The sequence below is a fragment of the Balaenoptera musculus genome, chromosome 1 (genome assembly GCF_009873245.2).
Source record: "Balaenoptera musculus isolate JJ_BM4_2016_0621 chromosome 1, mBalMus1.pri.v3, whole genome shotgun sequence".
Taxonomy (NCBI): Eukaryota; Metazoa; Chordata; class Mammalia; order Artiodactyla; family Balaenopteridae; genus Balaenoptera; species Balaenoptera musculus.
This window is the reverse complement of record NC_045785.1, coordinates 95083383-95227561: the sequence shown is the minus strand read 5'-3', so window position 1 is coordinate 95227561 and position 144179 is coordinate 95083383. Positions and strand designations below refer to the sequence as shown.

General features: G+C 38.9%; 1 protein-coding gene and 1 pseudogene across 1 annotated transcript; one reads left to right on the top strand and one right to left on the bottom strand.

Moving 5' to 3' along the window:
- Positions 1-61746: 61746 nt before the first annotated feature.
- Positions 61747-104776, top strand: SLC25A24 (solute carrier family 25 member 24). Its single transcript, XM_036824107.1, has 10 exons — positions 61747-62106; positions 74557-74683; positions 77936-78023; positions 82628-82739; positions 84679-84837; positions 87103-87255; positions 94029-94136; positions 95625-95792; positions 102825-102975; positions 104251-104776. The coding sequence occupies exons 1-10, from the start codon at positions 61924-61926 to the stop codon at positions 104433-104435; spliced, it is 1434 nt and encodes a 477-aa protein (XP_036680002.1). The 5' UTR covers positions 61747-61923; the 3' UTR covers positions 104436-104776.
- Positions 104777-116420: 11644 nt separating this feature from the next.
- On the bottom strand, positions 116421-117404 carry LOC118900727 (annotated as a pseudogene).
- Positions 117405-144179: the final 26775 nt, after the last annotated feature.

The following is a 144179-nucleotide window of genomic DNA, read 5'->3' as shown; positions in this document are numbered from 1 at the left end:
CCTGTAATCAACTATTTTTCTTTTTAGTATACAGAGTAATGATATTTCAAAATCAATATATGAATCATAGGATCATCAAGGAATGTTAAAACTATTAAGTTAAATAGTATTGGGGAATAGTATATTCACATAATGCCTAAGTTTCATCCATTAGATTTCTTGCTAATTGCAAAAAGGAAAACATACCTTTACAATGGAGAGAATGGGTAGTCATCACCCTAACCAAGTGATCAAACTTGGCATTGGTAACAGTAAAACAACCTGACATATATGTCTCCTGATGTAATATGAAGTTCATGACTTCTGCTGTGAAGTACCCTTGCCAAAAAATGTTTTACTGGCATTTGGGTATGCTTTCAGACCTCAAGTACATACAGGGGATTGAGAAATAAGTTAAATGATACTATTAAGAATCAATCAGACAAATCTAGAATGTGAAATATTCTACAAGACAATTGGTCTGGGCTCTTCAAAAAGTCATTGTCATAGAAAAAATGGTGGTGGTGGGGGACTGGCACTAGTCTTGATTAAGAAACTAAAGAAACATAAAAACCAAATGCAATGAGTGAATTTTGTTTAGATTTTAGTTTGGAGAAAAAAACAACCTATAAATGACATTTTTGGGATAATTGGGAAAATTTGAATAAGGAGGTATTTGGTAATACAGGGAATTATTTTTAATTTCCTAAGGCATAATCATGGTATTCTGGTTACGTGGACTAATGTCCTTGTTTTTAGGAGATGTTGCAGTATTTAAGAAAGAAGTGTCATAGTGTCTGTAACTTACTTTCAAATGGCATACACTCACATACATACACATATTTATATGTATGTACAGAGAAGAGAAAAAGAGAGGCAAAAAATAAGTATGGCAAAATGTCAAATTTTGAAACTAGGTGGTGAGTATACAAATGTTCATCGTACTATTCTTTTTGTAGTTTACAATTTTTACAATAATCAGTTGGGGGAAAATCAATGGGGAAAATAGGCTTAACATTAGGGAAAAAAGTAAGCATCTTCTACAAATGGGCAACAGGCACATGAAAAGATGCTCAACATCGCTAATTATTAGAGAAATGCAAATCAAAACTACAGTGAGATCCCACCTCACACTGGTCAGAATGGCCATCATTAAAAAGTCTACGGGGGGCTTCTCTGGTGGCGCAGTGGTTGAGAATCTGCCTGCTAATGCAGGGGACACGGGTTCGAGCCCTGGTCTGGGAAGATCCCACATGCCGCGGAGCAACTAGGCCCGTGAGCCACAACTACTGAGCCTGTGCGTCTGGAGCCTGTGCTCCGCAACAAGAGAGGCCACAATAGTGAGAGGCCCGTGCACCGCGATGAAGAGTGGCCCCCACTTGCCGCAACTAGAGAAAGCCCTAGCACAGAAACGAAGACCCAACATAGCAATCAATCAATCAATCAATCAATAAATCTTTTAAAAAAAAAAGTCTACAGGGGCTTCCCTGGTGGTGCAGTGGTTAAAAATCTGCCTGCCAATGCAGGGGACACGGGTTCAAGCCCCGGTCCGGGAAGATCCCACATGCCACGGAGCAACTAAGCCCATGCGCCACAACTACTGAAGCCCGCGTGCCTAGAGCCCGTGCTCCGCAACAAAAGAAGCCACTGCAGTGAGAAGCCAGCACACCACAACGAAGAGTAGCCCCCACTCGCTGCAACTAGAGAAAGCCCGCGTGCAGCAACGAAGACCCAACGCAGCCAGAAATAAATAAATAAATAAATAAATAAATTTATTTTAAAAAAAAGTCTACAAATAACAAATGCTGGAGAGGGTGTAAAGAAAAGGGAACCCTCCTACACTGCTGGTGGGAATGCAAGTTGGTGCAGCAACTATGGAGGTTCCTCAAAAAACTAAAAATAGAGTTGCCATATGATCCAGCAATTTGACTCCTGGGCATACATCTGGACAAAACTATAATTCAAAAAGATACATGCAGCATTATTCACAATAGCGAAGACATAGAAACAACTTAAATGTCCATCAACAGATGAATGGATAAAGAAGATGTGGTATACATATATACAATGGAATACTACTCAGCCATAAAAAAGAATGAAATAATGCCATTTTCAGCAACATGGATCGACCTAGAGATTATCATACTAAGTCGGAAAGAGAAAGACAAATGCCATATGATATCACTTATATGTGGAATCTAAAATATGACACAAATGAACTTATCTATGAAACAGAAACAGGCTCACAGACATAGAGAACAGGCTCACAGACATAGAGAACAGACTTGTGGTTGTCAAGGAGCTGGTGGGGGTAAGGTGGAGTGGGAGTTTAGGATCAGCAGATGCAAACTAGTATATATAGAATGGATAAACAACAAGGTCCTACTGTATAGCACATGGAACTATATTCAATATCCTGTGATAAACCATAATGGAAAAGAATATAAAAAGAATGTATACATATGTGTAACTGAATCACTTTGCTGTACAGCACAAATTAACACAACATTGTAAATCAACTATACCTCAATTAAAAAAAATAAAGTATAAAACCACAGACAGAAAAAAAGTAAGCATGTTCTCCATATTCCTTTATAAAATTATAGAAACTGGGAGAAATGTTATTAGCTTCTATTAAAAAAAAAACACACATACACAAAATGCTTCTAGTAATAGAACATTCTCCAAGAAATTCCATGGCGAGTAAATATCTTCTAAAAGTTCAAGGGACTTTCTCTAGATTTCAAAGGAATTATATTTTGAGGGGTGGGTGGAGAGAGGAAATGCTTAGATTAAAACTAATAGAGAAAGACATATTTTTCTCTACTGCTTTTTTAAACTCAATTCAGCTATGCCAATGTTGGGAAAATGATATAATGATTAGGGAGAAAAATGCTAGCTAAGGAGTTTGAGAATGTTGCCAGGTACTGTGCAATGTGCCAGGCACATGGGGTTTGAGTAAGGAAAAAATATATTGGTCCCTGCTCTCATGGAATTGATAGCCTTGTAGGGAAGATGCTATTAATTATAAATTTACACAAATGTGTAAACTTTGATAAGAGCTACAAAAGAAAAGTGAAGTTCTCTAAAGACTATAATGGGTGGAATCTAAAGGCAGTTCTGGAAAACTTTCTTCGGGAAGTGTTGCTTGGACTGTGAACTGAAGGCTGAGGAGGGGTTAAATAGACAAAAGTAGGGGGAGTTACTTTCAATCAAAGGGAAAAGCCTGTGCAACTAGCTTGAAGAGGGAAGAAGCAAAAAGACACTGGAGAAACTGAAAAGTAGGATGTAAGGCTGGAGTGCAGAAAGCAAGGGAGTGGTACAAGTTAGGTGGGAGGAGGAAACAGAAGCCAGAACATACTGTATTTAAGCACAATGGAAAATTACTGAAGCAGGACAGTAACATAATCAGATTTGCATAATTAAAAGTTCTCTCTGGTTAAAGTATGGAGAAAAAAATTACGGAGGTGATAATATGGTAAAAGGCTGTTAGAATAGTCTAGGCAAGAAATGATGGTAGTTTGAAGGCTGGAGGCATGGCAGTGGACATGGAGGTAAATGGATGTATCTGAGAGATATTTAGAGGGTAGCACTGATGGGCAATGGTTTGGATATGTAAGATGAGGGAAATGCCACGGATACCTTTCAGGTTTCCAGTTTCAACAGCTAGATGAGTGGTGGAGCCATCTCCTGAGAAAATAAATATCGAATGAGAAACACATTTGAGTTTGTTTCTGAGTTTGAGATGTTGAATAAGGTACCTCTATGTGTCTGGATAGTCTTTTAAAATTGTAAGTCTACGATAATTATAAGTAAATTTCATCACCAGTGCACATAATTTGTTCCTAAAATGAAAGAAACTTAAATAGAGATGAGCATCAAATCGTTCCGTTAGAGTCCCTGATTATGTACATAATATGATGAACCACAGATGTTCCCTTGGGGCTGCTTGTAAAATAATTTAATTAATTGTATTTTATTATCTGTTTTAGCATATGTTTTACCTTAGTCAGTGTTCGAAAGAAAGCTAAAATATCAAATTAACTTGAATTTTCCCTTCCCTTTCATTTTCTAGGAGTTCCACAGCTAAATATGATTAGTGTCTTCTGTAAAATTTATAAAAGAGGTGGAGTGACAGGATTTTTCAGAGGCATGACTCCGAATTTCTTAAAGTTGTTTCCTTCAGTATACATAAGCTGTATGGTTTATGAATCAGTAAAACCACCCTTGGGAATAGCATAAAAAGGAAATCTTGAACTATCATTTTATGTACCTTTATAAGCATGAGAATGTCTTGGTTTTCTCGTTAAATTTCAAGAGGTCTGTATGAAAATATGCTATAGCCATTCTCCAAAAAGATAAACATACAAATTAGACTTAAATATTGAATTTTAATTTTATGTAAGCCAGAATTACAGTTTATTAAGTTCTTTATGAATTAAGATGTTTAATATTCATAAAATCTATTTAAGCTTCTCTACATTTTAATGAACACTCAGAAAATTGCATTTAAATGTATTAAAATGCAGTTTATGTTACCTAATATAACCTAATTATATTATTAACCTAATATAATTTTATGTTATAGAACAAAATTGGAATATTTTGGAGTTTTTCAGCATTTTCTACTTTATAGTTTAAAAAGCTAACATTGCTTTACATACATATTTTAAATCTGAGAGCATTAGAGAAAACCAATGCATGAAAAATTATAATTAATAGGAAAACAGTGGTGTTTGAGCTTCATTTCTTTCTTTAGACTGAATAAAACAAAATAGAAAGTCCGAAATAGTATTACATGGCATCAGAATACCTCAGTGTTCTAATGGAATACTTGTGACCTATTGCTCCCTTACTGAGCACTCTTATTTGTGGATACAGTGTATTTGTGGATACACTCTTATTAGTTTACTCTTGGTTCTTAGCATTGCCAAATATTACAGGAAAGTTACCAGTGTGAACAAGGTAAATCAGAAAAACTTGAGAGCTCTCGTACTTAAATCTGTATTTAAAAAAAAAAGGCAAGAGGATCCCGGAATGAGTTAATATATATTTCCTATCCTTTATACTGCGTTTTTAAATTCATTTCAAGAATAAAGAAAGGTTGGTGCAGTATGGAGGTTTCTTAAAAAAGTAAAAATGGAGTTGCCATATGATCCAGCAATCCCACTCCTGGGCATATATTCGGAGAAAACTCTAATTCGAAAAGATACGTACGCTCCAATGTTCATAGCAGCACTATTTACAGTAGCCAAGACATGGAAGCAACCTAAATGTCCATCGACAGATGAATGGATAAAGAAGATGTGGTATATATATATATATATATATATATACAGTGGAATAAAAAAGAATGAAAAAATGCCATTTGCAGCAACATGGATGGACCTAGAGATTATCACGCTAAGTGAAGTAAATCAGACAAAGACAAATATCATATGATATCACTTATATGTGGAATCTAAAAAAATGATACAAATGAACTCATTTACAAAACAGAAACAGACTCACAGACATAGAAAACAAATTTATGATTACCAAAGGGGTGGAGGGATAAATTAGGAGTTTGGGATTAACAGAAACACACTACTATATATAAAATAAATAAACAACAAGGACCTACTGTATAGCACAGGGAACTACATTCAATATCCTGTAATAAACCATAAAGGAAAAGAATATGAAAGAATATATATATATATATAACTGAATCACTTTGCTGTACACCAGAAACTAACACAACATTGTAAATCAACTATACTTCAATTGAAAAAAAAAAGAAAAAAGAATAAAGGAAGGCTGACTGGAACCGCCCCTTTGAAATTTTAAACTTATGTGAAAGATGAATAGTATTCTTATTTTCCCTTTGGTTCTTTTGTATTTTGCTTCTTTTTAATTTCTACTGAAAGAGTATAGGTCAAAGATATTTCAAGATTTGTATATATAACTATATTTTAAAGACAGTATTGACTCTAAAATTGTGATTTAATGAGATATAATTATAAATTACATAGTATAATTTATATTACAGCCAGTAACTAGTAACTATATTGGACCAATTCTCTTCTCAAGTGTTCTTTAGGACAGAGATATTTCTGCCATTTTATAGCAGATTTTATTACAGATTTTCAGTTACTCTAATATTTGAAGTTGTGTCTTATACCCCAAGGTTATTAAAATTTAGTTAAAATGGGCTCTTAGTGGGAAGAGTGTTAAAATTCAAAAGAATGATTGATACCGTTTTTTTCTCTCTTGTTAAATGGCATGATTTAATTTTCTGTGAAATTAGAGGAATTTAATTTCCTTATTATAGGAGAAGGATGGGATCCTTGAGACAGGGCACTAATAAACTAGTAATGATTGAATTAAATTTTTAAGTTAAATGTCCTAAAAATTAAAATTAATATAAATACACAATGAACATAAGTTTGAGTAAGAAAAACAAGCCAGTTTTTTTAGTCATATTCCCATTTTTTTCTTAATAGAATTTATTAATAGAAGGATTCTAATCAATAATTCAGCTTCTAAAGTTCACATAAATAAGATTAAAATAAAGCAAGTGCCTCATGTGAAATTAATACGGTACCATGCTTTATAATTAAAAACTATTAGAAATTAAGTTTTTTTGGTGAACTTCTAAAATATAGGGGAAAAAATAAATGGCAAGTTGGATCCCTCAGTAACCCTACAGATTATAAAGATCAGGTATTGATTTAAAATAATGGCATATGGCAGAATACTTTAAATGCTTCAGTGGATCTGAAGCATTTTGCCAGTGGATCAGATCCGCTGAAGCATTTAAAGTATTTTGCCATTTATTTTTTTCCTCTGTATTTTAGAATAAGATTTATGAATAGCAACATAGCATATAAATTGGAACTGTTGTTATGTGCATTCTATATTCCTGGATTTGGAGAAATGTTCTGATTTTAAACTGTGAGTTTATGTATCTTCCCTTTATTTTGTTTATTAATACAGCCAGAAGTATTTCTATATACAACCCAATTAATATATATTGGGTTGGCCAAAAAGTGCCTTCGGTTTTTAAGTAAAAATAAAAGACACATTTTTCATTTTCACCAAGAACTTTATTGAACAGCGTATTCACCGTTTTGTTCCACTACCTTCTGCCACTTTTCAGGCAACTTCATAATTCCATCTTCCCAAAACTTTTTATCTTTTTGAGCAAAGAACTGTTCCAGGTACCTTTTACAGTCTTCCAGGGAATTGAAATTTGTTCCATTTAGAGAATTTTGTAAAGACTGAAATAAATGGAAATCTGAAGGTGCAATGCCTGGTGAATATGGCAGATGAATCAGAACTTCCCAGCCAAGTTGTAACAGTTTTTGCCTGGTCAAACATGAGGTCTTGCGTTATCCTGATGGAAGATTATGCGTTTTCTGTTGACTAATTCTGGATGCTTTTCATTGAGTGCTGCTTTCAGTTGGTCTAACTGGGAGCTGTACTTGTTGGAATTAATTGTTTGGTTTTCTGGAAGGAGCTCATAATAAAGGACTCCCTTCCAATCCCACCATATACACAACATCAACTTCTTTGGATGAAGACTGGTCTTTGGCGTGGTTGATGGTGGTTCATTTTGCTTGCCCCATTTTGCTTGCCCTGTTCCACATTATTGTACAGTATCCACTTTTCATTACCCATCACAATTTGTTTTAAAAATGGAATGTTTTCGTTACGTTTAAGTAGAGGATCTCATGCAGAAATACAGTCAAGAAGGTTTTTTTCGCTTAACTTATGTGGGACCCAAACATCAAAGCAATTAACATAACCAAGCTGGTGCAAATGATTTTCAATGCTTGATTTGGATATTTTGAGTATGTCAAAATATCTCCCATGTGGTATAACGTTGATTGTTCTCAATTAATGTCTTGATTTGACTTTATCAACTGGTGTACCCAACCGTGGAGCATCGTCCAGCAAGAAGTCTACAGCACGAAACTTTGCAAACCACTTTTGACATAGTCAATCAGTCACAGCACCTTCTCCATACACTACACAAATCTTTTTTTGCGTTTCAGTTGCGTTTTTACCTTTCTTGAAGTAATAAAGCATAAAATGCCAAAAATGTTGCTTTTTTCTTCCATCTTCAATATTAAAATAGCTACACAAAAATTCACCAGTTTTAATGTCTTTTTTTTAAATGCACACTGATATGACAGCTGTCACATACAATCTAACAAAATTGTTTCGAATGAAGTTAAAGACAACTAAGTGCTACTAGAGTATGTTACAGAAAAAAATGAAGGAAACTTTTGGCCAACCCAATAAAAGATTATATATGACTATAGCCAACATTTTAATAACTATAAATGGAATATAACTTTAAAAATTGTGAATCACTCTGTTGTACACCTGAAACTAATATAATGTTGTAAATTAACTATACCTCAATTTTTAAAAAAAGGCTACATATGGACATGAAAAGTCTAATCCCAGGCTGGCCAAAGTAGGTTTAATCCCACTAGGTTGCCTATAAAGGACAAGGAACAAAAGGAGAAGAGTGCCTGCGAATTAGATGTATGGATCTACCCTTCCAAGGATTCAACAAATCATTGAATTGGCTTCTTTGGGAGCTTTGGGAGTAAAGGAAAAAAATGTAATAAATGCTCTATAGGCAGTCATGTGTTTTACTCCACTTAACCATAAAGTAAGACAATAAATATTTACATGTATGTATACATATGGATGCCAATGTTATATATATACACACACACACACATGCATAAATATGATGCACACGATATATACACATATGTATATAAAGTCACAATTTTTTCAAGCGTCAAAGCTGAAGGAGAGGGATAGATAGAGATGTAAAATGTTGATAGTAGTTAAATATTTGGGTACCCACAATGTGATAGGTGTTATACGCTGTCTTCCTATTTAATATACAGAAGACAAAGCACTCCTCCTTCTCTTGTTACTAATAAAATAAATTAGAAACACTTCCAAAACTGCCATTTAATTCAAGATTGCCACAACTACAAATTCCCTCAGAAATCTTGACTTGTGTCTCTGAATTTCCTTGATTATCAGGACTAGGTCTTTGTTAAATAGTAGAAGTTTTGTTTATGTTCTCTGTCCTGGATACAAATAGTCAAAACATCATTTAAAACTGTGGGCTATTTGTGAAAGTAACATTATTAAAACATGACTATCTGAGATGGGAACAATTATTATTGAATTAATATTTTTCATTTATTGAATGCTTCCATGATCAGTTTTTGCCAGTCTGAGTAAAAAAAGAGTAAATTGGTTCCACCTTTAAGCATATATGTGTGTGTGTGTGTGTGTGTGTGTGTGCTTAAAAATTAAATATGTAGCATTTCATGAAGAAAATAATAAATGTCAAGTAATCACCATACTATTATATTTGACTTTCTGTCATTTTTGCTTCAAACACCACCTTTCCTTTTCTCCTCTCCTGAGAAGTAATCCTCAAGTTGGTGTGTTTCATTCCCATGCAAAATATTTTTTCTATATATGAATGTATCCATAAATATATATCATAATTATATATTTTATACATCTTCTAAAACTTGCTTTTTCACTGAACATTGTTAGATTTATCTATGCTGATACATGTAACTTTATTTCATTCATTTCTACTCCTACATGGCATTCCATCATATACATAAATGTGAGTATATTTATCTAATCTTCTACTGATGGGCAGTTGTGTTGTGTTAATTCAAATGAAAAACAGATTCTCAAACTATTTTAATAAAAATTCAACCATGTTAGAGGTTTTTATACCTTTATGAACAAAGGATGGAGGAAATTCCAAAGGTCTCTTCTGAATTACTAAAGAAACAAAGAAGCTTGAACAAGTACTTTTACATTTCAGAAAACAGAGAAGTCAATTTAAATATTATTACCAGAGCGATAAATTACTATTTAAGACTTATAATTGCAGACTTTCAGGGCTTAAAAACATAGTGTAGCCTCTGGAATTCACCTTTGATTATCTTAAAAAGACACCTTTGTTTAGAAGCCATTGGAATATGGTTACCAAGGGGGAAAGGGGGGGGAGGGATAAATTGGGAGATTGGAATTGACATATACACACTACTATATATAAAATAGATAACTAATAAGAACCTAGTGTATAGCACAGGGAACTCTGCTCAATACTCTGTAATGACCTATATGGGAACAGAATCTAAAAAAGAGTGGATATATGTATAACTGATTCACTTTGCTGTACAACAGAAACTGACACAACACTGTAAATCAACTATACTCCAATAAAAATTAATTAAAAAATAAAATAAAATCATAGAAAAGAAGCCATTGGATAGTCTTTCTTCGAAGTGCCTGTACACGTTAAAAAAATTTTTTTTTCTAGATATTTAATTGGATTGTTTGCCTTTTTCTTACTGACTTATAGCTCTTCACACTTCTGCATAGGAGTCATTTGTTAGCAATATGTATTGTGAATAACTCTTTTTCAGTTTGTGACTTGAATATCAACTTTTTTTTTTTTTTTTTTGCTGCGTCAGTTCTTAGTTGCGGCACGCGGGGTCTTTGTTGAGGTGTGTGGGATCTTTCATTGCTGTGCGGGCTCTTCGTCGTAGCGTGTGGGCTTCTCTCTAGTTGTGGCATGTGGGTTTTCTCTCTCTAGTTGTGGCACGTGGGCTCTGTAGTTGTGGTACGTGGGGTCCAGAGCACGTGGGCTCTGTAGTTTGCAGCACATGGGCTCTCTCGTTGAGGCACGAGAACTCAGCAGTTGTGACACGTGGGCTTATTTGCCCTGCGGCATATGGAATCTTAGTTCCCTGACCAGGGATCTAACCCGTGTCCCCTGCATTGGAAGGCAGATTCTTTACCACTGGTCCACCAGGGAAGTCCCAAATATCAACTTTCTTAATTGTGTCTTTTGATGAACAGATATTCTAAATGTTGATGAAGTCTAATTTCTCAATTTTCCTTTCATGGTTTGTAGTAAAAACAAAGAATAATAAGACTGTATGTTGCCTACAGAGCCTAAAGTATTTACTATCTAGTTCTTTATAGAAAAAAATAAAGATAATCCCTGAACTACACTGAGTTGAACATAGCTGCAATTCAGAGGTCAGAAATTTGTTGTAGCTGCCATCACCACTGTCAGATCTGCTTCAAGATATCTATGAAATTGGTGAATAAACATTGGAATGCTGAGTCCAGGCACCAAAACTTATCTAAACTCTAATATTCATGACCTTGCTTGCCTGCTGAAACAACAGGAGGAAGCAGTCTTACTTACTCTTTCCAAATTCTGTGTAAGGTTTTTGGGGGAATCTAATTTTCATACAGAACCCTCACTTCAAAGGAGTTTAGAAATGCAGTTTTGAGCATTTCCACAGTCTCCAAAGAGCAATGTAGAATGAAGGTTGGAAGAGCCAGTCCAAAGTATCTGCCATAGCCCTAGGAATTTTTTAAACAACTGATACTATTACACCAAAATAGCCCACTAAGAAAATTTCCATACTGCTTGTTGTAAGGATATGGTTTCTAACAACGAAAGTAGTAACAGCAAACTTTTAAATGCTCACCATGGGCCAGTTGTAAACACTCTGTATCATTATTTTTTTTTCACTTTGATAATGATCTTATGAGTCAGGTGTAATTGTTACAGATGAGGAAATGGAGTCTTTGAAGAGTTAAGTAGTTTGCCTAAGGTTGCATAAGTGGTAAGCAGTAGAGGTGGGATTCAAGCTCAAGTGTGTCTTCTAGCGCTTTTAATCTTACGGTTGAAAGAAGTTAATAAAGGAATAGAGAGATGGGAAAGAAAAAAAACAACAACAAACTATGGAGAGATTTTAAGTCCCACGCCAAACACTAAATACTAGAAAAAGTTAGGTTTACAGGTCAATGGAATTAAAATCTCTGGAGAGTCTAACCTTGTTTATAGATTTAATTATTCCATACTTTAAACATATACGGAAGTCTTTTTCTGTCTAGAACTCTGCTACACTCTGGGGAGACTGAGTAAGACTCTGTTCCTGTCATCAGATAGAAACATAACTAGCCATAATATGATAAATGTAATTTTTTTCCTGAGCAGTTTGATTACATTCCTACTATAGTTTCCCTTAATATCTATAACTAACCCAAAATGTACGGAATACTGTATGTATGTGAAAATATTCAGCAATATTTAGTTAGTAATAGCTAGTGGCTTAACTTTAAAACTCAACTTTGTTGAGGCATAATTTACATTTAATAAAATGCACTCATTTTAAGTATTCATTGTGATGAATTTTTATGAAAGTATATATTTGTGTAACCACTATCACATCCTGATTTCTATTGTTTCCCACAATGTATTTGAGTTTTATCCATGTTGTGTGTATGAGGAGTTCATTCCTTTTGAACGCTGAGTAGTATTCCATTGCATGACTATACCACAATTTGTTTATCTGCTTATCTGATGAAGAATGTTGCTTCTAGCTTTTGGCTATTATAAATAAAGCTGCTGTGAATATTGGTGTACAAGTCTTTTTTTGGACACATACTTTCATTTCTCTAAAGTAAAAACATAGAGATAAAATTGCTGGATTATATACTAAGTGTATGTTCAATTTATGAGAAACTACCAAACTATCTTTTTGATTATACTATTTTCCATTCCCACCAGCAACATATTAGAATTTAAGTTGTTCTATATCCTTAGCACCATTTAATACTGTTAGTGTTTTTAATTTTACCCATTCTAGAGTGGTATCTCATTGTAGTTTTAATTCATATTTCTGTAATGACTAAAGATTTTTGAGCATCTTTTTATGAGTTTATCAGTCATTCACATATCTTCTTTTGTGAAATGTTTGTTCAAATCTTTTGCTCGTTAAAAAAATTGGGTTGTTTGTAATATTTTATTTTAAGTGTTCTTTAGTATTGTGGATACAAGTCCTTTGTCAGATATGTGTATTGAAACATTTTCTCCCAGACTCTGTCTTGCCTATTTCCTTAATGGTGTCTTTTCAAGACACAAAGTTTCAAGTTTTTTTTTTCCTTTATGGATATCCTATTGTTCCAGCACCACTTGCTGCAAAGACTACCCTTTCCCCACTGAATTGTTGAAAATAAACTGATCATGTATGTGTAGGTTTATTTCTGGCCTCTGAAACTTACTCTTTTTCAAAATGGCTTTAGCAATTCAACATCCTTTGCATTTCCATATAAATTTTAGAATCAGCTTGTCAGCTTGTATAAAAAAGCCTGTTAGGACTTAGTTTGGGATCACAATAAATCTCTAAATCAAATTGGAGAGAACTGACCCAATCTATGAGCCTTTCAATCTATGAAGATGATTTATCTCTCCATTTATTTAGGTATTTTCTTCAACAATATTTTCACATTTAGTGTCAGATGTTGCACATATTTAATTAAATTTATTACTAAGTATTTCAGTTTTTGATGCTGTTGTAAATGGTATTAGATTTTATTTTCCAATTATTGTTATATATAGAAATATAATTTTTTATATTGACATATCTGGCAATCTTGCTAAATTCACTTATTAATTCAAGGAGCTTTTTTGTAGATTACTTGTGATTTTCTATGTAAATGATCATGCCATCTGAGAACAAAAGAAAGTTTGACTTGCCTCTTTCCAATATGTATGCTTTTCCCTTTTTCTTGCCTTACTGCACTGGCTAGAACATCCAGTACATCGTTGAATAGAAGGGGTGAGAACAGACATTCTTACCTTGTTACCTTGTCTTAGTGGGAGAAGACATTTAGTCTTTCACCACTAAGTATGAATGTTAGCTGTAGTTTTACATAGATGGCTATTCAGGTTTACTATTTCTTCTTTTGTCAGCTTTGACAATATGTCTTTCAAGGAATGTTTCCATTTCATCTAAGTTGTCAAATTTATTGCCGTAACGGTGTTCATAATGTTCTTATTATGTTCTTATTATATTATTATAATATATATAATATATTATTATATTATGTTATTATTGTTATTAATAATAAATGTTATTATTATTTTAGCATGTGTAGCATTTGCAGTGATGTTTTCTTGATATTGGTAGTTATTTTTCTTTATTGGTTTAGTTACAGGTTTATCAATTTTATTAATTTTTTCAAATAAACTAGCTTTTACTTTTACTAATTTTCTTTATTGTCTTTTATTTCATTCATTTCTTTACTTTAAAATCCTTCTTGCTATTTATTTGGCATTAATTTGCTCTCTTTTTCTAATTACTTAAGGTGGAACCTTAGATTACATATTTAAAATTTTCTTGTTTTCTAATACAAACATCTAAAGCTATGTTAATTCTAGGCACTATTTTAGCTGCATTCTACATATTTTGATATGCTTTATCATTCAGTTCAAAATATTTTCCAATTTTTCCTGTGATTTCTTCTTTGATCCATGTGTTATTTAGAAGTATATTATTTGGGCTTCCCTGGTGGCGCAGTGGTTGAGAGTCTGCCTGCCAATGCAGGGCACACGGGTTCGAGCCCTGGTCTGGGAAGATCCCACATGCCGCGGAGCATCTGGGCCCGTGAGCCACAATTGTTGAGCCTGCGCATCTGGAGCCTGTGCTCCGCAACGAGAGAGCCCGCGATAGTGAGAGGCCCGCGCACCGCGATGAAGAGTGGCCCCCGCTTGCCACAACTGGAGAAAGCCCTCGCACAGAAACGAAGACCCAACACAGCCAAAAATTAAAAAAAAAAAAAAAAAAAAAAAAAAAAGAAGTATATTATTTAATTTCCAAGCATTTGTGTATTCTCCACTATCTTTTTGTGATTGATTCCTAATTTAATTCCATTGTGGTCAAAGAACATACTCTGTATGATTTCAGTCATTTAAAATTTATTAACTTTTTTTATGGTCCAGCATATGGTCTTTCTTAGTCTTTCAACTTTACATGTGCAGTTGAAAATAATGGGTATTCTGCTGTTATTGGGTGTACTGTTCTATTAATGTCAATTAGTTGATTATGTTATTGAAACATTTTATACCCTATTGACTTTGTTTCCTCATTCTATCAATTGTTTGACTCTAATTGTGTACTTATCTATTTCTCTTTGCAGTCTGTCCATTTTTACTGTATGTTATTTCAAGCTTTGTTATTAGGTGGCATACACCTTATGACTGCTATATCATCTTGATGAATCAACTCTCCTAATATTATAAAATTTCTTCCTTGTCTTAAAGTCTTCTCTGGCTGATATTAATATAGCTACCCCAGCTTCCTCATGATTAGTGTTTGCATAGTATTTCTTTACCCATCCATTTACTTTTAACCTATCTGTATCTTTATATTTCATTTTTGTAGAAAGTATATGGTTGGGTCTTGTTTGCTCTGCCTTTTAATTGGAGTGTATAGAATGTTATGCTTAACGTAATTACCTACATGGTTTTAAGTCCCACATCTTTCTTGTCCTGCTTACCTCAATGGTTCTTTTTCCTTTTCCCCTCTTATATTCTTTTGTATTAATTCAGTATTTTTTGGTATTTTATTTTATCTCTTCTATTGTTTTATTAGCTACACCTCCATGCTTTTTTAAACGGTTGCCCTAGGGTTTCTAGTATGCAGTTTTAAATGTATACTACCTCACATATAATGTAAGAACCTTTTAGCAGTATACTTCCATGTCTTCTCTCACATCCTTTTTACTATTGCTGTCATACATTTCACTTCTACATGTTGTAAGTTCCACAATATATTACTGTATTTGTTTTTGACAGTTAATTATTTTTTAAAGAAAAAAAGTCTTTTGTACTTATAAATGCCTAGCACTTAGAATATTTTCTAAAAGCTTTATTAATAGCTTTCTGTATTATTATTAATTCCTGAAACTCATTCATTTAAATAACACATATTTTATGACATTTGGTCACATCTTAATTATAGCATATTTTTATTAAGTTGAATTTTGTTTATAAACCTAGAGCACACTAGATAGTGAGCTTCTATGAGAGCAGATTCAATGTTCTGTATCTTTATATCTCTAGCATTTAACAAAATGTCTGGTATAAAAACTACATGTAATAAATAACATCTTAAGGTTATTATTATTAAATAATATTTATTAAATAATAAATAAGGTTATTATTTTATTATTAAAACTGTTATTTTGAGAAATAAGTGAACTTTATTCTGTGGTCTGTGGAATTTTATGAGAGAACTTTTCAAAACATTGGTGGGCCTATCATTAGACTGTGCCATTGACTTTCAAAGGACATGACTAGGGATTGAGGACACAAAGCTTCAATGCAACAAATTACAGAACTAGGTTTTTACCTAATTCCTCAACCCTATCTACTGCAATTTTCTAGAGCCTCTGTTTTAGAAGAATTCAGCCTCTTTTTGTGGGAGCCTGTAAGAGAGTTTGAGGAATGGCAGAAATATGTGGTGTTCCATAAAACAAAGGAAAAGGTATTTCAGGATGGAGGGCGTGGTCAGCGGTGTTTAAACAGGATTGGGATTAAATAAGGCAAGGATTTTAAAATTTCCTGTGGATTTTGTGACCAGGAAGTTCAGTGAGGTAGGTGGTGGTGGCTGAGATGAGACTGCAGTGGATGGAGGAGAAGTGGCAGGTGAGGAGGAGACGGGTTCTTGGAAACAACCCCAGGTTCCCAGGGAGGGGAAGAGAGACCGAGACCGACGGCTGGGGCACTGGACGCTCTCGTCAGAGGTGCTGGTCAGAGCAACTCACCTGCTGCCGCAGGCCCACTGCGTTTGCCCAGAGAGATCCTCGACGCCCGAGCGCTCTCTCGACGCCGGGGTAGGCGTTCCTCTCCCCAAACTCCCCTCAGCTCCCGGGTCGACAGTAGGCTGGAACGGTCCCGGCCATCGCATTTGACGCCTCAGCTTCCAACTTCCGGGAGGGCCGACTCCAGCGCGGCGCCTGGGCCACGGCCTCCCACGAGGCGGGCCTCCCGAGGCTCCCCTGGCGCCGCCGGAGAGCCACAGGCGCGGGGCCCCTCGCCTCAGGCGGCTTGGAACCGTGGCGGCTCGCGTCCAGCCGCGGCCGCAGCCGCGCTGACCGCACGGACCCGCCGCCCTGCGGGAGCGCGGCGTCGAGAAGGCGGCAGGTGGCGCGGCCGCCGGCGGGACGCCCTCGCTGGGACGAGAAGGAGAGGCGGCCTGCGATCCCCGCCGCCGCGGCCCAGCGCCGGCAGGGCCATGCTGCGCTCTCTGCGGGGCTTCGTGCTGCCCGCGGTGACCTGCCACACCGACGACGACGAGTACTTCCGCTACAAGATCCTCTTCCAAGACCCGGACCACAACGGGGACGGGGTGGTGGACATCGTGGAGCTCCAAGAGGGCCTTAAAAACTGGAGCTCCTCTTTTGGCCTGCACTCGGAGAAGGTGAGTGGCCGGGAGAATGTGGCCCCGCCAGCCCAGAGAGATGCTAGGCAGAGGGTGAAGCTGTTCCCCACCAGGGTTCTTGGCCTTCCTTAATCAATAAAAATTGATAAGCGGCCAGACAAGAAATTCAGGCAAGGCTTTCTTGGGGCCCTTGCTGCAACAGGGGGTAGTGAAAACAAACAACAGCTTCCCTTGCTTGCTCCTTCGGGGGAGGGGAGTGGGATGAGCTGGCTCCTAATGTGGGATGAGGGTAGGGGGTGTGTGTCCAGGCATGAGGCGGGAGGCGTGGCTTAGGTGGTTTGCCCACCCCTTTTGTGGTGTTGCGTTCTCGGGACATGCGCAGTACCCTGCTTTTGCTCCCAACGTCCTGCTTTTGCTCTGGGCTCTTCAGAATTGGCAGTTGTGTTTTTGGTCTTTTTGTACCTTGTTGTTCATAATTTGCCCCAACTGTGCATGTAAGCAGTTAGTTTTAGTCCCTTATAGTTTCTTTGTATTTTGTTGCTGGAGGAGATGTTTGTCCAGGTGCAAGCACTGCAGCAAAGGGTCCCAGGTCCCAGCCTGTCTCAAATCCAGACTCGCCCTTTCCAGAGCTGCTCCCAAGGGCCCTGGGTGGGCTTCTCTTCCGTGAACCCCTCATGAAGGATAAGGCAGCCTAGCAAAACACCTTCTCCACCTTCTCAAAACGGTCACTTTCCACAAACACCGCAGCCTTCTCTTGGGCTTTTTGGGAGATGCTGAGTGGGTTTCTGGTGACTCGTTCACCATTTACTGAACTGGCACAGAATTTCAGGGGCCACATTAGCCTTTGTGAATGCAGGAGTCAAAGACCTTATCTTTTCTCTAAAGGTTCACGGCCCAGGATTCACACTTCAGGGTCTTCTAAAAACGACAGGCACACACTGGGTCCCCAGAGCTGCTCTCCTACATCAAAGACGGAGGGGGAGTCACACCTTGATCCATGGGTTTACACTTTAGCTGATCGTTTTAGTACCTTGCCTAAATTAGGGATGTCTTTCTTCTCTAGATGAGTCTTGATTATTTAAAAACTGTTTAGATGGAAGTTTCAGAATACCAAGAGAAAACAATTATTCTATTTACACTTTATCAATGCAAAACAGTCTTCTGATACTACTATACTTGTTCAGCTGTATTGTGAGGGTGTGTGTGTGTGTGTTAGAGATCCAAACGGTTCCCATGGCTCAGGAAATTCCTTAAGAGTTCTGTGCTCCAAAATGTATTGCTCTGATTTGATTTTTATCTCATTATCTCAATCCTATATCCTCCCACTCTGCTTAGTCCCTTCAGATTGATGACTTAATGAGACCATCTGCATGGCTTTATTTTTCTTTTGTTCCTGGGTCCTGTCTCTTAGGACAGTCTCTGGTTATACATCCTTCTTTTAGGTCAGAATTCCAAGACACTACACCTCAGTCTGTATCTTAGGCTTCTGCTTACCTGAGAAGGAATATCAGAGAATAAACCTGACAGAGAGGTAGGAATCAGAGAGGAATGGTAGGGATATAAGAACATTAGCATGAATACTGATTTAGCATGTATACTGTGTCTTCGAGAATGGTAGTCCATTCATGAAGGGTATTATCTTTAAGCTGTCACTTGGAAGAAAACCGCTTGTTTGTTCTGTCACTATAGCAAACCAGCAGCTTCTGGATAGTGCTTTATGTGATAGGACTGGTGGGTCCTGTCATCATTATATGGCCCCTTTGCAGTATAATAGGACTTTGGTCCAATGCAATGTACTGTATATACACATGTTGTAAGATCAAACACTCTTAACTGTTGGATTGTTCTGCTAGCTGAGGCTCTGCAGGCAAATGAGGCAAACACATGCTCAGAATATGTGTCAATTCCAGTCAAGATGAAACACTGTATCTTTCAGAGTAGAATAGCTTCAGAGTAATCAACTTGCTGCTCAGTGTCTGGTAAATTCCCTGAAAGGATGGTGTTGTGTCAGTGGCTCAGTATTAGTCTCTGTTGGTAGTAGGTTGGGCATTTGGTAGCAGCAGTAGCTATATTAGGCTTGGTAAGTGGGACCCATACTGGTTGGTCCATGGATAGCATCTATCTCCACTACCATGGCTGCTCCATTCCAGAGCCCATTGTGTCAGCACTGCTGTTCATTATGTCAGCTGATGAGACAGTCTGGCTGACTTCAGCTGGCTGGGTCACTCTGTCTACTTGGTTGTTTTGTACCTCTTCCATGGTAGCAACCATACAATATGAAAATATTTTTACTTTGTGTTCACTCCCATATATCCATCCTCATGCATATTCCCCAGACCTCTGTGTCAAAGATCTTCTAATCTTTTTCTTTCCAGGCTACTGATCATCCAACCAAGCTACTCACCACTGCCCATGAGTCTCTATATATTGTTATTTCTGGCCACTTCTCTTTCTACATAAAGTGAATGATCAGGTACACCACTTGACATTCTTCTCTCCCCTTATTGCTGTCTTTCTGGAGTATTCCTGAGTGGTGTTGTAGTGCATATCAGGCTGTTTTCAGTTTGCATTCACATACTCATAAACCCATCCATGGACCAAGCTTATCCTTTTTCCTTTTTCCTGCTGTGTTGGCTGGTCATAATGAACTTCCAAATCGTTGTAGGAGTGAGTTTAAGGAGAGGTGATGGTATAACAGTGGTGGGGCCTGGAGATCTGAGCCATTCTTTGTTTTGTTTGTTTGTGCTCTGATTCTGCTTGTGCTTGATCTCAGATGTACTGTTCCATCATATGGATTGCTGCTCGGCTCACCAAAACTTATGACTTGGTGGGTCTGACAGAACCCAATTCATGATAGTCAACCCTGGCTGTATGGTCATTTGATGCCCCATATTTAAGCAATCTGTTTCTACCAGGGCCCCATAGCATGTCAGGAACTGTTACAGTTTTCTGTTGCAGACTCTCCTTTTGGGGCTTGCTATAAACTCCACACAATATGTTTTAATACCTCTGATACTTTCAGTACCATAGAGTTTGCTGGGTTAGGTGGCCCAAGAGGCAGGGCTGCTTGCTCTATGACTAGGACAGGTTGAAGAGCTCTTTCCCACTATGGTCCCCATTGAAAGCTATCAGCCTTTCCTGTTTCTCAGAAATGGGTCAGAGCAGTGTACATATAAAGTGCTTAGAAGTAAATGCTCAATAAATATTAGCTGTTATTATTATCATTATCATTATTATTGTTTTTTCTAACTAACATATGTTCTGCCTGCTTACAGATACTGTCACATATTCTTGGAATGCCCTGTCCCATTTGTCTGCCCAGCTAATGCCAGTTTTTCTCTGCAATTCTCAATTCAAGTCCTCTCCCTCTGTGAAGACTTTCCTGAATCCCCCCAAACTCCACTGTACCTTGAATACATTCCCATCACATCACCAAACAAATTCTCTTTGGTTATGTGAATGGTCTCTACTAGTCTGTAACTTCCTTCAGGGCAGGGACTGCATCTTCTTTTCTTTTAATCCCTACCTCCTAGTCCATTGCCCAGTTCACAGTGTTTATTAATTCAACAAATATATATTAAGGACCTTTGAATGTCATACTTTATGCTAGCCATTGATGGTACAAGGATGAACAAGACATGGTCTCTGCCTTTGAGGTAGGAGTCTGCTAGAAATATATATGATGTGCATTTAAAAATTATGATTATTAATTTTTTATTTAAAAAAAGCAGAACACCCCAGTGAGATTTGAACATACACTCTTACTTCATAAGGCTAGGTCTCAAAGCATTAATTTGTGGGTCATACTAGAATTTCACATATTTTATATCATTTAGTTAATAGAGTGTGAGGTCTCTGATGGCAAAGACTATGTACCTTCATATCTTTATTGCCTCAAGGTACTTGGCATTCATTGTTTACCTCAGGTAAATACTTACTTACATATAAGACTCATAATTATTTGGAATGACATGATGGCTTTTGACTCCAGTATTGCACAAATTTAGAATCACCTAATGTACTTAGCTTTGTAGCTGTGATTGAAAAACTAGGCCAATGGGGGCTGGTAGAAATCATAATTAGCATGAGTGAAATGTGCCAATGTTAGCATGGTATAGTAGCTTTACTTGCAATACATATCTGTAAAGAGTTTCTTCTTTCTTGTAGGATATTTTTAAAGCTGTAGATGCCAATGCTGATTCTGGATTGGACTTTGAAGAATTTATGCCTTAAAGACCACGAGAGAAAAATGAGGCTGGCATTTAATAATCTGGACAAAAATAATGATGGTGTGTGTGTGTGTTTTAGTTTCTAATTTATCCACAATTAGATTAATATGAATAATAACTATGAGTACTAAAGGATATTTTTGCTGGCTTTTAACTTACTTCTACTATCAAAGATTCAATTATGTCTATTGTCTAGCAGTAATTTTTTAATTTCTAAGAATAATATATAAACTATACTTATCAGTATTAAAATTTCTGTGTGTTTAACCACCTTTTTTTTTTTAAACATCTTTATTGGAATATAATTGCTTTACAATGGTGTGTTAGTTTCTGCTTTATAACAAAGTGAATCAGTTATACATATACATATATACCCATATCTCTCCCTTCTTGCGTCTCCCTCCCTCCCACCCTCCCTATCCCACCCCTCTAGGTGGTCACAAAAAACCAAGCTGATCTCCCTGTGCTACGTGGCTGCTTCCCACTAGCTATCTATTTTACATTTGGTAGTGTATATATGTCCATGCCACTCTCTCACTTTGTCCCAGATTACCCTTCCCCCTCCCCGTATCCTCAAATCCATTCTCTAGTAGGTCTGCGTCTTTATTCCCGTCTTGCCCCTAGGTTCTTCATGACCATTTTTGTTTTGTTTTTTAGATTCCGTACATATATGTTAGCATACGGTATTTGTTTTTCTCTTTCTGACTTACTTTACTCTGAATGGCAGACTCTAGGTCCATCCACCTCACTACAAATAACTCAATTTCGTTTCCTTTTATGGCTGAGTAATATTCCATTGTATATATGTGCCACATCTTCTTTATCCATTCATCTGTCGATGGACACTTAGGTTGCTTCCATGTCCTGGCTATTGTAAATAGAGCTGCAGTGAACATTGTGGTATATGACTTTTTGAATTATGGTTTTCTCAGGGTATAGGCGCAGTAGTGGGATTGCTGGGTCGTATGGTAGTTCTATTTTTAGTTTTTTAAGGAACCTCCATACTGTTCTCCATAGTGGCTGTATCAATTTACATTTCCACCAACAGTGCAAGAGGGTTCCCTTTTCTCCACAACCTCTCCAGCATTTACTGTTTGTAGATTTTTTGATAATGGCCATTCTGACTGGTGTGAGATGAGATCTCATTGTAGTTTTGATTTGCATTTCTCTAACAATTAGTGATGTTGAGCATTCTTTCATGTGTTTGTTGGCAATCTGTATATGTACTTTGGAGAAATGTCTATTTAGGTCTTCTTCCCATTTTTGGATTGGGTTGTTTGTTTTTTTTGATATTGAACTGCATGTAAATTTTGGAGATTAATCCTTTGTCAGTTGCTTCATTTGCAAATATTTTCTCCCATTCTGAGGGTTGACTTTTCATCTTGTTTATGGTTTCCTTTGCTGGGCAAAAGCTTTTAAGTTTCATTAGGTCCCATTTGTTTATTTTTGTTTTTCTTTCCATTTCTCTAGGAGGTGGGTCAAAAAGGATCTTGCTGTGATTTATGTCATGGAGTATTCTGCCTATGTTTTCCTCTAAGAGTTTGATACTGTCTGACCTTACATTTAGGTCTTTAATCCATTTTGAGTTTATTTTTCTGTATGGTGTTAGGGAGTGTTCTAATTTCATTCTTTTACATGCAGCTGTCCAGTTTTCCCAGCACCACTTATTGAAGAGGCTGTCTTTTCTCCACTGTATATTCTTGCCTCCTTTATCAAAGATAAGGTGACCATATGTGCGTGGGTTTATCTCTGGGCCTTCTATCCTGTTCCATTGATCTATATTTCTGTTTTTGTGCCAGTACCATACTGTCCTGATTACTGTAGCTTTGTAGTACATTCTGAAGTCCGGGAGCCTGATTCCTCCAGCTCTCTTTTTCTTTCTCAAGATTGCTTTGGCTATTCGGGGTCTTTTGTGTTTCCATACAAATTGTGAAATTTTCTGTTCTAGTTCTGTGAAAAATGTCAGTGGTAGTTTGATAGGGATTGCATTGAATCTGTAGATTGCTTTGGGTAGTAAAGTCATTTTCACAATGTTGATTCTTCCAATCCAAGAACATGGTATATCTCTCCATCTGTTTGTATCATCTTTAATTTCTTTCATCAGTGTCTTATAATTTTCTGTATACAGGTCTTTTGTCTCCTAAGGTAGGTTTATTCCTAGATATTTTATTCTTTTGTTGCAATGGTAAATGGGAATGTTTTCCTAATTTCGCTTTCAGATTTTTCATCATTAGTGTATAGGAATGCAAGAGATTTCTGTGCATTAATTTTGTATCCTGCTACTTTACCAAATTGATTGATTAGCTCTAGTAGTTTTCTGGTAGCATCTTTAGGATTCTCTATGTATAGTATCATGTCATCTGAAAACAGTGACACCTTTACTTCTTCTTTTCTGATTTGGATTCCTTTTATTTCTTTTTCTTCTCTGACTGCTGTGGCTAAAACTTCCAAAACCATGTTGAATAATAGTGGTGAGAGTGGGCAACCTTGTCTTGTTCCTGATCTTAGTAGATATGGTTTCAGTTTTTCACCATTGAGGACGATGTTGGCTGTGGGTTTGTCATATATGGCCTTTATTATGTTGAGGAAAGTTCCCCCATGCTTACTTTCTGGAAGGTTTTTATCATAAATGGGTGTTGAATTTTGTCAAAAGCTTTCTCTGCATCTATTGAGATGATCATATGGTTTTTCTCCTTCAATTTGTTAATATGGTGTATCACATTGATTGATTTGCATATATTGAAGAATCCTTGCATTCCTGGAATAAACCCCACTTGATCATGGAGTATGATCCTTTTAATGTGCTGTTGGATTCTGTTTGCTAGTATTTTGTCAAGGATATTTGCAACTATGTTCATCAGTGATATTGGCTTGTAATTTTCTTTCTTTGTGACATCTTTGTCTGGTTTTGGTATCAGGGTGATGGTGGCCTCGTAGAATGAGTTTGGGAGTGTTCCTCCCTCTGCTATATTCTGAAAGAGTTTGAGAAGGATAGGTGTTAGCTCTTCTCTAAATGTTTGATAGAATTCGCCTGTGAAGCCATCTGGTCCTGGGCTTTTGTTTGTTGGAAGATTTTTAATCACAGTTTCCATTTCAGTGCTTGTGATTGGTCTGTTTATATTTTCTATTTCTTCCTGGTTCAGTCTCGGTAGGTTGTGCATTTGTAAGAATTTGTCCATTTCTTTCAGGTTGTCCATTTTATTGGCAGATAGTTGCTTATAGTAATCTCTCATGATCCTTTGTATTTCTGAAGTGTCTGTTGTTACTTCTTTTTCATTTCTAATTCTGTTGATTTGTCTTCTCGCTTGTTTTCTTGATGAGTCTGGCTAATGGTTTATCAATTTTGTTTATCTTCTCAAAGAACCAGCTTTTAGTTTTATTGATCTTTGATATTGCTTCCTTCATTTCTTTTTCATTTATTTCTGATCTGATCTTTATTATTTCTTTCCTTCTGCTAGCTTTGGGGCTTTTTTGTTCTTCTTTCTCTAATTGCTTTAGGTGCAAGGTTAGGTTGTTTATTCGAGATGTTTCCTGTTTCTTGATGTAGGCTTGTATTGCTATAAACTTCCCTCTTAGAACTGCTTTTGCTGCATCCCATAGGTTTTGGGTAGTCGTGTTTTCATTGTCATTTGTTTCTAGTTATTTTTTGATTTCCTCTTTGATTTCTTCAGTGATCTCTTGGTTATTAAGTATTGTATTGTTTAGCCTCCATGTGTTTGTATTTTTTACAGGTATTTTCCTGTAATTGATATCTAGTCTCATAGCGTTGTGATCAGAAAAGATACTTGATACGATTTCAATTTTCTTAAATTTACCAAGGCTTGATTCGTGACCCAAGATATGGTCTATCCTGGAGAATGTTCCATGAGCACTTGAGAAGAATGTGTATTCTGTTGTTTTTGGGTGGAATGTCCTATAAATATCAATTAAGTCCATCTTGTTTAATGTATCATTTAAAGCTTGTGTTTCCTTATGAATTTTCATTTTGGATGATCTGTCCATTGGTGAAAGTGGTGTGTTAAAGTCCCCTACTGTGATTGTGTTACTGTCGATTTCCTCTTTTATGGCGGTTTGTATTTGCCTTATGTATTGAGGTGCTCCTATGTTGGGTGCATAAATAGTTACAATTGTTATATCTTCTTCTTGGATCGATCCTCTGATCATTATATAGTGTCCTTCTTTGTCTCTTGTAATAGTTTTTATCTTAAAGTCTATTTTGTCTGATATGAGAATTGCTACTCCAGCTTTGTTTTGATTTCCATTTGCATGGAATATCTTTTTCCATTCCCTCACTTTCAGTCTGTATGTGTCCCTAGGTCTGAAGTGGGTCTCTTGTAGACAGCATATATACAGATCTTGGTTTTGTATCCATTCAGCCAGTCTGTGTCTTTTGGTGGGAGCATTTAATCCATTTACATTTAAGGTAATTATCGATATGTACGTTCCTATTACCATTTTTTAATTGTTTTGGGTTTGTTATTGTAGGTCTTTTCTTTCTCTTGTGTTTCCTGCCTAGAGAAGTTCCTTTAGCATTTGTTGTAAAGCTGGTTTGGTGGTGCTGAATTCTCTTAGCTTTTCCTTGTCTGTAGAGGTTTTAATTTCTCCATCAAATCTGAATGAGATCCTTGCTGGGTAGAGTAATCTTGGATGTAGGTTTTTCTCCTTCATCACTTTAAATATGTCCTGCCACTCCCTTCTGGCTTGCAGAGTTTCTGCTGAAAGATCAGCTGTTAACCTTATAGGGATTCCCTTGTGTGTTATTTGTTGTTTTTCCCTTGCTGTTTTTAATATTTTTTCTTTGTATTTAATTTTTTTAAAATTTTATTTATTTATTTATTTATTTATGGCTGTGTTGGGTCTTTGTTTCTGTGCAAGGGCTTTCTCTAGTTGCGGCAAGTGGGGGCCACTCTTCATCACGGTGCGCTGGCCTCTCACTATCGTGGCCTCTCTTGTTGCAGAGGACAGGCTCCAGTCACGCAGGCTCAGTAATTGTGGCTCACGGGCTTAGTTGCTCCGTGGCATGTGGGATCTTTCCAGACCAGGGCTCGAACTCGTGTCCCCTTCATTGGCAGGCAGATTCTCAACCACTGTGCCACCAGGGAAGCCCTGTATTTAATTTCTGATAGTTTGGTTAATATGTGTCTTGGCGTGTTTCTCCTTGGATATATCCTGTATGGGACTCTCAGTTCTTCCTCGACTTGATTAACTATTTCCTTTCCCATATTAGGGAAGTTTTCAACTATAACCTCTTCAAATATTTTCTCAGTCCCTTTCTTTTTCTCTTCTTCTTCTGCGACCCCTATAATTTGAATGTTGGTGCGTTTAATGTTGTCCCAGAGGTCTCTGAGACTGTCCTCAATTCTTTTCATTCTTTTTTCTTTATTCTGCTCTGCAGTAGTTATTTCCACTATTTTATCTTCCAGGTCACTTATCCATTCTTCTGCCTCAGTTATTCTGCTATTAATCCCTTCTAGAGAATTTTTAATTTCATTTATTTTGCTGTTCTTTATTGTTTGTTTGTTCTTTAGTTCTTCTAGGTCCTTGTTAAATGTTTCTTGTATTTTCTCTATTCTATTTCCAAGATTTTGGATCATCTTTACTATCATTATTCTGAATTCCTTTCAGGTAGACTGCCTATTTCCTCTTCATTTGTTAGGTCTGGTGGGTGTTTGCCTTGCTCCTTCATCTGCTGTGTGTTTCCATGTCTTCTCATTTTGCTTAACTTACCGTTTTGGGGTCTCCTTTTCGCAGGCTGCAGGTTGGTAGTTCCCGTTGTTTTTGGTGTCTGTCCCCAGTGGCTAAGGTTGGTTCAGTGGGTCGTGCAGGCTTCCTGGTGGAGGTGACTAATGCCTGTGTTCTGGTGGATGAGGCTGGATCTTGTCTTTCTGGTGGGCAGGTCCACGTCTGGTGGTGTGTTTTGGGGTGTCTGTGGCCTTATTATGATTTTAGGCAGCCTTTCTGCTAATGGTTCGGGTTGTGTTCCTGTCTTGCTAGTTGTTTGGCATAGGGTGTCATCCACTGTAGCTGGCTGGTCGTTGAGTGAAGCTGGGTCTTGGCGTTGAGACGGACATCTCTGGGAGATTTTCACCATTTGATATTACGTGTAGCTGGGAGGTCTTTTGTGGACCAGTGTCCTGAACTTGGCTCTCCCACCTCAGAGGCACAGCCCTGAAACCTGGCTGGAGCACCAAGAGCCTTTCATCCACACGGCTCAGAATAAAAGGGAGAAAAAAATAGAAAGAAGATAAAATAAATAAAATAAAGTAAAATAAAATAAAATACAGTTATTAAAATAAAAATTATTAAGAAAAAAATTTTTAAAAGTGAAAAAAAAAAGAGGACAGATAGAACCCTAGGACAAATGGTAAAAGCAAAGCTCTACAGAGAAAATCATACACAGAAGCATACACATACACACTCACAAAAAGAGAAAAAGGGAAAAAAATATATATATCTTTGCTCCCAAAGTCCACCTCCTCAATTTGGGATGATTCGTTGTCTATTCAGGTATTCCACAGATGCAGGGTACATCAAGTTGATCGTGGAGATTTAATCCTCTGCTCCTGAGGCTGCTGGGAGAAATTTCCCTGTCTTTTCTTTGTTTGCACAGCTCTCGGAGTTCAGCTTTGGATTTGGACCCGCCTCTGCATGTAGGCCACCTGAGGGCGTCTGTTCTTCGCTCAGGCAGGACGAGGTTAAAGGAGCAGCTGATTCCGCGGTTCTGGCTCACTCAGGCCTGGGGGAGGGAGGGGTACGGATGCGGGATGAGCCTGCGGGATCAGAGGCCGGCGTGACGTTGCAGCAGCCTGAGGTGCTCTGTGCATTCCCCCAGGGAAGTTGTCCCTGGATCACAGGACCCTGGCAGTGGTGGGCTGCACAGGCTCTTTGGAGGGGAGGTGTGGCTACTGACCTGTGCTTGCACACAGGTTTCTTGGTGGCTGCAGCAGCAGCCTTAGCGTTTCATGCCTGTCTCTGGTGTCTGCACTGATATCCGTGGCTTGCGCCTGTCTCTGGAGCTTGTTTAGGCGGTGCTCTGAATCTCCTCACGCACCCTGAAACAATGGTCTCTGGCCTCTTAGGTAGGTCCAGACTTTTTCCCGGACTCTCTCCTGGCTATCTGTGGCACACTAGCCCCCTTAAGGCTGTGTTCACGTGGCCAACCCCAGTCCTCTCCCTGGGATCTGACCTCCGAACCCGAGCCTCAGGTCCCAGCCCACACCTGCCCTGGCGGGGGAGCAGACAATCCTCTCAGCCTGGTGAGTGCTGGTTGGCACCGATCCTCTGTGTGGGAATCTCTCTGCTTTGCCCTCTGCACCCTTGTTGCTGCGCTCTCCTCTGTGGCTCTGAAGCTTACCCCCTCTGCCACCCCACCACTCCCCAACCCCGTCTCTGCCAGTGAAGGGGCTTCCTAGTGTGTGGAAACTTTTCCTCCTTCACAGCTCCCTCCCAGTGGTGCAGGTCCCGTCTCTATTGTTTTGTCTCTGTTTTTTCTTTTTTCTTTTGCCCTACCCAGGTACGTGGGGAGTTTTTTGCCTTTTGGGGGGTCTGAGGTCTTCTGCCAGTGTTCAGTAGGTGTTCTGTAGGAGTGCTCCACATGTAGATGTATATCTGATGTATTTGTGGGGAAGAAGGTGTTCTCGATATCTTACTCTTCTGCCATCTTGAAGGTCTCTATTTGTAGATTTTTTGATGATGGCCATTCTGACCAGTGTGAGGTGATACCTCACTGTAGTTTTGATTTACATTTCTCTAATAATTAGTGATGTTGAGCATCTTTTCAAGTGTTTTTCGGCCATCTGTATGTCTTCTTTGGAGAAATGTCTATTTAGGACTTCTACCCATTTTTTGATTGGGTTGTTTGTTGTATGGAAACACAAAAGACTTTGAATAGTGAAAGCAATCTTGAGAAACAAAAATGGAGGTGGAGGAATCAGGATCCCTGACTTCAGACTATACTACAAAGCTACAGTCATCAAGACAATTTGGTACTGTGATGAAAACAGAAATATAGATCAATGGAAAAAGATAGAAAGCCCAGAGATAAACCCACACACTGATGGTCACTTAATCTATGACAAAGGAGGCCAGAGTATACAGTGGACCAAAGATAGCCTCTTCAATAAATGGTGCTGGGAAAACTGGACAGCTACATATAAAAGAATGAAATTAGAACACTCCCTAACACCATGCACAAAAATAAACTCAAACTGGATTAAAGACCTAAATGTAAGGCCAGACAGTATAAAACTCTTAGAGGAAAATATAGGCAGAACACTCTATGACATAAATCACAGCAAGATCCTTTTTGACCCACCCCCTAGAGTAATGGAAATAAAAACAAAAATAAACAAATGGAACCAAATGAAACTGAAAAGCCTTTGCACAGCAAAGGAAACCATAAACAAGATGAAAAGGCAACCCTCATAATGGGAGAAAATATTTGCAAACAAAGCAACTGACAATGGTTTAATCTCCAAAATATACAAGCAGCTCATGGAGCTCAATTTCAAAAAAACAACCCAATCCAAAAATGGGCAGAAGACCTAAATAGACATTTCTCCAAAGAAGATATACAGATTGCCAACAAACACATGAAAGGATGCTCAACATCACTAATAATTAGAGAAATGCAAATCAAAACCACCATGAGGTATCAGCTCACACCAGTCAGAATGGCCATCATCAAAAAATCTACAAACAATAAATGCTGGAGAGGGTGTGGAGAAAAGGGAACCCTCTTGCTCTGCTGGTGGGAATGTAAATTGCTACAGCCACTATGTAGAACAGTATGGAGGTTCCTTAAAAAACTAAAAATAGAACTACCATATGACTCAGCAATCCCACTACTGGGCATGTACCCTGAGAAAGCCATAATTCAAAAGACTCATGTATGACAGTGTTCAATTGCAGCACTATTTACAATAGCCAGGACATAGAAGCAACCTAAGTGTCCATCTATAGATGAATGGATAAAGAAGATGTGGCACATATACACAATGGAATATTACTCAGCCATAAAAAGAAATGAAATTGAGTTATTTGTAGTGAGGTGGATGGACCTAGAGTCTGTCATACAGAATGAAGTAAGTCAGAAAGAGAAAAACAAATACCGTATGTTAACACATATATATGGAATCTAAAAAAAAAAAAAAGTTCTGATGAACCTAGAGACAGGACAGGAATAAAGACAGACGTAGAGAATGGACTTTAGGACACAGGGAGGGGGAAGGGTAAGCTGGGACAAAGTGAGGGAGTAGCATTGACATATATACACTACCAAATGTAAAATAGATAGCTAGTGGGAAGCAGCTGCATAGTACAGGGAGATTAGCTCTGTTCTTTGTGACCACCTAGAGGAGTAGGATAGGGAGGGTGGGAGGGAGGCACAAGAGGGAGGGGTTATGGGGATATATGTCTTAGCTGATTCATTTTGTTGTACGGCAGAAACTAACACAACATTTTTAAGCAATTATACTCCAATAAAGATGTTAAAAAAAAAAGATTGCACAGAAAAATGGTGAAAATTAAGTATTCTAAAATGTTAAAGATCATTACCTTTGTTGAGATTTTGATTTATAGTTATTTTTCTTTTTTGTTTTCTAAAAGTACTACTGGATTATTTTTCTTCATCAATTTCATTGGTAATATATATTTATTATAATCTGTAAATGGCGTGGTCATTCATTCTTCACCGAGGTGGTGAAGGATAGAGCCTTGATCTTACACTTAATGCTATCAAGTGAAGCAAAGGCAGAGATGTGGGAAGGAAATATTGACACCTAAATATTTGACAAGGCAAGGTTTATTACTCACAGAAAAAGGTAACAGAAAGAATTCTAAGATATTGAAGGATTCCAAAAGCCCATGTACACTTTTTGATGCAAACACTTGAGAATATTAGAAAACAATTCAAGAATGAACAAAATCAAGAATGTCAGAACAAGAAAGACCAAGTATTAAAGGGACAGGAGTGAGCCGTGAAATTACTTAAACAAAAAGGTCTAAATGTGTGCAGTAAATGCCTGCCGTATTTCCAACCAACACCACACAGAAGTGGATGGAAGTTTTTTGGTAATTTTCTCTTTATATATTTTATTAATAAAATTGATGATTTAAAAATATTTCTTTAACAGACTCACAGACATAGAGAACAATCTATTGGTTACCAGTGGGGTGGGGTTGGGGAGTGAGAGGTACAAACCATTGGATATAAGATAGGCTCAAGGATGTATTGTACAACACGGGAGATATAGACAATATTTTGTAATTACTGTAAATGGAAAGTAACCTTTTTAAATTGTAATTTTTAAAAAGTTAATAAAATTAAAATAAAAAGGATTAATCTCCAAAATATACAAACAGCTCATGCAGCTCAACATCAGAAAAAACAAACTGTCTTTTTTTAAATTAAAAAAACTGAAATTTATTTTATTAAGTGCCTGCTATGTGCCAGGTATTATTTCAAGGCACTATTAAAGGTCCTCTTGCTTAATTCTAACAACCATACTAGGTTGAGATTATTATCCCAAATTCCAGATGAGGAAACTAAGTTTGTAGAAGTAAGTGCCTTGAACATATCTCCTAACATTTCCTCTCTCATTAAGGACTGTGCTCATCCCTCACCGTCAGAGTCTCTGTTTTACATGAAGGCCTACTCTCAGCCAGAACCTTGGCTATGGCCTAGATATTTTATAAAATCTCTTAAAGTGATGATTTAACCCATTGTCCTTAGGGTACAGCCTCTCAATTCTGTGAGACTGAGTCTAGGCCTGATCTTTGGATACTGAGGATGCCTGAGGGGTAACTGTTATGTAAAAATGGTTATCACAATGTACCTTGAACACTGAAACTTGGGAGTTGGAGTGAGTCTTGAAGAAACACCAGAGATCTTTCCTGATTGCCACAAAAGACAATAACTGGACAATATTATAAGATGTGGTGTCAGAAGTTGGATTTAACACTGAGGCACCCTTCTGCATAGTTTTTCAGATACCATTAGAGCTTAAAAATCAGCCCCTTCATGGGTTACCTTGCAGAACTGTGATACAAATTAGTGAAATTATGTTTCTTGGTCTCTCGAGGGTTAGCCGCATTTTATAGGATATAATTAAGATTATTGGATAGATTAAGGAATAGGTTACAGAAAAGACTTAGTAATATGAATTAAAGATAAAGAAGGACCATAGCAGAATTGATGATCTGGAGATGCTTGAGATTAAGTGCCTATTGAAATTTTTGACTCCAAGAAATCTCTGGACTTCACCCAGGAAGGTAAAGGACTTTCCAGACAACCACAGAGGGCTTTCAGGACTTTACTTGCAGTCAGTCCACCGGAGGAAAACAGTAAGCCCTCAGATCTCCAGAGTCCTCTAGCAGAGCACCCACCTCTCTAGCTTTGTGCAAAGCCTGTGTTCCTAAAGACACTGCAGAACTTCTTTGTATTCTCGCTCTGCTCAGACTGCATACTAAAAAATAGTATATTATTCCATTCACTTTGGAGAGAGCAGTTGAGAAAATTACCGCATGTTGATCACAACATGCTGGAGGGTGGTTATAAACCCTTGCAAAGCCCAAAAGCATCCATGGGTTCTCAAGGTCTGTAACACTTCAGGAAACAGACTATTTTTATTCTCCTCATTTCTAGACTAGGGTCTAATTTGGTAATGATCCAGTTTCAGATATTAGTAAATCTGTTGTAGGTATGTGGAAAAAATCTTGAATAAAGAACTTTTCAAGTTCTTTGTAATTTTTGTTCTTTTTGTAATTTTTAATCCACTAATCAATGCACGGTTCCCTAGCTCCATTTTTTCTTAAAGGGTTGGGTATCCTTAGGGAGACCATGGTGTCCTAGTCCAATCTTAGATGTGCTCAGTGATCATCAGCCTTATATAAACAGCCTCACTGTGCCCCAGAACGAGAGGAATCCAGACTGGCAGAACAACAGAATCATCCTCACCACTAGTCTCCCACCAGGGGTCAAACTGGTTTATAGTTCAAAATATATGTACCAGGTACTATGCTAAGCCAGCTGTCTAAAGAGCAATAGAGGCCTTAGTGTTCAGCCCAATAGTTCTCTAAACTGCCAGCTTTCCGCCACATACCACCATGGGAGTGGTGGGGCGTGAAGGAGCAATCTGCCTATCAAGCTCACCTCTGCTTTGGCACCTAGGAAGAGACTAGTCCTGTACTTCAGCCAACTGTCTGGGGCCTACCCTGTTGCTGGAGAACTTGATTGCCTGTCCTCCTCCTCTGAAGTTTCTGACTTCATCTCAGATAGCTAGCTATAAATTGAACCGGACTCTGCGTCTGCAGATACAGCCCTTTGAGGTTTATGACTTTATCTGCAAGTCTCAGTTCTAACCCTTCACCTCATCCAGACCCAAGGTCTCATGGCCTTTCTCTGTGTGGCCGTTTGCCCACTCTTGTGAGGCTCAAATGAGAAAATGGATATGAAAATGTTTTGAAAACTACAAACCTTACATAAGAATATTATAATTTTTAGGGGAAATAGTGTATTGTGTTGAAGTAGGAAGTAAGGATACTTTGATCCAGAAAGACCTAATTTCCAGTCCTGTCTCTTTCATTCATTATCTTTGATATTTGGAGGTTCAGTTAATCTTTGAGTCTCAGTTTCCATACTTTTTAAGTGGGGACAATAACATTGCATTTTATAAACCTTATTTACAGGATTGTTTTCAGAATCAAATGAAATAAGGAATATGAAACTGCTTCATAATGTATGAACAGCCATATAAACCTTAGTTTATTAATCCATTCAGTATAGAGAGAATGCATGTGGACTTTGTAAGACATACTCAGACTTCAAAAATGGGGAACTGTAATGTTGGTTATCATGCAAATCATTTATGTAATGTACAAAGGTGCTCTCCCCCTGGTATGCCATTGTTTAGCAAGGAAGGAGCCAGGTATTATCTGGCAGGCACAGGGGAGAACTACACTGGAGTTGGAGCACTTTGAGGGTCCCGGCTTCATAGTGACTACTCTGCAGGCAAAGTATTTAAGCCTGACATTTCTGTCCTTCAGCTACAAGGTTCTTTCCATCTGAGGTCTAAGTCAGATGGAAGACTTGGCACTGTTTATCCTCTGTTTCTTCTCATGTTAGGTAAACAGCAGTCAGTTTGGACAGAGGGCCTCAAATATCTTAAAGATGGAGGGAAATAAGCTGTTAGTCTGAGCTCACTTACCACTAATATCTAAGTTTTGACTCTGCATAGAGTGAACCTGTTTCTTTGTAGTCTTTGTTTCTTTGTGAACTAAAAGGTAATTGCAATTTTTTGTAGCACTACTAGGTTTTTAACATATTTTGTTTCATTTAATTGTCTCAAAATTTCTATGAAATAGGTCACCACTATTTTAAAAATAAAACAGACTCAGTGAGAAGTAATTTATCCAAGGTAACACAATTAGTCATTCAAATTTAGTTCTGTTGCTATAAAGCTAATGTTCTTTCTATATACTTACTATCTACAGTAGTATAATGATCTTACATAAGTCTAGGGGGACGGTTTCAGCCTCTTAGAGCAATGCTACATTGAGACAGAATGAGGCTAGGTAGCTTATCATTTGCTCTGCTTCATCCAAGACAATTTTTTGTTTATAAAAATTCTAGTCTGAAAGTCTAGAAAAAGTTGTTTTTGAAGGCTAGTGACTTTTCAAGGATGAATAATGCTATGGCCTGAATTGTGTCCTCCCCAAAATTTATATGTTGAAGCCCTAACCTCCAATGTGACTGAATTTGGAGATGGGCCTTTTAGGAGGTAATTAATGTTAAATGAGGTCATAGGGATGGGGCCCTAATCCCATAAGATTGGTGGCCTTATAAGAAAAGGAAGTGACCTCTCTCTCTCTTTCTCTAATGTATGAGGGCACAAGATGTCTGCAATCTGGAAAAGAGTCCTCACCAGGAGCTGAATTGGCCAGCTCCTTGCTCTTAAACTTCCCAGCCTCTAGAACTGTGAGAAAATTAATTTCTCTTGTTTAAGCAACCCAGTCTATGCTATTTGTTAGCATGTCAATGTGAGCTGACTAATAAAGGTAAAACAGAAGAACATAGCAGGCAGCTTTGGCAGAGAAAGCCACATAGATCTTCAAAATGCCCTTAAACTCCTTACGTAGGGAAACAGCATTGAGAAATCAGAACAGGCAAATCCAGGACAGCAGCACTGATTTCCACTGCCTCCAAATTAAAACCCCAAACTAGTCTTTTTGTTACTTTCTTGAGATATGTCAGTTCCCACTTCACATTTTCATGTTATCTAGTTATAACCTTCTGTTGTTTGACCATCTGCTTCCCATTTTTCTGTCTGTTTTATAGTCTTTCTTCATAATTTCAATTGCTCCATTATAGTTTTTCTTTTAAAAATATATGTGGGACTTACTTCACTCTGCTCCATCCATGTCTCTACAAATGACCCAATTTTGTTCCTTTTTATGGCTGAGTAATATTGCATTGTATATATGTACCACATCTTCTTTATCCATTCCTCTGTTCATGGACATTTAGGTTGCTCTAGAGAGTATCATGCAGAGTGAAGTAAGTCAGAAAGAGAAAAACAAATATTGTATATTAAGGCATAAATGTGGAATCTAGAAAAATGGTATAGATGATCTTATTTACAGAGCAGAAATAGAGACACAGACGTAGAGAACAAATGTATGGATACCGAGGGGGAAAGAGGGGGAGGGAGGAATTGGGAGATTCGGATTGACATATATACACTATTGATACTATGTATAAAATAGATAACTAATGAGAACATGCTGTATAGCACAAGGAACTCTACTTAATGCACTGTGGTGACCTAAACAGGAAGGAAATCCAAAAAAGAGGGGATATATGTATATGTATAACTGATTCACTTTGCTGTACAGCAGAAACTAACACAACATTATAAAGCAACTCTGCTCCAATAAAAATTAATTTAAAAAATTAAGCAAATTTCCAAAGGAAAAAATATATATGTGGCAATGTTACCTTGAAATAAGCAGAGATCGGTTTAAGAGGTTTAAAGAAAGAAGTTATTTCTATAACATGAAAGTGCAAGGTGAAGCAGCAAGTGTTGATGTAGAAGCTGCAGAAAGTCATCCAGAAGATCTAGCTAAGATGCAGGTGGCTACACTAAACAGATTTTCAATGTAGATGACAGAGCCTTGTATTGGAAGAAGATGTCATCTAGAACTTTTATAGCTAGAGAGTAGAAGCCAATGCCTGGCTTCAAAGCTTCAAAGGACAGGCTGAATCCCTTGTTATGGGCTGATGCAGCTGGTGACTTAAAGTTGAAGCCAATGCTCATTTACCATTCTGAAAGTTCTAGGGCCCTTAAGAATTATGCTAAACTGATTCTGCCTGTGCTCTATAAGTGGAACAACAAAGCCTGGATGATAACATATCTGTTTACAACATGGTTTACTGAGTATTTTAAACTCATTGTTGAGACCTACTGCTCAGAAAAAAAAGATTCCTTTCAAAGTATTACTACTCAAGGACAATGTACCCGGTCACACAAGAGCTCTGATGGAGATGTTAATGTTGTTTCATGCCTGCTAGCAACAGCCGTTCTGCTGCCCATGGGTCAAGGAGTAATTTCAACTTACAAGTTTTATTCTTTTTATAATTTAATTTTTATTTTATACTGGGGTATACTTGATTTGCAATGTTGTGTTAGTTTCAGGTGTACAGGAAAGTGGTTCAGTTATACACATACATAAATCCATTCTTTTTTAGATTCTTTTCCCATATAGGTTTTTATAGAATATTGAGTAGAGTTCCCTATGTTATACAGTAGGTCCTTGTTGATTATCTATTTTATATATAGTAGTGTATATATGTTAATCCCAAACTCCTAATTTATCCCTCCCCTTAACTTTCCCCTTTGGTAACCACAAGTTTGTTTTCAAAGTCTGTGACTCTGTTTCTGTTTTGTAAGTAAGGTCATTTGTATCAATTTTTTTAAGATTCCACATATAAATGATAGCATATGATATTTGTCTTTGTCTAACTTACTTCACTTAGTATGATAATCTCTAGGTCCATCCATGTTGCTGCAAATGGCATTATTTCTTTCTGGCTGAGTAATATTCCATTGTATATATATGTACAACATCTTTATCCATTCCTCGGTCGATGGACATTTAGGTTTTTCCATGTCTTGGCTATTGTAAATAGTGGTGCAATGAGTATTGGAGTGCAAGTATCTTTTTGAATTATGGTTTTCTCAGATATATGCCCAGGAGTGGGATTGCTGTGTCATATGGTAGTTCTATTTTTAGTTTTTTAAGGAATCTCCATACTGTTCTCCATAGTGACTGTATCAGTTTACATTCCCACCAACAATGCATAACGGTTTCCTTTTCTCCACACTCTCTTCAGCATTTATTGTTTGTAGACTTTTTGATGATGGCCATTCTGACTGGTGTGAGGTAATACCTCATTGTAGTTTTGATTTGCATTTCTCTAATAATTAGTGATGTTGAGCATCTTTTCATGTGCGTTTTGGCCATCTGTTTGTCTATTTAGATCTTCTGCCCATTTTTTTGATTAGGTTGTTTTTTTTTTTTTTTTGATATTGAGCTGCCTGAGCTGTTTGTATATTTTGGAGATTAATCCCTTGTTGGTTGCTTTGTTTGCAAACGTTATCTCCCATTCTGTGGGTTGTCTTTTTGTTTTATTTATGGTTTCCTTTGTTGTGCAAAAGCTTTTAAGTTTAATTAGGTCCCATTGTTTTATTTTTGTTCTTATTTCACCTAGTAGGTGGATCAAGAAAGATATCGCTGCAGTTTATGTCAGAGAATGTTCTGCCTGTGTTTTCCTCTAAGAGTCTTATAACATCCAGTCTTATATTTAGGCCTTTAATCCATTTTGAGATTATTTTTGTGTATGGTGTCAGAAAATGTTCTAATTTCATTCTTTTTACAGGTAGCTGTTCAGTTTTCCCAGCACCACTTATTGAAGAGAATATCTTTGGTTCATTGTATACTCTTGCCTCCTTTGTCATAGATAAATTGACCATAGGTGCATGGGTTTATATCTGGGTTTCTATCCTGTTCCATTGATGTATATTTCTGTTTTTGTGCCAGTACCATACTGTTTTGATGCCTGTAGCTTTGTAGTATAGTTTGAAGTCAGGGAGCCTAATTCCTCCAGCTCCATTTTTCTTTCTCAGAATTGCTTTGGCTATTCAGGGTCTTTTGTGTTTCCATACAAATTAAAATTTTTTTTGCTCTACTTTTGTGAAAAATGTCATTGGTAATTTGATAGGGATTGCATTGAATCTGTAGATTGCCTTGGGTAGTACAGTCATTTTGACAATATGGATTCTTCCAACCCAAGAACATGGTATATCTTTCCAACTGTTTGCATCATCTTCAATTTCTTTCATCAGCGTCTTGTAGTTTACAGAGTACAGGTCTTTTTTCTCCTTAGGTAGGTTTATTCCTAGGTATTTTATTCTTTTTGATGAGATGGTAAATGGGATTGTTTCTTTAATTTCTCTTTCTGATCTTTTTTCGTTAGTGTAGAGAAATGCAAGGGATTTCTGGATATTAATTTTGTATCCTACAACCTTACTGAATTCATTGATGAGCTCTAGTAGTTTTCTGGTGGCATCTTTAGGATTTTCTATGTATAGTATCATGTCATCACAAACAGTGACGGTTTCGCTTCTTCTTTTCCAATTTGGATTCCTTTTATTTCTTGTTCTTCTCTGATTGCCATGACTAGGACTTCCAAAACTATGTTGAATAAAAGTGGCGAGAGTGGACATCCTTGTCTTATTGCTGATCTTTCAGCTTTTCACTGTTGAGTATGATGTTAGATGTGGGTTTGTCATATATGGCCTTTATTATGTTGAGGTAGGTTCCCGCTATAAACACTTCCTGGAGAGTTTTTATCATAAATCGTTGTTGAATTTTGTCAAAAGCTTTTTCTGCATCTATTGACATGATCATATGGTTTTTATTCTTCAGTTTGTTAATGTGATGTATCACACGATTGGTTTGTGGATATTGAAAAATCCTTGCATCCCTGGGATAAATCCCACTTGGTCATGGTGTATGATCCTTTTAATGTATTCTTGGATTCAGTTTGCTAGTATTTTATTGAGTATTTTTACGTCTAAGTTCATCAGTGCTATTGGCCTGTAATTTTCCTTTTTTGTGGTATCTTCTTCTGGTTTTGGTATCAGGGCGATGGTGGCCTCATAGCATGAGCTTGGGAGTATTCCTTCTTCTGCAATTTTGTGGAAAAGTTTCAGGAGGATAGGTGTTAACTCTTCTCTAAATGTTTGCTAAAATTCACCTGTGAAGCCATCTAGTCCTGAACTTTTGTTTGTTGGGAGGTTTTTAATCACAGTTTCAATTTTAATACTTGTGATTGGTCCGTTCATATTTTCTATTTCTTCCTCGTTCAGTCTTGGAAGATAGCACCTTTCTAAGAATTTGTCCATTTCTTCTAGGTGGTCCATTTTATTGGCCTATAGTTGTTTGTAGTAGTCTCTTGTGACCCTTTGTGTTTCTCTGGTGTCAGTTGTAACTTCTCCTTTTTCATTTCTAATTTTATTGATTTGAGTCCTCTCCCTTTTTATCTTGATGTGTCTGGCTAAAGGTTTATCAATTTTGTTTATCTTTTCAAAGAACCAGCTTTTAGTTTCACTGACCTTTTCCATTGTTTTCTTTGTCTCTATTTCACTTATTTCTGCTCTGATCTTTGTGATTTCTTTCCTTCTACTAACTCTGGGTTTTGTTTGTTCTTCTTCCTCTAGTTGCTTCAGGTGTAAGGTTAGATTGTTTATTTGTGATGTTTGTTGTTTCTTGAGGTAGGATTGTATTGCTATAAACTTCCCTCTTAGAACTGCTTTTGCTGCATCCCAAAGGTTTTGGATCATTGTGTTTTTGTTTTCCTTTGTCTCTAGGTAGTTTTGATTTCCTCTGTGATTTCTTTGGTGATCCATTGGTTATTTAGTAGCATATTGTTTAGCCTCCACATATTTGTGTTTTTTATACTTTTTTTTCTTGTAGTTGATTTATAATCTCATAGTGTTGTGGTAGGAAAAGATGCTTGATATGATTTCAGTTTTATTAAATTTACCAGGGTTTGCTGTGTGGCCCAGCATGTGATCTATTCTGGAGAATGTTCCATGTGCACTTGAGAAGAATGTATATTCTGTTGCTTTTGGATGGAATGTTCTATAAATATCAATTAAGTCCATCTGTATAATGTATCATTTAAGGCCTGTGTTTTCTTATTGATTTTCTCTCTGGATATCTGTCCATTGATGTAAGTGGGGTGTTAAAGTCCCCCACTATTATTGTGCTACTGTCAATTTCTCCTTTTATGACTTAGCATTTGCCTTATGTATTGAGGTGCTCCTATGTTGGATGCATATATATTTATGATTGTTATATCTTCTTCTTGGATTGATTCCTTGATCAATGTGTAGTGTCCTTCTTTGTCTCGTGTAACAAAGAGACAAGGCCTCTTTATTTTAAAGCTATTTTGTCTGACAGGAGTATTGCTACTCCAGCTTTCTTTTGATTTCCATTTTCATGGAATACCTTTTTCCATCTTCTCACTTTCGGTCTGTATGTGTCCCTAAGTCTGAAGTGGGTCTCTTGTAGATAGCATATATACGCGTTTTGTTTTTGTATCCATTCAACCAGTCTATGTCTTTTGGTTGGCGCCTTTAATCCATTTACATTTAAAGTAATTATTGATATGTATGTTCTTATTGCCCTTTTGTTAATTGTTTTGGATTTGTTTTTGTAAGTCTTTTTTCCTCCCTTCCTCTTTTTCTTTTCTTGTGATTTGATGACTAGCTTTACTGTTGTGTTTGGATTGCTTTTTCTCTTTTGTGTGTGTATCTATTGTAGATTTTCAGTTTGCAGTTACCATGAGGTTTTGATATGGCAGTCTATATATATACAAGATAGTTTTAAGTCGCTGGTTTTTTAATTTCAAATGCATTTCCAATATCTTGCATTTGTACTCTCCTCTTCTCATGATTGCTGGTTTTGAGATCATATTTGTGTGTGGATGATTTCCTACCTTTACTATATGTTTGCCTTTACCAGTGAGCATCCCCATTCATAATTTTCTTGTTTCTAGTTGTGGCCTTTTCTTTTCCTCCTAGAGAAGTTCCCATAGCATTTGTTGTAAAGTGGTTTGGTGGCACTGAATTCTCTTAGCTTTTGTTTATCTGTAAAGCTTTTGATTTCTCCATCGAATCTGAATGAGAGCCTTGCTGGGTAGAGTATTATTAGTTGTAGGTTTTTCAATTTCATTACTTTAAATATATTATGCCCCTCTCTTCTGGCCTGCAGAGTTTCTGCTGAGAAATCAGCTGATAACCTTATGGAGATTCCCTTGTATGTTAGTTTTTGCTCTTCCCTTGTTGCTTTTCATTTTTTCTCTTTGTCTTTAATTTTTGTTAATTTGATTAATATGTGTCTCAGTGTTTTCCTCCTTGCATTTATCCAGTTTGGGACTCTCTGTGCTTCCTGGACTTGAGTGTTTCCTTTCCCGTGTTAGGGAAGTTTTTGGCTATTATCTCTTCAAATATTTTCTCAGGCCCTTTCTCTCTCTCTTCTCCTTCTGGGACCCCATAATGTGAATGTTGTTCTATTTAATGTTGTCCAAGAGGTTTCTGAGGCTGTCCTCATTTCTTTTCATTCTTTTTTCTTTATTCTGTACCACAGCAGTGATTTCCATCATTCTGTCTTCCAGCTCAGTTATTCGTTCTTCTGCCTCATTTATTCCGCTATTGATTTCTTTTAGTGTATTTTTCATTTCAGTTATTGTATTGTCCATCTCTGTTTGTTCTTTATATCTTCTAGCTCTTTGTTGACCATTTCTTGTATCTTCTTGGTCTGTGCCTCCATTCTTTTTCTGAGATCTTGCATCATTGTTACTATCATTACTATGAATTCTTTTTCAGGCAAATTGCCTGTCTCCACTTCACCTAGTTGTTCTTCTGGGGTTTTATCTCGTTTCTTTGTCTGGAACATATTTCTCTGTCATCTCATTTTGTCTAACTTTCTGTGTTTGAGGTTTCCTTTCCACAGGCTGCAGGATCATTGTTCCTCTTGCTTCTGGTGTTTGCTCCTTGGCGGGTGAGATTCATCCAGGGGTTTGTGCAGGCTTCTTGTTTGGAAGGACTTGTGCTTGCCCACTGGTGGGTGGAGCTGGTCTTGTCCCTCTGGTGTTCAGAGATGTGTCAAAGTGTGTGTTTAGAGGTGGCTGTACATTCAGGACTTTAGGCAGCCTGTCTGCTGATGGGTGGGGCTGTGTTCCACCTTGTTGGTTGTTTGGCCTGAGGTGTCCCAGCACTGGAGCTTGCAGGCTGTTGGGTGGGACCAGGTTTCAGTGCCAAAATGGTGATCTCTAAGAGAGCTCACGCAAATGAATATTCTCAGGGGACTTTTTTTTTTTTTTTTTTTTACTTTTCATGTTTAATTTTACTACCACTCTATCACACATACATTTTAAAAAATTTCTGGGCTTTTTAGTTATTTAGTTACATGTCCTGATTTTTAGTTATTAAACATGAGTGTGTCCCAATGAAGAAAATAACTTTTTAGGTACATTAAAATTACTCCAATCTTACCCTCCACACACGAACTCTTTTCACTTTTCTATCTTCATGATCCATCTTTGTCTATATAAATTCATATTCTCCACAGACACCACTGTCTTTGCCCCCACAGTGAGCCACAGCTGACACATGCCTCCCCAGGAGACCCTCCAAGGCCCACGGGTAGGTCTGGGCCAGGTTCCTATGGACTCACTTCTTTTCCCTGAGTTCCAGTGCACGTGAAACCTTGTGTGCACCCTCCGAGAGTGGAGTCTCTGTTTCCCTGAGTCCTGTGGAGGAGCTCATGCACTCAAGCCCCACTGGCCTTCAAAGCCAGATGCTCTGCGAGCTCCTCCTCCTAATGCCAGACTCCCAGGCTGGGGAGCCTGACATGGGGCTCAATACTCTCATTCCTGTGGGAGAACCTCTGTGATATAATTATTTTCTAGTTTGTGGCTTGCCCAACTGGTGGGTATGGTATCTGATTATATTGTGCAGGCTTCTTGTTTGTCTTTAGATGTAGAATATCTTTTTTGGTGGGTTCCCGTCTTTTCTGTCAATGGTTTTTCAGCAGTCAGCTGAGATTTTGGTGTTTTTGTGAGAGGAGGTGAGCTCAAGCCCTTCTACTCTGCCATCTTGTCTCCTCTGGCCCTCAAGTTTTATTCTTTAAGAAATACATTTCATAAAGTTATAGCTGCCGTAGATGGTGATTTCTCTGATGGATCTGGGAAAAGTAAATTGAAAACCTTCTGGAAAGGATTCACCATTCTAGATGCCATTAAGAACATTTGTGATTCCTGGAAAGAGGGAAAAATATCAATATTAAGGAGAATTTGGAAGAAGTTCATTCCAACACTCATGGATAACTTTGAGAGGTCCAAAACTTCAGTGGAGGAAATAACTGCAGATGTGGTGGAAATAGCAAGAGAACTAGAATTAGAAATGGACCCTGAAGATGTGACAGAACTGCTGCGATCTCATGATAAAACTTGAACAGATGAGGAGTTGCTTCCTATGGATGAGCAAAGAAAGTGGTTTCTTGAGAAGGAATCTACTCCTGGTGAAGATGCTGTGAAGATTGTTGAAATGACAACAAAGAATTTAGAATATTATATAAACTTAGTTGTTAAAACAGCAACAGGTATGAGAGGATTGACTCCAATTTTGAAAGAAGTCCTATTGTGGGTAAAATGGTATCAAACAGCCTTGCATGCTACAGAGCAATTGTTCATGAAAGGTGGAGTCAATCTATGTGGCAAACTTCTTTGTTGTCTTATTTTAAGAAATTGTGACAGCCACCTCAGCCTTCAACAAACACCACCCTGATAAGTCAGAAGCCATCAAGATAGAGGCAAGACCATCCACCAGCAAAAAGATTATGACTTGCTGAAGGCACAGATGATGGTTAACATTTTTTTAAGCAATAAAGTATTTTTAATTAAGATATGTACATTTTTAAGACATAATGCTACTGCATACTTAATAGACTACAGTATAGTGTAAACATAACTTTTATATGCACTGGAAAACCAAAAGACTTCTGTGACTTGCTTTATTTCAATACTTGTTTTATCATGGTTGTCTGGAACTCAACTCACAATATCTCCAAGGTATGCCTATAATACCTTAGTCTAAATGCTGAGCATATTCATCTTTGTTAATCATAGTTGAATGAGATGGAAATTTCTGGATTAGAATTAGAAGTCCCAGTGGGGTTGGTAGGGGAGGCCAAGGTAACTTTCCAAGCTTCATAGCTCAGGGGAACAACTTAAAATACCTGCCTTTGTATAGTCATATCTCCTCTTGCTCTCAGAACCCAGCTTAGTTTAGGACCCCTGGACCTCCACACATTCTTTATAGGTTTCCATCACCAGGAAACAAAGTAATCACCTTCCAAGCTGCTGCACTCACTTTTAGAAATTTTGGTGTGTGGGAACTTTGTGAGATCTGCCCCTTCAGAGCCTCAGTCCACCAGCATTTTCTGAGCATTCTCTCTTCGCCTCTCCCCCTGGTGTCCTATCTAGTTTCAATCTTGCTCACAATAGTTTATTCTACACATAGGGCCCTCTCTTAGAATACAACATTTTGTGGAGATTTCTGATATCTCCTACTGCTGAGTCCTCTGTTCTTCCCTAGGACATGTGTTACAAACACTTATGCCAACTTCTTAGGGAGCTTAGGGCAGCACTCATGCCCATTTTTTTTTTTTTAAATCAGTCATCAGTTTTATACACATCAGTGTATACATGTCAATCCCAATCGCCCTCATGCCTATTTTTGAGTTTTCAGATTTTTGCTGTCTCCTATTTCACTGAAATGTATTTAAGGGTTTTTATTTCCTCTTCCTTTTCCTCAGGTTTCTAGGAGAAATAGGACAACTAAAAACTTAGTATCTACCTCATTCCAGGGGAACCCAGAACTCCAAGTAAGACAAAATATATTCAGTTGAACATTTAGACAGTTTTTCCTTGTATTTGACATTTGAAATAAAGGATAAATAAGCATATTTGTTTACATACATAGAATTGTGCAAATGTGATAACAACAGATGCAGAGTAACACAGAGGTGTTGCTTTGGCAGCTCAAATACCACAAGCAGTGCTACCATCAGTGACATTATTTTCCAAAATGGTAAACATTGCTTGGTAACATTCTGAACAAAAGAAGTATAATTTTTCCTTGATTTACATGATAGTTACACTCTTGAAATGTTTAATGAAAATTATAACTGTAAAAATAGATAATAAACAGGTTTTACTTGAATAGATGGTCAGTGGGACATTTAAAAGTCATATATGCAATATTTTGTGAGAATTGTGCATTGCATTTCAGGACATTTAGCATTCCTGAGTCCTTCCTTATAAATGTCAGAGCCACCCTTACAAACATTATGACAATCAAAAGTGCCACCACAAGTCTGTTAAGACTAAACGCAAAAGGAACTGCACATGAGCACAATATCATAATTGATGACAGTTGCTTCCCACAGGGGTACAGTTTAACAATTCTGAAACCACTATACATGTATACTGAAATTTAACAGTTAAGTAAATGATGGCAGATGGTGGGAGCCACCTTTGTCACTGTTGGAGTGAGAGGTTACAGATAAACAAGGGCAGGAGGCCTTGTACTGTGCAGTAAGGACTACTGTTGGAGACAGCAGTAAGAACTCATGTTTATCTTAATATAGATAGAGATAGTTACATATAGGGAACATTTGTAGTTAGGTGTATTTACACAGGTCAGCATACACATATATATTTCTTTGCATTGTCAGCTGAAATGGCCTCAAAGAAACAACACCCCAGTAGCAATGAGCACACCTTATGCCCAAATCTTGGTTTCTAATACCATTCTCCAATAAAGGAAGCAGGACTCCTTGTGGAATTAACTGACTCTAGGACTGGGGAAGTAAATATCTATGATAAGCCTGAAGTGTCTTGTAATGCCAGAAAGTAAAGTGCTCACAAATCCAAATAAAACAAAAAACCCACCCACACACACACATTGAAGGAGGTGTGTCAAAGGGGCACAGGAGCCCATAGAAAGTGTTCCAAATCACCAAAGCTGGAAAAATTTGAGCAACAAAATGAAGTAGTATTGGATTATAACCCAATATAAGATATTCATGAGTCCATACTAATATAAATTAATGATTGAAAAAATAAATAAATGGGGGAGAATAGACAAATCTCCTTTGCAGAAGAATTCCACATAATTTATGTAGATACTTCTCCCTCAACTCCCCACTCATTAAGTGTGGGCTATGCGTAGTGACTTCCAAGGAGAGTAATATGGAAAGGGGGAAATAGTTACTTAGCTTTATTGGAGAAATCTGACAAACATTGCCTCAGCCAGGTAATCAAAGTCAATATAGACAAAGTTATATTGATAATATGTACTACTGATACCACGTGATGAGAATGGCACTTTACCTCTGTGTCTTCCTTCCAAAAATCCCATAATTATGAGAAAAAACATCAGAGAAATCCCAACTGAGAGGTAGTTTGCAAAATTCTTGGTTAGTACTCCACAAAACTGTCAAGGTCATCAAAAACAAGGAAAGTCTGAGAACTCTCACAGCTAAGCCAAGAGAAAGTTAAGGAGACATGATGACTGAATAGAATGGTATCTTGGGTGGGATCCTGGAAACTAAAAAGGACAGTAGGTTAAAAACTAAAGAAATGTGAATAAAGTATGGGTTTTAGTTGATAGTAGTTTATCAGTATTTCTTCTCTGTGACACATGTACCTTACTAATTGCAAATGCTAATAATAGGGGGAAACTGGGCATGGGGTACCTGGGTATTCTCTGTACTATCTTCACAACTTTCCTGTAAATCAAATCCTATACTAAAGTTAATTTTTTATTAAAAAATAATTTAAAAATTCTCTCACAGATTTCCAAGTTGCTTCCTAGGAGCTGGTATTACTCTTATTGAACACCTACTGAGTTAGTCCCATACTTTAAGCTCTGATGTCTTCCCTCTCCGTGCTCACTTAGAAAATTTGAAGGTAAGATGGAATGCATGCACATTTTTTAAAGGAATAGCTAAGGACACTGTTTCACTTGCCATGGGGTTTGTGTGAAATATTTTTACTAGATAATTTGATTTTCTGCCCAGTACATAATTGTAGTGATGATACTATTAATTATACTAATAATATTGATGATGGGATATTAATAACAAACTACAGAGTGGGGTAGGGAGCAACTCCTGAATAGTTGAGAGTAATACACTTGGGGTAGGATTTTCAGACCTATTACTGGAAAGACAAGGGAAAACTGTCATTGGTGTGATTTTCCTGTAAGCAATTAGTGTAGTTGACTTTCCTTGCTGTCTAGAATAGAAACTGAGCTTTAAGAAAAGCAATATTGTTCTGTTAGAGTACATACTGATGCCAGCCCCAGCAGATTTTTTTTTTTCTTAGCAAAGGTAGTTGATCTATAATCAGAGGAAAAGCCTTAAGAGGAAGGAATGAATTTCTGACCTGACATCTGCTATATCTCCTTTAAAATAACTATAATCACTGAAAGTATTAGGAAGGAAAAGATATAAGAAAGCCTCTTCTATAAAAGCTATGGGTTCTGTGAATGACTAAAAAAAGTCTGGTTAAGGAAGACACAGGGCTGTTTGAAAATATCAAATTTCACCTTATCACTGGAAAAGTCAAACCAATAGAACACTGGCATAAGAAAGTAGAAGATTATGCCAAGGGAAGGACCATATGAGTGTAATAACCTCATAGTACAGTAGCCACACCAGGGAAGGATAGAATAAGCATACCAAGAAGTAGTGGTGCAGTAGATACACTATGATGCAGAAGGTAGTATAGAGACTTCAGTGGAACAGCTCATACAGGTGATCCTAGAAAGAAAAGCCTACTCTAAATTTTGTGGGTCTCTAAAGTTTTTTTAAGGCATTGCGGCACTTTAGCCTGCTATAATTTTTCTATTGCAAAAATATATATTGCTTAATGCTTTTTTTAAAAAATAAAACTTCCTACAGATTTTTGCTCGTAAATTAAGGAGTTAATTTCAGAATATTGAACTATCCAGAGGAAAAATTTTCCTCAGGTTTCTTCATAATACTGAGTTAGAGATGTCTAGCTGTCCAAAAAGTATACAATCTCCCCTTCTTCCTTGAAATACACCTAAAGATTTCTCAACACCCCTGGTAATTAGGGTGGACATGTGACAAAGTTCTTTCCAATGGAATGTGAGTGGAAATGATGTGTACAATTTCTGGGCCTGAAATTAGATTTCCTGAAACTGCATGGAGGAGAGCTACCTGTGACTGGAACACCTGTGTAGTACTATTACGTGAGTGAGAAATAATTACTTTTAAATTTGGGCAGTTACAGTTTTGGGCCTATTTGTTAATGCAAGATAGCCTATCAATACATGTTTGTTGTTGAGCATTTAGTGAATTAATGAAAGAAAAATCATTTATAGGGCTAATACCCTTTTAAGATGTGGGCATTTTATGTAGGAAATATTCACTTAATGCAAGACAAAGCAGTAAAGGAAGAGAGGAACAAAAAGGACACAAGACACCTAGAAAACAGAAGTGGTAGGTGTAAATTCAGCTCTATCATTAATAACATTAATGTGAATTAAACAATCAAAGCCAGAGATTATTAGACTGAATTTTCAAAAAAGATACAACTATATACTGTCTAAAAGGAGACATGCATTAGATCAAAAGATAACAAATAGGTTGAAAGTAAAATAATGGAAAAAGAGGCATTACATAAATAGCAATCAAGAAAGCTAAAGGGGTTATACTAATATCAGACAAAATAGACTTTAAAACAACAAATATTAATAGAGATAAAGAGGACCATTTATAATAAATAGGTCAATTTATAAGGATGCTAGAACAATCAAAAACATATATGCACCTAACAACAGAGGCCCAAAAGATATGAAACAAAAATTGTCAGAACTGGAGACATAGACAATTCAACCATAATAGTTGGACACTTTAATGCACACTTTCAATAAAGGATATAAAACCTAAGCAGATCAACAAGGAAACAGAACACTTGAACATTATACACAAACTAGACCTAACATATATAGAGCACTCCACTCAAAAACAGCAGAATATACATTTTTTTTTAAAAAAAATTACTTATTTTCTTAATTTTTTTGGCTGCATCGGGTCTTGGTTGCAGCATGCTGGATCTTTGTTGAGGCATGCAGGATCTTTCGTTATGGCACTCAAGCTTCTCTCTAGTTGTGGCACACGGGCTCCAGGGTGCATGAGCTCTGTAGTTTTGCGGCACAAGGGCTCTCTCGTTGAGACGCGCGAGCTCAGTAGTTGTGGTGCGCGGGTTTAGTTGCCCCGCGGCATATGGGATCTTAGCTCCCCGACCAGTGATCGAACCTGCATCGCCTGCATTGGAAGGTGGATTCTTTACCACTGGATCACCAGGGAAGTCCCAGGATACACATTCTTAAGTGCACATGCACCTTCTCCAGGATAGAGCATATGCTAGGTCATAAAATAGGTCAATAACTTGAAAAGGATTAAAATTATACAAAGTATGTTCTCTGATCTCAGTGGAGTGAAATTTGAAATTTCACTCCATTGTGAATATCCTAGGCTATCCTGAATAATTTTGAAGAACAAAGTTTGAGGACTCATACTATATGATTTAAAAACTACTCTAAAGCTACAGTGACAAGACAGGGTGGTATTGGCATAAGGATAGGTATTCAGATTAATGAAACAAATTAGAGATCCTAGAAATAGACCTACACATATATGGTCAATTGACTCTTGATAAAGTGCCAAGGTAATTCAATGGGGGAAAGGACAGTCTCCTTAACAAATGGTTCTAGAACAATTGGATATTCATATGGAATAATATGAACCTCAATGCCCCTACCTTACATGATACACAAAAAGTTAGTTGAAGTAGATGACAGATTTATGTAAAAGCTAAAACAATATTACTCAAAGTATTGTGGATTAAAGTAAGACACAGATTTCACCTCTTTAATTATGGAAGTTTATAATATTCTAATACCCAGTACTTGCGTTTTTTAATTAAATAATCTCATACACTGTCTATGGAAATGTAAATTAGTCCAAACTTACTGAAGGACCATTTGACAATACTTAGCAAAAGCAGAAAAAGCCATAACTGGGCAATTTCATTTCTAGAAATTTATCCTAAGGAAACCATCATGGCTGTTAAAAAAGATTTACCTTTTAGAGTGTTTATATTTTCCATTGTTTATAATAGTGAAGAATTGTAATAATGAATATGTTTAACAAAGTATTAGTTTAAATCTAACACAGTACAGTATTAAACAGTTCTTTGAAATAATGATATAGGAGAATGTTAATGACATGGGAAAATGTCTATACTATATTAACTAGGAAAAGCAGTATTCAAAATAATATATATAATCTGAGATTATTTTAATAAAAAATGGAATATGCAGGGACTTCCCTGGTGGCGCAGTGGTTAAGAATCCACCTGCCAATGCAGGGAACACAGGTTTGAGCCCTGGTTGGGGAAGATCCCACATGCCGCAAGGCAACTAAGCCCCATGCGCCACAGCTACTGAGCCTGTGCTCTAGAGCCCGTGAACCACAACTACTGAGCTCATGTGCCGCAACTACTGAAGCCCACATGCCTAGAACCCATGCTCCACAACAAGAGGAGCCACTGCAATGAGAATCCCTCACACCGCAACAAAGAGTAGCCCCTGCTCACCGCAACTAGAGAAAGCACACGCGCAGCAACGGAGACCCAATGCAGCCAAAAATAAATAAATTTATTAAAAAAAATTGAATATGCAATAAAGCAGTTATACAAAAAAGAAGAGAGAGAGAGAGAGAGAGAGAGAAAGTGAAAGGTTTCACATCTAAATTAAATCTCTGGACAGTGAGATCATGTGTATTTTTTTTCTTCTGTGATTTTCCGTATTTTCCATACAATAAACATGTATCATTTTGTAATCAGAAATCAAAGTGTATAGGTCACTTAAAAATAGCAAAAGAAATTGGTATAAAGGAGAGAATTTTAAGATGGCTGAAAAAATTTTAGTATAACACAGGTAGCTAATGAAGCCTTGCATTTAAGATTAAATGCCTTAATGCATTTAAACAGAATAAAAATGTAAGACTAAAATAGGCATATTTTAATACATTTTAAAAAACTTAGTAATTTTATAATAGTTGATTTTCTTAGTCATCCTCTCTTTCTTATGAATAACCTTTGTTTTCCTAGGGAGAGGATGGTAATGCCTCAATGCAAGTTGAAGTGTTGTTTATAATGTTGTTTAGTTACTCACCCTGTCAGATCACAAAAGGCTACCAGGAAGTCAGTGCAGGATGTTGTGTGGGCAGCAGGAAGTTCTTCTGAGGTTTAACAAATTTGGCCAAAGAAAATTCAAACAGGTGCACATAGTGGCCAGCCCTACTCCACTTCATTCATGTGCAATCTGGATTACTTCAGCCAAGATAATTAGGTTGGTCATGATTTGTATAATCCAAATACATTTTTTGATTGAATGAAACAAATGAAAAGGAATGGTTTCCATTCTCTACTTCTGTTTTTTACTGGTAGTGGTGTTATGTTTTTAGACCAATATATTTATATTTAAAGCAAGCATTTCCATTTTGAAATTTTTTTGAGAGAAGGTATAATGACTTTTAGTGTAGTATATCACAAGCAATTTATGAGTATGATTTATGATCCCCCCATATGATTACCTCCAATACAATTCTTCTCTCTGCAGAAGAAGGAACAATAATGTATTGTTCCTCTCCTCTTTGTAGTGTATTATCTCATGATTCTTCCAATAACCCTGGAAGGAGGGAGAACAGGCATTTTATTTTATTTATTTTTTTATTTTTTAAAAAAAAATTATTTATTTATTTATTTATTCTTGGCTGTGTTGGGTCTTCGTTTCTCTGCGAGGGCTTTCTCCAGTTGCGGCGAGTGGGGGCCACTCCTCATCGCGGTGCGCGGGCCTCTCACTGTTGCGGCCTCTCCCATTGCGGAGCACAGGCTCCAGATGCGCAGGCTCAGTAGTTGTGGCTCATGGGCCTAGCCGCTCCGCGGCATGTGGGATCCTCCCAGACCAGGGCTCGAACCCGTGTCCCCTGCACCGGCAGGCAGACTCTCAACCACTGCGCCACCAGGGAAGCCCCAGAACAGGCATTTTAAATCCAATCCTGGCCACAAAGAAACTAGAGATCATATATTTCAGATAAATTTGCTGCAAGTTAAAGACGTTTCTAAGATGCATATGGGAACTAGGGTGATATTTAGAAAGGACATGATTGTTGGAACCAGATAAACATGAATATGAATCGTGACTCTGTTATTTGGGAAAGTCACTCAATCTTCTTGATAGTCAGGTTTCACATATGTAAAAAAAAGGGGGTTATTAATTTCTACTTTGGAGGATTGTTATGAGACTTAAATGAGAATAATATATGTAAAGCATCTAGAATTTAGGATGTTTCTCTAACAACTGCCTCCATTCATTTTGAAACCAAGCAGGACCCTGCAGGGCCCTCCCAGGTACAGCCTTTCCATGTCTCCTGCCTCTTATTTGTAAAAAATCTGTAGTCTCCCAGGCCTCCTCTGAGTCACAAAAAACAGGCTCAAGCAGTTAATGATTAGGCAATAGAGTCACAGACACTTTAGTTCCTCCCTGAAGGACATAGATAACAGTGTCTGATGCACATTCCTGCGTTGCTTTGCAGTTACTATAACTGCCACCAGAGAGAAAAAGCTAACTGCATGATGACCAGACTGTAGCCATAACATAAGCTTGTTCATCTTGCATAATTCCAAGAACTGGCCTCAAGAAAATGGAAACAAACCAACCCTAGAATTGAAGGTTATACTTGAAACAATCAGGGTGATGCTTATCAGACCACAGCATGACCAATTTCAAGACGATTGTTGGATCTGATTGTGCTGCTCTGCATGAAGCCCCCCACTCCACCTGTGCACCCCTGAAACTCCCCTTTAAAAGTCCTTGCCCCCTGATTGGCAGTTGGGAGTTGGTTCTTTGGGACATGAGTCCACCTCCTCCCCAGGATTGTGGCTTCCTCAATAAAGCTATCTTTCCTTTCACCCAACTCTTGTCTCTCAGTATTGGATTCTTGAGTGATGAGCAGCTGAACTTGAGTTTGGCAGCAATTTCTCTTAAATATTATACAGTCTCTGAGATAGTTGTAGCTGAATATTTTTAAAATTTATTTTTTATTGAGGTAACATTGGTTTATAACACTATATAAGTTTCATGTGTACAACATTATATTTCTTCTACTTTATGCACTATAATGTGCTCTTCATCAAAATTTAGTTTCCATCCATCACCATACAGTTGATCCCCTTTACCCATCTCACTCTCCCCACACCCACTTCCCCTCTGGTAAACACTACTCTGTTCCCTGTATCCATATGTTTTTGTTTGGTTTGGTTTGTTGAATTATTTTATTTGTTTGTTTGTTTACACTCCACATATGAGTGAAATCATATGGTATTTGTCTTTCTCTGTCTGACTTATTTCACTTAGCATAATACATCCATGTTGTTGCAACTGGCAAGATTTCATCTTTTTATGGCTGAGTAGTATTCCGCTGTATATATATACACCACATCTTCTTTATCCATTCATCCATTGATAGGCATTCAGGTTGTTTCCATATCTTGGCTATTGTAAATAATGCTGCAATGAACATAAGGGTGCATATATCTTTTTGGATTGGTGTTTTTATATTCTTTGGATAAATACTGAAAAGTGGGATAACTGGGTCATATGGTAGTTCTATTCTTAGTTTTTTTGAGGAATTCCATACTGTTTTCCTTAGTGGCTGCACTAGTTTACATTCCCACTAATAGTGCATGAGGGTTCCCTTTTCTCCACACCCTAACCAACACACATTATTCTTGCCTTTTTGATAATAGCCATTCTAACAGGTGTGAGGTGATATTGTAGCTGAGTATTTTAAGTATGGAAACAAGCATAACTTGTGGGATGTAATGACTAGGGCTTTGTAACTGTTTCCCAGAGTCACTCTGAACTCATTTTGTGAGGCTGGTTCTTCCCTTGTTCTAGAGGAAATTTAGGGCAGATCGCACAACTGATCACTTTCAGTTAATGAAAGGTTCTTCAAGGAAGTAATTAGTATGTTTGGCCCAGTGTAGTCATCAAAATGTCAATCTCAATTTAAAGCTAAAATTTCTTCCTCTACCTCTGCTCAGGCCTGTTGCAGACAAAAGGTCTGTGAGGAGAGAGATGGGCATTTTTGGCTTTTCTTTTTTTCCTTCTAGGATTCATTTTCTCTAGTTTGCTAATCCCATCAGTCACAACAGAATAGAAAGGAGAGGAAAGGGCCAGTGGGCCAGTTCTTACCTAATACCGTTGTGAGCAGCCCTGAGTTTTCTGCCTTGATATCTTGTGAAACTCTTTCTTTCTCTTATCAAGTCTTTTGCAGGTTCTTTGGAGACCCACCCAGTTACTAGGAAACTCTTTTCTGTAGTTTCTTGGTGGATATCATGTATTCTCCCTAGTTGATCACTTACATCTCCTTCTTCAATCTCTAGACATCTGTTGGTGCCTCCACCTTTTTTTCTGCTGAAGTTCATTCATCTCTTCAGACAGCCCTTTAACCCTTTTAGACAGGATCTAAGACAACTCCACCTTGGCTTTCTTTTCACAGCCCACATCTTTTCACAGGGGAAATATTCACATATTCTTTGTTTCAACAAACTCTGAGAGTGTAACTTGCCTAAGGCAGCAGCTTCGCTTTCACTTTATTGTGAGAATGGTGAGCACACATTTCCTAAGCATGAATCAGATACCAGTTCACTGTGTCTTCAAAACCGATGAGATTTATATCAAACTTTTCAGGTAGTCTCACTAAAGTTCCTTGCCCTAGGCTGCAGGTGAGGGACAGGCACCCTTTTCCCAGGGTGGGAGGTGGGGCTGAGTCGAAGGGGCACTCAGTGTAGCAGCAGCTCTCTCTAAAAATCCTCTTCTAATTGAACCCCTTTTACCCTCAATGTGCGTGAGAGGGGTTCAAGGGCCACAAAACTGACTTCTACTACTACTTCCTTTGAAAATTCTGCTTTATGGCCTTGCATTTCATTTTGTCTTAGGATGTATGCTGTCTTGGTATCTTAGTTAAATTTCTATTTAACAGCCTGTTACTTCTGCATTACTTTATATAAAATGTATGTTCCTACAAAGTTGCTTATAAATTTGGTTTTTAATTGAATCCCATTTTGCCATTGACTTAAATAAGTCAGTTTCAGAGATGCTTTATTTTTCTGATTTGTTTTCAAATGGAGCTGACTTTTGAACATTTGACAAATTATATATAATCTGATACACTGAAACCTAAGTCAATTAAATTTAATAAGACAAATCTATTTGTACATCTAGATCCTCTTCCAGAAAATGCACTTCTCCACTTTCTTATTTGGATTCACTGGGAACTGCAATGCATTGACATAATCCTGGGCCCATGGACATTGTTAATTTCTCCAGTGGTGAGCACCTAACCTAACACAAGTCAAGGAGTCCCTCATGAGGATTTAGAGAACTTAGTACCAGAAAGAGCATTACAAAAGGCTGTCTCTGGTGCCTGAGGTAGTAAGATATAAAACTGGGAGCTGTTCGTTACAACCATGTTTCCTACTATGTGAGGAAAACTGATCTGCATTGTGGGAGAAGACAGAAGCAGGAGCACAGATGGGAGCAGAGACACAACATTCAGAATCTTGAGGCTGTTCCAGTTCATGCTTCTTGTTTTACCTGAGTTCCAGCTGTAGTCCTTCTCTTCCTGCATAAGTTAGCTCAGACTGGGTTTCTGGCAGTTGGAGTCTCCAAACACTTTCTCTTTAGAGCCTACTAAGTTTCCTCAAATATTTTTTTTGAAAATAGAAAATATGAAATTAGGGTATAATATGACTAAATTTATGTACACACAAATATAATGACTTATACAGACTCAACATCTAGAAGACATTTGAAGACATTAAAGGGGAAGATTAATTAAAATGAACAACAATAACAAAGAAGAATCAACATTACAACAACTTTAAAAAGCAGTACATTTTGACAACAGAAGGTTTCAAGGTTTGCAAAATGAACTTTAACCATCCCTTGCCCTTTTTTTTTTTGTAGCACAAAGTTACATTATATACTTCAGGGCTTAAATAGATGATTGAGTCACTGAGAAATCATTCACAGGGATTATAAAGTTCCTGACTCCATATGAAACTTTGATTTTGTTATTGATAGTAGGATGCTGATGCAATAGATTGTGTTTGCAACATATAATTTTTAAGATAAATATATTACATTTTTTCTGTTGATTTACTTTAGTTTTATTGGAGAGCATAGTGAGTGAATATGGACAGAGAATATTTTTTAAAAAAGAAAAAAATATGTTGTGTTATACCCAGGTTTTAAATAATAGTTCTGTATTTTTTTGTGAGTATATTTTAGGAATCCATAACTATTATACTGATGACTAAAAAAATAAAGACCCACTAATCTTCCTTCTTTCCTTTGATCTCCTCCTGCCTGCATTTCCCTCTCCGTTTTTACTAGTATTTATCCCAAAGCTATTCTTCATCTTTAAGTTGCAGCACCCTCTACTGAGTTGGTAGCAACATTACATTGTGGCTATTTTTCCAATAGTGGATCCTTTTCCTTCGAAAGGAAAAATGACACTTTGAAAATGTACTAAAAAGATGGACTTTCTGCAAATTGAATTGCTTGAAGACTATTTCAAACTTATTAAAAAGATACAAGTACAGTCACATTACTACAAAGAAACAAGTGATCATGAGTTTGAAGGTATTATGAAAACACAAGCAAACAATGTAAAAGACATTTAATTTTTGAGTATATATAGCAATAAGGTATGAATGAAATAAAAAAAGCAAAAAGTCCCATTTTAAATATGAGTTATGAACACTTTAAAATGAAAAATGTGCATTTGAACTTTCTCTCTGCACAGTAAAACTGTTAAAATGAATGTTGGAGGAGCAAATTTTTATTGTTCTGTAGATTCTTAGTTTTATTGTTATTTATATGGCCCAAATTTCTTCCAGTTACAATATCCTGGAGGTATGGTTAAGTTATTTTGTCTCCTCTGACTAAATTGTACTCTCCGTGAGTACAGACAGCCCTCTATATTTCTGTATCTAAAAATATTTAAAACCATGAATTCACACCAATACCACTAATTCAAATCCAACACTATAGGGTTCATTCTAGCTTTCCTCTTGGCATATTTGTAACTCACTTCCCTGACAACAAGAAGCCTAGCTCTCATTATCCTCAGTATATTTATTTATTTGCTCTATCCTCTTGTATGTAACTAGTCTCCCAACCATTAGACTGCTGCCCTGCTCAGCTTCCTTTTTTCCTTGAGCTTTGATCCATGCTGGGCAGCTTTCCTCAAGCCTGCCTAATAGCTTTTAACTGGTGATACCAGGAGGAAGAGAGGGAGGGAGGGAGGGAAGTAGGGAAGGAGATGGAGGCTTTACATACAAAAACATAAGTATAGAATATTGATACAATTTCCATGATTATTGATTCTTCAATAGATGTGCAATTTTTTCCCCTTCACTTTCAATCTATTGGTCTTCAGGACAAAATTTACACAAATGTTCACAAACTGAAGATGGTCTGAACACAGTCTTTCACGTAATTATTTTCAAAGTGATGAGGTATGTGGTTTTGAATCCAGTTTGAATTTGACACAACTGGTTTGAAATGGGAATTATTTACATGATTTAATGATAATGGCAGTTTTTCAGTAATTAAGTGCCATGTTTTTGTGATTGAGAGTTGTCTGCATTTACCTTTTGGGGGATTGGAGATAGTGGATAGCCTGAGCAAGAGACAGAATTCACCTTCTTATCTGGATTTCTGTCTCCTAAATGCCTTGGAAAACCTGGGGACAATATCCACTTATCTTAATGTTATAAATGAGTCAAAACTTAAAATGATTATTGTTCCCCTAAAGACTACAAGAACATTCAAATGTAAAACTCATTGTATGATAAAATTGTCTTTCCAGTAATGGTTTTACAGTGAGCCAATCAAACTCTTGGTCCACTTTGTGATCACTTAAATTTGAGACAGCAATGACCAGGATTTTGAAATAAGATCAGGTCTTTGTGCACCAGCTGAGACTTTGGTCTTATTGGAACTAAGTGTTCCAGGAAATAAAAAGGGTAAACTTGTTTACCAGCTAAAACTCTGAAAATCTAGAATGATTATTCAAGCAGATCCCCCTAGCTATATGGTATTCAAAGTAGGTGTTGAAAGAGGTCTTTGAAGAGCAAAGTAGATGAAATTGATTAAGTTCAAAAGTTGTTCCCGTGGAAGACAGTAGTACTTGAGAAGGCTAGATGCTGGGAAAAATGGAAGCAAGCTGAACCCCAGACTTCTGTCCTGACCATGGAAATAAATTGGGCTAAGGAAGCGAATGAGTTCAGGGTTTCTGCTCTTGACCTCTGTAGGAACACTGGTCTTTGAGAATTACCAGCATACAAGTGGGTAGGGATGCCCTCTCTCATGCAGATGTTTAAATATCTATGTAACATTTTCTTTTCTCATGCTTAAAGTTGCTATTGTTAATTATACCTTTATTAGGTGTGGTAACAGTGTTTTCTTAACTCATTGCAGTTACTTTTATTTAAAAAATTAAAAATGAATTATTAGAAAATTGAAATAAAAAGACAAGCCATGAGGTTTTCTTTTTATGTACTAAATTCAACAAATAGGAAATTACTCTCTCAAACTGCTGTAAAGTTTCTAAGTGCTTCCTCTTAATCTCTGACTTACCTTGTTGTGAACAGGTAACAGCTTGCAGTCTGGCACCAGTGTGCAAACTACACTTTGAGTGGTATTACTTTACACCAGCAGAGCTTCTTAAACCTGAATGTGTGAAAGATCACCTGAGGCTCTTGTGTAAGTGCAACTCTTATTTAGTAGACCTGGGGTGGTGGTGCTGAGATTCTGTATTCCTAACAAGCTCTCAAGTGATACTGATGCTGCTGGTCTGCAACCACGCTTTTGTGTAGCCAGTCTTGAAGTTTATGTACTTCATAAGCTACTTTGATTTTCACAGTGATCTTTTGAGCTAAGAATTCTTATTCCATTTTACTTATGTTTAAGTCAGATTTATTGAGGTATATTTCCAGAGAGTGCACAGTGCTGTGCATTTTAACAAGCTCATACAGTTGCATAAACACCACCATAATCAAAACACAGAACAGTTCCATCACTCCCTCCCTGCCCCTCAGCACCTGACAACCACTGATCTGTTTTCTGTCTCTAGAGTTTTGCCTTTTCTAGAATGTCATGTAATGTATGGTTGCATGCATCAGTTCATTCCTTTTTATTGCTGAGTAGTATTCCATTGTATGAATGTAACACAGGTTGCTTATCTGTTCACCCATTTAAGAAATTTTGCTTATTTCTGGGTTTTGGCAATTATGAATAAAACTGCTATAAACATTCTTGTACAAGTTTTTGTGTGAACATAAGTTTTCTCAGTCAAAAATTTGACAGGTAATTCCTCTATTTACTCCAAAGAAAGAAAAGAAAGAAAGAAAAGAAAAAGAAGAAGAAAAACATTTAAGTCTGAGATGACCATTTCAAGCAGCTTCTCTTCAAGTACAGAGTGTTCATCGCAGGGATTGAAAGAGGTTTTTAAAGACGGATAGAAAATTTGATGACGTTTGAAAGCCTTTCCAAAGGAAGAGGATAATTCTTAACAAAACTAGAAATTGTAAGTAAAATAAGCAAACAAATTGGTTTCAAGATGATTTTACTAAACAAGCAGTCCTCAGTTTACAAACTCTAGATTTGCATATGTCTTAAATATATAAAATAGTATGAGGGGAAGTAAATTCAAGGTCTGAGTTCCTGGATTTTGTTGGAACTAGTTTTTGTTTAGTGTTTCAGAAAGCGTGGGCAGATCCTTATTTATAGTACAAATACAGATCTGTATCTCCTGCAGGTAACAGGAACACAGTGATCGTTTCTATAAGCAGCTGTGGATGAACAGAGAATTATTACAATTAATATCTCATCTGATTGGCACTTGAGAGTGTTAAGATCTTTCACATACAATATACAACCTTGTTGTTACGAGACAGATATTCATACTCTCATTTTACTGATGAGAGAGGCTACCCAGGGAGGTTATGCCACATCTCCAAGTTTACACAGCTGAAGGATTAGGACCCTGTCTGGTGTTTTCTTTGGAGGTCCACTGTTCCTCCGCTTATCCCATGTTATGCAGTAAGTTCTGTCTTTCCTGGGCAATAAACCCCAAGCCTTGTAACTGCATCCATCTTGAGAGGCAGAGGCCTGAGGTTTTTCTAATACGTGCTGATGGCAGATGCTCCCTAAGATTTATCGGGGCAGATCACACTAACTAAGCTGTAGAGCGAAGTAATCCCTCTTTTTACCGCTGCCCACCTGGATGGATGTTGATAGTTTCTGCAAAAGACCCTTGAGTGCCCCCCAACCCCGCGCCCAGTTTTGTTGAGCTATAATTATATCATACCGTATTAGTTTTAAGTGTTCCTTTTTGTTTCTTAATTGCTTTCAGATTTAACTCCTCTGCTTCTTAAAGCTTAATTCCCATCCCAGGTGAGCAGCCACCCAACTCTCTCAATTTTTTGCGAATAGAAAACAGTCCCAGAGATGTGTAGTGTCCGCGGAGTTGCACGAAAAAGGGCGAGATCTGTGCGAGACAAAGCCCGAGAAGGCCCAGTGTCCCTGCAGAGAGGACTGTTTCTGGGCAGTTCGCCAGGGCTCCAAGCCCGAAGGGAAGGGAGCTTGAAGTTAAGTAACCTGAGCTTCAAGCTGCTCCCCCAGTCCTCCCGTTCACACCCCCGCCTCCACCTCCGTCCCCCGCTCCACCTTTAATACGCTGATGCAGAATCCCACAACCTCCGGGGACTGGCTCCTCGTGCCGCACCCCTGACAGCTCCACTAGGGACGCCGCAGAGCTCACCCCCCAGGTCCCACAGCCCCTCCCGGGCCGCACCCCGCAGCCCTTTCACTTCCGGCCCGCTCCAGGCAGCGCCTGGCCCGTCCCCCGCGCCTCTCAGGGAGGCGGGCGCCGGGCGAGCTCCTCCCCAGGCAGCAGCGGGAGCGGCCACGCCCTGTGCGCCGAACCGGCCTCGGGTGGGGACTTGGCTCTGTTCAGCTTGCGCGCCGCGGGCCCCTTACAGCCAGGCCTCGCGCCCGATCAGCCCTCGGCCCCCCTGACCTCCCTCGGCTGGGCTGGCCCGCGCCTCCCGGACCATGCTGCGCTGGCTGCGGGGCTTCGTGCTGCCCGCGGCGGCCTGCCAGGACGCGGAGCCGCCGACGCGCTACGAGACCCTCTTCCACAAGCTTGACCGCAACGGGGACGGCGTGGTGGACATCTGCGAGCTGCAGGAGGGGCTCAAGAGCCTGGGCATCCCCCTGGGCCAGGACGCCGAGGAGGTGGGTCGCTGCGGGGCCCGAGGGCCGGGAGGGCTGCGGGGACTCTGGGCGCTGCCAGGACGGAGGGCGGCTGCCCGCGCCTCTGCAGGAAGTAGCTGGGACTGTGGCTTCCAGCCCGCGAGTGGCTTCAGAAGCTCGCGAATGGGGTCAGGTATCCCGGAACGAATGCGCGTCAGGATCTAAAAGGCTACCGGTACTTTTCCAGAAAAATTAGTGCAGTGGACACTCTGGCTCACTCTAAGAATTTAAAATCCTGTGCCCAGTACGTTTGCTCTGAATGCATCCCAGGCCTTTTTAAGCCTATGCAAAAATTTAGCCACTTTTTGTTTTCTGTTTCTTTTTTAGCTCTCACACTTAAGTGGGCCCCAAGTTCTGTAAAGAGTCTCACATTTTGTATCTCTTCGAAGCTGCTTTCTTACACCAGCTAGTTTGTCTACTGTTTCAAAACTGTTTGAAAACCAGTGGTATGTTTCCCCCAACTTCCCGTTGAGGAGAGGCGACGTTCCATTGTTTAAGACATTCTTAATGCCCTAAGTACATACGTTGACCTGAAGGGTTGGCCCGTCGTATGAGCAATTTCAGCTTCTCTGAGTCATTTTAATTGTGTCCCTGAAGTGCAGCCCCTATCAGCAGAGATACTTGGAACCTCTCCAACCCCACTGAAACGTAGGAGGACACTTTGGCATTCCCTATCCCAAGAGAGAAAGTGATTAAGCTATAAGAGCCATAAACTGTTCTATAGTAGTTATATTTTAAGCTACTCATTCAATGTCTTTAGTAGTTACAGGCCTCTTCAGGTTACTATTTCTTCCTGAGTCAGATTTAGTAAGTTACAACTTTTAGGAAACTGCCCATTCTGTCCAAGGCTCATAATATTTATATTCACTTGTGATTTAAAAAAAGTTCTGACTGTATCTGTAGTTATGTTCTCTGTTTTATTCCTGATATCTCCCCCCCCACACCCGCTTCCCCTTCAATCTTGCCAAATCTTTTTTTCTTGCCAATCTTTTTTTTTTCCCCTTCAACCTTTGTCTCTTTTATTCATACACTGAAAGAACCAACTTTTGGTACTTTTTGCAGATTGTCTCCGTTTTAAAAATTTTCTTCCATTAACTTTTGTTTATTTCCTTCTACTTTCTTTGGGTTTGCTCATTTGTCCCTTTTCTAATTTCTTGAGTTATTAATAAATGCTTGATTTATTAATTTTGAGCTACAATATCACTTTAATCACTTCTTTAGTTTCATCCCGTAAGTTTGTACTTTTCTTGTAATTTAGTTCTAAGTATTTTCTAATTTCCAATATGATTTCATCTTTGACCCATGAATTATTTAAATGTGTGCTTTAAATTTCCAACTATATGCTTTTTTGGTTGGTTCTTTGAAAATATGAATAAAATAGACAAATTTCCGGCAAGACTGATTAATAAAAAGAGAGAGGAACTCAGGAATAAAAAATGTCTTCAATTTTCCAAAATTTATATAAGAACAAATTATAAAATAAGTTGTATAAAACTGTGTGTATGCAAACATATAGAACAGGATGGCGTATATTTGTCACACACATAATATATGTATTCTATCCATACACATAAAATATATTTTATACCTACATACATATACATAGTATCACTCTGTGCTCATGCCAGATATTATTAACTATTCCCAGCACTCTTTTTTTTTTTTTTTTTTTAATAGATTGAGAAACTGATTGGAAATTGAATGCAAACTAAGACCACTTGACTGTTACTGAAATGAATAGCCCAGTTTGCTTTTTTTTTTTTTTTTAAAGAAATTCACGTTCTTTTATTTATTTATGACTGTGTTGAGTCTTCGTTTCTGTGTGAGGGCTTTCTCTAGTTGCGGCAAGTGGGGACCACTCTTCATCGCGGTGCGCGGGCCTCTCACCATCGCGGCCTCTCTTGTTGCGGAGCACAGGCTCCAGACGCGCAGGCTCAGTAATTGTGGCTCACGGGCCCAGTTGCTCCGTGGCATGTGGGATCTTCCCAGACCAGGGCTCGAACCCGTGTCCCCTGCACTGGCAGGCAGATTCTCAACCACTGCGCCACCAGGGAAGCCCCCAGCACTCTTTTTTGATGGGTATATTCTTCAATTAAAGGTTAATAATGATTACTTCTGGATGGTAGGCGTTAAATTACCTTGTTACTTTTTTCTTCACAATTTTTGTATTATTTCAATTTTTTAAAATGATCATACATTATTATTTTTATGATTAGGAAAAAATAGAGTTTTTTTTTTTTTTTAATAAATATCACCTCCTCTGGGATGAGCTTTTCTGGACCACTCTCTATAGAAGAGTTGGTCTCACCCTGCTATTTGTAGATCTTTGTCTCCTATATCGCTACTGCTATAATTTTCAAAAGGTACTATTTTTATTTATTGGCTGTGCCTTCCACTAAGACCAGACATCTTGAAGATGAGGGTCATGTCTCAGTGATCTAAGCACAGTGGTACAAAAAGATTTAAGGCTGTGATTTGAAATACCCTAAACAAGACAGTGGGTCATTTGAAATAATTAAAAGAAAAAAAAATTTTAACTGTAAAACAGTTGTTAGTGCTTTTATTTCCAGCATATGTAGGACAAGAAAACCAAAAACTCTCCTGTTGTTAGATACCTAGAAATGTTGGATAAAATAAGATAAATATATAAAAGACTTTTTTTAGAGCAGTTTTTTGTTTACAACAAAGTTGAGAGGAAGGTACAGAGATTTCCCATACAGCCTCTGCCTCTAAACATCACATACATAGCCTCCCCCATTATCAACATCACTCATCAGAATGGTACATTTTTTACCAAAGGTGAACCTACATTGACACCTCATTATCTCTTTAAGTCCATAGTTTACCTTAGGGTTCAGTCTTGGTGTTGTATGTTCTATGGGTTTGGACAAATGTATAATGACATGTATCCATTATTATAATATCATATAGAGTATTATTACTGCCCCCAAATCCTCTGTGCTCTGCCTATTCATTCCCACACCCTCAACCACTGATCTTTTTATTGATTCTATAGTTTTTCCAGAGAAACATCTTTTTACATACATAGATGAGCTTGTAAGAAAATAAGACAAATCTGGTCAAACCACCTGGGTTTAAATCTTGGTTCTGCTACTTACTAGTTAACTTTGGGCCATTAAAAATACCTTTTTAGCTTCAGTTTCCTCATCTGTGACAGAGGTAACATGAGTACTTATCTCGTAGGGTCATTGTGAAGAATAGATGAATTAAAATACGTAAAGTATTTAGAGTAATTCATGATACCTAATAAGCAATCAATTAGCCTTTAAATTATCTAAAACTGTTACTACCATCACTTTTGAAAGAGGGGTGTCAAAATTTCCTCTATGATTGTACATTTGCCAACTTTCCTTTATAATTCTGTTGATTTTCCCTTTTATTTTAAAAACAGACTATATAATGGACTATACTGCTGGTGTATTCAAATTTAGCATTGTTTTAGCTTCCTGGTGAATTGCTCCTTTCATCATTACGCTTTCTTGCCTACCCTTATAGCATGGTTCCCGCCATATTTTACAAATGCCTGAGTCATTGCACTAGCCAGGGTGTTCCCCTCAAACGGCTTGTTTTCCCAGGTCACCGCTGGGAAATCTTCAGCATTTGGGCTCCCACCTTGTACAAGGCATCATCCTTGCCCCATGTTCCACTCAGGGCTCTTTGCCTGCTGGGCAGTGAATGAGCCAGTTCCCAAACCCCATGTTCTCACCTCTTGTCTTGGGCTACTGCTGGTGCGAACTGCGTCATTTCTGGTTCTCCTAGGAGCAGAAACCAAGATGGGATTGGGTGTGCAAAAGAAGGGTAAGGGAGAGGAAACAGGAGTGGGTCGAAGGGGGTGTCTTTAGACCACGATACAAGTTTAACCCCTGTTAGAAGAGCGCAAGAAAAAAGAAGGTTTAGGAAGAACTTCAGACCAAAACATAGTTCTTAGAAAGTCTCAACTAGGCTAACGGGGAGTCACTGAGGAAAGGTAATCTGTTAGGAGAGTCCTGCAGTGGCTGCCCCGTGCTGTACTAGTCATTGGTCGGAGCAGCCCAGGGCAAGCGTGGCCTTGGAGTGAGTGCTGCAGTGGGTCCAGAGGTCCAAAGGTGTGGCAGGTTGGCTGTCAGTCACCTCTGCTCCTGCAGCAGGTTCGCCTGTGGAGCGACCTGACCTGGCCTCCACAGGCCACTCCATGGCTCCCACAGATGTGCTTCTCAGCATAGCTTTGGGGAGTGCTCCCTTATTGTTCTCAGCCTCTCTTCCTCAGGGAGGACAGTGGGACAAACTACAGTCCCCATTGCTTCACTTGGTCACAACTGGCACTCATGATTTCCCTTCTTGACTGTCTATTTTAAATTCCACTCACATTGAGCTAGAATCTCTGCAGGTCTCTGTGACTCACCTGGTGGTGTGACCCAAGCTTTCCTTTCTGCAGTGTCTGAGCTTCTCAGGCCAATGTTGCTGCATGTGCCCATTCACAGTTATAACTGGGCATCCCTGGAGTCCACATGGATCATCTGGGTTCCATAAGTATTCCTCTCTGTCTCTGCGGTGTAGAGGCAGCCCTGCTTCCTGCTGATCAGGGCCAATTTACACCTACTAAGAGGATGACTTCTTTTCTTGCCTGTTGGTCCCTGGACACAAGGAGTTACAAATGTCCAGGTGAAAGTTACAGCTTGTAGTTCAATGGGACCCTCATTGTGTTCCCTGACAAGAGTATATCTATCCTGCTTGGGGACCAGAAGCTAACCCTGCAGAGCCCAGAGTTGTGGGGGCGGGAAGCAAAAAGTCCCCAGTGGGTCATTGGGAGTGATAGTAAGTGGGACCGCTCCTGCTTCCACCTCTTAGTTCCTGGACTCATGTATTCTTCCTTTGGGGGGGCACAGAGCCACATGGTAGGTCTCTGATTTAGTGTACATAACGGCATCCCGAAGGGTGGCAACCCATTTTTGCCAAATACTGTCTCCTAGGTGGTGCTTCGGCTGTGCTTTCAGTAGGACATTCCAGCATTCTGTGAGGTTGGCTGCTTCCAGATGGTGTGGGGTGTGAAATGGCCAGTGGATCCAGTGGTCTTGGGCCCATGTCCACACCTCTTACACTATGAAGGGATCCCCTGGTCAGATGCTGTGTTCTGCAGGGATTTCATGCCTGTGGCTCAGGCATTCCACAAGCCCCCAGATAGTGGTTCTATCTGAACCTTTGTGGGCAGGAAAGGGAAACCCCTACCTTCCTTTGAGGAAGACCCAGTGCCCCTTACACCACAGGAAGCACCCAATATAACTGACTTTCCACCGAGTGACCAGTTGGCCTTCTTGAGGATTAGTGTCATGTCAGGGCCAGGCAAGGGCCAGATCATGAAAGGCATTGAGGACCTGCCAGGTGGTTTGGACTTTTATCATTTAAGTGATGGGAGCACTTGGGAGGTTTTAAGCAAGAGGGGACACAGGCAAACTTATGACTTAGGAAGATCACTCTGGTGGCTGTGCAAAAACAGGAGGAAGAGAGGGTGTGGAGGCAAGCCTGGGTGATAGTAGCCGATCAAATACTTGGAATTAGTGTTACATGGTCAGTCTTTATGGGGGAGAATTTCAGAGGCATAGGTCAAGGGTTTGTATAATGTCAAGGATTGGGGAGATTACCCACTTGAGTATCTAGAAATGAGAACTATGGGGTGATTCTTCAAGGGAAGGTTTCAGGATAATTTGCATCTAAAACAAATACTCAACCTAAAGTGAAATCTCTATAAATTTCTGTCTGACTTGATCTCATCTCCACGTTGCCAGGCTTTTGTAACGAATTTGGCATGTAGAAGAGAGCAAATTTCTGTTTAAGTTCCTTTAGGCCTTAAATGGAAAGAATGTGGAACATAATAAGGAATACAATAACTAATTGTTACTAAGTGTTCCAAAAGTATACAGGGAAGGGAAAAGACATCAAGGCAAGTCCTTAGACAAAATTAAGAACTAGCTAGAGGCGAACTCACTATGGTTTCTTCTGATATGAATGACCCTGCTTTTCCATGTGTTTCCAGATCTCCTCATTATGAAATCAGTGTTTTAGAAGAGATAAAATTCACATTAAGTTCTCCTACGACTCAGGAATTGAGAGCAGAAGGTAGTATGAGGAACAAGGAGATACAGTAGTTATTACTAATTTTCCCATAAGAATCTAGTAATCCTGTCTGCTTTTTGGAGTATTTTCCATCGTTTCCTCCCTCCTCCCTCTTTGCCTCCCCCTCCTCCTCCTCCTCCTCATTGTTTTTCATCAAAGGCCACATTAGAACATTTTAAAAGGCAATCCCAATGTTTGGATGTCATTTGAGGTACTCTGAGGAAAAAAATTTCAGAACATCAAAGAGCAGAAGAAATAATCTGAATTTTAATTTACTGAAATGGAAATCAGAAAAATAAACTGATGATGAAGAGTCAGCAGTTTTAGCTGGAAGTATGCTTATTTTGGTTCAGTTTAGGCTTGGGAGACTTCAGAATAGTGTAGGACCAAAAAAAAAAAAAAAAATCTGGATTTAGAATTAAGGCAATAAAATGATGAGATGATCAAGTCTATGTTTTGCTCTCTTCTATCAGTTCTATAAAATGCTGTTAGTCTGTTTTCTTTATTCAGAAGTCTGGCTGTGACTTCTGTCTCTTCTACTTGGTCTTTAGACTCTTGTGCCTGCCTGGATGTCTGTCTTCTATGACTCTTTGTGACTACTTGCATTCTCTGCAATGCCCAGGGAAGGATCATTCCCTGTGGACTGTAAAATTCTCTTTTGTTGGAGAATTCCTTGTTGATTGGGCCACAGCACATCTTGTGAAACAACATTAGATGTTTGCCACTGCTCAGCAGCTCTGGGGAGAAACGTTTATTGCGAAGCTTGCAGTAGTACTTATGACTAAGCATGGCATAATCTCTTTCTGGCAAACCCATGGGTAGTTCAAGGACATGGGATGGTCCTCTTTGTGTTTTCAGTACTTGACATGATGAGTAAACACAACAAAAACTGACAGATAATGGCTTGATTAGATTACCTTTATGAATTAAAAAAATTTTATTTTGGGGGAGCAGTTTTATGTTCACAGCAAAGTTAAGAGGAAGTTCTAGAGATTTCCCATATCTCACCTGCCCCCATGCATGCGTAGCCTCCCCCATGATCAACATCTGACACCGAGTGGTAACATTTGTTACAGTTGATGAACCTACATTGACATATCACCCCAAGTCCATAGTTGACCTTAGGTGTTGTATATTCTATCAGTTTGGACAAATGTATAATGATGTGTATCCATCTTTACAGAATCATACAGGGTATTTTTCACTGCACTAAAAATCCTCTCTGCTCTGTCTATTTATCCTTCCACCCATTTCTCCAACCGTCTGGCAACCACTGATCTTTTTACTGTCTCTATAGTTTTGCCTTTTCCAGAATATGATATTGCTAGAATCATACAGTATGTAACCTTTTCAGATTGGCTTCTTTCACTTAGTAATATGAACTTAAGATTTCTCCATGTCTTTTCATGGCTTGATAGCTCTTTTCTTTCTAACACTGAATAATGGTCCATTGTCTGGATGTACCACAGTTTACTTACCCGTTCACCTACATCTTGGTTGCTTCCAATTTTGGCAATTATGAATAAAGCTGCTACAAACATTTGTGTTTAGATTTTCATGTGGACATACATTTTCAACTCCTTTGGGTAGATACCAAGGAGCATGATTGCTGGATTATATGGTAAAAGTGTGTTTAGTTTTGTAAGAAATTGCCAAACTGTCTTCCCAGGTGTACCATTTTGCATTCCCGCCAGCATGAGAGTTCTTGTTACTCCATATGAATTTTAACATTCAAGTTTTTAAAGAGTACTCCATATTTTTAAAAGTAACTTATGTAAAAAGTGGAATTTTGACTGTGAAACTACACTTCCACATTTCCAGTGGAGCCAGATGAGGGACCACAGGTATGTGTATAGGGAAGCCAGAGCTCTCAGTGGTTACGGAAAGTGGCGATTAAGAAGACGCCATAAACATTGTTTATGAGTATCTCCTGGACCCCAGTTGACTTAACTTCTGCGCATTTTGAGATTATCCTCCCAAGTGTGCTGCCAAAATCTGTACAGATGGAGATGGGACTCCGTCTGTTCAGCAGCCTTGCTCTGGAGCCACTGAAGATACTGAGTGAAGATAAGGAACTGGGGGAGAGGATCACAGAAGGAAAGGCCCACATAGTCAGATTTTCATTCTGGTCCCAAGCTTCATTACAGTAATTCCCAAGTGCCTTAACCTTAGAAGAAGAAGTCTTAGGTGTGACCAGACAACTTAAAAAAAAAAAAATGTTGGACCAACACCACCAGTCATTATGGCCTCAAAGTCCATGTCTCAGAACTCCCCTACCCACTTTTCTCTAAAAAGAAGTTCTACCTTTAGAGACAGACCTGTGCGGAGGCCTCTCAGGAAGCTTCTGGAGAAAAGGCTCTTCCTGGAGTGAGGTGGGAAACAGGGAGTCTGATTGGCTGATCTGGGAGTGGGGCCGGAACTCCATGGCCTCACACTCCAGGCCTGACCTCCAGCACCAACCCCTCCGAGGCTCCCAGCGCATCTCGTGCCTCTGCTCTGGAGCCGTTGCGATGAACCGTCCCCTTTCCGTTCTGTGCCTGGCCCAGGGGCTTTGGCTTTGGTAGCAGAGAGGCGGCTGCTACCTTAGGTCTTTTCCAACTCGGCCTGTGGTGGGCAGAGATCACCATCCTCCCTCTCACTTCCACCTCGGGGAGACTAACGGGGGTCACGGCGTGGACCACCCGAAGCACTTCTGTTGCCAGAGACATCCCAGATGGACGCCTTCTATGAAGAACTGTTTTCGTACCTAGACCATAATGAAGATGGGACCCTGGACATCCTTGAACTTCAGGAAGGCCTGCAGGACATAGGGGTCATTCAGGACAAAGGGAAGGTGGGATTCAGTGGGACTGTGGTCGGAGAGACGTTGGGTCTGAGAATTCTGGAGGGGCCTTGGGCAGAGAAGGGTAAAGCCAAATTTACACGTTCCCAAGCTTGATGCTGGGCCCCACTATAGTTTTCAGGTCTATTACCAACGTTACTGTATGAAGAATAACAACGTTACTAATACTCCTCTCAAGCATTTTTCTCAATTTTCTCCCTGGCTCTAATAACACTTCTAAATTCAAATTGCTCTCAAGATGTTGGCTGCAACCTTGTTTTTGGAGTCACCTTGTTCAATGTACTCACCTGTTATTAGTAGCCTAGATGTGCATTTAGGCCAAAGATGCTCTCTTCCCACTTTGGGGAACTGGCATAATCACTGTGTGTTTTGGGAGTTGTGTGGTAGTTGGAAATTCTCTAATAGTGTATTTTGGTTTCTGTTCTTGGAAGGAGGGCAATCAGTCTGAGTGGCTTGTACTCTTGGCGTTTCTCCCATGCTGCTGTTTCCTCATAAGGTGCCTTTATCGTCAGACTTTTGAAGAATGAGCTTGGGCATTGTTTCCTTTGCACATCTTTTCCCCAGCAACCTAGATGAGAGGATACTTCTCAGTATGCAGTGCCTAATGCATATTTCTATCAGTGTATTTCCAAGTTATTTTCTGTTCAGAAGTTATTATTGAGTATAATTATTACTTTCCAATTATCTTTGCTCTTTGGATGTTTAACCCAATAGATGGAGATCCATGAGAGTTAAAGACTGGCAAATTCATTGAAGATAATTGGCACTTCATGCTCAAAAAACTGTCAGATGAGTTCTGTCATGTTAAGATTTGGTAAAACTCTTCCGATTAGCCATGTGAACTTTGGGAGTCTTTATTTTGATCATTCACTTAGTCATTGATCAGTTGTATTTTGAGCACATTCTATATGCCAAGCACTGTGTCCTGGTTTCCTCATTTGTAACATCAGAGGCCTGGACTGGATGTTGTCCATGGACCAGAACAGTCCAAAATATTATCTCTGTAAAGTTTACTTGGATTTTTAAATTGTTTTTCCTTTTAAACCTAAATGTCCTTCATGCTTTTTTAAAGCTACTCTTGGACTTAGATTTTCACATGTGACTTGTATTGATATTTGTTTATTTGATACAAACTAACCTTTCATAAGAAATTCAGGATTATGCCATAAACAAGCTTAACCCTTTAAAACACATTTCTTCTTTATCAAAATACATTTTGTTGCATATTTGTCTTTTGTTTTTGGTAAGAGGTGGCGTGAGCCATATAAAGGCTTTTTATGACTGATGATGTCTCACGTATCAAAACTCTGGCAGTCTCTGCACCAGCCACATAGAACCTTATATTTCAGGGAAACTGATGTGGCTTTTCCTCAGGTGCTGGTGACATCTCTAGGAAGTTTTGATGTGAGTTTTCTCCCCCATGTCTCCAGCTTCCCTAGTAGAAGTTTATTTATATAGATGGAGAATTCAATTGATTCTTTAAATATAGAAATGGTACTTACATACTGCTAAGAAAGAAAAGATACAACCTTTTATTCTGATAACAGATTTTTTGAATGATACTTGATTTGGTTTTTTTTTTTGCTGTGAAAGGTGAGAGACTGAATATGCAAATAGACAGTGGTTAGACCATATTTAAAATTGAACTTTGAATTTCATAATGTGTGCAAATGTCAAATCACTATGTAGTACACCTGAAAGTAACTTAATACTGTAAGTCAACTATATTTAATTTAAAAAAATTTGAACTTTGACCTAGGACCTACCCAGAAAACTACCCCTTGTCTATAATAAACGATCCAGGAAGCCAACCTGCTATAAGTCAGACTTACTGGAAGCCAGAATGCTATCTCTAGTGACAGTCCAGGAAGCTAAACAATAACTTGTGTAACAGTCAGCCCCAAATGGCCAGAAATTAATTGATAACTGACATTTTCCCCAATTTTTGTCCCTGCTTCCAACTTAGGACCATCCAGAGAAAGCCAAATATGCCCCCCTAACCAATCACACAGGATGCCCCACGTTTGCTTTAGCCCACCTCCAGTTTACCCAGGCCAACAGTCTCCAATCAGGGCACACCCCAAAACTCCTTTTTTTTCTACTGTAAAGCTTTCTCACTCTTCTTCCTGCCTTTGAGCCAAAATACAAGTGACAGTGGTTGACTTCCTTGCTATAGTAATCTCAGAATAAACAGCCTTTCCTTTTCTCCTTTGACTGGTCTTTATTTCCACAGAGGAATAGGCAAGAAAACTCAAAAGTCAGAGTCATTAGACAGTTGTAACTCTGGGAATCTTTATTTATCGTAACAAAGGCTAATGAAACATGGGTAAAAAAATCAGGCTTTTCAAAGATAGCATTAGAGATGTCCTTTAACTTGTAATTTCTAAAATGATAGTTGTTCACTGTTATTTTCATTGACCAAAATATGAACTTCTTAGATGAAACTTCAGTACATAAATGGGGCCCCAGAATGCTGTGACATTTTCTCTTGGATTATGCAAATCTCAGTATATGTGTTGAGTAATCAGAAAATAATTTCCAGATGAAAATCATCCTCAATCTAATTTGTGAAAGTAATTAAATAGGAATAATTATTTTTCAGTGACACTACAAATGTATTTGCTTTTAAAACTGTAAATAATAATTGATGGCATTTAGGTTTCAGATAAGAGAATCCTAGTCATACTTGTTTAAACAAAAAAGGATAGAATTCTTTGTAGATACCCTTTATTAGTTTGAGGAAGCACCATTCCTAGTTTGCTCAGAGTTTTTAGTCACAAATGATATTGAATCCATCAAATGTTTTTCCGCATTTATTAAGGTAACCACATGACTTTTCTTTTTTATTCTGTTACTGTGGTAAATTACAAGATTAAAAAAAATATGTTAACCTAACCTGGGATTACTGGAATACATTTATTTTGTGTATGTATGTGTGTCCATATGTAGTGTTATGTATATACGTATTATGTACATATGTATATGTAATATATAGTATTATACATGTACATATGTGTATGTATAATACATATAGTATTATATGTGTATATATATATAGTATCCATTTATATATTGTATTCATATAATTATATATATAGTATTATCAATTTTATATATTGTATCCATATATATTATGTATATATATATTATGTGTGTGTGTATATCAATACATATATTTGTGTGAAATAATATATTATTTCTTTCTCAAAGGAATGATTTTTCTTAATAGAGATAGACAGTTTGATATGACAGCTTTTTATAAGAATCATCTTTAGGAAAAGATTATTTAATTTTGGAAATTAAAGGGAAAAAATACTATTTTAAACATTTAAATTTAGGTCAAGATTTGTCGTCTATGTTAGGATTTATAAAATACAAGTCTTAATAGGAAAACAGCCAATCTGCTTGACGTGTTTGTACAAAAAATCTAATATTTTTAACCCATATAAAAATATCTCTAATTTTTTCCTTTTTTGTAGAAAATTTTTACTACTGGTGATGTCAACAAAGATGGAAAGCTGGATTTTGAAGAATTTATGAAGTACCTTAAAGACCATGAGAAACAAATGAAATTGGCATTTAAGAGTTTGGACAAAAATAATGATGGTGCGTCTTTCTTTTCTATTTATCGCCAGCACATCTCATGCTTCCAAAAGTCTAAAACAATGTATATTTAGTCAGTCTACTTTTAGATGATAATTATTACTTGTGTTAATGCTTGTTTTTCTTAGTAATGTGATTTTTATATAGAATGTTTTTAGTGAAGAAAAGTTATATGTAGCTTTGCCCAATGAATCATAAACTGTGAGTAGGGCCTTTGTAATATATTAATTATGGAACCTTATACTGATTTGACTTAAAACTATGGGTTAAAAATAATAGTTATGTTTTTTTGCTCTCTGGGCAAGAGACTTATTTTTATTCTTACTAAGCATAAGTATTATATATTCTAAAATTTAAACAACTTTCAGAGTATCTTATATTTGATAGTCTTTTTGAAAGAATTACATGTGATCAAAGAAGATGCTCTGACTCTGAAAGTTAGAAAAGAAAACAGCAGATAGACGTTTAAATATATACCTTCTGATTGGGATTATAGTTTTTCTATTTAGATTAATAGCTTGGAGTCCCAGTCATGTGGAGCAAGAAGTAAGGGCCACGGTAGGAGAAAGGGAAGAGCTATCAAACCCTTATCACCAGAGGCAACCTTTGGTAGGAAGAGGGCATTTATTTTAAAAATGTATAATGCAGCCTCAGACCCCTCCCCACACATGAGTGGTCAAGATTTGTTATTCAAGAAACAAGTTAAACAAATAAATTGAGAGACAATATGGTTCATACCAGGGATAGGCAAACTTCTTTGTTTTGTAAAAGTCCAGATAGTATTTTAGCTTAGTGGGCCGTATGATCTCAGTTGCAGGTACTCATCTCTGCTGTCACAGTGCAGAAACAGTCATAGATAATGTGTAAATGAGTAGGCATGGCTGTGTTCCAATAAAACTTTATTTACAAAAGCAGGCAACTGGCCTTATTTGGCCAGAGGGTTATAGTTTGCTGATCCCTGATTTTTACTGAACATTAACTTCAGTTAGACTCAAGGCAAGTTCCTTCAAACAAAGAAACAACTAAACCCTTTGAATGGTTTTGATGATCGTTCAAATCTGTGACTTGGCTAGGAAGAGCTGAGTTTGTGGTGGAAAGTAGTACCGTTAGAATATTTGTTACCACCCATAAACCTTACATTGTATATTCCAAGTCTACCTTAGTCCAATCTTGTAGCAAAATTCAATTCTTACAATCAAATTTATTTCTTCCCACAAACTTTCATCCCACCCTGAACCCTCTAAAGTTCAGCTGCAGAGAAGGGACTGTCTATATACTGTTAGGGCAGGCAGTTGCTGGGAGATGAAGCTACCTCAGGATAATCTCCAGGTAAGTAGAGGCCAATCGTTCAGTATGTACAGTATGCAGGTATCAATGGTCTGTTTCAGAAAATTCTAAATGAACCAGAAGAAATAATTAGAGGTGAAATATTTTTATTTTATTTTTTATTGAGGTATAGTTGATTTATAATGTTGTATTAAAGATGAAATTTGTAGTAAATACAAACAGTTTCCCCTCAGTTTATCTTGTTTTTGTATTTAAAAACACTTTTTCATTATAGGTTCATACTTTTGTTTATTAGACTTTCTTAAAGCAAAGCATATACAGTCTGTCCTCATTATTCATGAATTCTGTATTTGAGAATTTTTCTACTTGCTAAAATTTAACTCCATAAGTAACCCCCAAATCAATACTCACAGTGCTTTTGCAGTCATTCATGGATTTGCACTGAGCAGCCACAAATTTCATTTGCTTGGTGAGCACATTTCTAGCTGAGATAGAAAGAGGCGATGCGCTGTGTTCTTGTTTTAGCTTTTTTATTGTAAACAAGTCCTTCTGCAGTCTCCTTGGTGCCATGTTTTTTGCATTTTTGTGCTTTTTATTGGTGATTTCACTATTTGCAATGGCTCCCAAGAACAGTGCTGAAATGGTGCCGAGTGTTCCTAAATGCGGGAAGGCTGTGATGTGCCTTTGGAAGAAAATACGTGTGTCAGAAAAGCTTCACTCGGGCATGAGTTATAGTGCTGTTGACCATGAGTTCAATGTTTATGAGTCAATAATATATATTAAACAAGGTGTCTTTAAACAGAAACACACAGAAAACAAGGTTTTGTATTGATTGGTTGATGAGAATATTGTGACCAGAGGCACAGGAGCCTAACCCTGTATTTCCCTTAGGAACAGTGGTTCGGTTCTTTAGTTCTGTGTTCATGGTGACCTTATAGAAAGTAACTACAGTGAATAATGAGAATCAACTGTACTTCTTTGAGAGTGCAATCATAAAGGAGATTGTTCAGAGTGGTATTTGAAAAATGTCATCGCTAACAGGGTGACGCCTCTAACTGCTCTTACATTGTCCGGATTCTCATGCTGCTCCTTTCCTCGCCCTGGGAGAAGTCTCTCCAAACCCTGTCATTCCTTCAGAGTCCTTCCGTTAAAGGGAGTCTTTCCTTTCACCACTAACAGTAATTTTTGTGTTCCTCTTTTCCTGGAGAACTTTGCTGTTAATCCTGGTTTGGCATCAGACCCTTTGATTTGTTTACCTGTTCCATGCGTCTTCGTCTTAGGATCCTCATGAGTCTGTGGGATGCTTGAGGGAAATGCAATCTTACATTTATTGCTTATGTTTTCTCTTTCTTCTTCTCTTCTGATTCTTCTCCTTTCTATAACATGCTCTAATTGCTCTTATAATAATAATTTTCCTACTTCCATCATCCTACATCATCCTGCTTTATTTATATTGCCAGATTTCTCAAGAGAATATTCTACACTCTTTGGCTTCATTTAGTCATTTTCTACTTTCTTTTAACTCAGTGCCTTACATCTTTATGTATAATAAATGCTTAATCATTTATTAAAATGTAGAAATGCATACTTTAAAATTAATAGAGCCTAGCTTAATTGAATTTACCTCAAAGTCAGAGTATCTTGATTTGAATCTCAGTTCTGCTCCTTCTTAATGTCGTTTCTTGGTAAGGCCATGTAAGCTCTCAGTCTTTTCTTTAGATGGTATGTCATTATTTACCTACAAGGCTGTTATGATTTTTGAATAAAATAATGTGTGTATATTTGTTTAATGTATTTGTTGAAATTTGAGTTGGTGTTGCAATATGTTCTTAAGCAAATCTATAGCTCATCTAAATTCACAATTTTACCTTAATCGGTTCAAGGCTCTCCCTTATAAAGTGAGGGATTTGAAATTCATGATTTCTAAGGTCTTATCAGTTCTGAGTTTATAATTTTGATTTTTTAAAGGAAGAATTGAGGCTTCTGAAATTGTCCAGTCTCTCCAGATACTAGGTGTAACTATTTCTAAACAACAAGCAGAGTTGATTCTTCAAAGGTAAGCTCTTCCTCTATTGACAGTTGTTTTTTTTTTTTACTTTTGGTATCCTGTATTAGAGATCTGCCTTCGTAACTGTGGCTTAAAACAAATCCTTGTACCTTACCATTCCTCACTATGTACTTTCGATATCTTTCTCCCCTTTTTCTCGCTTTTCATTTTGTGTGTACACATATACCTAAAGTGTAGGAATGGGAAAACTCTTTCAAGGCCTCCAGGGCTGGTGCAGTAGAAGAAGCTCTGTTTTCCCTTTTACGTGACTCCTTTACCACTCACACAAAACACTTCACTTCTGAAACTTCTGGTCACTGAATATGTGGGGTTTTTTCTCCACAACAAGCAGTTCTAGCTGACACTAGCTGGGTGTCCTACAACGTAACTCAATTCTAACATTGTCTACCTGGAGGTAGTGTCAGATCCCACAGATTAAGGACTCAGTTTCACAAGACTGCTCTCCGCTTCAGATACCAATCGCAAGTAGTAGGTCCCCAGATTACCCACATCTTCTGCCTGACTTGACTACACATCAGAGGTTCCCGTGACCTTCTCCCCCTTGGGTTCAGTTACTTGCTAGAGGAGCTCACAGAACTCAGGGAAACATTTACTTATGCTTACTAGTTTATTACAGGATATTATAAAGGATACAGATGAACAGGCAGGCAAAAAGATACGTTAAGGGGAGGCCTGGGAGGGTCCTGAGCACAGGTGTCCTTGTGGAGTTAGGTGTTTCACTCCGCCAGCGTGTGGATGTGTTTGCTAACCAGAAGCTCCCTAAATCCTGTGCTATTGAGATTTTTATGGAGGCTTCTTCATGTAGGTATGCTCAATTATTAACTCCATTTTCAGTCCCTCTCCCCCTCTGGAGAATTGGGGTGGGATGGGGGTGGGAAGGGGGCTGAAAATTCCAAGCTTCTAATCATGACTTGGTTTTTCTGGTGACCAGCCCTCATCCAGGAGCCATCCAGGAGCCCACCCAGAGTTGCCTCGTTAGAACAAAAGATGCCCTAGTGCTCTTATCACTTAGGAAATTACAAGGGCTTTAGGGGCTCTTGCCAGGAACAGGGAACAGAGACCAAGTTATATATTTTCTTTTATCTCACAGTGTTTCAAAAGGCAGAATCTGATTGTGTTTTCAGTAGTGGAAATCACAGACCTTCCCTTGAGTGCTCAGCCGTCAGTGTGACTCATATACCTCCAAATGTCAGCTTCCTTTCTTCCATTTCACTGTCTCTTAGTATACTCAAAACTGAATTCATGGGAGAGAAGTCTGAAAGGTGCTGATTGAAACAGCTGAGGCTGAGTCATCAGAGTATGAGAATAGGAATCAGTTGGTTGAAATACAGCCTCCTAGTTCTACTTTTTCAGTAGAAAATATGGGTGGGGAGTAGCTGAAATAGGTAGGCAGTCGCTCCCAAACATGTGTGCTTCATGTATCTTTATCTTCCGCTCTCAAGTAAAAATCCATTTTCCTTTTAGGCTTTCATCTCCATCCCTCTTTCCTCTAATTTTCTTATCTCTAGTTCCCTCTCCACATTTATTGAGGACCTTGGCACTTGTCAAATAGTCATTTTCTCTTTAAGTCCTAGGAAACTTCAGTATTCGTGCTGGTGACTCCTCTTTCTAGCGTCCGTGTTCCTTGCCTTCCTCAACACACCTGAGACTTTTATTCCATTTTGCTTCAGCAGCCCACTCCCTCTCAGGATTGTATCATAACTTGAAGCCACTCCTCGTCTGAAGTCTTAAAAATCTGTATCCTACCTTCTGACCCTTCTTCCTCCAGATTCTACACTGTCTTGCTCCTATGGTACTTGCATTTTTTTTTTTTTATTATGATGTGACAATGTAGGTTCATTCTTTTATTTATTTATTTATTTATTTATTTATTTTTGGCTGTGTTGGGTCTTCGTTTCTGTGCGAGGGCTTTCTCTAGTTGCGGCGAGCGGGGGCCACTCTTCATCGCGGTGCGCGGGCCTCTCACTGTCGCGGCCTCTCTTGTTGCGGAGCACAGGCTCCAGACGCGCAGGCTCAGTAGTTGTGGCTCACGGGCCTAGTTGCTCCGCAGCATGTGGGATCTTCCCAGACCAGGGCTCGAGCCCGTGTCCCCTGCATCGGCAGGCAGATTCTCAACCACTGCGCCACCAAGGAAGCCCGGTACTTGCATTTTGACTTACAGATCTCTGGCCCCTTCATTTCCACCAGTCCGTCAATCTCCTCTTGATTGATTCCTTCTACCACTCTTACTTACTTTCCCCCAATCCTGAACCATCCTCTCAGTTGTTCTCTTTGCCCCAGCATTTGAGCTATGAAACATTTCTAGAGAAAAATGAAACTATACAGGCCCAAGAATAACCAAGACGTTCTTGGAGAACCATAAGGAGCTGGGGGCCTGCCCTATCAGATATCAAAGAGTTGTTATACGCTATAATTAAGACTTAGTGGTATTGCTACACAGACAGACAAGTTGACAAATGGAACATACCATCCCAGAAGCAGACCCATCTATATTTGGGATTTGTCACATGAGAGAAGTAGCTTTGCAAATCCCTGGGAAAAGGAGAGACTATGCAATAAATGGTTCTGGTGCACCTGGTTATCCATGCAGACAGAAATACAGTTGGGTACCTGCCTCACGCCATGCACAGAAATCACAGACATAGAAAACAAACTTATGGTTACCTAACGGGAAAGGGAGGGTAGGAAGGATAAATTAGGGGTATGGGATTAACAGATACAAACTACTATACATAAAATAGATAAGCAGCAAGGATTTACTGTATAGCACAGGGAACTATATTCAGTATGCTGTAATAACCTATAATGGAAAATAATCTGAAAAAATTATACGTATAACTGAGTCACTTTGCTGTACATCTGAAACTAACACAATATTGTAAATCAACTGTACTTCAATTTAAAAAAATCAAACTAAATGTGAAAGTTACACTGCAATACCTTTAGAGGAAAAAGAAGCAAATGTCTATATCTCAGTATAGGGAAGAATTTATTTTAAAAAACTACAGACGTCAGTAACCATATGTGAAAAGATTGATAAATCCAGCTGTATTATAATCAAGAGCATCTATTCATGGACACTATAAATAAAATGAAAAGACAGAGAGAGGGTACTTGCTAATTTATAACTTGAAGGATTAAATCAACTATATAAAGAACTATACATATTTAAGAAAAAGACACAACCCATTAGAAAAATGGGCAAAAGATATGAACAAGCATTTCACAAGGGGAAAAACACGAATAGCAGATGAATATGATGAGATGCTCAACTTCGTTAGTAAGTTGAAGAGAAACGCAATTTAAACCCCCAGTGAGACTATCTTATTTAAGAAGTTTGTCAACACTAAGTGTTCTGTAGCTTTAAGCTGCAGAGTTTGGAATTCATTTATTCATTCAACAAATATTTGCTCTGCGCCAGGCACTGTTCTAGACACTTTGGTCATATCAGTGAATAAAATAAAAAATCCTTGCCTTGTGGAGGATGCTTGCGTGCGTGTGTGGGGGGTTGAGGGGTAGGGTCAGACAATAAACAATTGCATTAAAATAGAAAATAGCGATTAAAAAATAGAGCTATAAATATTTTAACCCAGAAGAATAGTGTCATAAACATCAGTAGTAACTAGGACTCTTATGCAAATATGGAATGTTAACACCTGTGTGCTGGGACAATTGAAAGTTTAAGTGTAATTTCATGTATGCAATCAAAGTTAAAAGTGGCACTGGAAAATATAATCATAAATATCTGAAAATAGCGTTTTATCTGACTGCCATCTTTATGCATCACTTTCACACAAGTCATAGAATAAATATAAAATTCAGAGGAGACACCAAAACTGTTTTTTCAGATGTTTTTTCAAAACTGTTTTTTGCCATATATCTGAAAATAAGTGAGCACTTTCTTTGTACTGCCCACTTTAGATGCTGGGTCTACAGTAGTGAACAAAACTGTCAAAATCCTGGGCAGTTTAAAGTTGCTTTTAGGAAAATAAACAGGTACAAATGACATTATTGCCAAGAACCTACTAAAATAAGCAAAAAGTTAATGAAAAATATCCAAGGCTACAATATGTTAATTTTAAATGTTGAAGATAAGGTACCAGGATTTCTTAAGACTCAGAAGGCCCAATCACCAAGTTTGATTTTATTTTTTACAATCATTGGTAATTTTCTTAGCTTAGAGAAAATTGGAGAAGGAAATTGATAGTGTATTTTGAGTATATTCTGAAGTCACATCCAAATGTTAACAACAGAACATTAAGAACTATCTTCTTGAGCCAGTGTAAGAAAAAATGGATCATAAATTCATTCAATGCTGCCCCCCAATTTTATCTTCCAGCATTAGTGTTTGATAGCTCATTGACTTGGAGTTTGACAGAGCACCAAAAGTAACCTTTAGTGAGACCTGTAATTTGGGGGTCTATTTTTATCTAAATGATTAAAACAGATCATCAAATGCTTGTTGCCATTTCCAAAAACCTTTTAAGAATATTAAGTTGGAAGAGAAACTGTCATTCTTCAACATGGCCAATAATGTTAGTTTTATTTATACATTTAATTTTGTTCTTTAATCAGCTTCTTTTTGTTTTCAGCATCGATGCTGATGGGACGATGACAGTGGACTGGAATGAATGGAGAGACTACTTCTTATTTAACCCTGTTACAGACATTGAGGAAATTATCCGTTTCTGGAAACATTCTACTGTGAGTACGCTTTACGTATTAATTTATACTTATTTGGAGCTGTAAGCAATTGGTATGGTTATCATCCAAGAGCACTGTGTAACACTTATGGGCCATGGTACCCAAGTCTCAATAGCTCTTTAACTTGTAGAGTTATACGTATTCTGTTAAGTGTATACTCAGAGTATATTAAAGCTTTTTTTTTAAAATTAATTAATTTTATTTTATTTATTTTTGACTGTGTTGGGTCTTCGTTGCTGCGGGTGGGCTTTCTCTAGTTGCGGCGAGCGGGGGCTACTCTTTGTTGAGGTGCGTGGGCTTCTCGTTGCAGTGGCTTCTCTTGTTGTGGAGCACGGGCTCCACGCACGCAGGATTCAGTAGTTGTGGCTCGCGGGCTCTAGAGCGCAGGCTCAGTAGTTGTGGTGCACGGGCTTAGTTGCTCCGCAGAATGTGGGATCTTCCCAGACCAGGGATCGAACCCGTGTTCCCTGCATTGGCAGGAGGATTCTTAACCACTGCGCCACCAGAGAAGTCCCGGGGATTTTACTTTTTATAGATAATATATTGCCTAAATAATCTTAGTACCTCGTGGTTGATAATGACCAAAGATCCCTTCTGAAACTTGCTTGTTCAGTCAACCACCTACATTTATCTCTGGCTTAAGGCACCTATAATAATAATCATGGAAGGTTAAAAAATCTTTGGCTCATCTGCTTAGTATTGCACACCTATCCATCTGTATTCTTCTAAACTTTCAAATTTTAATTAAATTTCATTAATATCCTACTGAAATATCCTGGGGTAAATGAAATTCATTTCATTCTGCAATCTGTTCCTGAAAACAATGGGAACTCTTTGAGGGAATTTTTATTTTTCTAATGGGCTTGACTTCTATACGTATTCCTGGATTTCAGTACATTTTATATGCACTAAATGAAACCTAGAGTTCACATTGTTACTAGTAACAATGCCTAAACTTACCTAGAGCATTGTAGAATTATTGGTGACTAATGCCTTTTCAACTATGAGTATAAAATAATACTATATTTGTAGTTCAGTTGCCTTGATAAATTTTATACTTATGTGAAGTCATATTTACATAATCAAATTCTTATTGTATCTTTGGAGATAGTAATAGTTGAAACTAAAATCATGTATCCATTTTATTGATAGTAAAATGAAGAAATAGAGCGTCCCTACTATAGCAAAACTCCTTACCCTGACACTCTTACCTATAAAATCTTTTACACTAGAATCATTTAGATAATAAAGTTGTAAAAATATTATTATAGAATTTTGTTTCTGTCAAGCTATGTTTGTAACCTATAGTAATATTTAGAGAAGATTGGAAGGTAGATCATTTTAAACAATACCTCCCTGTAAGCTAAATTTTATATAGAATCTATTGCATGTTTTAAATGACAAGTCAGATTTATAAAAATATTTACAGACAGTCTATATAGGAAGTGAGTTTAGGGATACTCAAATTACAGTTTTAATTTAATTTTTATGTACATATTTAGAGCACGTATCATGTTATAAAGTATAATGTGGATATAATTTTGAGATAAAGTGTGTATCTTTGAAGAACTGACAAATTATTTTCTTTCTGTAGCTAAGGATTCACTACCTCTGATCAAATGCTGCTCTTTCATTCTGACTTAGACCTAGAAGAGAAAAGTTATTCTGAATCTATTAAGAAAAAAGTTGTAATTGTTGGTTTTGTAAATTTGTAATTACTGTTAATTTTCATTTCTTGTGGACTGATACTGTACTTCATTTAGCGTGAATAGGCTACTTATAATTGCCTATATGCTCAGATTGGTTCATATAGTACTTTCTAAGGATTGAAGCTGATCTTAATTATAAAATAATACGTAATTCTTTCAAAGAAGCAAACCTTCTGGAATGATCTGTCTTTAACTGATGGAGCCTGGGGCTCTTTCTTCCATTTTAACAGGGTATTGACATAGGAGATAGTTTAACTATTCCAGATGAATTCACGGAAGATGAAAAGAAGTCGGGGCAGTGGTGGAGGCAGCTTTTGGCAGGAGGTGTTGCCGGTGCCATCTCTCGAACAAGCACTGCCCCTTTGGATCGTCTGAAAGTCATGATGCAGGTGAGCTTTGCGATCTTCTGTCTAAGTTTGTACAAAATATTCTGAAACAATGAGAAATATGGTGCTTTGAAAAAAGTTTAAAAATTTCACAGTGATAGTCATACCTTTAAAAAGAAATCTCTCAGTTTTATTGCTATTAATCCTAAATTCAGTCCATGTTAAGTATTTCAGTGTTTGACCAAACCTTAAATTGTTGGTACGTGAGTGTGATGAACTTTTAATCTTGGCTTTCTGTGACTATTCAAATGTTTAATTAGAAAAGAAAATCTCTAGCCATTATTGTAGGGTTCTCCTTAAATTATTTATATTTTCCTTATATTTTATGTTCTTTCTCAAAAGAGGGTTTTTTTGAAATCTAGAATCTTGGAAGAAGGATGTAACTTAAAAAATTATTCTAAAGCTGAGGTTGGCAGGAAAGACCTGGGTTTATAAGCTGACTTTCCTATTTACTAGCAGTGTAGCCTTGGCTGGTCAGAGTGGAAAGAAAGAGGGAAAGGAAAGGATTAATATTTATTTGGTGCTCATTATGGTAACCCATTTAATCCTCTAGTAACCCAACATGGGGGGATTTTATCCTCATATTATCTGTGGAGAACACAAGGCTCAGAGAGTTAAATAACTTTTCCTTTACAACAGATTAGACAAGGAATGGAGTATTTCTGGCTCTAAAGCTCATGGTTCTCAAACTGCATTAAACCCCTGAGGCCTCATTTTCCTTCATTCTAGAATGGGAATAGGAATATCTAACAAGGGTGGTTGTAAGAATTAAATAATGTAAGGTATGTGAAAATGCCTGGTAGGCTGAAACACCCTGCTAGAATATACTAGCTGCTTAAAAAAGGTTTTTAAAAGTTGTGTTGTTATACCTATGGTCAGCACTTTTTATATGTGCCCTTAGATTTCTGTACAAAATGATTTCTGACAATATTTTAAACTAGCATCCATTGAGAATGTAGCTACATCTCAAAATAGGTTTAGGGGTAAAGATACTGCTTTAAAAAACAAGGAGAAGGAATTGGCCTGTATGTTTTTCTTTAGGAACAATAGTAAATTGACTTTGAGAGAGCTTGAATAAGCATTCATCTTTTCCTTTGTCATATTTTATTGTGAAGTTTATTTAAAATAAAATGGATATATTTAGACTTTAGTTCCTGAAAGTTCAGGGGTTTCCCCAAACTACCTTCAGATTCATTAATTCACAGAACTCACTGGAAGCTTTTATACTCATGGTTATGGTTTATTACAGTGAAGGATATACATTAAAATCAGCCAAGGAAAGAAGAGCATAGGGCTTCCAAAGAAGTACCAAATGCAGAGTTTCTGTTGTTTTCTCCCCAGAGAGTCAGAATGTATTATTTCCTGACATTGGTATGTGACAATATGCACAGAGTTGCACGCCAACCAAGGAGGCTCACCTGACTCTTTGGTGTCCAGAGTTTTTATTGTGACTAGATCACACACTGCCCTCATGGCTGACCTTTAGTCTTCAGCCTCTCCCTTCCTCCCTTCTTGTTTTTTTTTTTTTTTAATAGTAGCCACTCATTTTGTGTAAGCAGAAACAATCAGAAGAATAGCTGACTTCTTTAATTACTTTTGGTTTATTAGATTTAGTCAGTTTTATATAGAGGCAAGCATAATGTCTCATTTATTTAAACAACTATCACATCGGTAATATGAGCCAGGTAATTCATCGATATTCACTGGGTTAGGCAGTTGGTACATGAGACTTCGAGATAAGCTGTAGAAGTTACAATTTTTATTTTTGGTGTCAGGCTGTGTGTATTCTATTCTCTATGGCTCTGATAAACATAACATCCAGATTGTTTTGAGTCCCATTTATATTTCATGTCAGTATTCTCAGGGGGAGGGATAATATATTACATTCAGTATATTTTTCTAATTTTTCTTACACTGAACTTGCTCATGTTCCAAAGGGTGTTCCATAGCCTAATAAATAATAAATTGGTTCATTTTATCTTATGAACGTTGTTCATAATTTTACTTTTGATCATGCCTTCTCTGTTTGCTTTCCCACACTGAGGGTTACGATTTTTCTTAGTTTTAGATTCTGAGTCAGGATTCTAAAATGATGGTAATAGTTCTTCCCATTATATATTTTCTCAACCTTTTATATTCTATTTTCAAATACATCTTCATGCAGTAATAAATAATACTGAAGAAAAGAGAGTGGACTGTATGGTTACTTTAGAAATAGTAATAATAACATCCCACCAGTATTTAATATCATTTTGCTTTTGTTTTTAGGTCCATGGTTCAAAATCAGAGAAAATGAACATATATGGCGGCTTTCGACAGATGGTCAAAGAGGGAGGTATCCGCTCGCTTTGGAGAGGAAATGGTACAAATGTCATTAAAATTGCTCCTGAGACAGCTGTTAAGTTCTGGGCATATGAACAGGTAATAGTTATTACCTGTGGAATTTGTTAACAAAGGGGAGTGAATGAACTGATTCAATAACAATTATCATACAATGCTTTTTAGATTATTATTTTAATACATGATAATTTTCCACATATGCTCTATGAGGAATTTCTCTTATAAGAGATTAGACTAGATAACCTCAGAGATCCCTCATGACTCAATTCTGGGCTTCTAAATTTCATATTACTTAAAAAGACTTTTGTGTTCTTTTCTAAGTAGTTCTTAAAGGAAACGTAAGATTTTAGGTTATTCATTTTGAATTCAGAATAGAAGCTGCACACTCACATAAGTTTTTGTGAAAGTATCCCCACCCAGCATCTGGAAGGAAAACTTTTAAGTTGAAGTCCTTTGTGTAATTTGACATTGCTATAAAATTGAGTTGAATTTAGAGTGAAAGCTCCATGAAGGCAGGGGCTTGGCTTCTTCTCCATGCACTCCAGCATTTAGACAGAGCCTGGCATGTGATAAGTGCTCAGTAAGTGTAGAATGAGTGAGTGAATGAGTAAATGAGTGAATGCATTTTCTTCTGAATCAACTTCTCTGTTGACTTAGATTGTTTAGGATGCTTAGATATTAGGATGCTGCTTCAGCATAACTTGGTGTTAAGAGGAAATACAGTAGTGGATTTTAGAGTTTGGCTTCTCTTTGTCATTAGCAGAATTGTCTAGGTAAGCACGCACAAAATTATTCTTTCCACTATTTCTTCCATCATTGTTAACCATAGACGATAAGAACCTTGAAATTTAACCCCACCCTATATTTTGTATTATTTCAAATAGATTTTTGATAATTTTGGAGAACATTTTGTTCTTGAGCAACAGAATACTCTTGAGAAGATTACAAAGTCTAGTGGTGTTTTTTTTCTTGGCTTAGGAAATAGAGAAGCAAAGAAAACATTGAAGAAAATCTAGCCTCCATGACTTTAATTACAGCTTATCTTTGGGAAGTATATTTTCCTTCTGTGAATGTTTGAGGATACGTGTCACGACTAGTAAGGGCTAGCATTTTAGATACCTGTAGGTTATTCTGATGACATACTTGGATTTTATGATAGGAAAACCAGACCCTAAAATAAATAAGTATTCAAGTATAAAACCATTATTCCATATGCAGGAAGTCAGTATTTTTTTTTTAATTTTAGCAATTTCATGTATCTTTATTTATTTATTTTATTTATTTATGGCTGTGTTGGGTCTTCGTTTCTGTGCGAGGGCTTTCTGTAGTTGCGGCAAGTGTGGGCCACTCTTCATCGCAGTGCGTGGGCATCTCACTATCGCGGCCTCTCTTGTTGCGGAGCACAGGCTCCAGACGCTCAGGCTCAGTAATTGTGGCTCACGGGCCTAGTTGCTCCGCGGCATGTGGGATCTTCCCAGACCAGGGCTCGAACCCGTGTCCCCTGCATTAGCAGGCAGATTCTCAACCACTTCGCCACCAGGGAAGCCCCGGAAGTCAGTATTTTTGAAAGTCCGTATTATTGCAAACAAGTGTAGGTATTATACTTTATGCTACTTAGCAGATTCTTACCTTGAACACTACCAACAGGCATCCAGCCAGGCTTCTTTCTCAGGCCTCTTCCCAATATTTTAATTTCTGCATGCTAACTTTTCTTAGAGATCAAGAGAAAGCTCTCTGCGCAGTGTGGTATAGTGTTCTTGTGGTCTCTGGGACCTATTATGCCTGTCCATTTTCTGCCCCCTGCTGAAGGTCCTTTCATCCCTCAGGGCTCTCTTAAGCCCAGCTTCCTATGAGAAGCATTTCCTAAGCATCTCAACCAAAACCGATGCCTCTCCTGCCTGGTTTCCTTAGAGTACTATTTTACAGAATATCCAGTTTTCCACCGGATAACCCATTGTTTTTCCCAGTGAGTTGTAAACTACCTTGGGATAAATGTTTTGCCATATATATTCTCAAATTTCCCTGAGTACCTAACTAGCTCACTTCTGTATTCAGGTAGGTCTTGTTCATTGAATAAGTAATAGCTTAGAAAACGAAGAAAAGGATATTTTCAGCCTGGTACGTAGCTCTCTTAAACACATCAACATGGGATAAAGCCACAGTCCATTTGGGTCCTCATTGCCATAGCAGTTCAATTGTATCAGGAACAGGGTGGCAGTACGGTGTTGTGTTCTCATGGTTTCAGCTGCCATCTGCATTCTAATTGCTTTCCATTCTAACATTTTTCTCTTCATCTCTATACCTGCACATCCACCTGAGCACTGCATATCTGTGCATCTCTGCTTACATATCCCAGGGGTACTTTACAGTCATCACTCCCCTACCCCCTGCTCCAGTGACACACACACACACCATTCCTCTTCCTGTAGGTCATATGGTGGTGAACATCTTTCAAGACTTTGCTCGGGAGTTATTTCCTCCAGGACACCTTCCCTTTGTTTCCCTCTGTTAGCACTCTCACACTGAATTCTGATGATCGCAGTACTTATCTCTCTTCTTAAGGAGACTGTGAGCTTCCTTAGGCAGGATCTGTTTTCAGGTGTGTGTTCCCAGCACCTTGCCCAGTGCCAGTAAATCCTCACTGAAGGAGCATGAGTCTTTCTTTTTTTTTTTTAAACTTTGGGTTTTATTTATGGCTGTGTTGGGTGTTCGTTTCTGTGCGAGGGCTTTCTCTAGTTGCGGCAAGTGGGGGCCACTCTTCATCGCGGTGCGCGGGCCTCTCACTATCGCGGCGCGTGGGCCTCTCACTATCGCGGCCTCTCTTGTTGCGGAGCACAGGCTCCAGACGCGCAGGCTCAGTAATTGTAGCTCACGGGCTTAGTTGCTCCGCGGCATGTGGGATCTTCCCAGACCAGGGCTCGAACCCGTGTCCCCTGCATTGGCAGGCAGATTCTCAACCACTGCGCCACCAGGGAAGCCCCTGAGCATGAGTCTTAAGTCCATTAAGATGAAGGGGAAGATGGGTATTTGAGCAGAAGCAGCAGCCTGTGGACAGAAATGTTGGCACAGGAGAGCATCACTCACTAAGGAAGCTGAAGGTGGTTCACTAGGCTTAAGTGTAGTGGAGTGTGTGTCTGGGAAGATGATGATGAAAGCAGGCTGGACAGATAGGCAGGAGCCAGATGTGATAGGAGTCTAGATTTTATCCTGAATGTGGTGAGGGGGTTACTGAAGAATCTTACGTAGGGAAGTGGAATAACTATATTTACATTTAAGAAAGATCAATGTGGAAAAAGAGTGGAGAGGTATTGGAAGAGAGTGAGGCTGTACTTGAGGCAGGGAGACTATTTAAGGAAATATTTCAGGAATTCAGGTTAGAAATGATGAGTACCAGTATAAGGAGACGGCTGTAGTGATTGAAGAAAAACCGAAATGAACTGAAAGCTATTTTGGGAAATAGAAACAACAGAACTCACTGAGTGAATGTAGAGGTGAGAAAGAGGAATCCAGGGTGATACTCTGGTTTCTAACTTGAGCAACTAAGTATGTAGAGAATACAATAAGAGGAACAAGAGGAACTGACTGTGAGGTAAAACGACAGGTTGCATTTTGGACATGCTGGGTTTGAGCTATTTCTGTAACACGTACAAGGAGCTGTCCAGTAGGACTGGGAGGTTGTGATTGAGGTGAAGCCTTTGGAATGGAGCCCTCAGGAAGGCTTATAGAATGAGAACAGTTCTGGGGACATGCCCAGGGAGAAGTAGGAGAAACTTGTAGAGGAGACTGAGAAGGAGCAGCCAAAGAGACAGGAGGAAATCCAGAGAAAGCGATGGCCCGGAAGTCAGAGGAAGAAGAGGGTTTCATGAAGGGTCAAATACTGCAGGGTACTAAATACAATAAAAAGTTTATCTTTCAGAATTTACCAGCTCCGAGATAGGAAAGCTTGGTATAAATGTTTCAGTGAAGTAATGAGATGAGAAACCAATTGAAATGAGCTAAAGTGAGCAGGAGGTGAAGAAAACTGGACAGTAGACAGCTTTGTCAGGAGCTTGACTTCAGTGAAGGGAAGGAGAAAAGAAGAGGGAGAGAGTGATAGGTTAGAAGGATGTTGGGTTTTGATACGTTTTATTTTAATGACATGCCTGTGGCTGAAGGAAGCATGTCAATACAAAGAAGGAGGTTAAAAAATATAAGTGAGAGAGACTGACGACAAGTGCAGCAGGTATTCAGAGGAAGTATGTGTGTGGAGTAGGGAGTGGGGGTGGAGGGGCTGGGGGAGAAATGGGTACTAACCAGCCTGCTGGCAGGATTAGCCTTTGGCTGTGTGGAGGACTCTTCTCATGTCAGCTCGGGAAGAAAAAGATATAAGTGGATGCAGGTGATTTTGTGGGAACTGGGCAGGAATACCAAGATATCCTTGCCTGGTGGCCTCTCTGTTCTTCCTTGAGTTCCCAAGAAAGGACTTTTTTTGAGAATGAGGGAGGAAGTGGTATTGGAAGCTGGAGGAGAATGGAGAAGGTTGAAATAGGTATTCTAACAAATGGAGAGAAAGTTGAGATAGATAGGATGGATGGAAAGAAAGAAAAAGAAACAAACAAACAAAATTGAAAGAAAGGAAAGGAGGGAGGAAGGAAGGAAGAGAAGAAAAGAAAAGAAAACAAACAAGAAAAGAAAAGAAGGAAGGAAGGAAGAGAGAAAGAAAGAAAGGAAGGAAGAAAATTGAAATCCTGAAAAGGATTTCAGGCTGGCTTTTAGAGCCCAGCTAAGTCATCTTTGAGAAAGTCAAATTCTGTGGCCTTGAGCAAGCCACTTAAAGTCTCTGTGACTGTAACCTCCTTTCTGGGGTAGGAATTAAGCTTGGTGACATAGTGTTAAGCACCTGTCCCTTTGCCTAACCCTGTACAGGCTCTCTGTCCTCAACTCTTCCCTTTGTGCATTGTATGTTCTGGGGTGCAGGAGCCCCAAACCCCTACACTTCAAATATTTATTCACCAGTCACTAAAGAGTACTTTTGATAGGTGCTTTTGGGATGGGGGTACATGATGTAAACGATGTCTCTGAGGTTCCTGTTCATATGCAGGAAGGTTTTCGATACATATATTTAATGATTGTGATAATCTGACATGCAGGAAAATTAATAGGGCCCACGCAGAAGGGAGTTTTGGTTAACATTCTGGTGCAGTTCAGGAAATAGAGCCTGTGGAAACATTGATCTTTGGGGGTAAGCGGATATCTGCTATTTGGGGAACTTTGTGAAATTATAATATATTTAATTTTTATCATGAGCAGAGAAACACAGTTTTACTAGGAGAAAGTATTCCTGTGTTTTTGCACTGGGCTCTTTGGATCCCAAGGAACAGAGACTGGCTGGCTCAGGGAAGCAGGCTGGAGGTGGGGGTCGCTGTGGAGGTGCCTGCGGCATTAAGGGGAGGAGCCTCAGGAAGTGCGGAAAGTGGAACCTCACTGACCTGTCCCTTCTCCATGTGTCTGCTTCTCTATTGCTTTATCCATTTCTCCCTCTGGTGTCAGTGCCTAATTACACCTGTAGACCCACCTCACATTTCTAGGAGAAGGAATCTGGTTCGCCTGGCTTATAACCACAGTCTGTGTTCGGACAGAGATTTTCTCTCCAAGTTGTAGAAAGATAATATTGAATATATTAGTAATAATAATAACAACAACAACAACAATAACATTTACTGAACATTTGCCATTTGCCCAGCACTGTGCTGTGTTACATGTATTATCTTATCGAATTCTTTCAACAACCCTGTGAAACTGGGGTTATCACAGATGAGGAAACTGCATGTGGACATGTTCATAAACTTGCTCAGGGCCACAAAGACCTAGGGTTCAAGCCCAGGTCTGCCTGACTGTGGAGCCCATGATGTTAACATCCTGCTCTATCGGTATTTCGGCTGCATTTGTGCCAGATTTCCCCATTTGGCCAGATCAGCCATGTCGGTTGCTTTAGTACTGGTGGGCCAGGCGGGCTCTGGGGTCGACATGTTAGTATAGTTGAATGTATTACCTACAAAAACTGTTTTTCTAAGTTGTTTTGTTAATATTTGTCACTTATTTATTAGTTTTACTTATACTGGTGAAAATAAACTCATCTTAAAGGAAAACTATGGGGAAAATATCTAAAAACTGTGAACACTTTATTAACCTGTGCATCTGAGGAAGAATGTTGTTATGAATCTGTTTTAGCAAAGGAGCTACCGGGTCCCCTCTGTGGACCATCTGTGTTTTGTGGAATTCTAACTTGAAAATCACTGTCCAGTAAACTGAATGTATTAGCATTCAAACCTTGCTTTTCTGTTAGATATTGTTAATGCAGTGTGTGCATTTTGAGAAACATCATATTGTCAATTGATTTCTAGGAGCTGATTTGTATTTTTGTATTGTCTTAGCTTGGCCTGCCATAACAAAATACCGTACGCTGGGTTGTTTAAACAAAAGAAGTTTATTTCTCACAGTTCTAGAGCTGGGGAGTCTGTCATCATGGTGCTGACCAATTCGATTTCCGGTGAGGGCTCTCTCCCTGGCTTGCAGATGGCCACCCTCTCACTGTGTGGTCACATGGCCTTTCCTTGGTGCATACAAGTTGGGGGGAGAGAGACAGAGGGGTGAGGGGTAGGGAAGGAAGGAGGGAGAGAGTGAGCATGTGTGTGAAAGAAAGAGAGAAAGAGAGAGGGGCCCCACCTCATGATCAAACCATAATTACCTCCCAAAGGCCCCAGCTCGCATTGGAGGTTACAGTTTCAACATATGAATTTGTCGGGGGCGGGGGGGAAGAACACAATTCATTCTGTAGCAGGTATTAATGTGCATTTAAAACTTTATTTACACAGTACAAGAAGTTGCTTACTGAAGAAGGACAAAAAGTAGGAACCTTAGAGAGATTCGTTTCTGGTTCCATGGCTGGAGCAACTGCACAGACATTTATTTATCCTTTGGAGGTGAGTACCATCGTGAAGTCTGATTGCATTAATGGTGTTTGTATTATTATCTATTGCTGTGTAACAAGTTATCCCAAGATTAACAGTTTAAAACAACAAGTATTTATAATCTCGTGGTTTCTGTGGGTCAGGAATCTGGGTGTAGCTTAGCTGGGTTCCTCTGGCTCATGGTTTCTCACAGCCTATGGCAGGGTGTCAGCCGGGCTGCAGTCACTGCAAGGTTCCACTGGGGATGGATCTGTTTTCAAGCTTATTCACGTGTTTGTTGCCAGGTTTCCCAGGCTGTTGGTTGAAGATATCAGTTCCTTATTGCAGGGTCCTCTCCATAGGATGCTTGAGTATCCTCACAACATGGTAGCTGGTTTTTCCAAATCAGTTATCAAAGAGAGCACCCAAGATAGAAGCTGCAATCTTTGGTCACATCTGCTCTACTCTGTTGGTCACAAAGACCGCCCCTGGTAGAGTGTGGAGGGGGACTACACATGGTGTGAATACCAGGAGGCAGGGATAGTTGGGGGCCATCTTGGAGGCTGGCTCCCATAGTGTTGATAAGAATTATAACACCCATTCCTCTCGAAAGAGTTTCTGTACCATAAAGTTCGTAATGGAACCTTAGAATTTGATTAGGTGATGGTAATCCTAACTGGACATCCTTTTATTAGAGCATAGGTTAGCAAACCATGGACCTGTGGACTGTTTTGTACAACCCTTGAGCTAAGAATGGTTTTTATATTTTTACCTTTTTAAGGTGGTTTAAAAACAACAACAACAAAAAAAAACAAAACCAAAGAATATGCAACAGAGACCTGGTATTTCAGTCCTGCAAAGACTAAAATATTTACTTTATAGAAAAAGTTTGCCAACTCCTGCTTTAGAGCAAGAATAATATTGTTGATGTGGATATCTTTATTGATATGACAAAGCATTTTTCAATAACTGGTAAGACTTAAGAAATACTGTTAGTTTTCACCTTTGTGGTATGCATATTAATATAGCTTTCCTTGCAGGCATCTTAATATGATTGTTCATATTACTCCACACACCCCTCAAAAAATATCCTAATTCAGTACCTAGGCTTCCTCTTGTATCCTCCATCTCAGTTAATAGCATCACCTTCCCTCTTCTCTGCTGGCCCCATCCCGAGTTCCAAGCTAGAAACACTGGGATCATCCTTTACGCTACCATTTCCCCCACCCTCCATATCTAATTCGTCACAATTTTGTTAAGATGTCAATATATTATCTTCTCTCTATTTCCTCTGCCACTACCCTAATTCAGATCATCTTTACAGCAAAAGGGGTCTTCTTGGCTCTGGTCTTAGACCCTTAAGAGAGATAATATGTGAGAGCGAACACATCAACATACTGGACAGTCATTTGAGTGACAATATATTCTAGATATTTGTTCCTCGTAAAGTTGCTTCTTTTGAATTATGTGATGATAGCGTTGATGTGAATAATAATATTTGTTATATTCTTTCATAACCAGGTTCTGAAAACCAGGCTGGCTGTAGGCAAAACTGGACAATACTCTGGGATGTTTGATTGTGCCAAGAAGATTTTGAAACATGAAAAAATGGGAGCTTTTTACAAAGGTTATGTTCCCAATTTATTAGGCATCATACCTTATGCAGGTATAGATCTTGCTGTGTATGAGGTGAGTTTGTAGCAATCTTTTGAATCTGAAAATGTAGTTAAATAGTTCTCATTGTTAGAATTTGAGTTTATATAGAGAGGTGTATATGTACCAGGAAACAGTTTGTGACCAAAAGTAGATTCAAGGGTGTGTTCTTTGATCTTTCTTTTCAAGTTCCTTGAATATGAGACCCCATATGCCTGTGGTCACTTTTGTATTAGATTTCCTTGTTAATTATCTTTATTAATGAAGAGAATACTCTCACATTCAGATATAGTTGTTCACTTCTCTAGCACCATATACACAAATAAAATAAAAATAGATTAAAGACCTAAATGTATGACTGGATACTATAAAACTCCTAGAGGAAAACATAGGCAGAACACTCTTTGACATAAATCACAGCAATATTTTTTTGGATCCATTTCCGAGAGTATTGGAAATAAAAACAAAAATAAACAAGTGGGACCTAATTAAACTTGAAATCTTTTGCACAACAAAGGAAACCATAAACAAAACAAAAAGACAACCTACGGACTGGGATAAAATATTTGCAAACGATGCTACCAACAAGGGATTAATTTCCAAAATACACAAATAGCTTAATATCAAAAGAACAACCCAATCAAAAAATGGGTAGAAGAACTAAATAGACATTTCTCCAAAGAAGACGTACAGATGGCCAACAGGCACATGAAAAGATGCTCGATATCACTAACTACTAGAGAAATGCACATCAAAATTATAATGAGGTATCACCTCACACAGTCAGAATGGCCATCATTAAAAAGTCTACAAATAATAATTGCTGTGGAGAAAAGGAATAATAATGGTGTGGAGAAAAGGGAACCCTTCTGCGCTGTTGGTGGGAATGTAAGTTGGCACAGCCACTATGGAGAGCAGTAGTGAGGTTCCTTGCCAAATTAAAATAGAACTGCCATATGATCCAGAAATCCCACTCCTGGGCGTATATCCGGAGCAAACTCTAATTTGAAAAGATACGTGCACCCCAGTGTTCATAGCAGCACTGTTTGCAATAGCTAAGACATGGAAGTTAACCTAAGTGTCCATCAACAGATGAACAGATAAAGAAGATGTATTTATACACAATGGAATATTACTCAGCCATAAAAAAGAATGAAATAATGCTATTTGCAGCAACATGGATAGAACTAGAGATTATCATATTACGTGAAAGACAGAAAGACAAATATCATATGATATCACTTATATGTGGAACCTAAAAAAATGATATAAATGAACTTATTTACAAAACAGAAATAGACTCACAGACATAGAAAACAAACTTATAGTTGCCAGAGGGAATAGTGGGAGTGGGAGGGATAAATTAGGAGTTTGGGGTTAACATATACATACCACTATGTATAAAATAGTTAACAACAAGGACCTACTGTATAGCACAGGGAACTATATTCAATGTCTTGTAATAACCTATAATGGAAAAGAATCTGAAAACAAGAATGTATAACTGAATCACTTTGCTGTATACCTGAAGCTAATAAAACATTGTAAATTAACTGTACTTCAATTTAAAAAAAAAGGTTATTACAGATACAGTTGTTCAGCTTAGCAGATGATATTAGGGATTTTTTTGAGGAGAGAGAAATAAGCAGAAATGGCACATTTTCTTTGGTTTGTTAAAATTTAACATTGATAAAACCAAGAGACTGATGTAGGTAGTACAGATTCATTCCTTGTACTTGTCAACCTGAAGAAACCTAGGAGGCAATAATCAAACACAATGCATTTATTTGGGATCAAAGAATTGCAATTCGGTACACACAGATTTGGGTATCAATCTGAACAGTGTCTGCTAGGGAGTAAAAGTCAGGGGTTTTTAATGGCAAAGAAGGGAGGTTTGCATTACAAAGAATTTTAGTTGGAGCTGAAGGCAGAACCTAGTTGGCTAAACATGATTGATTGCTAAGGCTGTCATTAGAGGGAGGTAAGAGTTCGTTACTGTGACAAGTTGCAGGTGTTCTTGCAGAGTCCTTGGACTATGTGTGGTGTGGCCCAGTTCATACATTTATGGTTCCACCTGGTGAAACAGGCATAAGGTCCACCTCTTGAATGGCCTTCCAGCTTCATTTTAAAACCCCTTGACATAAGTGACTCCATCTTATGTCACATATCCCCCTTTTGATCAAGATCATTCTCTAAAAGCATTGCCAATCAATTTACAGATTTGCTTTGTCTCACATTGCTGGGATGGACCTGTCCCAGAAAGTCATGTCCCATGTCGGGGGGAATTTTTAATTTCCAGTGGTTATTTCAAGGAGTCAGTGTCATAGGGTTAGACCACTGGGCAACAGGGAGGCACAGGAAATGACTCCTAGGAGATTTGGTGGCTTGTAAGGCAGTTGTCCTTGTGGCCTGATTAGCCAAGTTATTTCTTTTGGTTTCATCTGAATTTAATTTTGCATGCCCAGGTACCCTAATGATGGCTAGGACAGATGGAAGTTGGATCAATTCCAACAATTTATTGACCCAATTTTCATTCTTAATCTGGCTTCCCCCTGAGGTTAAGAATCCTCTTGGTTTCTAAAGCATGCCAAAGTCATCAACTACCCTAAAGGCAAAGCGACAATCTGTATAGGTATTCACAGTTTTACCTTCTGCTAGGGTGCAATCTCTAGTTAAACCGTGGAGTCCTGCCTGCTGGGCTGAAGTAGCGGTCAGCAGGGGAGCTGCCTCAGTTACTTCAAAGGAGCAGATGATTGCATACCCAGTACAATATTTTCCTTTGCCATTTTTCAAACAAGAACCATCAGTAAGCCATGAAATCTCAATGTTAGCAACAGGGGTTTCTTGTAAGTCAGCTCTAAGGGTTAATAACTGATCAGTCAGGGTCAGACAGTCATGAGGAGTTTTGTCACTAAGTAAAGGGAGATGGGTTGCAGGGTTGAAGTTGTTGTAGCGGGAAAGGGTTATGTGAGAAGTTAGTAATGATATTTCATGTGGGGTAAGACAGCTTGCAGAAGGGTGTTGAGTGTGATGAGAATTGTGCAAGCCTCCTACCACATGGGGGAACATAGATGGTGAGTGGAGAGCCCATAACTATTTCCTCAGTTGATGCTGTAAGGGCTATTGCTGCTGAAATAGCTCTCATGCTGGAGGAAGGCCTCTGGCTACAGGTCTGATTGTTGAGTGTAATATCCAAGGGGTTGGTGTTGACCTCTGTGCCTTTGAGTAAGCGCTCCTAAGCCATTTCTCTTCTTTCGTACATGAAGTGGAAAAGGGGAAGCTAATAATTAGTATGTCCTAAAACAGGGGACTGCAAAGTCCACTTTTCAGGTTCTGGAGCCCTAAAGACGTTTTCTTCCCACTCTAAAGGATCTGGTCTTTAAGCTTTGAGAGGCTAGGCAACTAAAAAATTAAGTATCCAGTTTCTGTAGTATCCAGTCAGCCCGAAATATCTTTAAAGTTCTCTTTTGGTCTGTGGCTATGGGAAATTTAAGACACTTTGAATCCTATTAGGGTCTTAAAGGAGTCCTTAATCCGAGATCAAGAGTCCTAGGTATTTGACCTGTGTTTGAACAAGTTGTAATTTCTCTTTAGAGACCTTTATGACCTTTAGTTGCTAACAGCTTGGGGAGATGGACGCTATCTTGCTCACTTGCCCCATTGGAAGAGGAGCAAGGAAGGTCATCAACCTATTGAAAAGGATGGACACTTACAGAAAAATGACAACTGCTAAATCTGCTTTTAGAATCTGTAAATTGTAGGAAAGGCTTTTAGTCTAGACTTGTGGCATGACAGTCCAGGTGTACTGTCTTACCCACATGAAAGCAAATAAAATTTGACTTTCAGAATCCACAGAGATGCTGAAAAAAGTGCTACAGAGGTCAGTTATGGTGAAAAGTTTACTCTCTGTAGGTATTGCCATTAAAAGAGTATGAGGGTAAAGGGCAACTGGATGATGATTGATGACAGTGTTATTAATAGCCCTCAAATCTTGGACAAATCTCCGTTCTCCTCTGTGGGGTTTCTTAATAAGGAGAATGGGTGTATTACAGAGACTAGTGTAGGGGACTATGAGGTCTTGTGTTTTGTATTCCTCTATGATTTGTTTAATTCCTGCTAAGGTCTCAAGATCTAAAGAATATTGTTTAATGTTAGGAAGAGGCTGACCGCGGTCAATTTGAATTTTAATTGAGGGAGCCAAATGAACCTGCCCAACGTGGGTTGTGGATTTTGCCGAGTCCCTCAGGGACTTTTTTGAGTTTTCAGTTTACGTTACCTTCCAAGCTTGTCTTAAGAGCAAAAACTGCTGATAGGGTTGAGGAGCTTGGAATGCCATCAGTTGTTGAGGGGTTGAATTAATTTCAAGGATACTTTCCCCTCTTGGGAAAAAGGGATCCAAGTATTGATATCTCTTCAAGTCTCTGCTTTCAGTTCCTTTGGGTGTATACCTATCAGTATACAAAATTGCTGGGTCATACGGTAATTCTGTGTTGAGCTTTTTGAGGAACAAACTGTTTTCTATAGAAGCTGCACCGTTTTTCATTCCCACTAACAGTGCGTTTTTCTGCATCCTTGTTAATATTTGTTAGTTTCTGGTTTTTGATAGTGCCCATCCTAACAGGTGTGAGACAATATCTCATTGTGCTTTTGACTTGCATTTCTCTGATGATAAGTGATGTTGAGCATCTTTTCATGTGCTTGTTGTCCATTTATTTATCTTCTTTGGAGAAATATCTATTCAAGTCCTTTGCCCATTTTTTAATTAGGTTATTTTTTATTGTTGTTGTTGAATTGTAGGAGTTATTTATGTATTTTGGATATTAACTCCTTATCAGATATATGGTTTACAAATATATTCTCCCATTCCATAGGTTACCTTTTCACTCTGTTGATTGTTTTTCTTTGCTTCACAGAAGTGTTTAAGGGGATGAAATCCATTTGTCTATTTTTGCTTTTTTGCCTGTGCTTTTGGTATCATATCCAAGAAATTGTTGCCAAAGCCAATGTCCTAAAGCATTTATCCTGTGTTTTCTCCTAGGAATTTTATAGTATTAGGTCTTATGTTTAGGCCCTGGATTTATTTTGAGTTAGTTTTTTGTATATGTTGTAAGATAAGGATCCAACTTTATTCTTTTGCGTGTGGGTATCCAGTTTTCCCAGCACCATTTTTTTTTTTTTTTTAATTTTTGGCCCCACTGCACAGCATGTGGGATCTCAGTGCCCCGACCAGAGATCGAACCCATGCCCCCTGCAGTGGAAGCATGGAGTCTTAACCACTGGACCGCCAGGGACGTACCCCCAGCACCATTTGTTGAAGAGACTGTCCTTTGCCCAGTGTGGGGTCTTGGCGCCTTTGCTGAAGATCGTGTGCCCATGTATTCAAGAATTTATTTCTGGGCTCTCTATTTTATTCCATTATTCTATGTATCTGTCTTTATGCTAGCACCACACTATCTTGACTGCTGTTGCTTTGTAATATACATTGAAATCAGGAAGTGTGAGGTCTCCAACTTTGTTCTTTTTCAAGGTTATTTTGGTTAGTTGGGGTCCCTTAAGATTCTATTTGAATTTTTTTTCTATTTCTTCAAACAATGTCATTGAAATTTGAATAGGGATTACATTGAATATGCAATTTGCTTTGGGTAGTGTATTAGTATGTTTGGGCTACCATAACAAAATACCAGAGACTGGGAGAGTTAAACAAAAGAAATTTACTTTTTCGCAGTTCTGGAGGCTGGAAGTCCAAGATCAGGGTTCTGGCTGATTTGGTTTGTGGTGAGGCTCTCTTACTGGCTTGCAGACAGCTGCCTTCTTGCTATGTTCCCAGAGGGAGAGGGAGAGAGAGTTGAGTGAGTGAATTCTCTGGTATTTCTTCTTATAAAGACACTAATCCTATTGGATCAGGACCCCACTGTTATGACCTTGATGTTGCCAGAGAACCTTCATAAGGTGATAGAATTTTGAGAATATCTATAAATTGAGGGGTACAAAGCCAATAAAGAGGAGGAGACAAAAATAAATAAAATAAATAAGTAAAAAATATATATATAGTGAGATCTGAGAGGCAAGGAATGATAATGGATCCCAGGATGTAGAAGAAAATGATTATGGGACACACAGAGAGGACTTATAAGATCATATATATTTTATAGGATTTTAAATTAATTGTTTTAAAAGTGCATTTTCCTATCTCCCCCCCCCCCACCCCATTCTGGTGTTAATAGTGTAAATAGTTGCTTAGTTTCTAGTGAATCACTTCTCTTTTCTCATTTTTGTAGTTCAGACATGGTTGTCTTTAGCCTTATTGACTTTATTTCTTGTCATATTACAGTACTAAATGGACCTTAAATAAGACACTTAAATATAATCTTTGTTTTCAAATTTATAGAGATATTCTTGTTATATGATTGTAAGGTCCAAGTATGCAGTTAAATTTTATCTTAAAATATTTAAACTAGAATATAATTTCCCCCACATAGTAGCATATATTTTAATACTTCAGATATTTTTTATTTAAAAAGTAGATTATACATTTCTCTCAATTAATTGCCTTCTAATGGAAATACAAAGACCTAGGATAATAGGGAAGAAGTATGGCCTGAGGATCCGTATGCTTGATTCAGCACCCTTGTTTAGAAAACCCCACTGAGACTAATTTTCCTCATTTCTAAAATCAGAAGAATAGCTCCACCTCAGAGCTTTTGTAGAAGGACTGAATGAAATAACATAAGTGTAAAGTACAAAATTAGATGCAGTTTGTAGTATTATATTATTTTCATTGATAAACACCATAGGAAATGTTTAGATCCTGGTCTGGTGTGCTGTTGATCTTCACATTTAGTTAGAAGAAGATGAGCACCCAGTCACACCTCTCATGTTTTGAATCCCCTGTGGCTTCCCCACCTCTCTACAGAGCTGCTGCTTCCTACAGTGGCTGTGCCGCCCAATCTTGCAGAAATGTATCCTGTCTCATTAGGATGAGAGTAGCTGTGAGAACGTTCACGTTGAGTGAAAGCAGTTGTAAAGTTAGTTGTTTATTATTTTTCTTCTTTTCTGTTTCTCTGGCAGCTCTTGAAGTCCCATTGGCTAGATAATTTTGCCAAAGACTCTGTAAACCCTGGAGTCATGGTGCTGCTGGGATGTGGTGCCTTATCCAGCACCTGTGGTCAGCTGGCCAGCTATCCCTTGGCTTTGGTGAGAACACGCATGCAGGCTCAAGGTGAGTTTCGGATAAAAGGATGGCACTGATAATGTACTGCATCAGTAACATGCTTTTGGAACTTCAGGTTTCACTGAGACAGCAGAGTGTGGTTTTAAGATAGTATTTCTCAACCTTTTTTGCATTATTGCCTCCCTAAGGAAGCTTTTTAGAAATTCTTTTCCAAATCAGTTCCTCTTCATGAAATTTTAATACCACGGATACTCTGTGCATATATTGTATGTATATCTGTGGTTTATGCACAGGGTAAGATTTTCATGCTCCCGTTGAGAATGCATGTTTTAAGAGTACAGTTGGCCCTTCATATTCGTGGGCTCTGTATCCATGGATTCAACCAACTCTCGATTGAAAATATTCAGGAAAAAGACTCCCAAACTCCAGAAAGTTCCAAAAAGTAAAACTTGCATTTGCCATGCAGTCCACTCTTTACATTTGTATTTACAGATCATCTACATTGGAAGTACTGGTTAATTAATGATTGACTGCTTGGTTGGGGGAGGGTGGTTGGTACTTGGAAGAGAAATCGGAGATAGAGGCATCTCGATGCTCAGGGAGTACTGTTTAAAGAAATGGTAGTGGGTGAGATTGGCCAGGGATAAAGCAGAAAACGAAAGAAAGGCGCAGAATGAATACTACTTTAGCATAGCAATAAAAGCCAGCAAATCATAAGAAAAGAGAATACTCAATCAGACGGCAGGAGAGCCAGGAGCGCGCTGTGTAATCAAAGTCGAGGAGACAGTGTCACAGTGGGGAGGAATCACAGTTCAGAAGTTGTAGGTCCCGTAATAACAAACAACTCCAGCCACCATTTACCGAGAATTTGACACATGCCAACTGCTTTACATATGTTGCTACTGATTCTTTCAACACTGTGCAGTTTTCATTCCATTTACAGAGGAGAAAGACCATCAGCTTTCAGCTCTCCCACTTGCTAGCTAAGTGTGTTGGGACAAGTTTCTCTATCTTTTTAAACCTCCAATTCCTTACTTATTAAATGGGTATAATAACACTTAGCTTAGAGGATTGGTATATAAAGTAATTAACTCAATATCTAACACAGAGTAATCACTCATCTTTGTTATAATCAGGGCATTCACTGTTAGGTGCCATACAGGGAGAATTATATAAAGGGGGCACTTTCTTGAGCCCCTTGGAATAAATTTTATCCTTTTATTCTGTTCGTTCTAGAAAATCATTCTGAATCATAATTGCATATAGTCATAATAAAACATGCATGAATATTAAATTAGCCTGGTTTCTTTTTTAATTTTCTAGCCATGGTAGAAGGAACCCCACAGCTGAACATGGTTGGGCTCTTTCGACGAATAATTTCTAAAGAAGGATTACCAGGACTTTACAGAGGCATCACCCCAAACTTTATGAAGGTGCTTCCTGCTGTAGGCATCAGTTATGTGGTTTACGAAAATATGAGACAAACTTTAGGAGTAACTCAGAGCTGAATTTTTTGCTTTAGCATGATTATGGAAACTTCCAACCATCTCCAGAGTGACCTTTTCTCCTAGAATTGCAACAAGTCCATGGCAAAAAGAAGCTGTATTTTTTTTTCACAAAAGGGAAGAGCATATCATTGGTAACTTCAAACATTTGGACTCAATTTTATACATTCAGAAATGCTAAAAATCATTGTTTTGATGAGCTCATACAGTTTTGAAAAGGCAATAAAATTATATTTTTTCTTATTGGTCCTTTCTACAAATCTCTGCCTGGAATTCTAAATCTGAAAAAATGTACTTGCTTGAACTAAATTTGCTTTGTGTGAATTATAAATCTTTGATCTTTATTTTGGTTGGTTCAAGTTTGTGCCAGTTCCTTTATACTTAAATATCTTTTTCTTAAAAACAAAATGATCGGAAAACCTAGAAACTTAAATTGTTTATATATTTTGAATGTCTTTATAAACTTCTTAAAATTTCCTTGTAGGACCATTCATGGAGAATCATTGCATGAAAACATAATCTTACAGCAGCCAAATAGGTATAAGGTCTATATTCTTTGTTTAAGCTGAATAAGAATGAACATAAGCGGCAGAACTTCAAGGCATGTGAATACCCTAGTCCACTCATATGATTTTTGTGTAAGGAAGAGTGATAAAATATTATTTATTTCAGTGAGCACTTCTCCATTTTTCTTGTACTGTTATTTGGTTCCCAGGATGACACACTGATTGTCAGTATATTACTGTTAAATTATTGACACAAGGCAACTTAATTGAAAAATTCTGTTTACTGTCATTGCTTTGAAAAGCACCAGGAAACAAAACCCTTTTACTTGTATCAGTTTCTGAAGAACATCTCTCTTCTCTTTGTCCTTTGTTTCCTACTTGAATCAGACTTCCATTTTAATCAGGAAGGCTTCTGGGGACCATTCTTGGTTATCTCAAATTTCTTAATTACATGCAGTAGGTTGATCATGGGTGAATGGCATTCTCATTTCCCCCTCACTTTTAATTTATTTGACCCTGCAATTCTCAATTTGGGCAACACAAAGCTAGGAGAATAGTATATATTAATAGTAGTATATATTAATTTTATATATCTGGTACTATAAATGAAAGGCCCAATTTACAAACATGTACTTTCATATTTTTTCTTGCCCCCCGCTTAGAAACACATTATGATATAGGAAATTTGATTTATAATATTGATAGCATGTTTTTATTTTACTGAAGCCATTTTTTGTAATCAACTATCTTTTCTGATTTGTGTGATTAGGACTTAGAAAAATATTTATTAGTTGAAGTTATTCTTATCACTTTTCAATTTAGTTCTTTTTTTTTAACATCTTTATTAGAGTATAATTGCTTTACAATGGTGTGTTAGTTTCTGCTTTATAACAAAGTGAATCAGCTATACATATACATATATCCCCATATTCAATTTAGTTCTTAAACTCAAGTTTGATTTCTAGTAATTTGTTATAAATTGCCAACATTTTAATGGAAATCTAGTGACATAATAGGCGTTTACTTTATTTGAACCTACCTCTTATATTTTCTGAACCAGAGAGAAATGTTAGACTTGTGTTTGTGAAACATATCCTAACATATAGTTTTCATTATATTAATTATACCTGATAAATGTCTCAGTATTTTTATAATACATATGATAAGAATGAGACTGTATCTTCAGGGTGTTTGTACTTTTGAGTGATACATAAATGACAATATTAAGGTATATGATTAGCTCTTTTTTCACTTGTAAAATTATGGAATGAGTGAAATTTCAAGCTACTGAAAAATATTCATTGTTCATTATGAATTTAAATTGTTTGCTCTTTAACATTTGTAAGGAATGAATGTGATTTATCTGTGTATCTTGTATCTTTTGAAAAGAGCCCGGAGTTGAAGATAGTTCATTTCTGGCATTACTGCATATTTACTTTCTGTTTATATTAAAAATACATATATGTTTGTTTTTGAAATGTCTTGTTTCCTCATTTAAAAAAAATAGTGTAACTAAGGCAAAAAAATGGCTGTGTCATGCAGTTTATATCACTGGCAGCAGTTTGAATAGTCTGTATAGTATTGCTGAATAAGACTCACTGTAGTCTTTCCAAATATTTTGGCCTTTTCTGAACAGCCATAACAGTTATTACCTCTGTCATACCTTTTGGTATAAGATGATGTTTTTCGTGATGTCCAAATTCCACATGTACCATTTAGGGTGATACCCCCGGGGCTCATAGTGCCAAGGAGAGTCCAAAGTCACAGGGCTCCTTGGCACATCTCGGTGGAGTACCAGTTTGTCTTGAAGTTGTGGGAAACAAAAGCTAAGTAAGTTTACTGGTAAGTAATTAAAACAATCTTATAATGCAGATTATGCAACTATAAAGATTATAAAATTTGATTTTAAAAAATAAAATAAAACATAAGACTGCAAAGAAATTCTGCTTTCCAACTTGAATGCTACCCGGCCTCCAGGAAAAACGTATTTGCCCTCCTTGACTCTCAGGGACCCTTTATTAGAAAAATGTCACCAATTTGTTTCTTACACATTTGTCTTGTATCCCCATGCAGAGAGTAAGCTTCACGTGAACAGGCATTGCATTTTATACTATTTTGTTTTTTGAGCTTTACATCAGGTCACATGTATAAAAGTATGGCATAGGTTCCCTATGCCCAAATAAGAATTTTCCCAGCTCTTTTGTTCTCATGGAATTTCTTTGTTTTGAGAAGAGCACCAAACGAGTAATAATATATGTGAAGAGGAGCAACCAATAACCTTCCTTTTCCTCCTTTGCCATATTCCCTGCTTGGGAGAAACACAGAGCAGACTGAGCTCATCAAATCGCTCTCCGGGAGAGCATGCCCTGCAAAGTTCCGTCTGCCCTCCTGCTTCCATGTAGGACAGAGCTGTGCTGAGGTCCAAGCTGCCTGGGCCTGGACCTGGACCTGCTGCAGCCCTCTGACCACAGTGCAATTGAAGACACCTGTTCACAGCCTTCTGGTTTTTTTGTTTTTGTTTTTTGCTTGTTTTGTTTGTTTGCAAATTTGCATGTTCTCTGGTTGTCACTGGGCTCCACAAGCCTATACTCAGATGCTCGGCCATAGCCACTGCAGCATTGTTGTGAAAGCAGAAGTGCCCCAAGCTTGGGCCACTTGGCATTTATTCTGTAAACATTCACTTGCTCATTGGTTCTTTCAGTGAGAATTTATTAAACACCTACTGTGTGTCAGATACTTTTAGAGGCTGAGGACACAGCATTGAACAGGACTCCATACTTTTCCTAATGGAGATTATCTAGTGGAGACAGACAACAAACGAAGTAAGTAAAATACGTAATATGTCAGATGTTGATAAGTGCAGGAGGCAATGCTGGGGCCGAGGTGGCAATTTTAGGCAGAGAAGACCTTGCTGAGAAGGTGCTGTTTGGATAAAGGGCTGAAGGCACGGGAATGGGCCCCACTGGTGTCTGGGAAGGGCATTCCAGGCAGATGGAATGCAGGTAAAGGCCGTGGGTGGAGGGAACATCGGGGAGGTCAGTGTGCCTGGAGTAGGGTGAGCAAAACGGAAGGTATTAGGCGATGAAGCCACAGAGGGGTGGAGGGAGGCCTGTCTGCTGAGCACTTCCGGTACTGCAATAGCCACAGTTCCTTGGTAATGTTTCCTAACCAAGATTCAGATGTCTCTCCTCTGGGGGTGGGAGTCTCATTATTGGAAACATCATTGGAAAACCTTGCAGTTTCTGTAACTGTCGTGTCCATCACACACACAATGGTTTTCCCTGAAACTGCTGTCCCAACATAGTGGCCCTTTTCCCAGGTGGCATGTCTATTGGCTACTCTTTGCCTTTCCTTCTCTGGGGAGGATTTTAATTTTTAAAAAGACAAATCAACTTAGAGACCTTAAAATCTTTCTAGATATTTTCCTAAGAATTAGAGAACTTGAATCTTAACAAACCAACAAAGCTGTCATTGTGCTCACTTCCTTCTCTGACCACCTTGTAACTGCCCAGGATTTATTTGTTTGTTTATAATTTATACAAATTGTACAATATTGAAAACAATCCTTTTATTTATTTTTTGTTAGTTGATATTGTCTTGCTTTGAATTTACTTCCACCAAGTCAAGATAATAGTAACCGAAGAAGTGATTTGTATTTTGTTACTTTTAAAAGAGGGCCAGGGATTTTAAAGCATTATGAATTACTCTTTCAAACCGAACCTTATCGCAGATCCTTGGTATTTGCTAATCAGGTGTGTTTTCCAAGAGTTTACACTCATCTTTTTATACACCATTCTGCAATACAGTCACGACCATGGATTCAGGATGAATTAGCTTAAATTCCAGCACCTGTAATCAATGTCAGCCGCAGATATACATCACTCAACCCCCAGGGGAGGTCCCCACATGAATCTTAGTGTGCCAACTGGGATGTGCAAAAAATGTGACATTTCTGAATTTTCTTTAAATTAGCTTAAATCCAGCTGGAAGCTCCTATACCACTCAGTGTTGTGCCAGTGACCTGGGATCTTGGCCACCTAGGGACACTGGTCATGGTCTACCAGTTGCTGCTAAGGGGCCCTTTGTTGCAGCCTGTATGGTCCCTTGGACCCCATGGCTGTGCTGTGCTTGGCATGGGGGTAGTTGGTAAGACATGGGGCATCTGTACCTGGGGTCTGGCCTTTCCATTCTGCAAGGGCTAGGAGTTGAATGTGAATCTCTCCTTACCTTGGGACCCACCAACCTATGTCTCCTTTCCAGGCCCTGGGTTTGTCCCTTTTTCTTTTTGCTCTTAAAGGCACCCATCTGCTCATCCCCTGGGACTCCTGGCATCCTCTCTGCAGGTAGGTTAGATGCTTGCAAAAGACAGAAGAGCCTCTGATTGAAAGTGACTTCTCTTTTCCACTTTTAAAAATCACTGAGGGAAGGAGATATTAAAGCCCTGCCTCCTTGTCTGAAATGAGATGAAAGGGAACATATAAGGAGAATAAATACAAATTAGTCTTTCACTCAGTTTTCTTGCTGTAGGCTCTCAAACCACCTCCTGCCCCTTGTACTCTGTGTCTCAGGAATGAGCATTATTGTGCCGCAGAGTGGTGGGCTCTGCTCACGTGAAACAACACATCGTTCAGCCTACTGAATCTCTAAATCCCCAGAACGTTACTGATATGTGGCATTGTAGCCTCACAGCCAGATGGTTCAGTAAATAGTGTCCTGAGTGAAAAGTCAACAGTATAATTGAGAGCTGACACTTTTCAAGGAGATGGAAGGAGATGGGAAGGAGAGGAGATGGACAGAAGAGGGTAAAATTAATTGTAATGTGGAAAAGGATGATAAGATTCTTCGGAGTTAGAACTGTTTCTAAATCTGTTTTGTTCTTGAATGATTTAGGGAATATGAGTGTAAGCCCTCAGAAGACATGGGTGATAAGGTGCAAGTGTAGACTTACAGGTAATAATGACTCGGGTGCTTGAGGCTTTTACAGTAGAAGAATCTGCAGGCAAACTAAAGGTGAGGAGAAGTTTTAAAGTCCATCCGTTTGTGATTTGTTCCTCCTCTGATTTTGTTCCCTTCCCTCTTTACTGTTTATAAAGATGTCCCTTCTGGAGAAAAACGAGAAAATCTTCCATAAGGTAATAAAACTATATCAAGGAGAGGAAAAAGTCGGTAAACAACTGAAGAATTTTGCTGTAGTTTGAAAATTTTGCTATTTCATATGTTTGTTTTCTTTAACTAGTAAAAATGTATGGCTATTGTTTTAGGGAATACTGACCAGATTATGAGAGATGCTCCTCTCTTTGCCAAGCCTTAATCATTCACTTATTTTTCTTACAAGGCAATGAGCACAAAGATTCAGAACATCAAGAGCCGTACGTTGGCCAAGAGTGTTATTCAGCAAAGTTCTTTCTATTTTTTTATGGTACTATTAACTTATAAGCAGGTGGTGACTCCTGGTGAGGTATTTCCCTCCCCTTTTCAGAATTCCCAGCAGTGGCGTTCCCCTTGGTCAGGAGGGGCAGGAAGAAGGACCTGGAGAAGTTGGTTCAGTGCAGTGCTGTGGACATGCCCTCAAGGTGAGAAGTGAACCGACAGCCTTATTTATCACCATGATAATTGCTCATGATGTTATTCAACTATAGATTTGCCCACTTGGGGCACCACGGGCCATAAATATGTTCTCTAGGCACTAATATAGACTTTCCAAGTATCAAGCATGCCTAATTTCTGAGAGAGAGAGGGGGAATTGACTGATGAGTTTTTTTTTAATAAATTTATTTATTTATTTATTTTTGGCTGTGTTGGGTCTTCGTTTCTGTGCGAGGGCTTTCTCTAGTTGCGGCGAGCGGGGGCCACTCTTCATCGCGGTGCTTGAGCCTCTCACTATCGCGGCCTCTCTTGTTGCGGAGCACAGGCTCCAGACGCGCAGGCTCAGTAGCTGTGGCTCACGGGCCTAGTTGCTCCATGGCATGTGGGATCTTCCCAGACCAGGGCTCGAACCCGTGTCCCCTGCATTGGCAGGCGGATTCTCAACCACTGCGCCACCAGGGAAGCCCCGACTGATGAGTTTTGCAGCCCACTTCATGCCTTCCCTTGTTGAGCTTGTATAAATTCTCTCTTTAAAAACAAACAGCACAGCCTTTGGGAACACTCGTACAATCAAGCCCTTCCTTTCCCAGGTGGTTGGATAGTCGTATAGCAAATGGCTAGGAGCCTCAGCCCAAAGGGACAGTATTTTCCAAGGATTTCTTGCCGTAATTTACCCTTTGTCTTACTGACTGGCAACAGAGGAGTTACAAAACTCTTTAAGTAGATCCTTGTATTTGTTCCATCATCCAATCAATGCAAAGTGAAATGGGAAGGCTGGTTTTTACCTGTGGTGGTGATAGCACAGGACCAGTAAAATAGGGACACCTGGCCCACAGAGCAAGGCTTCGAGGGTGCTGGTCATGGGAGCTTTACCCACAGCAGCCCAAAGACCACCATTCCCAAAGTATAAACTGTTAGTGCCTAGTTATTGATTTAATTTTAACACTATGGCCTATCTTGCATTAGCTCTTCACTTAGGGCCAGATACGATTGTTCAGTTTCAGATGATTCAAATTAAGATTATCTACAAAGTGAGGTAAGGCCAAGTTTACCTCAGCCTGTTGGGTCCAAAGTGTACACTCTTGACTCTCATAAAGTGTAATCCAAATGGTATATGCTCCTTCTGAGGGGCATTATTTTTTGCCAGGCAATAGAATGGTGACTTTAACTGGGGTGGGGGTTGGTCTCTGTATCCTTGTTGATTGCGGCCCTCACGAGGATACTGACAGCTTTGGTTGGGTAAATTAAATGGACGCATGTACATAATTGCCAATTTAATGTTAGAATGAACTGTCCAGGCTTTTCCCTGCTACGGAAGGAGTCATCTATTTCAGTGCATATTTCTACTTAGAGCAAAGCCAGGTATTTTTATGGAACCTCCAGGATTTCCAAAGTGAGCCAATAAGTATGTACCTTATACCAATTGCATATATAATATGTACAAAGTAATACAGATTAAGGAGGAAGTTACAAATTTAATAAAATTGTTTGGAAGAACAAAAGTAAACTAATTTTTAGTAAGGAGACATTGTAACTTCTCAAGCAGATCTTCTTAGACATAAGTTGAGTCTTCGAAAGTAATATTTTTTACATAGCCTTCTTGACGTATAATTGACGTTCGATAAACTACTCATATTTAAAGTGTATAATTTGATGTGTTGACGTATCTATTTACCCACAATCAAGATGATGAACATACCATCACCCCTAAAAGTTTCCTGTTGCACAGGAAATCACTTACCTGCTTTCTTGTTATCACTATAGATTAGCTTGCATTTTATAGAATTTCATATAAATGTCTGGCTTCTTTGACTCCGCATACTGGTTCCTTTGTGTTGTTATATGTGTCAATAGTCCATTCCTTTTTATTGCTGAGTAGTGTTCCATTATAGGGATATTCTACTATTTGCTTACGGACACTGACCTATTGATGAGCATTAGCGCTGTCTCCAGTTTTTGGCTATTACAGATAAGCCGCTATGAACATTTATGTACAAGCTCTGTATGGACATATGTTTTTAATTTCTCTTGGGTAAATACCTAGGAGTGGCATGATTGTCCCACTTGTTCCACATCCTTGCCTTTGTGGATATTTCTCAATTTTAGCCACTCTAACAGGAGTTATGTTATCTTATTGTAGTTTTAATGCACATTTCCCTAAAGATATGTGCTTTTTCTTGACACCAGTTTTGGTAAAAACTGTGTTTATGAGTGTATACATATGTCAAGGCTTATCAAATTATAAGTTTCATCATGGTTAAGTGTCTTTTCAGATATTTTGACCATTCTGGGGGGTTGTTTGCCTTATTTTGGAGTAGTGAGAGTTCTCTCTCTATATTGTGTATGAAAGTCCTTTTTCAGGTATATCCCAACCTGGTGCTTGTCTCTCCACTCTCTTAGCTATGTCTTTGAAGAGCAGTTTTTAATTTTGATGTAGTCCAATTTATCAATTTGTTCTTTTTGAATCATAGTATTATATCTAAGAAAAACTTCTTAGCTTTTAAGATTTTCTTAAAATTTTAAGAACATTTTCTCCTGTGTTTTCTTCTAGAAATTTTGTAGTTTAAAGGCCTTGAATTTAGATCTATCATCTGTTTTGAATTAATTTTTGTGTATGGTGCAAGGTATGGATTGAAGTTCTAGCTTTTGCATATGAACATTCAATTGTTCTGGTACCATTTGTTGAAAGGACTGTTCTTTCTCTACTGAATCACCTTTGTACCTTTGTTGAAAATCAGTTGTGCATGTATTTGTGGGTCAATTGTTGGACCCTATTCTGTTCTGTTGATCTATTTGTGTATTTTAATGCCACACTGTCTTCATTACCGTGGCTTCATAAGTCTTGAAATCAAGTACTGTAAATTATCCAAACTTGTTCTTCTTTTTCAAAGCTGTTTTGGCTATTCTAGATCCTTTGCATTTCCATATGAATGTTGGAATCAGCTTGTCAATGTCTACAGTGAAGCCTGCTGGAAATTTGATTGGGATTACATTGAATCTATAGATTAATTTGGGGAGAAATGACATCTTTCTTAAGATGTCAGAAGAGAAGGCATCTCTCTCCATTTATGAATTAAAAATTTTTTTCTTGATAATATTTTGTAGTTTCATAGCAATATGTGTGAATCTAACAAAAAAGTCATAATATTGAGTAAAAATTGCAAGTTGTATAAGAATACTTATGATATGTCACCTTTCATATAAGTTTAAAAAACCCACCACAATTAGTTACCAGTATAGTATTTAAAAATAACATATAGTTTAAAATATAGTTTTAAGAAAAGCAACATTCAGATTAGTGGTTGTTGTTGGGTGGGAGGGGGTTATAACTTAGGGGGCTTTCTGGATATTTCAGCAATACTCACATCTTAGGCTGAGTAATGGAGACACATCATATTTTATATATACATATATATTTTTATATAGAATATTTCATTGAACTATTTGAGTCAAAACTGTAAAATAGCTGTGTAATTTCTAATCTACTTAAAGAAGGCAAAGGAAACATGAGAACTTAATCAGCCTGACAGAATTGAGCAAAGGGGATGTAAAAGGAACAGTGAGAATGTGTTACGTACATATCACATGTGCCTGTGTCTGTAAAGCTTGTAAATGCACAGATAGGATCTCTACTGAAACCCACAGTGTTATTCCCTGGGGCAGGGAGTATCATGGGTGGGCTGTGTGTGAGGACTTTCACTTTTTAATGGAGACCTACATATTGTTTGAGTTTGTACAACTAGTATGTTTTACTTTTATAACCTTTAAAACCATAAAAAGCAAAGTGAGATTGTATTCTATGTGACATTTTGTCATCTTAATTGCCCTGGTCCTGGGCTTGTCTGCCTTCAGATTTATCCCTTGCCCTTCCCCTGCCCTGCTCTGTATTCCTGGGTGTGACTCCTCCAGGTAATGTTTCCCAGGCTCTCAGGTCTGCTGCTCCCAGGGGCAGCTGGCCAGTGGGGGCACTGGCAAGGGACTGGAGGGCAGAGGAAGAGGGAAGCCAGGGTATTTCTCCCCCAGCCTCTGCCTTTGGAAGCACCTCTGGCAGCACACACATCTAGACCCACCATTGCAAAGTTCAGAACACCAAGGGTAAAGAGAAAAGATCTTAAAAACTTCCAAAATGGAGGAGGAAACACAGACCATCTGCAAAGGAATAAGAATCAAAATGCATCAGATTTTGCAGCTGTATCCCTAGAAAGTAGAAAAGTGATAATCTAGAGTCAAAAGCAATGCAACTGTTTACTAAGCTGAAGATGAAAACAATAAATTTCCAAAGTGAAAGGAAGTTTACTTCCCACACATTATTTCTTAGGATATATTCAAGTAAAACTAGGGAGTAAATATACCAAGAAAAAAAGGAGAACAGGATATAGGCAACAGTGGATCCAACCAGGGAAAGCAGTGTCAGGAAGTCTGAGGCTGACAATAGGTGCAGAGAGAAGGAGTCCAGACTAGAGCAGCACCATGGAGGGCACTGCAAAGAAACTCTACAGAGAAAAGGGGTACAACAGAACACCTGACCCTTGATGGGTAGAAGAGGTTAAGGAAAAATGTCATTATGAAACAAAGGCAAAAAGTGCAAGAACATTAAAAGACAGAAACCTCAGGAAAAATGGAAAAGACTGAATACAAAAGAAATGTAATTATAGTGAACACTATCTCTGCAGTGAAAAATACTGTGTAGTCACATAAATGCACTTTTTTTTTTGCTTTAAAATATGCTGTTTATTTTTTTCTCCAATTATAAAAATAATACATTATCCAAACAGATAGTTTAGGAAGCACAAAAACCCACCCAGGAAAATGACAACAAAAGCCCCTCCATCCCACCAGCCAGAGATAAGCGCTGCTGGTGTCTGTGACGAAGGCGCATCTGAGGCCGTGCGGTGTGTACAGATGATGCCTTTTAAGTCCGGGCAGAAGACAGAAGAACTCACTCTAAAAGGAAGGCTGCAGTAAGGCTCCAAAGTTTTTGCACATGGAACGGTGGCCTTAAAGTCTCCTCCTCTTGACCATTTTTGATGCTGCAGAGCCCCACCCACCTGGGGACACAGGAAGAGCACGTCCTGGCCCCCTGGGGACAGGGCTGGCCTCTCCTCCTCTCAGCCAGATGCCCACGTCCATGCCCACAGGGGACGATGCCCCAGGACTCCACGGGGCATAGTGGGGACCTGCAAGCAGGGACCCCGAGCCTGTGGGTGTGACTGTGCGTTCCAGAGCAGGCTCCAGGAGACGGGGCTGGAGTCCCAGCTCTGCCGCCCAGTGCCCTTGGACCAGGCAGTCTCTTGGGCCTCGGTTTCCTCATCTATAAAACAGGAATAACACCCACCTCATGGGTTCCTGAAGGGACTAAATAAAACATGAGAAGCAGGTCACAGCACTGGCACATCTCAAGGGTCAATAAATGTCACAGAACCCATCACTCCTTCCCATTAACCTGCTTCGTGTCAACCCTGTGGCTCTCATTTCTTAAAAAACTGTCCCTCTGAGCACTGACCAAAGTCCAGGGGGTAAAGGGGAGGTTTATCCTATCCAGAGCCAACCCGAGTCTAGATCCAGCCAGGCCTGCCAGGTGATGAGAACCCATGAGCCAGCGGCCTGGACCCTGGACCAGAGAAGAGCAGCCCTGCGAGGGCTCTGCCAGGGCCATGTTCACACTGCAGAGCAGACAGGGCCCAACAAAGGATGGGCTTGTGTGGAGGGGCCCCATGGGGGGCACCGAGGCGACCCGGCAGACCTCGGGGGAAGGAAGCCTGTTCACAGGCCAAGCTGGAACCCTCCCTGCAAAACAATGAATCCCCCATCATTGTTTTGCCTTTAATCACATTTTTAAACACTTAACATATGAACATCTGTTCCTTGATGTTTCGTCTTTGTGCATCTGTCATCCTCAATATGAAAGTCCGGAACCTTCTGCACTAATTTTAAAGTCGGGCTGAACGTTTAGTAATGAGCAAAGCTGCTTAAATTTCCCTCTAATTCTAAGTCTTCGTGAAGTTTATCATAAGTAGGGTCAGCATAAAGGAATTTCTGAATCATTCCAATCAACGATTCTAAGACCTTCATCTTTTTGCTGTCTTTCTCAGTGGCGGGACTGTGCCGGAGACATCTCCGAGCAAAAGCAAAACCTTGGTAGCACCCGATCTCAGATCCGATTTTAGCTCCATGTAACGTGCCGTACTGACTTCCTTCAATCATACCCAGACTACTTCCTTCTTCATCGCCTTCCTGATACCCTTCCCCGTGAAACCTCTCATCCGCCATCACGAGGGCATCGAACACGTCCTGACTCCCGGCCGTGGCGGCAGCGGGCCCGACCCCAAACCCCGCCCCTCGAGCTCCGGCCGCAGACCCGCGAGGCTTGGGCACGGACGCCTAAATGCACTTTTAAAATTAAACTATAGGCTGAACTCCCAGGACTTAGTATAGCTATAGAACAATGCAACTGAGAAAGAAAATATAATCAGAAGTTGAGAGGTGGGAGGCTGGGGGGTGGGGTGGTGTCTGAAAGTCTTCATCTTAAGAGGATGAGATGCTGCCTATTGTGGATGGAACAAAAAAGAAAGCTGTTAGTATATACGGAAAGTTACAAGGATTTCCAAAGAAGGATTAACAAATGGTGGTATTGGGAGGATGGGAAGGAGAGGTAGGGTGTGTGCTGGTGACTTGCTCATCTAGGCACGATGGCTGTAGTGGGTGCAACCAGTGCCCTGCCCAGACACCTGGTCCTGCCCATGGCAGCACACAGCGGCTCTGTGTCCACTTGCCAGCTTCTGCATTTCTTTGCTCCAGGGTTTTGCCTGCCAGAACTCACTTTGCTGACAGGAGCAGCCCTCAACCAGTGATCCTGGGCTCCGTTGTCCACTGGCTCCATTTTGCCCTGGGGTCTGGCTCCAGGTGCCCACAGTGGCAGCTGGTTTGGTGATGTACCCTTTCCTGGCTGCCTTCCCCACCTCATCTGACTTCCCCATCCTGCCCTTGAATCCTTGTCTCATGGTCTACTTCTGAGGGAACCCAAACTGAGGCAGTCTGCCCCCCACAGATCTGAAAATAGCAGCAGAAGCCTTTTATTCAGAGAAACAGCTGACAGACGTACGGGGAGTTACCTCTACCTGGACCAGGACTGGAGGTGGGAAGGGGTGGAACTGATGCCTTCAAATCGATGCCTGTATGTGTACCTGAAAACAATCATTTAAAACATAAGGCAGGGCTTCCCTGGTGGCACAGTGGTTGAGAGTCTGCCTGCCAATGCAGGGAACACGGGTTCGAGCCCTGGTCTGGGAAGATCCCACATGCCGCGGAGCAACTGGGCCCGTGAGCCACAACTACTGAGCCTGCGCGTCTGGAGCCTGTGCTCCACAACAAGAGAGGCCGCGACAGTGAGAGGCCCGTGCAATGCGATGAAGAGTGGCCCCCGCTCGCCGCAACTAGAGAAAGCCCTCGCACAGAAACGAAGACCCAACACAGCAAAAAATAAAATTAGTTAATTAATTAATTAATTTTGAAAAAAATGCTTAAAACATAAGGCAAACTGGAATAATGTGACAAAAGAAACCAAAAGAAGAGAGCACAAATACATGTGGGCGGCCTGGCCTGGGCTCTAGGTCCAGATCCCTTAACTTTTTTTTTTTTTTTAACATCTTTATTGGAGTATAATGGCTTTACATTGTTGTGTTAGTTTCTGCTGTATAACAAAGTGAATCAGCTATACATATACATATATCCCATATCTCCTCCCTCTTGTGTGTCCCTCCCACCCTCCCTATCCCACCCCTCTAGGTGGTCACAAAGCATCGAGCTGATCTCCCTGTGCTATGCGGCTGCTTCCCACTAGCTATCTATTTTACATTTGGTAGTGTATATATGTCCGTGCCACTCTCTCACTTCGTCCCAGCTTACCCTTCCCCCTCCCCGTGTCCTCAAGTCCATTCTCTATGTCTGCGTCTTTATTCCTGTCCTGCCCCTAGGTTGTTCAGAACCATTTTTTTTTTTTTAGATTCCATATATATGTGTTAGCATACGGTATTTGTTTTTCTCTTTCGACTTATTTCACTCTGTATGACAGACTCTAGTTCCATCCACCTCACTACAAATAACTCAATTTCGTTTCCTTTTATGGCTGAGTAATATTCCATTGTATATATGTGCCACATCTTCTTTATCCATTCATCTGTTGATGGACACTTAGGTTGCTTCCATGTCCTGGCTATTGTAAATAGAACTGCACTGAACATTGTGGTATATGACTCTTTTTTTTTTTAAAAATGGAACTTGTTTTTTTGTTTTAATTAATTAATTAATTAATTAATGGCTATGTTGGGTCTTCGTTTCTGTGCGAGGGCTTTCTCTAGTTGTGGCAAGCGGAGGCCACTCTTCATTGCGGTGCGCGGGCCTCTCACTATCGCAGCCTCTCTTGTTGCGGAGCACAGGCTCCAGACGCGCAGGCTCAGTAATTGTGGCTCATGGGCCCAGCTGCTCTGCGGCATGTGGGATCTTCCCAGACCAGGGCTTGAATCTGTGTCCCCTGCATTGGCAGGCAGATTCTCAACCACTGCGCCACCAGGGAAGCCCGATGACTCTTTTTGAATTATGGTTTTCTCAGGGGATACGCCCAGTAGTGGGATTGCTGGGTCGTATGGTAGTTCTATTTTTAGTTTTTTAAGGAACCTCCATACTGTTCTCCATAGTGGCTGTATCAATTAACATTCCCACCAACAGTGCAAGAGGGTTCCCTTTTCTCCACACCCTCTCCAGCATTTATTATTTGTAGATTTTTTGATGATGGCCATTCTGACCAGTGTAAGGTGGTACCTCATTGTGGTTTTGATTTGCATTTCTCTAATGATTAGTGACGTTGAGCATCCTTTCATGTGTTTGTTGGCAGTCTGTATATCTTCTTTGGAGAAATGTCTATTTAGGTCTTCTTGCCCTTTTTTGCCGATCCCTTAACTTTGCTTGAACATGTCAGTCACTTTTGAAAGAGAGCCATAAACTGAGGTACATTATTGCATGGATCTGAACAGATGAAAAATATTCTCTGCAGATACTGAAAAAGTACAACTTTAATCATAGTAATGGGGGATAAATATCCTTCCCACCTTGTTTTCGCTATTGAGTAGGAAAAGACACACAGAATACATTGGTAATCACTGTAGAAATGAGACAGGATTTGTTAAACACTCAGTACTTTATGTGGCACTTTAGAGCATACTTTATGCTCTTATATAGGGCACTACTGCATAGTTGTCATTTATAGAACATTTTGTGTCTTGGGTTTAAATATGGCTGCTTGTTGTTGGCATTTTCCCGATAGAACACCATGTCTCGAATGGAAGCTATGACCCAGGGCTCTGTAGAAGCAGTTCTTGATGCCCCAAAAGACCTGCACCAAACAACTATTACAAGTAACCGTCATGGCCTCCATCCTCCACTGGGTGGCCGACTTCTCCCAGCTCTGCGGACTGCAGATACCCAGAGCTTCTCAGCTTCTCCCTTTGCCTCCTTCTGGAAAATCACTGGGCTGCCTCAGGCCAGATTTGAATTTCCTGCATGAACCATCATTGCCTTGTTTAGAGGAGGGAAGGTAGGGTCGGCTTGTTACCATTCCAGCAGAGAAGGTGACAAAGAAGGTCCTTTATGTGTAACATTGAAGAGAAAGGCTTGTTCTTATTTTTTTAGACAATTTTTCAAAAATAGAAAAATTCCGTGTTTTACAAGTCAAATTAGAAATGATTGAGAAAAAAAAACAAGCATTACTGGTCATACACAGAGTTATATTTAAATGTTCAGATATGAAAACTGTGACCATAGAAGATATTTTGGGATATTTGTTTTAATAGTGTGATGAATATTTTTTCATTTGCTTAAAATATTTTGAGAAGTGTACTCATAATTTAAGCTTGGAAGTACAAGGAGGGGTAAAATAAGTGTAAAAATAAAATAAAACAAACAAGTAAAATGCACCACAGAATTGTTTACTCACAAAATTGAGTTTATTCTATTCTTTGTTTTGTTTTGTTTTTTTTAAACAAGAAGTTGTTTTCCTTGATTGCACTCTGGTTGACATGTTTTAAGAGAAATACAGTTTAGGTTTCAGATTAAGACAAGCTTGCTCTGGTATATCCCTGGAATAATTAGCATCATGGGAAAAATTTAATATTACTATTAGGCAAATCAATCTGTATTTTTGGATTAATCTAAAGTACCCTTCAATTCTAGTAAACAGGCTTTTTTTTTAATGCTAAATTCTTATTTCAATGTTATGCAACTGCATAAGTATAAATATTTGTTCGATGTACAATTGTGACATCCATAGGGAATTTCTCAGGGGAAATAAGACTGCAAACATTTGATTGCACAGATTTTAACAAACATAAATTTGAATCAGAGGAAAATAGAAATTAGGATGGGGAGGGGAAATGGTAGGTTCTGATGTAATGATGGGCCCCCCGTCACAGGGTCCACCAGCTGCTCATCTGTTTTCCCAACTTCCTCTAATAGCAGGAACTGAGAAGTGCCAGCCCTCACCTCCTTTGCCTCTTCTTTCCTCCTTCCTCTCACCCACCACTCTTTGAGTTGTTTTTCCCTATCATTTTTTAACTTCTCAAGTGTCTCTTTCCCCTTGTTTGTTAACTTATCATTAAAAAACTGCAAACTGGTCACCCCACAGCCTGATGCCTTCAGAGGAAAATGCTTGAGAACTGAAAAAGAAAATCAAGGTAATAAAACTGACCTTCTTAAATTGTTATAGTCCTTCAACCCTGCCTAATATTGGGATAAGCTTTTCAGCTCATTTCCCTCAAGATTCAGAGAAATGTCAGTGCTTGAAAAGAAAACACAGAGAGGATCCAGAGCTGAGATCTGGTGATAATCTGGCCAATTCTTAGCTGGGAGTACAATTTTCTCATCAAACGATCAGTATATAGAACTAATAAAAAAGATTCTTATAAAAATGAGAAAGAAAAGATTATAAAAGTAAAGATTGAAATTATAAGGCTTATTCAAAAAGAATAGAACATATTGGTATAGATTTCCAGTTTTAATTATTATTATTGTTTATTTTAATTTGGGGGATATTGTTTTTAGTGTGTGATACTGATTCTGAAATCTACTTGACATTTAAACACTGATTAATACTAATGATTTTCACCAGGTCTCTCTGGGTCTCTCTCTTTAAGCCCCAAAACTTGACTGCACATTAGAATCACCTGGGTGGGGGCCAGGAGCAGTATGCCATACCCCAGACCAATTAAATGAGAATCTCTGCAGGTGGGACACAGGCACTGCCTCCTGCCCCCACCACCCCAGTGATTCCAGTGTGCAGCCAAAGTTGAGAACCACAGCAAACTTGTTTCCTTCTGACAACTGCATTTAAATGATGTCATTAATGGTTGAGATGAAAGGGCTATAAATAAAGGGTAATGTTCTCCAGCCTCCTACATAGAGGAGAGCAGGATAGAGAGCTGATAGGACTGGATGACAGATTAGACAGAGGTTTAAAGGAAATTATTGAGTCAAGGATGACTAAGTTTTTGACCCAAGAAAGATAGAATGATGAAGTTGCCTTTTATCGAGATGGAAAGACTATGTTAATACTAAAAAAGGTGGGGCTGAGTGGGCAGGTAGAGAACTGGGTTTGAAGCATTTGAAATTTGAGATGCCTCTGAGATATCTAAGGCAAAATTCAAAAAGGCATATCTGGAATTCAGGGGAGAGGTAGACATAGACATTGAGAGTCATCAGCATCCAGGTGGTATTTAAAGCCAGAAGCTAATTATCAGAGAAGTGAGTAGAGATAAGGAGGAGATGACAAGGGATGAAGACTGAAGCTGGGTGCTCCCGTCTAGTAAGAGGTCAGAGAGATAAGGAGGAAGCAGTCCAGGTGATGAGAAGGAGTAACAGTGAGGTTAGAGGAAAATCTGAAACATGGGCTGTGTTAGAAGCCAGGTAAGGTGAGGACTGAGGATGGACCGTTAGTTTTCCCTTCATGAAGGTCACCTGGACAATGAGAGGAAAAAGATAAGTGGGTGACAGAAAAGAAAATCCTGCCCTCCCACACGTGTTTTTCTCCAGTATTTACGTTCCTAATGTAAGCACCAAGAAAGCACATAGCTTGATTCACCACCTAGGGTTTAACTGGGCAGGTGCTGTGAAAGTGCAGACCAGAAAGGAAATTGCAAACACTGGAGAGGGAGTTGTTGACATCAGGAGCGTGGAGTCAAAGCAGAGGAAGGGAAAAGGAGGAGATGGATGCATAGCAGTTGTGGGTTGTTGGACCAGAGGTCCTAATGAATTTGCAAAACAAAGGTGGTGGGAATGATTGGCATACAAATTAAGAGGAGAGAGGGTGGGTCAGACAGAGATTTTGAGTTATAAATCTGAGAGAGAAAGTTTGGAGAGCTGACAATTTCTCGTGATCCAGCTACCTAAAGTCTTTAATGAATGAGAGATAGTGAATAAGTGGTCAGATGGCAGGACCTTCAGTGGGATGGGGTTTAACAAGAGGTGGATGTGGGAGAGAACTTCAAGATGGTGGAGGAGTAAGACGTGATCACCTTCTTCCCCACAAATACATCAGAAATACATCTATATGTGGAACAACTCCTACAGAACACCTACTGAACGCTGGCAGAAGACCTCAGACTTCCCAAAAGATAAATATATTTTTTCCCTTTCTCTCTTTTTGTGAGTGTGTATATGTATGCTTCTTTGTGTGATTTTATCTGTATAGCTTTGCTTTTACCATTTTTCCTAGGGTTCTGTCTGTCCTTTTTTTTTTTTTTTTAGTATAGTTTGTAGCACTTGTTTTTGGTTTGGTTGCTCTCTTCTTTCTATCTTTTTTTTTATTACTTAAAATTTTTTTTTAATTTTTAGTAATTTATTTAATGTTTTATTTTAATAACTTTATTTTATTTTTTTCTCGTTCTTTCTTTTTTTTCTCTCTTTTCTTCTGAGCTGTGTGGCTGACAGTGTCTTGGTGCTCCGGTTGGGTGTCAGGCCTGTGCCTCCGAGGTGTGAGAGCCGAGTTCAGGACGTTGGTCCACCAGAGACCTCCCAGCTCCATGTAATATCAAACGGTGAAAGCTCTCCCAGAGATCTCCATCTCAACACTAAGACCCAGCTCCACTCAACGACCAGCAAGCTCCAGTTCCGGATACTCCCTGCCAAACAATTAGCAAGACAGGAGCACAACCCCACCCATTAGCAGAGAGGCTGCCTAAAATCATAATAAGTTCACAGATGCCCCAAAACACACCACTGGACGCGGTCGTGCTGACCAGAAAGACAAGATCCAGCCTCATCCACCAGAACACAGGCACTGGTCCCCTCCACCAGGAAGCCTACACAAGCCACTGAACCAACCTTAGCCACTGGTGGCAGACACCTAAAACAACGAGAACTACGAACCTGAAGCCTGTGAAAAGGAGACCCCAAACACAGTAAGTTAAGCAAAATGAGAAGACAAAGAAATAGGCAGCAGATGAAAGAGCAAGGTAAAAACCCACCAGACCAAGCAAATGAAGAGGAAATAGGCAGTCTACCTGAAAAAGAATTCACAGTACTGATAGTAAAGATGATCCAAAATCTTGGAAAAAGAATGGAGAAAATACAAGAAACGTTTAACAAGGATCTAGAAGAACTAAAGAGCAAACAAACAATGAAGAACTAAAGAGCAAACAAACAATGATGAACAACACAATAAATGAAATTAAAAATTCTCCAGAAGGAATCAATAGCAGAATAACTGAGGCAGAAGAATGGATAAGTGACCAGCAAGATAAAATAGTGGAAATAACTACCGCAGAGCAGAATAAAGAAAAAAGAATGAAAAGAATTGAGGACAGTCTCAGAGACCTCTGGGACAACATTAAACTCACCAACATTTGAATTATAGGGGTCCCAGAAGAAGAGGAGAAAAAGAAATGGACTGAGAAAATATTTGAAGAGATTATAGTTAAAAACTTCCCTAATATGGGAAAGGAAATAGTAAATCAAGTCCAGGAAGATCAGTGAGTCCCATACAGGATAAATCTGAGAAACACACCAAGACACATATTGATCAAACTATCAAAAATTGAATACAAAGAAAAAATGTTGAAAGCAGCAAGGGAAAAACAACAAATAACATACAAGGGAATCCCCATAAGGTTAACAGCTGATCTTTCAGCAGAAACTCTGCAAGCCAGAGGGAGTGGTAGGACATATTTAAAGTGATGAAAGGGAAAAACCTACAACCAAGATGACTCTCCCAGCAAGGATCTCATTCAGCTTCTACAGAGAAATTAAAACCTTTACAGACAAGCAAAAGCTAAGAGAAACCAGCTCCACCAAACCAGCTTTACAACAAATGCTAAAGGAACTTCTCTAGGCAGGAGACACAAGAGAAGGAAAAGACCTACGAAAACAAACCCAAAACAATTAAGAAAATGGTAATAGGAACATATATATCAATAATTACCTTAAATGTAAATGGATTAAATACTCCAACCAAAAGACATACACTGGCTGAATGGATACAAAAACAAGACCCTTATATATGCTGTCTGCAAGAGACCCACTTCAGACCTAGGGACACGTACAGATTGAAAGTGAGGGAGTGGAAAAAGATATTTCATGCGAATGGAAATCAAAAGAAAGCTAGAGTAGCAATTCTCATATCAGACAAAATAGACTTTAAAACAAAGACTATTACAAGAGACAAAGAAGGACACTACATAATGATCAAGGGATCAATCCAAGAAGAAGATACAACAATTGTAAATATTTATGCACTCAACATAGGAGCACCTCAACACATAAGGCAAATGCTAACAGCCATAAAAGGGGAAATTGACAGTAACACAATCATAGTAGGGGACTTTAACACCCCACTTTCACCAATGGACAGATCATCCAAAATGAAAATAAATAAGAAAAAAAAGCTTTAAATGATACATTAAACAAGATGGACTTAACTGATATTTATAGGACATTCCATCCAAAAACAACAGAATACACTTTCTTCTCAAGTGTTTATGGAACATTCTCCAGGATAGATCATATCTTGGGTCACAAATCAAGCCTTGGTAAATTTAAGAATATTGAAATCATATCAAGTATCTTTTCCAACCACAATGCTATGAGACTAGATATCAATTAGAGGAAAAAATCTCTAAAAAGTGCAAACACATGGAGGCTAAACAATACACTACTTAATAACCAAGAGATCACTGAAGAAATCAAAGGGGAAATCAAAAAATACCTAGAAACAAATGACAATGAAAACATGACCACCCAAAACCTATGGGATGCAGCAAAAGCAGTTCTAAGAGGGAAGTTTATAGCAATACAATCCTACCTCAAGAAACAAGAAAAATCTCAAATAAACAACCTAACCTTGCACCTAAAGCAATTAGAGAGAGAAGAACAAAAAACGCCCAAAGTTAGCAGGAGGAAAGAAATCATAAAGATCAGATGAGAAATAAATGAAAAAGAATTGAAGGAAACAATAACAAAGATCAATAAACCTAAAAGCTGGTTCTTTGAGAAGATAAACAAAATTGATAAACCATTAGCCAGACTCATCAAGAAAAAAAGGGAGAAGACTCAAATCAATAGAACCAGAAATGAAAAAGGAGAAGTAACAACTGACACTGCAGAAATACAAAGGATCATGAGAGATTACTACAAGCAACTCTATGCCAATAAAATAGAAAACCTGGAAGAAATGGACAAATTCTTAGAAAGTACAACCTTCCGAGACTGAACCAGGAAGAAATAGAAAATATTAACAGACCAGTCACAAGCACTGAAATTGAGACTGTGATTAAAAATATTCCAACAAACAAAAGCCCAGGCCCAGATGGTTTCACAGGTGAATTCTATGAAACATTTAGAGAAGAGCTAACACCTATCCTTCTCAAACTCTTCCAAAATATAGCAGAGGGAGGAACACTCCCAAACTCATTCTACGAGGCCACCATCACCCTGATACCAAAACCAGACAAAGATACCACAAAAAAAACTACAGGCCAATGTCACTGATGAACATAGATGCAAAAATCCTCAACAAAATACTAGCAAACAGAATCCAACAGCACATTAAAAGGATCATACACCATGATCAAGAGGGGTTTATCCCAGGAATGCAAGGATTCTTCAATATACGCAAATCAATCAATGGGATAAAACATATTTACAATTTGAAGGAGAAAAACCATATGATCATCTCAATAGATGCAGAAAAAGCTTTCGACAAAATTCAACACCCATATATGATAAAAACCCTCCAGAAAGAGGCATAAAGGGAACTTACCTCAACATGATAAAGGCCATATATGACAAACCCACAGCCAACATCGTTCTCAGTGGTGAAAAACTGAAACCATTTCCACTAAGATCAGGAACAAGACAAGGCTGCCCACTCTCACCACTATTATTCAACATAGTTTGGGAAGTTTTAGCCACAGCAATCAGAGAAGAAAAAGAAATAAAAGGAATCCAAATCAGAAAACAAGGAATAAAACTGTCACTGTTTGCAGATTACATGATACTATACATAGAGAATCCTAAAGATGCTCCCAGAAAATTACTAGAGCTAATTGATGAATTTGGTAAAGTAGCAGGGTACAAAATTAATGCACAGAAATCTCTTGCATTCCTATACACTAAAGATGAAAAATCTGAAAGGGAAATTAAGGAAACACTCCCATTTACTATTGCAACAAAAAGAATAAAATACCTAGGAATAAACCTACCTAAGGAGACAAAAGACCTGTATGCAGAAAACTATGAGACACTGATGAAAGAAATTAAAGATGATACAAAGAGGTGGAGAGATATACCATGTCCTTGGATTGGAAGAATCAACATTGTGAAAATGACTATACTACCCAAAGCAATCTACAGATTCAATGCAATCTCTATCAAACTACCAATGGCATTTTTCACAGAACTAGAAAAAAAACTTCACAATTGGTATGGAAACACGAAAGACCCCGATTAGCCAAAGCAATCTTGAGAAAGAAAAACGGAGCTGGAGGAATCAGGCTCCCTGACTTCAGACTATACTACAAAGCTACAGTAATCAAGACAGTATGGTACTGGCACAGAAACAGAAATGTAGATCAATGGAACAGGATAGAAAGCCCAGAGATAAACCCACGCACATATGGTCATCTTATTTTTGATAAAGGAGGCAAGAATATACAATGGAGAAAAGACAGCCTCTTCATTAAGTGGTGCTGGGAAAACTGGAGAGCTACATGTAAAAGAATGAAATTAGAACACTCCCTAACACCATACACAAAAATAAACTCAAAATGGATTAAAGACCTAAATGTAAGGCCAGACAGTATCAAACTCTTAGAGAAAAACATAGGCAGAATACTCTATGACATAAATCATAACAAGATACTTTTGACCCACCTCTTAGAGAAATGGAAATAAAAACAAAAATAAACAAATGGGACCTAATGATACTTAAAAGCTTTTGCCCAGCAAAGGAAACCATAAACAAGACCAAAAGACAACCCTCAGAATGGGAGAAAATATTTGCAAATGAAGCAACTGACAAAGGATTAATCTCCAAAATTTACAAGCAGCTCATGTAGCTCAATATCATGAAAACAAACAAGCCAATCCAAAAATGGGCAGAAGACCTAAATAGACATTTCTCCAAAGAAGATATACAGATTGTCAACAGACACATGAAAGAATGCTCAACATCACTAATCATTAGAGAAATGCAAATCAAAACTACAGTAAGGTATCCTTTCACACTGGTCAGAATGGCCATCATCAAAAAATCTACAAACAGTAAATGCTGGAAAGGGTGTGGAGAAAAGGGAACCCTCTTGCACTGTTGGTGGGAATGTAAATTGCTACAGCCACTATGGAGAACAGTATGGAGGTTCCTTAAAAAACTAAAAATAGAGCTACCATACAACCCAGCAATCCCACTACTGGCCATATACCCTGAGAAAACCATAATTCAAGAGTCATGTACCACAATGTTCATTGCAGCTCTATTTACAATAGCCAGGACATGGAAGCAACCTAAGTGTCCATCAACAGATGAATGGATAAAGAAGATGTGGCACATATATACAATGGAATATTACTCAGCCATAAAAGGAAACGAAATTGAGTTATTTGTAGTGAGGTGGATGGAACTAGAGTCTGTCATATGGAGTGAACTAAGTCAGAAAGAGAAAAACAAATACAGTATGCTAACCCATATATATGGAATCTAAAAAAAAAAAAAAAGGTTCTGAAGAACCTAGGGGCAGGACAGGAATAAAGAGGTAGATGTAGAGAATGGACTTGAGTACACGGGGTGGGGGAAGTGTAAGCTGGGACGAAGTGAGAGAGTGGCATGGACATATATACACTACCAAATGTAAAATAGATAGCTAGTGGGAAGCAGCCGCATAGCACAGGGAGATCAGCTCGGTGCTTTGTGACCACTTAGAGGGGTGGGATAGGGAGGATGGGAGGGAGACACAAGAGGGAGGAGATATGGGCATATATGTATATGTATAGCTGATTCACTTTGTTATACAGCAGAAACTAACGCACCATTTTAAAGCAATTATACTCCAGTAAAGATGTTAAAAAAAAAAATAGAGGTGCATGTGGAGGGAATGGTCTAGGAGTTGAAGCGGACAGTGAAGAGCACACATATCCCGCCTCCCACCCCATGGAAGGCAAGTGGTGTCCTCATGGGAGAGAGAGGCTGGAGTAGGAGAGGGGAGGATGGGAGAGGCTCGGGTGGGTAGACTTTTATGAGGCTACGGTTTGCAAGAAGCTGATGAGAGGGGGAGTTTAAAAAGTGTGCAGGTAGGACTGTGCTCAGCAATGACACCTGTCAATCTCCCTCCCCTGTTGGGGTGGGGGGAGGTGCTCCTTGAAGCTTGTGCTTCCGAGGGTGCTTCCCTGTGGCCTGAGGTAGGGCACTGCTTGGGGCTATCATGGGGGGAGGGACAGCTAGTCCAAACAGAATCATCGATTCACGGTTGGTAAGAAAGAATGCGGCCATGGTACAAACCCCAAATGTGGGAGTGTGAAGGAACCTAAACACTGAGTGGGAGAAATAATGGGATGCACAAGTGGGCAGGGGAGGGGACAGCGTCCTGGAGGCGGAGCAATGACCTGCTGTTTTGTGCAGTGACTTTTTAATTAAATCCCAATGAGGTCTAGTGTGTGGGCGTGGTTCATTCACAAGGGCAGGAATAGGATGAGCGGAAGGCACGATTTTCAAAGAGGGGTATGTAGTAATTACTACACAAAATTAGAAAGAATGAAAGGAAATGAAACATTGTCAACTATAGAGGCTGTGCTTTTTAAATCAAGAATAGCCAATTAAGCTGTTTTGTTATGTAATATCTCACTCATTAGTCATTGCATTTCCTTTGGTTGTATGTGCCGTTTCCATGAAGTTGATTTTTATTCCATTATGAAGGAATAAATCAAATCCAGTGAAAGGAAATCTGTCCTCATTGCTATCTACAGGAGGAGGGGCTTGAACCAAAAGTCTTTTGTGGTTTAAGAAGTTTGGTTTCAATTTAATAAAGAAGAGGAGACTGAGGGATAAGAAAAGATGTCAGGTTTTGCCTTTTCCTCTTGAAGTACATAAATAGAACAAAAAGAAGTAGTGAGATGTAGACAATGGTAAAGAACATGAAATCAACCCAGGACATATTAAATGTTGATGGGATGCACAAGTACCGAGGATTTGTGGTACCACTGAAAATAGAGTAATTAATTCAACACGTTTTTGTTGGTGTCTGTGTTAATAACTGTCTACCAGGGACTTTGCTAGGCATTAGGCATGTGTGAAAATAAATAATATGTAGTTTTTGTTCTCAGAGCTCACAGTCTATTGAAAAGGCTGACATGAAAAAACAATTTCAATTTAAAGTGATAAGTGATTTAACGAGTTTGCACAATGGGAACAACAGATGGGGTGTTGACAAGGCGTCATAGGGGAGATGACATTTTTGCTCAGTTTTGAAGGATGAAGCGAATTTTGCCACACAAAGAAGATAAGTAAGGGTGTTCTAGAGAGAGAGAGAGAGAGGCAGAGTATGTAAAGGCAAAGAGGCATGAAAGGGTGTGTGTGTTTGGGAAATTGTGAGTTGTTCTGTGTGATTGGAGTGTCCGCGTTGGAGAATGGCTAGACAGAGAGATTAAAACCAGATATATGCCATGCTGAGGAGCTGGGCTTAAAAAGAGAGCCAGCCATTGGAGGGACTTCATCAGAAGGGAGTGACAGAACCTGCCAGATCTTTCCAGAAGATGGATGGGTTGGGGGGGAGTGAATTGGAGGCCGGTACAAACTGGAGGCAGAGAAACTACGCTCTCATCTTTCATAGCTGCATCCCAAGGGTCAAGTACAGTATTTGGCCTATGGTTGGTGCTTGACAAATACTTGTTGAGTGAGTCAATGAAGGAAGGAAAGGCAGGACTACTGAGTTGGGTTGGTGGCTGCAGGATGTCGAGAGGAGCTGTGTCTGAGGATGGTTGTGTCTCCCTTCCGCTCCTTGCCAGGTCCACTCACCCATGCCTCACATCCCTGCCTACTCATAAAAGCGGAGCGCCCATGAGGGAGACTGAGAAGGAAGGAAGGAAGCACCAAAGAACGGGCATCACAGAGCCCAGGAGGAGACAGTTTTTCACAAAGGAAGACATGGCCAACACCGTCACATGCAGCAGGGACGTCCAGCAAGGACAGGTCCTTGGGCATTGCCAGGTGTGAGATCCTGAGTGACTGCAGTGAGAAGAGAGAGTTTCTGGGAGTGGCAGCAGCAGGCGCCAGATGGCAGTTGGCTGAGGAATGAATGGGGGGAAGGAAGGGGAGAGCGTGAGTGTGGACCTTCGCTCAGAAAGCTGGGCTGTGAAGGGAGGAGGGGGAGGAGGGAGCTTGAGGGGGAGGCAGGATCAAAGGGATGCTCTTTCGTGTTTTTTTGTTTTTAAGGAGGGTAAGTTTATGAACTTTAGAAAAACCAGCGGGAAGCAGAGGTTAAAGCCAGTGGGTAGAGATATTATAGAATAAGGAAGATGGGTTTGGCTAACTAGGAATAATGAAAATTTTTTAGTTTTAAAATTGAAACCTGCATTTTAAAAGAACAAATAGATGTCAGTAATGGAAATAGGATGAGGTGGAGGAGAGAATGCTAGACGGATGATAGAAAACCTGGAAACTAGTCCTTTCTCTGCTACAACTCAACTGTGTGAACTTCACTAAGCTATTTATCTGCTCTGAGCCTTTGTTTCACCTTTAAAACAAGTTGACGCTCTCTGGAATGGTCTATTTCAGCCACAGAACTCTATAATTCAAAGTGTTATAAGTTTGGTAATATACACATATAAAAATAAGACTTTTCCCCAAATGCAGTTTGCCTCAAGTATAACTTAGCTATATTGTTTTTGGAATTTTTGCTTTATATTATCTTTAAGAATAAATGAGATAGTGTGTGAGAAGGAACCTTAGAGATTTAAGAAGTAAAACAGCTAAATTTCTACTCATTAATAATCATGCTAGTATTCTTGACCCAGAGACCTCACATGTTTTCCCTTTTTTGTATATATTACCCCAGAGTATGAAATCTTAGCAGAAGGGGAACTAAAATTAAATTAGCTCCTTATCTAAAGATTTAGATGCCCTGGTACAAGCCTCTTAAGGATAATAAGCTAATAATTTCCCTGTGGATGGCAAAATTATGGTTTGCATAACTATTTCCTCATGATTTAATTGAAAATATTAAACATTAGGCACTCGGATACCAGGGACTCTAATACAGGATAACACATTTCCATCTTCTGTCTCTGCAACCCTTGCAGCTGATGAGGCTTAAATGAAAACAGAAATGCTCATGAAAGACACAGCTGCATTTAGACGTGAGTTGGGCCATTCTCGGACATATTTAAGCACTTGGTCATGGGCCATGAGGTAGATGCCATTTCCAGGGTTCAGTGGAGAGCAGAGGCCAGTAGCCGCCTTGTCCAGCATCACGCTACAGTATCGAGTGATGCCACCCAAGCATTCACACCCTCAGACCTGGCAGCGCAGCAATCGGCTGGCTTGTCCTTACACCGAACTTATAAATAGACCTGCTGCACGGCTCTCTCCTCCACCTCCTGAACTCTGTGTTTTAGAGATACAACCAGTCATGCTGGCTAGAAACCGGACGGCCATCCTCAGCGTCTTCCTTTTTCTTTTGCCCCATGTCCAATGCATCAATTACTCTGGATTTTGCTGCTTCCATAGCCTCTCTTCTGGGTCCCTTTTGCTCTTACTGTGTTCATTGCTCTAATTTCAGCAATAGCTCCCTCCTTTTTCTCCTGCTTCCCAGCTTTGCTCCCTTCATATCCACCCTCCATCCTGCTGCTAGGTCTTAAAGACGGCATTCCAGGCCTTCCTGTTTGGGCCTCTGATGCCTCTAGAGTCTTCTTTCTCACCCCTGCTACTCCTTTCATGTCTAGATTCCAGCAAACGGTGGTGGTGCCCTGCTTCATCTCTTTGCACATGGTTTCTGCTTGCCCATACTGCCTTGTCCTGACTTTTTCTGCCTCTGAAACTTCTATTCATGTTTTCTATTATCTTCCCTTTGAAAGCCCTCCTATTCCAGTCTCTCCAATGAACTATAGAAGGCACGGCCGATTTCTCTTTTTGCGTAGATTAGAGATTCTACATCGTATTTACAGGTTTAGTTTCACCTGTCTCCACAACTAGACTCTGAGCTTCTTAGGGGCAGGAGACTAGGTCGTACTCCTCTAGCACATAATAGGTGCTCAACACATGCACGTGAATGGGACTAAATTTTGTTTCTGTCTTTCTTTGCCAGCTATATAACCCTTTCATTTTTATTTTCACAAATATGTTTCTAGTAAAATAGAGAGCTCTTCTTTTGCTTTTCACACATATCCTAATAATAATAATAGCTTCGATTTATTGAATGCTTTCCAAATGACAGGCACCATTCTAAGAATTTTACATACTTTATCTCCTTTATTCCTCACAACAGCCATGTGAGGGAAGCAGTATTGTCCTTATTTTGTGCCTGAAGAAACTTAGTCTCAGAGATGAAGCAACTTGACCAAGGTCCAGCAGCAGACTTTGGAACGTGCCTGCAGAGCTGGCTCTCCTGAGAACAAGACGTACACTCTCAGTTACCTTGTATCTGCCTCTTATTAGCAGTAGTTACCATTTGTTGAATGGGTTTTGGCAACATAATCTTTGTCACTTCTTTTAAAAAGATATCTTTAAAAATGCACAGTGTGTGAATACCTTCTCTTATTTAAAAGAGAAACATCGCAGAAAGAGTTCTTTGACCACTGATCTCAAACCCATCCCCCAGCCCAGAGGAAACTACTATGAGCTTTGTGTGTAGTCTTCCAGATCTTTCTCTGTGCTTTTACACACACTGCACACACCTACATTGTACAGTTGACCCTTGAACAACCTCGGTTTGAACCGCACGGGTCTACTTATATGTGGATTTTTTCACTAAACATGTACCAGAAAATATGTAAATAAGTACATGAATCCCTGGATGTGGAACTATGGATGTGAGATCCTGCAGGGGGGTTGGCCCCCTTAACCCTCACGTTGGTCAAGGGTCAACTGTGTTAGTTGGGTAAACGCAAGCTACTTCAGCAAAGAGGACCCCAAATACAGCTGATTAAAGAAAATAGACATTTATATTCTCTCACATAATAGTTGCAAGGTGAACAGTTCAGGTAGAAAGACGGCTTTGTCCACATGGCCAATCACATACCTTCCTTCTGTTTTATTCTTGTCTGCATGGTTGAAATTAAGTTAAAGAGAGCTCCAAATCCCATCGTCAGGAAGATGCTAAGAGGCGTTCACACCTGTGTTCTCAGGAACGGATCTAATAAAGGCACACCTCACGTTTGCTGATGTTCCATTAGTGGGATATGAACATTTCAACTCTGAAAAATATTCTGTCAAATAACTTGCTGTACTGGGCAGCTGTTTACATGGTTGCCAGCTGTATATGAGAGTCTTCTTTTCCTAAATTCTCATTATCACTTGATATTGTTAGATTTTTTAAACTTTTACCAATTGAAAGGGTGAGGAATATCTCATTTTTCTGTTGACTTATTTTTCTTATTGATTTGTAAGTCTCTCTCCATAGTAGACTCTAATCTTTTATCGGGGACATATATGCCAAACAGCTTTTCTCAGTCTTTAACTTGTCTGTTCACCTTGTTTATGGTTGGGTTTCTCAACCTTGGCACTACTGACAGGCTGGGCTGGATAAGTCTCTGTTGTGAGGGCTGTCCTGGACATTGCAGGACATGTAGCAGCATCCCTGGTTTCAGGGCGTTAGATGCCAATGGTATCCCACCTCACTTCCCCAGTTTTGGCAGGGAAAATATATCACCAAATGTTGCCCGGGGGGCAAAATTACCCCCAGTTGAGAACCACTGTTTATAAAAAGGTTAATTCTTAGTGCAATTGATAATGCTTTTTCTTATGATTTATGCTTTTTTTCATCTTGTTTAAGCAAGCCTTTCCTACCCCCAGATAATACAGCTATGTTCTTTTATTTTCCTCTAGTATTTTTGTAGTTTATTGTTCTTTGAAGAATAGTTAAGTCTTTAATGCCCTGGGAATTATTTTTGTGTAAAATGGGAGGCGAGGATCTGTAGCAGAGCCAGTTTATGTGCCATCTCAAATCTCCTTGGCTCTGCCTGGATCTGGTCACCTGCCCTGTTTCCTGGCCAGAGTTACCCTGGCAATGGTTCTCTTTGCTCTCATGGTTATAAAGCCATGGCCACTGAGGCCATAGACTAAGGAGCTCTTGTGTGGCACTGACTGAGAAGGAGAGTCCGTCATACCTGCACCCTGAGTAGATGGGACCTGGGGAGGCTTGGAACTTCTGCAGGGGCTGCCTGGAGGGACACACAACCAGGGAGTGCGAGGGAGTCAAAGCCCCAGCAGGTGGACTTCTACCAAGAAAGAGAAGAGGGGAAGAGGAAAACCAGCCTTTAGATTGCTTGACCGTGCTCCTCCGTGGAGTTCCAAGACACAGGGCTTTCATGTCACCTTTTTGGAGACGTCCTGCGAGACCAAGCAGTGAGCTGTTTTGGTTGCAGGGCTGTGGCTCAGTAACTCACCTCCGTGCATTTGCTCTCCCTCCTTCCTGCAGTGCAGGTTTAGCACGTAGGCATTTACCCGGGCCTGTCTAAAGTTAGAACTTCACTTCAACATTTACCTCATATGGATAACCAATTTCCTTAACAGCTTTTATCAAATTCTGCCCCTCCTTTTTTCATTCTGATGATGATTTTTGCTGTGAGTAACAAAAATTGTAACAAAAAGTAGCAGGGCCAGGACTAGGGTAAAGTAACTGAGGGACTCACCTTGGGCACAAATTTGGGGGAGGGCACCAAAAAAGTCAGTAATAAAGACTAATACCATTTAAATGCAATGTTTAAAAAAGTCAACATTAATGCAAAAAATTCATAATGAGCAAAGTATTGAAATTTTAAATAAAGCCAGAATCTGATCTTACATTTGCTTGATTTACACACTCCCCCTAATCCTGGGGGAATTTAGTAATAAGTAATACAGTAATAAGAAATTACTGTATTATATGACAAGAAATCTATAGGAAGATAAGGGCAGGCAGGCTCCAGGCATGTCACAATCATCAACTCAATTATGTCATTGAGGACCCAGATTCCTTTCTTCTTCTATTCTGCTATCATCAGTGTCAGCTTCAGCGCAAGTCTAGTGTCCCATGGGATTGCAACTTGCTGCAACATCCCAGAAATTACATTCAGAGGTGATCACGTGCAGAGGCAAAGAGGGGACACACCTGCGGATGAAATTCTACTAAATTGTGTTTTGGACCAAAAAAGGGGAGCCTTTGTGTAAATTAACTCGATGATATGTTTTCTTCCTAATATCTAGTGTAACTTCCTTGAGGGAGATTGAATTTTGGGAATGGGAATAATTATGGGAAAAGTGGAGACTTAATTTTGTAATTTTTGGGGACACTTCAGGGAGGGCAAGTCTGGGTGGGCTCTGGGAAGCCAGAGGTACAAGAGCACTGGGAAATTCAGGCAGAGAGATGAGGTGCCAGAAGGAAGGGAGGGGAACGAAGGGCATAAGAGAAGGAGGCTGAGGACTGACTTGTTGAGGACTGACTGAGTGTGTAGGACCTGCCTGCTCCCTGCTCCCTCCATACCCTTCAGGACTTTGGATAAGGGTCTCATTTCCAGACAAGCCTGAGCAGTCATTTGACCTTCAGGCTGTGGCCACTCTCTCACCTGCCCCAGTGAGTGGCTCCATTGACATTTACACGGGAACATGGGGACATCTCCAGTGGCACTGTGGAGGCCATCAGCCTGGTTCACAGCATGAAGATATCTTCCCTGTCTCCTGATGTGGCAGCTCAGGCCAGGTCTGGAGGACCCTCTCTTGGTCACCTGTCACATTGAGCTGGGCTGGCCATTTGTAGGCTCAGCATCATGACCCCAGCCTGGGGCTCACCAGACCCTTGGCTAACTGATTGTTGATCTGATGGAGGTGGGTCTTTCCAGGATGAAAGGATGCATCTGACCTGTACTTACTCCATTGCTCAGCTCATTCCTCCCCACTTGTGGGGAGTGGGAGAAAACAACTTATTTGATTGACTTTGGGAGGACCTGAACACATGTGGCTCAGCCAGCCCCCCTCCACTTTTACTCCTTTTGGAGTTGCCTGTCCATAGAACAGGCTTATTTTGATCTGATTTCTGCCGTACACCATGTGGCCTGACCCGGTCAGGGAGGCCTCTGATTATTCAGCTGGGGATGAGGGGTGGATTCTGGTAAGTCTCTTCAGTCTGGGGGCATTAGGAAGTCCATGTAGTTACACATCCAGGCCACATGCTCTAATCCAATTACATCAGAAATAAAGCTGTCTGATGCCTTCCCCCTCACCTCAATGGCCCCTAAAATCCTACCCCAACAATGGAATTTATTCCAAAGGAGAGAGGGATATAAAGAATCTTCTTCCACAGGAAACTTTAAATTTGCTCATTTATTCAACAGATACTTATTAAGTGCACACTAGGTGCTAGGTGCTGGATATGTTGCAGTGACCAAATCCAGCATCATAGAGGTAATATCCGGTGTGTGCGTGTTGGGGGCAGGAAGGGGGGAAGGTCAGTAAACAGAGAATCCGCAAATTAGTTAATGACAAATGTTAAGGAATTTTACTATGAAGGAAAAGTGCTGTAAGAGTCACTTGCTCTCATCCAGATCAGCCTGCCCCAGCTCCAAAGACACCCTCCCACACCCTGTTTCCCACAAGGCATGGGACACCGGGCAGAGTGAGCCTTGGAAATACCCTTATGTGTCCCCGGGGTAGATATGCAAGTTACACTCATAGTAATTCTGGCTTACAGAAGTATCTTTAACTAGAGATGTTAAATTGCCAAATTAAAAGAAGAGGGAACAACTGCCAAAGAGAAAAAAGTTGAAAAAAGCATTGTATCAAGGAAATAATTGCTTAATCACCCCACGCTGTTCTACTCCTTTAAGAATATTAACAGGAACAGTCTTTTGGTCTTGGAGGGTTCAGAGCAGGCATCAGACTCAACTTAGAAGTCAGGAGCAGTTCTTAAGCTGTACTCTAAAGCATGTGGGTATGGAGAGAGGGCCCAGAGAGGCAGGGAGATCCTCCTGTTCAAAAGTATCTCTCCAATGTTCCCACTAATGAGAAATTTTTCTTGATTTATGAATAACTGATTCTGAGGGTTAAATCAGTTAATAATCTTTTTCTTTTGTATAAATTAAGATAATCTGTATTGGGATACTAGCAATTTGAGTTGAGAAATTGAGGAAGTAATAATAATGACTATTGTTTACCGATAATTGAACCGACTGATTTCCGTGAATTATCTGATAAGGATTTTTTGAGGTTGGTACTATTATTCCAATGGGTTTTGAAAAGGTTAAGTGACTTGCTGAAGGTTGTGCCTCTATCAATTGGCAGAGTTGTGATTGGAACCCAGGACATTCTGACTCAGAGTCAATGCTTTAGTCTATGGAGCATTTCTGGGAAGGAAGGGAGACAGTATCTCTGGGAGGCCAGGAGGCAATGTGAGAGGGAGATGGAATAATAATGATAATATTGAGTCAGGTAGCTGCAGTTTATTGGTTTACTCTAGGCAAACCATCTAATATATGTCATAGCATTTACCCTCTCAACAACCCTAGAAGGGCAGCATGTGGTCCTCATTTTACAGATAAGAAAAGGGAGGCTGAGAAAGGTTGCACGACATGCTCAAAGTTACACATCTTCAGGGTCCAGAAGGCAGCTTGGATTGCCAGACAAAATGATACCGTTTCAGTCCATCCCCAGGGCCATAAACTGCTGGTGCTGCTTAGAGAAGGACATGCTGTTAGCAGCAGGAAGTACCCTCAACTCCATGATTCTGGGCATAAACTACCTTGGGAAGCAATTGAGACCCAAGAACTAGAATTCTATTAAGTTTATTTTCCTACTCTGAATTTGTTATATTTATATATCTAATTAGCTCAGAATCACACGTAGAGTTTAATCTGCACGTCTTCCATAGGGAGCTTTGGGCCTATTGCAGGAACTCCGTTTACATCGGGAGTCCTGGACCCTGGAGGTAAGGGTGGGGAGGAGTAGCCGGAGGGGGAGCCTCTGATAGACTCAGGTGGTCTCTGTGGCTGCCTGAGAGCGGGCTAGTCTGGATGTGTGTCAGCTGTGCCTCATATTCCCCAGGCCCCAGTTTCTCCCAAAATGGCATGGAAACCCCCAAGTTGCTTGGTGTTACTCTGCCAAGGTCATCAGAAGGCACCCCATCCCAGACCCACTCACGAGCATGAGCCCCTGGGAAGTATGGAGGGGACCATCAGTCTCTTTTTAAAAATGCAGTAACCTTCTGGGGAGTAATAATCTGTGTTACGGCAGCTTTTCATGGGGACTGAGCCCAGAACCCTGAGTCAAGGTGGGCTCAGGAGTTTGTTGCCAGAGGCTGGAGCAGATGGGCTCCTGTCACTATTGCTGCCAAGAGCTGAGCCTAATCTACGGTGTTCCAACTACCACCTCAATTCCTTCTTTGTGGACTCCCCAGAAAGCCCCAGGTGCTCTTACCATGCTACTCAAGTCCCAGGAAATGAAGTACATTCCCCAATTTCCCTTGGTGTGTAAATACAAACTAAATGTGATGCAGGGCCACATTCACAGATTTGGCAGGTTAATTAACTGTGTTTTCAGGAAGTAGAATTAGGCATGCTAATAAGACCTTAAGTGAAACACAGGCCAGGCTGTCTGATGAAAAAGGGCTTTGCTGACAACTTCATTAAACATATATGAGGAAGTGAGTCACGCATTTCAGCAGAGGAAATCCAGTAGACAGTGGGTAGGAAATAATAGGAACACCAGCAAGGCTTAGAGATACGTGAACGCAAAGTATAGTTCTTAGGAAAAGAGTAATTTGGTTGGGATGGATACCTGCCATTACAGAGAATTAATGAGGCTTCGTTTATTCACTCATTAAAAAAAGTTTATGGAGCTATTTTTTTTCATCCCAGGTACTGTACTAGACAAGGGAAAAGGTATGAAGAACAAGATTTAGGACCGACGCTCTTGGTACTTACAAAGTCTAATGGGTGAACATTATCAGGAGCTTTTTAGGGAACTATAGGCTAGTGGACAATTTGGGCAAATTATTTACTAATATTCTTGCTTTCTTGAATTTTGAAACACAAGTCAAAAGTATATATATATAAGTATATACTGCAAATGTATATGTACATTTAAGTATAAAATGCAAATGTACAGTTGAATGAAAAATAAGAAAACAAATACCTGTGTAGCTATGCCCCAGTTTAAGGAACCGAACGTTACTAAAACCTCAGAAGCCTCCAGTGAATACCTTCCCAACTTAATGCTCTTCTCAGCCCCCCCCAAAAATAGCTACCCTAAAATTTGTGTTAAGTATTCTCTTCCTAGTTGTTTTCCTTTTATATGTTTCTCTGAACAATATTTTGGAAATCTGCAAAGTGTATAAGTGAATCTAAAGGTCACTTTGATAAGAATTATCTTCAGTATGATATTAAATCTTTCTCACCAAGAATAGGACATGTCTCTCCATTTGTTTAGGTCTTTCACACCCTTGCAATAAAGTTTTATACTTTTTTTCTGTAAAAGGATGTACACCTTTTGTTAAGTTTTCCCCTTAGCTAAATGTATTTTTTTTTTTAAAGAAAGTATCTTAAAGTGTACCTATTAAAAAATTATGATCTCTGACTGGTTGTTGAGGGTGTAGAGCAATGCAATTGACATTTTTGTAGGGACTTTATGAACAGCAACTGCTAAACTCTGATACTAACTCTAATGATTTATAGCTGCTTTTGAATTTATATGTGGACCGTCATGCAATATGCAAATATTGGCATATTTATTACTTTCAAATCCTTTTTAAAAATATTTTTCTTGTCCTACTGTACAGGCTAAGGTCTCTAGTACAATGTTAAATAGAAGCTGAGGTAAATAGGCATCCATGTCTTGTGCCAGACAGTGACTGACAGTGAAATGCTGAAAGCACTAGGTTTTAAATTTTTATTTTTATTTATGTATTTATTTTTATTGGCATATAATTGACTTACAACATTGTATTAGTATCAGGTGTACAACGTAATAATTTGATATTCTTATACATTACAAAATGACCACCATGATAAGTTTAGTTACCATCTATTACCATACAAAGTTATTACAATATTATTGACTATATTCCCTATGCTGTACATTACAGCCTCATGACTAATTTATTCTATAACTGGAAGTTTGTACATCTTAACCCTCTTCACTTGTTTCGCCCATCCCCTTACCATCTCCCCTCTGGTGACTGTTCTCTATATCTATGAGTCTGTTCCTGTTTTGTTATGTTTGTTCATTTGGTTTTTTTTTTTTATATTTCACATATAAGTGAAACCATACAGTATTTGTCCTGAAAGCACTGTATTATATATGGTTGGCTATTGGTTATTTTTAGATACCCTTCAATAAGTTAGGGACTTACTATTTCTAGGTTCTTAAGGTTTTTAAAAAATAATAAATGGATATTGAATTTTATTAAATTCTTTTCTTATATCTATTGAAATAATCATTTAGATTAATTAATGTTTAATTTTAGGTCAAACTTTTATTCCTGAGAAAGAGAATCAACTGATCATGTTATATTATCATTTTATAAATTTTGGGATTCAGGGTTATTTTATTTCCTTAGGATATTTCCATTTGTGTTCATGAGTAGAGCCTAACTTGGTGATCAGTTTCCTTTCTTGTAGTGTCTTTGTCTGGGTTAGGTATGAAATTATGGTAGCCTGAAAATATGAGTGTGGGGGGAATGATTCTTCTTTTTATGTTCTCTGGAAGAATTAATGTAAGATTAGAGTTATTTTTTACTAGAATGTTTGGTAGAATTTGACTGTGAAGCTCTCTGGGTCTAGTTTTCTTTGTAGAAAGGTTTTAAAATATTGATTAAATTTATTTATTGGTTGTAGGAATATTCAGATTTTCTATTTCTTCAGTTATTGTTGATAAGGACTTTTCTCCCCCTAAGGATTGGTATATTTCGTCCGGTTTTCAAATTTACAAAAATCTGTTTATCTTATTCTCTTTTTAGTATCCGTGTTTAAAAAATAGCCCCAAATCCCAGTTAAACTTATTATCTTTTCCCTGAGCCATTTTTCCAGTGAGAGGATTTATTGGTTATTACACCACTAATTCAACCTCTACTCCCAGCCACCATTATCATTTTGAAGGTATTGATCACTAATTCAGGTGTCTGTACCTTGACCAGATATTTTCCCCAAAGCTGAGTTTTAATTGGCCTTTTTTGTACCCAAACTTCCTCAATTGTTATCTTACCCCAAGGTTGAGAGACACTGTACAAGTACATCAATTTGTGGACTCTCTTCTTTCTCGCCCTTTTCTGCAAACCAGCCAAATCCTCTGTGAGCTCCTATCTTCCCCGTGGCAACTTGTTGAATGCAGCCAATTGTAACTAAAACATATAACTAACATTTTGCTTTCTGAACTCTTTCCCTAGGGTTATAAATTCACTAGATATATGATCTGCCTTCTGGGTTACTGTGGTGATAGTTCTACCAAATGCTTCCCACTGTATAAAACCAATTGCCATTCTAGCTTCTAATTAATTTCCCTGCTGCTGACCAGCTGAGCATTAAGCCAGTGTCCCCTGTTGAGGGTTTTTGTTATTAGCAGAGTCCTCCTTCTAACTGGTAAAATACCAATTTCCATGTCTTTCAAGGTAAACCTGGGTTGTGCTGTAGTACCAAATAACTTCAAAACCTCAGTGGCTTCACACAACTTTGCAAGGTCAGTGTAGATGGGCAGAGGCTCTGCCCCTCACAGTCACTCCTTGACAAAGCGCTGCCAGGATAACAGCAGTAAGGGAAGGGGTGGCTATGCTGGCCGCTTGCTTGTTTGCTCATGGCCCTATTCTTCGTCCCTCCCCTGCTTTGCTCTTTCATGTAGGAAGCTGACACTTAAGGCCCTGTTTCATGGGTTCCCATGTCAGCTGGCTTCCTTGTGGGTTTATCAATTGGGAGACTCTGGAGGGAAATTCCTGGGTATCTGAGATTCTGAAAGGCTGAGACTATTGTCCTCTCCCATCCCCATGTGTCGTTTTTGAACCGAGACTTGGAGCCTGTGAGGGCTCCTCTCAGTTACACGTGTTCTCAGACCTTTTTTCTAGCTTTCTACTTGGGTGGGGTCTCCTTTTGGTGGTGAGCATTTGCCGGCATCTTTAGGTTGTTCAGTTTGGTTTCATGATGAGTTTTGGAGAGATTCAATAACTTCGAGCTGTTGCCATCATTCTTTTTCAGGAAGTCCCCTGGGGCCACTTTAAATTCTGTTTGAGTTTTTGGACCACAGAATTGGTGTGAACTTAGAGTTTGAACCCATGAGAGAGAGCCCTCTGGTTATGAGATCTTAAGGGGAATATTTTTTCCCCTTCCACCCAGCATCCTGGTAGAGGCCGACTGCTCCTTTCAGCATAGAGGAGTTTTTCATTACTTTTTTCTGAGGGTGTAGCCCTTTGCTATCTCAGCTTGGTGCAGGGGTCTTCTATTCGAAGCACTACCTTGGGTAGTATCTAGTACTTCCCCCACACATCCTGCAGTTTAACTAAATGTTTCTCCAGGATCAGAACAAACCCTCCATGCAGAGTTTTATACTTGCTTACCACTCAGAATTCCTGCTCTCATTTCATTTCTGGATTCTGTAGATTCCTTTGAATGCAGCTCAGTGATGCATTCAAAATATTTTAAGAAACATTTTATCCTGCATTTTAGTTGATTCAATTTTGAGGGTTGTTCAGAGTATCTAATCTGTCCATAATGCCAGAAAAGGAAGCCTACTTCTAGTCTTTACTTTTTATTCCTTCTGTAGCACAGAAAGCAAAAGTCACTGGGACAATAGTCCCCATTTTAAAGTACCATGACCACGCTAAAAAGACACGAGAAATAGATGACTGGTTTAGTATGGATTACTAGCTAGTAACATGGTAAATGGATACGTTTACATATTAGTCAATTGTCTGGAATTCCTCAGGTCCTCCTGTAGGCTGGAAGGTGGGGGAAAATG

Bases quoted from the DNA above. Each gene is read 5' to 3' on its own strand.
- SLC25A24 (XM_036824107.1), top strand. From the start codon at position 61,924: ATGCTGCGCTGGCTGCGGGGCTTCGTGCTGCCCGCGGCGGCCTGCCAG. The intron at 82,740-84,678 runs GTGAGTACGCTT...CCATTTTAACAG, and splicing joins GTTTCTGGAAACATTCTACT to GGTATTGACATAGGAGATAG. The intron at 95,793-102,824 runs GTGAGTTTGTAG...TTTCTCTGGCAG, and splicing joins TAGATCTTGCTGTGTATGAG to CTCTTGAAGTCCCATTGGCT.